The following is a 144179-nucleotide window of genomic DNA, read 5'->3' as shown; positions in this document are numbered from 1 at the left end:
AATGTCCTCCGATCTGAGATCAGCGTTTTGTATCTTGTCGACGTTTGCCCTTCCCATGCTGTAAGATGGAGGGGGGTTGTCATGGGTTCAACATGTGCCCACTTGAGTGATGCCTGAGGAAATGAGAAGTGATTTTCCCCAAAGCTTCTCTGTCGAGTGCCGAGTCATTATGGACCATGTCAGCGCCAATTAGTTACACTGAGTTTAGAGCTCAACAAAGAAGAGGAGATGGAGAGAAAGAAAGAAAGAGAGAGAAAGAAAGAATGAAACCGAGAGAAAAGAAGTTTGAAGAAAAATAAGTTAGAGCATTTTTTTATGAACTGCACAAGCGAATTTGCCCAGTAGTCAACGCTTATCTGCTAGCAAACACTACAATAAGAGTTAGCATATTTTGGGACGAAGAGAGTCCACTGAAGTAAAATCAATTGCTTTGAAAGAGAGATTAGACTGGGCAAGGAAGGAGTACCCAGGGATACTTTTTTTTGTCTCTTAGCTAACTGTAGCTTATATTTTTCAATTTTCCGCCTAGCTAACCGAGGAACGGTTAGGGGGGACAAGCCCCGTCTCATGTCTGACCCGGAATCCAGTCATTTGTCAGTCATTTCCCTAAAATGGGATTTCATGCTCCTCTTGGATTTGCTTCATTGGCATTTTAATGGAGTTGCATGTTTTCTTTCAATGGGGGAAAATCAATTTCCGTGATTTAATGTTATGCCACGGTGGACACTTTTATTTTTTTATTTTATTTTAATTATTATTTTACATTTTACCCCTTTTTCTCCACAATTTCGTGGTGTCCGATTGTTTAGTAGCTACTATCTTGTCTCATCGCTACAACTCCCGTACGGGCTCGGGAGAGACGAAGGTTGTCATGTGTCCTCCGATACACAACCCAACCAGCCGCACTGCTTCTTAACACAGCGCGCATCCAACCCGGAAGCCAGCCGCACCAATGTGTCGGAGGAAACACCGTGCACCTGGCCACCTTGTTTAGCGCGCACTGCGCCCGGCCCACCACAGGAGTCGCTGGTGCGCGATGAGACAAGGATATCCCTACCGGCCAAGCCCTCCCTAACCCGGACGACGCTAGGCCAATTGTGTGTCGCCCCACGGACCTCCCGGTGAGCCTGGGCGCGAACCCAGAGTCTCTGGTGGCACAGCTGGCGCTGCAGTATAGCGCCCTTAACCACTGCTCCACCCGGGAGGCCCAGGACACTTTTATTTTGACTCGAGCATATCTGCCAAGAGGTGCTCTTCAATGTGCTGTTGAAGACCGTGTTTAGTGTTTTGAAATAAATTGAAATTAAGTCATGTTATGAAAATAGATAGCGAGGTTAGACCTAATCTGTAGACACACACAGACAGACACCCTGCCTTTGAACAAGAGCCTTTTGTAATTGTCTTTGATTAAAGGGAACACTAGTCTAGATGTGAGACTTGACTGTTCAATGACATATAAATGAATCAAAGGGAGGAGAGGAAAAATGAAAAACCTGGAGGTGGAATCAGGAGGGCAAAAAAAGAGCCATTCATCTTGGGCACCTAGAGGAGGGGAAGGGGGAGACGAGAGAGGGGAGAGGGAGGGGGGAGAGGAGAGAGCAGGGATGGATGGAGGGAGGGGAGCGGAGAGGGAGGGGAGAGCGGAGAGGGAGGGGAGGGAGAAGGGAGGGGTGGAGACGGGAGAGATGGTGAAGAGAGAGAGTGGGTAGGGAAGGATGCGGGGATAGAAGAGGAGTGTGCAAAAGAGAGGGATGCGAGAGAGGGTGAGAGATGGGGAGAGGGAGAGAGAGCGGGATGGGAGCAACAGCCAGAGCCAGTGGTATCTTCTTAGTATGGGGCCTTGAAAGGAAGTTAAATTAACAGCTGCACTTCGGGCCCCATCAGTATCCTACAAAGCTATTTACATACAGGGCAGGTGCATTTAGCTTTCATTAATGCCTTCCACCCAAATGGCTGTTTGAAAAGTCAACGATTTTTCTTCTTTTTTTCTTCTTTTTAATTGAACCCTGTAGACGTTGCAGACTAATCTTTCTTTAACAAGCCCCTCCTTTGAATCATTCAGCTTTTTGTACAGTAGACGCTTACTTTGGCTGGAGCCCAGGTTTATTTAATGTGCATCATCAGGATCTGTAAGGGGGAACACTGCTGGGCTGAGGTTGAAGCACTTCTTGTTTTTATACAGTACTCTCTCGCTCTCTCGTTCTCGCTCTCTCCAATTGTGTGTGTGTGTGTGTGTGTGTGTGTGTGTGTGTGTGTGTGTGTGTGTGTGTGTGTGTGTGTGTGTGTGTGTGTGTGTGTGTGTGTGTGTGTGTGATTGTGTGTGTGTGTGTGTGTGTGTGTGTGTGTGTGTGTGTGTGTAATTCTGTGTACATGCACTGGGCCCCAGCATGAGGGCTGCGCCAGCTTATGAGGTCAAGTGTAGTGTGTGTGTGTGTGTGTGTGTGCAGGCTGTGCTGTGTTGCTCCTTCGCTGTTCGCACTGCCGAGTATCTGACCTTTATTGTTGTGGGGCCGCCGTCTGCTCAGGCAACACTGCCTAATGGTCATTTTGGGGTGTGGAGGAGAGCAGCAGTCACAGCAGGGACAGTTTGGTTCAGGCTACAGTACATACACCTAATAGAGTCCCCTGATGTCAAGGTGTAACTTCACTTGCAAAACTCTGTCCAACTAAATAGGGTGTGTGTGTGTGTGTGTTATTCCCAGGTGTTAGTTGAAACAGACAGATGCCTATTGGTTTCAAAGAGAGGACCTTGGTAGTTTTTTTTATTTTATTTAACCAGGTAGGCTAGTTGAGAACAAGTTCTCATTTACAACTGTGACCTGGCCAAGATAAAGCAAAGCAGTGCGACAAAAACAACAACACAGAGTTACACATGGGATAAACAAACGTCTATACAGTGTGTGCAAATGGAGAAGAGTAGGGAGGTAAGGCAGTAAATAGGCCATAGCGGTGAAATAATGACAATTTATCAATGAAACACTGGAGTGATAGATGTGCAAGTAGAGATACTGGGGTGCAAAGGAGCAAAATAAGTTGCGTATTAGAACCAGTAGTGAACTGATTAACACTATCTTGTTCAAACACAGGCTGTTTTGGCATCAGGCTGTCTGTCTGTGTGATGGAGAAGGGCAGTAGCCCTGGTCAGATGTAAGAAACTGTGCATTTCATTTCATATTACTATGCTCCTGTCCTCCTATATGATAGTGTGGGTTTTGACCGTAGCCCTGGTCAGACCTACAGTAAGGACTGGTCTGAAATCAGTGCCTAGTCCCGTGAGAGAGTGGCTGTTGGTCCTGGTCTGATTTGAGAAACAGTTCTAAGATCAGTTGCTATCCAGCACTGTCTTACGACAGACTGGGCTTTGGGGAATGAGACCTGAGGAACCAATGGGCACAATCTTGTTCAAACACAGGCTGTTCTGGCATCAGTCTGGTGCAGGTTGTATGTCTGTTTGATGGAGGAGGACTTTGACAGTGGCCCTATTAATTGGTCTGCGATCAGTTGCATTCCAGCCTTGTCTCTATGACGGAGTGGGTTTTTGCAACGGCATTGGTCTGGTCAGGTCCAGGCTGGTCTAGGATCAGTTGCTATCCAGTCCTCTCACTTATGACAGCGTGGGCATTGGCAGTAACCAGACTGGTCTAGGATCAGTTGCTATCCCATCCTCTCACTTATGACAGAGTGGGCTTTGGCAGTGACCAGACTGGTCTAGGATCAGTTGCCTTACAGTGCCAGGCCTGTCTTTGTCTCAATGACAGAGTGTGTTTTTTGGCCCGAGGAGTTGTGGGCCTCAGTCCTGCCGTCCTCCGATGCAGTGTTCTGCTCCTGCTGGCTGTCAACAGCAGGCCTGGAAGCTCTTCATTAATTTCCTTCCCCACTATTAATTAGCCATGAGCCAGAGACACGGGCTTAATTAGAGACGAGAGGCTGTTGCTTCTTCTTCTTCTCCTCCTTTTTCTCTTTCCCTCTCTCCCTCTCATTACTGTCATAACCAATTCCCATTGATCGTTTAGGAACATCAAGGGAGGACGTTTTGCTAGACTGCTTACTATTTGCTAGTTTTGATAAGTCCTCCTAATAGGTCGGTCTAGAGTGGGTGGGTGGATGCTCCAGGGCGGAGAGCGAGGTGTGGGATAGCTAGCCCACTAGGGAGGCTGTGTCTGGGGGAGAGTTGGGTCGAAAAAGACCCCCCCCCCCCCCCCCCCCTCCTGGGAGGTTCTGGTTCTCTCAGATGTAACCTACCGGAGATATAAGATCATCTGCAGAGTAACAACACGTATACAAACATGTATTTTACATTTAACTAGCTAGCTTGTGGCTCAGCAAATTGCCAGTAGATAAGAAATACAACCAAAATCCTTTGCTTCTTGATTAAACACCTAACAACAACATTCCTCCACCATTGTAAACAAGGATATTCCAGGTCGGGTGTCCATTTTCAAGCTTTTCCCTTAACAAGCAGGGTTTCTGTTCTCTTCACTGTGCTTGTCGGCAGCCATCTTGGCTTTGGTGGAAGCTAGCTTGCTTATTGGACTGACAGGACATCCTGATGAGGAATTGATGGTTTCCCTCCAATAACCAGCTCCGATATAGGTCAATGCTCTCCTGTGGCATCAGGCGGTAGGGACCATGTGTAAACACTGATTATCCACAGCACAGGATACCTAATGGCTGGATTTGTACTTATGAGTCAACAGTGTTGTTATGCAGCTGGAATTAGCTCATGAGTCTCTGTCTGCCTCACTCAGACAATGTCGTTTTTCCGGTGGTATTCTGTTTTATTGATCTTCTTCCATTTGTACCCTCCTGCAAAATGTGGTAATAAGAACTCCGACTCAAAGAGAATGCCCAAGTTTTAACGAAATTACTTACGTAAGTTATCATTCAAACAAATGTTGGCTTTTTTCCTAGTATTCCCTAGCAACTTCCCTAGTATTGACTATAGGCTACTCTGTAGAGATGGGATAAGATGCTACTGGATCTTATAAGAGGCCGAAGTCTGATTGTCTATGGGCTGCAGCGGGTGGCCTATCTCCAGAGAACTCATTAGCCGTAATGACAAGGCCAGCGTTTGTTAGCGCTAACCAATCAGATGCTACATTGGCAGCAGCTAGCTAGCCCCCAGTACACCTGAAGTAATAAAGGTCCCCAGGTTTTGGCACTGTACTGATGAAGCAGGTAGAGGATGTGTCATAAAATATTGCTTTCAGGACTCTTCTATTCGCTCTCTCGTTCTCAAGACATTCACTCTTTCAGTCTTCAGTCAGTTATGCCTTGGGATCTGGCTCCAGGGTCTGGCCTACATACAGGCTGTTCAGAGCTGAATCTAAACGAGCTGGGAGGGTTGACTGCCTCAAATCGCTGCCTCGTTAACGCACGCGCTTGGTCTGATGGCAGGAAATCACTGCGGAGAACTCAATGAAAGTCATTGAAACTTTACTTGAGGTGAACGTTTGATTGGGACTGATGTGCCCTGAATCTATGAACGGACAAAACACGTTTCATCTGAGGGTGAAACGCTTCCCTAAAAATGAAAAAAAATATTAATTATTCATAATTTTCATCTGGCTGCAGATATTAATTAGGTGGTTTTAGATTGAAGCGTTGGAAAGCATTGATCTATGATACAGTTTCAGGCAACTAGAGCAACATTTTACTTACTGTATCCAGACTATACCACACACTGTATTGTGGCGGTAATGAATCCAACTAGAAAACGTTTACCAGTGGACTGTTTTTGATTACCCTATTATCTTAGACTACAAACCGATCCATAGTCATCACTGTTCTAAATGGACAAAATAATTGTATGTGGAATGTGTACATTCTGCTTACTAATGACATATAGGAACCTGTCATGGGTTGGCTATTGATTGGAGGCAGAATGAGCTGAAATGAATCTGTTCTTGCAGGTGGTTTGCAATATGCCTGGACATTGGTTACTCTGTGGGTGGGTCATTGATTTAATCTAAATAACCCCCAGGCCCAGGTTCTGTCTACAGTATCATTGATCCATCTCCTTGGTTTCTCACTTCTCGCTCTCTCCGGTCAAGTTAGAAGAGTCAAATATAGTTCTATGGTGAACTTCTGAGTATGTAAAATAGTTGAAAATGTTTAGCACTGCTGAAACTAGCTGGATTCATACAGTCAAATTTAATCGCATGCAATAAATGGTAAAACCTGAGTTTTTACAATTTTTTTACAATGTATCAGTTTTTATCTACACTGCTGTCCTCTAAAATCTTGACCCTTTTCTTTCCCCTCCCTCCCTCCCTCCCCCCCCTCCCTCCCTCCCTCCCTCCCTCCCTCCATCACCTCTCCAGTTTCAGCACAGCATACCAGTGCATCTACTACTCCCCGGAGCACACAGCCAAGGCCCAGGAGGTGTTGCACAGTGTGGGCCATCTCCAACCTCTCATCTCGGGCCTGGCAGACCAGCTGCTTCAGGCCGCCCAGCAGCACTCCATGTCTGGGCTGAGGGAGGCACTCAAGACCCTGGCTGGAAAGGTGAGTAGGCCTCTACCACAACTATCAGAACCACCACCACCTACCAGCTCTTTCCTTGTTCCTTTCCCCACCATTTAGCTCCAAGCCTGGGGTGGGAGTGCTGCTTAGTGCCCCTGGCTGGATCTCTAGCCACACAGGTCTCCAACCACCACCACAATCTACCCCCTCTGTCCATGTTCCTTTCCCTCACGATGGAGCTCAAAGGTACAGGTAGAGGTGCTATGCTTAACTTGTCTGGATCTGTAACCCCCCCCCCCCCCCCCCCCCCCCCCCCCGGGTGCAGGAATGGTGCTGGGCTGAATGTCACCATCTGGATGTGTGTAGCACCACAGGGGAGCTCATTTTGGAGCTCTTCCCTCCTGCTGGGCTAATGTGTAATCAGGCAAGGTGAAGCCTGGTAGGTGAAGCCTGGGAGGTGAAGCCTGGAAGGTGAAGCCTGGTAGGTGAAGCCTGGTAGGTGAAGCCTGGGAGGTGAAGCCTGGGAGGTGAAGCCTGGGAGGTGAAGCCGGGAAGGTGAAGCCTGGGAGGTGAAGCCTGGAAGGTGAAGCCTGGTAGGTGAAGCCTGGTAGGTGAAGCCTGGGAGGTGAAGCCTGGGAGGTGAAGCCTGGGAGGTGAAGCCGGGAAGGTGAAGCCTGGGAGGTGAAGCCGGGAAGGTGAAGCCTGGGAGGTGAAGCCGGGAAGGTGAGCTACCAGGGGGATTAAAACTGGAGCTATTTGTAGGAAATCTCCTTTACAGTGACTCTGAGTGTGAACATGCTTTGCCTCAGAGATGATTGTTTATACTGTATTTTGTTGAATATATTTGGCTGCAGCAAGTGTATTTTAGTGACCTGAAGTTGCCCTTCAAGCGTACTGTCACCTACTACAAAACATCTGCCATGAAGACATCTAGCTCTAGTGTTAAACACACCCCAAACACACACACACCTCTCGTCAAACCCACTGTCCATAACTCATCATTAAAACGCCAAAGCCAACTCAAGTGAATTGCGAGTCGACGAGCACAGAGTTTTATGGACAAGACACTTGGTGTTTTATCCGTGTAATTATGAATTACATCTGGTGCTGTCAGATTTGCAATCTGCTGCAGTGAGTGAGTGAGAGATTGTTTTTGCCACAGTGGAGTAGAGCCCAATCAGACAGCTTAATTGGTACATTCTCTATGTCACCGCTTCCCCTCATCCTTGATTAGACACGCAGGCGGCCTGGTCAGCACCGGCCCTGCTCCTCTGATTGGAACTTCAAACTTTGTGTGTCTCTGTCTCGGTTATTGGGTGTGTGTGGGTGGTGGGCGGAGTGAGGGAAGCTTGTGGTAGGGTGTGTACAGGGGAAAAATATAGTTGGATGGGGAGATTGATTGATGGTTGTCCGTTGGATAGTTGTTCATGTCATATGCATGAGTAGTCTGTCATAGAATGTGTGTTTGCACATTTGCTTATAGTGCTGAGTTCACCCTAAGTAGCTCATCTATCATTTATTTCTTTATTTTATTTATTTTTTTACACTTTTTATTTCACCTTTATTTAACCAGGTAGGCCAGTTGAGAACAAGTTCTCATTTACATTATTGATCATCCGTAGTCCACCTAGCAAAACCACATATTCAGCACACAATTTTCACCATATAATGTATGATCCTGGATCAATTAGGTGGTCTACCCATGGCGTTTCCACGGAAACTCTCAAAACCCACACTCACTCTCTCACTCACTCACCCACACACTGTGACTGGAACGAATTGCAAAAATCGCTGAAGTTGGAGACTTTTATCCTCACCAACTTCAAACATCTGCTATCTGAGCAGCTAACCGATCGCTGCAGCTGTACATAGTCTATCGGTAAATATCCCACCCAATTTTACCTACTTCATCCCCATACTGTTTATATTTATTTACTTTTCTGCTCTTTTGCACACCAATATCTCTACCTGTACATGACCATCTGATCATTTATCACTCCAGTGTTAATCTGCTAAATTGTAATTATTCGCCTACCTCCTCATGCCTTTTGCACACAATGTATATAGACTCTCTTTTTTTCTACTGTGTTATTGACTTGTTAATTGTTTACTCCATGTGTAACTCTGTGTTGTCTGTTCACACTGCTATGCTTTATCTTGGCCAGGTCGCAGTTTCAAATGAGAACTTGTTCTCAACTAGCCTACCTGGTTAAATAAAGGTGTTCTCAACTAGCCTACCTGGTGAAATAAAGGTGTTCTCAACTAGCCTACCTGGTTAAATAAAGGTGTTCTCAACTAGCCTACCTGGTTAAATAAAGGTGTTCTCAACTAGCCTACCTGGTTAAATAAAGGTGTTCTCAACTAGCCTACCTGGTGAAATAAAGGTGTTCTCAACTAGCCTACCTGGTTAAATAAAGGTGTTCTCAACTAGCCTACCTGGTTAAATAAAGGTGTTCTCAACTAGCCTACCTGGTTAAATAAAGGTGTTCTCAACTAGCCTACCTGGTTAAATAAAGGTGTTCTCAACTAGCCTACCTGGTTAAATAAAGGTGTTCTCAACTAGCCTACCTGGTGAAATAAAGGTGTTCTCAACTAGCCTACCTGGTGAAATAAAGGTGTTCTCAACTAGCCTACCTGGTGAAATAAAGGTGTTCTCAACTAGCCTACCTGGTTAAATAAAGGTGTTCTCAACTAGCCTACCTGGTTAAATAAAGGTGTTCTCAACTAGCCTACCTGGTTAAATAAAGGTGTTCTCAACTAGCCTACCTGGTTAAATAAAGGTGTTCTCAACTAGCCTACCTGGTTAAATAAAGGTGTTCTCAACTAGCCTACCTGGTTAAATAAAGGTGTTCTCAACTAGCCTACCTGGTTAAATAAAGGTGTTCTCAACTAGCCTACCTGGTTAAATAAAGGTGTTCTCAACTAGCCTACCTGGTTAAATAAAGGTGTTCTCAACTAGCCTACCTGGTGAAATAAAGGTGTTCTCAACTAGCCTACCTGGTTAAATAAAGGTGTTCTCAACTAGCCTACCTGGTTAAATAAAGGTGTTCTCAACTAGCCTACCTGGTTAAATAAAGGTGTTCTCAACTAGCCTACCTGGTTAAATAAAGGTGTTCTCAACTAGCCTACCTGGTTAAATAAAGGTGTTCTCAACTAGCCTACCTGGTGAAATAAAGGTGAAATAAAATACATTTAAAAAACACACACACAGCCATGCTGGCTCCCTGGGTTGGTGTGTGTCCACTGTCCAGACAGATGGATGTGGAGTTTCAGTCGATAGGGAGGGAGAGAGAGAGGGAGAGAGACAGACAGAGCCCTAATGAAAGCACAGAGAGGTTTGATCCACAGTCACGTTACTCACCAAGGACAGCTCCCACTGCCAGCGTCTCACACAGAGACTTCTCCTCCAGAGAGTCTGGGAGTGAGATGAGCAGTGGGGGGAGAAGTTAGCCTGGGATCCAAACGGATTATTTCACAATTTTCAGCTTGGATTCAAGGCTATGGAGGAGGGTTGTCACTGGGCCGGGTGGATGCTGTAACTCCCCTCAGGGAAAGGGATAGGGGGGAGTTTAAAACAGAAAACCCACACTATGAAACAAAAAAAAGATCTACAACGATCTACGGGTTCTCAGATGCTGTGTTATTACTGCTACTGCTGCTATTGGTGGTGATGATGGTGATGATGATGATCAGTGAAAGAACAATGCATCAATTCATTTCCTGCCTTCTGGGAACTGATGCTTATATCCAAAAGCGCAGAATACTATTACTATTATCTTCTATGCATTACTACAGTATAAGAGGATTGCCTTATTTGGGCAGAAAAACGTTCTGTGTTAAATTACATTGGATACGGCGTGCCTACCAGGCGTGCCTACCAGGCGTGCCTACCAGGCATACACTTCTCCCAGCCTATATCTAGAACTTTCCATTCAACATCTTTCTCCTCTCTGTACATGTTTCTCCTTTAATAAAGTAGGAAGTACCATACATGCACTACTGGTCAAAAGTTTTAGAACACCTACTCATTCCAGAGTTTTTCTTTATTTTTACTATTTTCTACATTGTAGAATAGTAGTGAAGGCATTACAACTATGAAATAACACATATGGAATCATGTAGTAACCAAAAAAGTGTTAAGGAAATCTAAATCTATTTAATATTCTTCAAATAGCCACCCTTTGCCTTCACAGCTTTGCATTCTCTCAACCAGCTTCATGGCATAGTCTCCTGGAATGCATTTCAATTAACAGGTGTGTTTTCTTAAAAGTTCATTTGTGGAATTGTTTTCCTTCTTAATGCGTTTGAGCCAATCAGTTGTGTTGTGACAAGGTAGGGGTGGTATATAGAAGATAGCCCTATTTGGGAAAAGACCAAGTCCATATTATGGCAAGAACAGCTCAAATAAGCAAAGAGAAACGACAGTCCATCATTACTTTAAGACATGAAGGTCAGTCAATGCGGACAATGTCAAGAACTTTGAAAGTTTCTTCAAGTGCAGTCGCAAATACCATCAAGCGCTATGATGAAACTGGCTATCATGAGGACTGCCACAGGAAAGGAAGACCCAGAGTTACCTCTGCTGTTGAGGGTAAGTTCATTAGAGTTACCAGCCTCCGAAATCTCAGCCCAAATAAATGCTTCACAGAGTTCAAGTAACAGACAACTGTTCAGAGGAGACTGTTTGAATCAGGCCTTCATTGTTGAAATGCTACAAAGAACCCACTACTAAAGGACACCAATGAGAAGAAGAGACTTGCCTGGGCCAGGAAATATGAGCAATGGACATTAGACCGGTGGAAATGTGTAGTTTGGTCTGGAGTCCAACCGCTGTGAGACGCAGAGTAGGTGAACGGTTGATCTCCGCATGTGTATTTCCCACCGTAAGGCATGGAGGAGGTGGTGTGATGATGCTTTGCTAGTGACACTGTGATTTATTTAGAATTCCAGGCACACTTAACCAGCATGGCTACCACAGCATTCTTTAGCGATACGCCATCCCATCAGGTTTGCGCTTAGTGGGAATATCATTTGTTTTTCAATAGGACAATGACCCAACACACCTCCAGGCTGTGTAAGGGCTATTTTACCAAGAAGGAGAGTGATGGAGTGCTGCATCAGATGACCTGGCCTCCACAATCCCCCGACCTCATCCAAATGAAGATGGTTTGCGATGAGTCGGACCGCAGAGTGAGGGAAAAGCAGCCAACAAGTGCTCAGCATATGTGGGAACTCCTTCAATACTGTTGGAAAAGGATCCCAGGTGAAAAATAAAGAAAAACCCTGGAATGAGTAGGTGTTCTAAAGCTTTTGACCGGTAGTGTAGGTTTGCAAAGGGAGGGTATATTACTGGAAAGTGTATCAGTAAACTACCAGACTTTTGGTAGCTTTCAAGGTTTTGGGAGAATTTTATACAGGTACTTCAGATTATCGCAGGTGTCTGTAATTATCTCTGGCCCTCTGTGTGGCCTTATCACATGTGAACATATATAAAATAATAAGATTTTAAAAAATATTTATATAATGACAAAGATGTAAAACATTATCCTAAATATAAACCATCAACTTAGTGAATTCCATTGGTGTGGGTTTCAGCATGAAATATTATTGATATATATATATATATATTTTACTATGTCCATGTCTTTGTTGTAAATGTTTCGGTGCCAAACTGGTGGCAATTGTGAAAATAGTCAGTAGTAGGAGGAGTTGCAGAGTTAATTAAAATGAATGCCATTGTTGATTTTTTTAAATTAGTTGGACTATTTTCTCTTGATCCACATCCACTAGAAACTCATGGAGAATATGGACACGGATTTAAATAAATTATACTTTATATGAGTCTTTTTTATTATTCAAGTATAACTTACCAGAGTTACCATAGATGACCTGTTCATTTCCATAGTTACCATAGATTACCTGTTAATTTCCATAGTTACCATAGATTACCTGTTAATTTCCATAGTTACCTGTTAATTACCAGCGTTACCGTAGACGACCTGTTAATTACCAGAGTTACCATAGATGACCTGTTAATTACCAGCGTTACCGTGGATAACCTGTTAATTGCCAGCATTAGCGTAGACGACCTGTTAGCCAGGGTCACCGTAGACAACCTGTTAATTGCCAGCGAAGATTCCAGTAACTTTGGTAAATGACCAGTAGATTTATAACCCTAATCATACAGTATAGTACAGACAACTCCTCTCATCCTCTTCAAATCAGCAGTGAGCATATAGCCTTGCAGTTTTTTCGTCTACTTTAGATCAAAGATTCAGTATCACACATAAAAACCACTCCTCCTCTTGCAGTTCTTTCATCTACTTTAGATCAAACATACAGTATCACACATAAAAACCACTCCTCCAACCATAAGCATTTCACCTCTGACTTGCACTTTTCCCTCAGTTGAGATCACAGATGTATTGAAGAACGCAATGTTTCTTTCTCTCAGGGGATTTCCGGTCCTTAGTTCTCCACAGTAGGTGAAGGTGAGAACCAGAGTGAAGTGAAGTTCTCACCTGAGATTGATGTGAGCAAAAGTAGAATAAGATAACAAAGCGAGCGATTTGAAATGTGTTTTTCTTTCACCAGAGACAGTTAAAACCAAGTCCTAGATTAGAACACACATTCATCTGATATTGTACCGTGTGTTTAGTGGACTTGCTGTCTGAGAAACCGACCCTGAGAGTTTTTCTGTGTCAGACGCAACACCTTCAAATGCACCACACAGCACAGTATAGACAATCCTCCCCTAAGAATGGTTCACTACTTTCAAATCTACCCGAAATACAAACAACTGAGAGAGAGAATCAACCTGGAGACTATCAACTATCTGAGTCATTGTGAGTTAGTTGATATTCTATTAGACTAACTCACAATGACTCAGTTAGTTGATATTCTAATAGACTAACTCACAATGACTCAGATAGTTGATATTCTAATAGACTAACTCACAATGACTCAGATAGTTGATATTCTAATAGACTAACTCACAATGACTCAGATAGTTGATATTCTAATAGACTAACTCACAATGACTCAGATAGTTGATATTCTAATAGACTAACTCACAATGACTCAGATAGTTGATATTCTAATAGACTAACTCACAATGACTCAGATAGTTGATATTCTAATAGACTATCTGAGTCATTGTGAGTTAGTCTATTAGAATATCAACTATCTGAGTCATTGTGAGTGAACGTGGAAGCCAATGAAAACCAAATGTCTTCCATCGATTGCAAATGAACGTCGTGGAAGATAAGCACATATCTGTTTGAATATGGATTTTGGCATTTTAAGTTCCTTTTGGGTTTTTGTGGGAGGTTTGATCCTATTGAGGTTTTTTGCTTCACTGATTTGTGTGTGAGGTTGGATTGTTTGGAAGTGTGTGGGGTTGGATTGTGCTGAAGTGTGTGGGGTTGGATTGTGGGGAAGTGTGTGGGGTTGGATTGTGGGGAGATGTGTGGGGTTGGATTGTGGGGAAGTGTGTGGGGTTGGATTGTGGGGAAGTGTGTGGGGTTGGATTGTGGGGAAGTGTGTGGGGTTGGGTTGTGGGGAAGTGTGTGGGGTTGGGTTGTGGGGAAGTGTGTGGGGTTGGGTTGTGGGGAAGTGTGTGGGGTTGGATTGTAGGGAAGTGTGTGGGGTTGGATTGTGGGGAAGTGTGTGGGGTTGGATTGTAGGGAAGTGTGTGGGGTTGGATTGTGGGGAAGTGTGTGGGGTTGGATTGTAGGGAAGTGTGTGGGGTTGGGTTGTGGGGAAGTGTGTGGGGTTGGGTTGTGGGGAAGTGTGTGGGGTTGGATTGTGGGGAAGTGTGTGGGGTTGGATTGTAGGGAAGTGTGTGGGGTTGGATTGTGGGGAAGTGTGTGGGGTTGGATTGTAGGGAAGTGTGTGGGGTTGGGTTGTGGGGAAGTGTGTGGGGTTGGGTTGTAGGGAAGTGTGTGGGGTTGGGTTGTGGGGAAGTGTGTGGGGTTGGATTGTGGGGAAGTGTGTGGGGTTGGGTTGTGGGGAAGTGTGTGGGGTTGGGTTGTGGGGAAGTGTGTGCATGTGTGCATTTTTGTGCGTGCGAGTATCCGTGTTGATAAAGTTTTCTCCTAATTGAAGTAAATGTGAATTAAAGACACCATTCTCCAGTCTCACACTGTTTCCGTACAAGCCCTCCAACATCCAAAGTGCCACCTACCCCTCTCTCACCTCAGAGATTCCTCTCTCTCACCCCAGAGAGGTAAACAGATTCCTCTCTACCCTCTCACCTTATAGAGGTAACAAGTTCCTCTCTACCCTCTCACCTCAGGGAGGTAAACATATTCCTCTCTACCCTCTCACCTCAGAGAGGTGCACAGACTCCTCTCTACCCTCTCTCACCTCAGAGAGGTGCACAGATTCCTCTCTACCCTCTGGGTCATGTGTCAGGGGGTTAGTGGCAGCACAGGGAGAGATGCTCCAGGTGGGTTTCGTCTACTCGTATGCCGCATTCATTTGTTCAATCTCTCATTGGTTCTCTTGTTCGCCTGTTCAAAGGATCTCTGCTCATGTGTCATATTAGACTGCATGTGGTTTGCTGTGGTAATAGAATTGCTTATTGCGATGCTAACTCAATTATTCCTGAGAGCCCTTATCTGTGGTGCCGGGGTACGAGCCGTCTTGGCTCTGGATGATCATCAGCATTCAGCAGCTTGTGAATTTGAGAACAAAGGAGGTAGCTACACCTCGGAGGCGAGAGGGCTCACCGAGGAGTAATTGAATTGTTTCTTGTTGTTGACGTTGTTGCCGGTGCCTGGCGCCGGCGCTGGCGAACACGGTGGGGAAGGCTAGCGAGGAGGAAAGCTAATCTTCCATCACTCCTTAATTTTACTAGCCCGCTAAACACACACACACACACACACACACACACACACACACACACACACACACACACACACACACACACACACACACACACACACACACACACACACACACACACACACACACACACACACACACACAGACACTCAGTTTTTGATGAACTCCTCTCCCTCTCCCCTGTTCTCTGGCACTCTCATTCACCCTCTCTCTCTTTTTCATTCTGCCTCCCTTTATCTCGCTCTCTCCTTTCCTCTCTTTCTCTCTCTCGCTCTGTCTCTGTCTGTATTTCTCCCTACCTCACCACCATCCCATCCCACTCATTCAATCTCCCTCTCTTCCCTCTGATTTCTTGCAGACGGAGCAGTTTGTGCATGCGCTCAAAGACGAGCTGGTGAAGAGCGCCTTGCTGGCCCTCCACGCTGCACAGCCCGGCTATGTTACGAAGAACCAGAACCAGACCCTGCCAGGCCACCAGGGTCACAGCCACCAGGACCACCCTAGTCCCAGCCAGAGGGGTCAACAAGGCCAGAGTCCACCCCAGAACCCAGGCCACAGTCCTGGGCAGCCATCGGCTACAGACAGCCCTGTGGTGGTGTGTAATAATGTGGATGGTGGCTCCCAGACGGCTCCCATCAGAGAAGACGGGCAGGCTCCTCTGAAGCGCCAGGACTCCATACCGTGCCATAAGGAGTACGACGAGGAGGAATGGGCAAGTCCTGCTGTTTCTATACCATCCTCTCACTCTGTGTCTGCTCTGCTCTGTCTGTCTGTGGGTCTCAATCTCTGTCCCCCTTCTTCCTCTCTCTCAATTCAATTCAAGGGCTGTAATGGCATGGGAAACATGTTAACATTGCCAAAACAAGTGAAATAAACAATAAAAAAATGAACAGTAAACATTACGCTCAAAGACGTTCCAGAAGAATAAAGACATTTCATATGTCATATTATGTACAGTGTTGTAACTATGTGCAAATAGTTAAAGTACAAAAAGGAAAATAATCAAAATATAAAAATGGGTTGTCTTTACAATGGTGTTTGTTCTTCACTGGTTGCCCTTTTCTTGTGGCAACAGGTAAACAAATCTTGCTGCTGTCATGGTACACTGGTATTTCACCCAATAGTTCATCAAAATGTGGGTCTGTTTTAATCTGAGGGAAATATTTGTCTCTAATATTGTCATACATTTGGCAGGAGGTTAGGAAGTGCAGCTCAGTTTCCACATCATTGTGTGGGCAGTGTGCACATAGCCTGTCTTCTCTTGAGAGCCATGTCTGCCTACGGCAGCCTTTCTCAATAGCAATGCTATGCTCACTGAGTCTGTACATAGTCAAAGCTCACTCACTCTCTCTGTTTGTCTTTCTCTCTGTCTCTCTCTATCACTCTCTCACTCTCTCTGTCTCTGTCACTCTCTCTGTCTCTCTCACTTTCTGTCTCGGTCTCTCTCTCTATCTCTCTCTCTCTCTCCCTCTTTGCCAGTGCAAGTCTAAAATTGGCTGTATCTGATGATAAATAAATGTTAGTATCAGTTACAGAAGTCTTAAGAAACTGTGCGTGCGCGTGCCGTGCGTGCTAATAGAAACGATGGGGAATGAAGCCAGAGCTAACAGCAGGGACTTAGCCGGAGTCACACACTACAATTCCTAATCAGCCATCAAACAACTGTCTGCCTTTGAGAAGAGTTTAAAAACACTCACCTCTGAGACAAAGGACATCCAAACTGCACTCCAACACACACACACTAAGCCATGCTTGGCAAGCCTAATTACTTTCCCCAACAGGCAGAAAGTGAATAAATCAATTAAAGAAGGTGGGTATTATGAGGACAATACGAAACAGAGGAGTTTGGAGGCTTTCCGCTCCAAAGTAGAAGAGCACTTTGAGAGTTATCTCTTCAAGCAGGCTGCAATTGCCATCGGAAACATACTGTGACCTCTCGGGTTGAGTTTCCTGAGAGTAGAGAAACTCTTCATAGTGCTTCTGTGACCGATTTGATTTTGAGACAATAAAAGTTAAAGGCTAGTAGAAATCTGGTGATAAGGGCTTTGAACAGCCAATGTCCAATCATACTCAAACCCACTGTAGTGGCCCAAGGCAGAGATATACATCCATATTTAACATGGTTGACATTATTTATTACATTCTATGTTTTAGGATCAAATAGTACCTTGAACATCGTGGTTCGCTAACAGACAGGTGTGGAACGTGGATTGGTCTTCCAGACAGATCACATGGGGTGGCAGGTAGCCTAGTGGTTAGAGCGTTGGACTAGTAAACAAAAGGTTACAAGATTGAATCCCCGAGCTGACAAGATAAAAATATGTTGTTCTGCCCCTGAGCAAGGCAGTTAACCCACTGTTCCTAGGCCGTCATTGTAAATACGTCTTAACTGACTTGCCTAGTTAAATAAAATAAAAGTAAACATGCAAATTGACATCTTTCCTTTTCACACACACACACACACACACACTCACACACAGAGGCCAGGTGCTGATGTTGTGTTTGTCTCCTCTAGGACAGGGTGTGGGCCGACGTGGCGAAGAGCCTCAACTGTGTCATCGCCATGGTGGACAAGCTCCAGGAGCAGGAACCAATCAACAACAACCAGGAACAACTAATCCCTAAGCAAGTCCTGGCTGACGTCATCACCTCCCACAACCCTGGTAAGAGTTTCACCGCTGAATGTGTCATATATCAAAGAGTGACTCAAGTAAGAGTTAACAGAAAAACACGGCTCTACATCCATAACAATGTCCTATAGCCTAGTCCCAGATCTATTGGTGTTGTCTTGCCATGTTGAGATCACCTACATACAGTTATAAAGTCCTGCAATACCAACCAGAAAGACTTCCATAGAGTCCTGGATGTATCTAGATGGCACAAGCTCTCGTCCTCGGTCTTAACTCCTTCTTACCATAGGGTGGCAGTCACGTCCCACGACAGCCAGTATTTGGTCTGCACAAAATCTGCACACACACACTCAGACTCTCAGAACTGACAGAATGAAGCACAGGAGGTTGGTGGCACCTTAGTCGGGGAGGACGGGCTCGTGGTAATGACCGGATAATACAGCTAAATACGTCACACGTGATGCCATTCTATTCGCTCCGTTCCAGCCATTATTATGAGCCCTCCTCCCCTCAGCAGCCTCCTCTGGAATTAAGGTAAGAAGGAGAGAGTGCATAAATAACCACAGAGAAGTGGAGCAAGGACCTCTTGTTATTCACACCCAGACGTTATCTCCCCTGCATCCAATCAAATCCTCTCTCAGGCCTCTGCTCAGACGAGGGCGTGTCGTGTCTCTACTAATGCCAAGTGGTTGGCAGATTGGTGCAAGCTTAAGCCTGACTGGGCGAAGGTGTTGGCTCCCGTATCAGGATAGTGTGCGTGTGCATGTTGGTGAATCATTAGTGTGTATGAGCATGGCAGCCGATCTAGTGACACGTCTTTGTCCAAACATTCACAGAGGTAAGCAGGACCTGCAGCATTTTATTAAGGTAGAGAACAGACCACAGGGAGTAAACAGGACCTACAGCCTTTTATTAAGGTAGAGAACAGACCACAGGGAGTAAACAGGACCTACAGCATTTTATTAAGGTAGAGAACAGACACAGGGAGTAAACAGGACCTGCAGCCTTTTATTAAGGTAGAGAACAGACACAGGGAGTAAACAGGACCTGCAGCCTTTTATTAAGGTAGAGAACAGACACAGGGAGTAAACAGGACCTGCAGCCTTTTATTAAGGTAGAGAACAGACACAGGGAGTGGCCATCCTCAACTGTTTGAAGAGAAAGGGAAGATTAATGAGGTTTTTTTTCTCTGTGGCGCTGTTCAGGCCGAGAGCTGTGATTGGTCCAGCCAAGACTCCCATTGACAGGGCATTGCGGGAGTTTGTCTGTTTTGACAGGGACTGGTGGGAAAAGGAAGGGTTGAATGTGTGTATAGTGTGTTTTCAAAACGAGATGAGGCATGATTTGTTTGGCAAGGGGAACCCAGATGTTGAGTGCTAAGATTTTTTAAAATCTGCTTTGTGTGGGGGTGGAGGAGATGTGTGTGTGTGTGTGTGTGCGTACTTGTTTTCAATTTGTGAGTGAAAGAGAGGGAGAAAAAGGGAGCAAGAAAGGTGAGGGGGAGTGTGCGATTAAAGAGATTTGATGAGCTTTTCCTGGCTTTTGTTGACATAAGCAGTCAGTGGGGAAAAAAACTATATTAAAAGTTTTTCCATAATGGTGTTCCTCACACCATCACATGTAGGCTTTGTCACAGCATTGGAGCCATGAAAGAAAGGGGGATACCTAGTCAGTTGTACAACTGAATGCATTCAACTGAAATGTGTCTCCTCTGAATCAGAGGGGTGCGGGGGGGCTGCCTAAATCGACATCCATGGCTCCTGGGGAACAGTGGGTTAACTGCCTTGATCAGGGACAGAACGACAGATTTGTACCTTGTCAGCTTCGGGATTCGATCCAGCAACCTTTTGGTTACTGGCCAAACACGCCTACCCGCCAGGCTACTTCCCACCCCCATGCAGAATACATAGGCAGCCGAGTTCCTTTAAAAAAAATAGAATCCATGGACAACACTGCCCCCTATTGACCATCACTTGTCCCAACATCACAGTGCGGTGGCCTCGTGGCATAGCCACGGGAAGTAGTTTGGGGGTGGGTGCGCTGAAGACATCTTTATTGTCGGTCCATTAATACAGGACTAGTAAAGGCCCACTACACTACTTTTGTTATAGAAAAAAAGCGGCCTAACCCGGACGACGCTGGGCCAATTGTGTGTCGCCCCATGAGCCTCCCGGTCACAACCAACTGTGGCAGAACCTGGGCTCAGACCCAGAATCTCTGTTGACACAGCTAGCACTGCGATGCAGTGCCTTAGACCACTACTCCACCCGGGAGGCCCTCACTTGCACACAGTTTGATAAAACTCGGCAGGTAGGTTGGCCCAAACATCTTGGAGAACTAAACACAGTTCTTCTGTGGATTTAGGCAGCCTCAGGTGCTTCTCTCTTTTCATTTATTCCCAGACAGACTCGATGATGTTGAGATCAGGGCTCTGTGGGGGCCATACCATCACTTCCAGGACTCCTCGTTCTTCTTTACGCTGAAGATAGTTCTTAATAACTTTCGCTGTATGTTTGGGTTTGTTGTCATGCTGCAGAATAGGGGGCAATCAGATGCCTCCCTGATGGTAACCCACAACCCTGACATTGCAAGCACCATTTGTACTGGTCCCCCGTGGGAATCAAACCCACAACCCTGGCATTGCAAGCACCATTTGTACTGGTCCCCCGTGAGAATCAAACCCACAACCCTGGCATTGCAAGCACCATGCTCTACCAACTGATCATCACAAACCACTTGATGTCTCAATGTACTTCACTTCTGTTTTCTGCATTGTTTTTCTTCATGGTGATGGAAAGTCAACAGGTACAAACCTAGATGACCAGCCTATGTACAATACATTAATGTACATTTACATTAAGTGGTTTGTAAGGATGGTAAATTAGTACTGCACAAAAATTGGTTGTTTTTCCATGTTATTCCATGTTATTCCATGTTAATTTGAAGGTAGACCTTGAAATACATCCACAGGTACACCTCCAATTGACTAAAATAATGTCAGTTAGCCTATCAGAGGCTTCTAAAGCCATGACAAAATTTTCTGGAATTTTCCAAGCTGTTTAAAAACCTCTTCATCCTACCCCCTCCTTTTTCGAACATTCTGTTAAAAATCGCGCAACATTTCAGCGTCCTGCTACTCATGCCAGGAATATAGTATATGCATATGATTAGTATGTGTGGATAGAAAACACTCTGAAGTTTCTAAAACTGGTTAAATCACGGCTGTGACTATAACAGAGCGTGTGTTTCATCGAAAAGCGCAAGAAAAACTGGTCACTGAAAGCTGAAAAAAGTATCCATGCGCCCCTTTCATGTATTGTTTAAAGGAAACCAAATTTAATATGGAGACGGATGCAATTCCTACAGTTTCCACACGATGTCGCCAAAAACGTCATTTCATTGACAAAAATCCTTTGAGACATTACCAATAGATCCGTCATTCCATCCAGCCTACAACAATCGATTTTGGAAGATTGAAAAATGGACACTGTTTTCTTGAGTAGCTGCTATTGAATACAGATCGCCCAGTGATCAATTTGATCGCTTATTAACGTTTACAAATACCTAAAGTTGGGTTATAAAAGTAGGTTGAGGTGTTTTGTCAAAGAATATAGGCAACTTATATAATTTTTAAACATGACGTTGCGTGTTGGAAGAGAGCTTTTTTCCTGATGCAGACAGGCTATACAAATGGATATTTTGGGCATTCATGGACGGATTTAATCGGGAAAAAGAACAATTTGTGATGTTTATGGGACATATAGGAGTGCCAACAAAGAATATCATCAAAGGTAATGAATGTTTTATATTTTATTTCTGCGTTTTTGTGTAGCGCCGGCTACGCTAATTCTTTTGTTTACGTCGCCTTCAGGCATTTTGGGGTGTTGCATGCTATCAGATAATAGCTTCTCATGCTTTCGCCGAAAAGCATTTTAAAAATCTGACTTGTTGGCTAGATTCACAACGAGTGTAGCTTTAATTCAATACCCTGCATGTGTATTTTAATGAACGTTTGAGTTTTAACGAGTACATTTAGCATTTAGCGTAGCGCATTTGCATTTCCAGGTGCCTACTTGAGACGTCTGCGTCTCAAGTAGGATCAAGAAGTTAAAGGCACAGTCAACTTAGTGTATGTAAACTTCTGACCCACTGGAATTGTGATACAGTGAATTATAAGTGAACTAATCTGTCTGTAAACAATTGTTGGAAATTTGTGGAGTGGTTGAAAAACGAGTTTTAATGACTCCAACCTAAGTGTATGTAAACTTCTGATTTCAACTGTATATCAGTCCACTACGGAGGTCTATATCAGTCCACTACGGAGGTCTATATCAGTCCACTACGGAGGTCTATATCAGTCCACTACGGAGGTCTATATGGTCGCTAATAATAGTAAAGGCCCAGTGCACTACTTTGGTGAGAAAAATATATTTTCAAAAAAGTATATATTTTTGTATTCATATATTTTGTTTTATTCAGATTTTTAGGGGGTGTGGGGGGCCTCCTGGTCAGCTTTAGTCTGTCAAGCCAGACAATCTCTTATCCTTTCACGTCTATGAAAACAGTCAGTCTGGAAATGGACCAGGAGACATGGAACAGTCATTATGAAAAACCAGCCTCTTGGGTTCATACTGCAGTATCCAACAGTCATTATGAAACACCAGCCTCTTGGGTTCATACTGCAGTATCCAACAGGCATTATGAAACACCAGCCTCTTGGGTTCATCCTGCAGTATCCAACAGGCATTATGAAACACCTGCCTCTTGGGTTCATCCTGCAGTATCCAACAGTCATTATGAAACACCAGCCTCTTGGGTTCCTACTGCAGTATCCAACAGTCATTATGAAACACCAGCCTCTTGGGTTCCTACTGCAGTATCCACCAGTCATTATGAAACACCAGACTCTTGGGTTCATACTGCAGTATCCAACAGGCATTATGAAACACCAGCCTCTTGGGTTCCTACTGCTGTATCCAACAGGCATTATGAAACACCAGCCTCTTGGGTTCATCCTGCAGTATCCAACAGGCATTATGAAACACCAGCCTCTTGGGTTCCTACTGCTGTATCCAACAGGCATTATGAAACACCAGCCTCTTGGGTTCATACTGCAGTATCCAACAGGCATTATGAAACACCAGCCTCTTGGGTTCATACTGCAGTATCCAACAGGCATTATGAAACACCAGCCTCTTGGGTTCATACTGCAGTTTCCAACAGGCATTATGAAACACCAGCCTCTTGGGTTCATACTGCAGTATCCAACAGGCATTATGAAACACCAGCCTCTTGGGTTCATACTGCAGTTTCCAACAGGCATTATGAAACACCAGCCTCTTGGGTTCACTCCACTTGACCACTACATTCTCAAACCTCACTTAAACTGGATGGACTTTCTGCCTTGACCCCACTGATGTTTGATATATATTTGCTTCAGATAAGTTTTGAATCCACAATTGTTTCTAAATTGGAGACCCTAGAAGCTAAACAAACTATCTAAACTATGAACAAATAATTTAGATGCAACTAAATTAGATGTGTTAGAGCTGCAACCAGCTGCAAAACATTTCTCAAACATTTAAACAAACCACTGAAAGGGTGTTCAGTCCTTGGAGAGCATACCGTAACTGAAGTTTTGAAACATTCTTCAAGATGGCAACCTAACATTTCCATCAACAATTCTCATCGTCTTTAATGCTGATGCATTTCTAGGCTCCTTAATCAGCACAACTAAAGATGTAGTGAAATCAGGACACATCAAGATTCCAACATAAACTGTGTAATATATGGTTCTCATGCCTTCTCCTGTCATGTCTCTCTGTATGTTGCAGAAGGGGATTGGCGGGAGCAGCTCTGCCCTCTGGTGGTGAGGTTGAAGGAGTGCGTCGCGGAGGTGGTGGTGCGGGCCAGGAGGGCCATGACCTTCGTCCTGCTGCAGGAGGCGGCCTGCAGCATCCCCCAGGGACTGTTCCTCAAGCAGAGGAGGGATGTGGTCTTCAGTCAGGCGGTAGGTGGCCACCTGTGAAATGAGGACTCCACTTTGGAAACAGCCTATAGATATTTGTTGCAATTGATTTGTCATGTCAAGGCTCTTTAACCAATGCCAACGTTTTTTAAGCTGTTAGGAAGCTAGTTATGATGTCCAGTATCAAACCACCATTCAACGGCATGTGTTTGTTTACATAATATACACAAGCGATTAGTTAGCATTTCACTGACTATGTTTCTACTGAAACACAGCTCCTAATCCTAACATATGCAGTAATTGGAAGTGATCCAGCAAGTCTTTGAAACTGATCCTGCAGCAGCTCAGACTACTTGCAAGAAAATTACATTCAGAGATTGTTTGAATTACCTTGTGACCTAGATAAACAGGTCATTTATCAGCTGATAATGCCTTAGAATGTCATAATGTTCCAAACATAATCTCTGCAGCAGGGGGTCAACTCAGTCCACAGTTGGGCGGTAGGCTTTTGTGTGAATTAGGGCTGAACCCCATTAGTTGACTGGAATGACATGGACCTCTGCATTTATTTTTGGCCAAGTGTTTCTGTAATTACACAAAGACAAATATAATTGTGCCCATCTCAGTGAACTAATCCATTGCGAAGGCCTAGACTAAAAGCCAATTTATGTTTGATCTGAAAATGTGGTCGGAGGCTCCATATGGAAGGTGTGAGGCAATTATGGAGCCTCCAGAGGCACGCAGAGGCCAAGTCGAGCTCTGTACCACATCGCCATGCACCTCTTAAATGTTGTAACAATGCAGGGGGCTCTGTATAGCTCTGCATTGACATGCTTGGTTGACGGTAGTTGTGGCCGGTACATCCTGTATAAACACAATCTCACTTCCTTGACAACTTCCTTTACAACAGCTCTTCACTGCTCCGTGAAGCTCAAGAAGTATGAATGCCCTGATTTCTGCAGAGGCCGTATCACAGAAAATGCTGCATGGCCAATGCAGACGTCGGATTGACCATGCAGAACCCAGATGCACAATGCACTTCTCTCTCCAGAATGAGCTCTCTCCTGTCAATTTGTGCACATTCATTTTTCACAACTTTATTGTGTGTATTGTTTACGGTTGGTTGTTAGTGTATATCACGTTTCATTACCTATATCACCAGTAGTACATTTACCATCATTAATTCCTATAATTTCTAATATACAATGTCTGATAGTATTTCTGATTGGCCTAATATACCACCCCTAATGAGCTGTGGAGCTTCTCAAAATAACGTTTTCTTCACTTCAGACAGCAAGCAAACTGTCTTTTTTTTACATCCTTCGAGAATGACAATAGTTCCTCAATGTATTTGAAAAATCTTTCCAGCTCTCTCCCTTTTGGTAACCACTCAGCGTGAAAGGGAAAAATGTCGTGCTCTGATCCCGTGGAAACATCAAAAAATAGTTCTACCTGATTACTCCTTATCAGTGCTTGACTTGGACTTAAATAGGTTCCCGTACTCATTTTGGGTGCTGCTACTGTTTTATATTTAAGTGCAGGAGCTCCACAATACTTTTGACATAATATTCACAAGCATTAGAACATTCTAGGTGCTGCTACTAGCTCCGGTGAGCTCCTGCCCAAGTCAAGCACTGCATCTTTTCCCATGCGCAAATACCCTACAGCTGTGTCTGTCTCGAGCTCACTGGAAATGGGCCCCAGAATATTTTTTTTATCATGATATTTTCTATCTGCAGGCTGCAATGAAGGCCTTATTATAAATGAAATGAAAGTCTTCCACGTAAATGTGCATAGAATAACTATAACTGGCACAAAGATCAGTAGAAAGGGTAAGATAAATTGGCATTCCACATGAGAATGGTTGCAGACGCCTCGTGTAGCTTATTACCGGCAACTTCAGGAGAGTAATGGACGAATCTGCGAAAGCCAGCAGGAGCGAGAGAATGGTTGAGTCAGGTTAAGTTTTTTTTCTCCTGGTTATCTAGATCTCTGGCTCCCTCTTGAGTAAGTTGTGTGTTATTTAATCAAACAGTAAGCTTAAAGCATCTGACAAGCTCAATGCATATAGTTGATTTTATTGAAACACATTTATTGAAACACATATTTTTGGGGACGGGGACTGCCCTATTGTGAATGCCTTACCCTTTGCCCAACTGGATACAGAGATAAAAAAATATATAAATGGATGATGTGGATAAATTATATAGTGTGCCGTGTTGCTTTTTGATTGAACCCTGACGATGTGCCGTGTTGCTTTTTCATTGAATCCTGTGTGTGTGTGTGTGTGTGTGTGTGTGTGTGTGTGTGTGTGTGTGTGTGTGTGTGTGTGTGTGTGTGTGTGTGTGTGTGTGTGTGTGTGTGTGTGTGTGTGTGTGTGTGTGTGCAGCTAGCTGCGTTGGCGTGTGGTTTCGTCATGAGGCTGTACGCGGGGATGGAGGATAAGGGCTTCCTCAAGCAGCTCCACCAAGTGGGCCTGGTGGCACAGTTTGAAAGCCTGCTAAGCACCTACAGTGAGTACTCTAGTAGGGTCAAAGGTCAACTGTCTTACACACTGATCTAAGGTCTGTTTTTGAATTTCCACCCCTATTGAGGGAAGGTAAGCTCATCCGAGATATGTGTCTAAAGGGAACTTTTACCTAAAGGATTACCCAATTTGAAAGGTCCTTCAAGATTAACAAAGAGTACAGGAAGTTGTATAACATGCTTTTATACAGTAATGCACAGTTAATAAAGATGGTACCATTTGATAATTGTTTGTACCATTTGTCATAATTGTGCATTACCATGATAGAATGTGTAATGCATTTTAAAACCATTATATTTCCATGATCCACTTCTAATTAGACAATACCATGGTATTATTTAGGTGCATGGCAGTACCATCATCCTTCAAAGCTAAAACCATAGTACATTTCCATGATTCAGATCTATACCATAGTATAAATTATGCAATAACATGGTCATATTTAGGAACAATGGTAATTTCATGGTAGTACCATCATACTTCAAGGCTAAAACCATGGTACATTTCCTGAGATTAAGACTGTACCATGGTATTAGTGAAAATACAATAGGATTAACATGGTTATGAATGAAAGTACCATAGTGGTACCATGGTACATTTTTGTAAGGGATAGTTTGAAGGCATGTACTGCAGAAAGATTATCTGGTTACCATGGCGATTCACTGACTAAAAGTCTCATGAAAGAGAGAGAACTTCTACGATCAAGACAAGATTTTAAAAAATGCCTCAGAAGATAACAAAGCACTTCATGTAGTTACTTTCTTATGAACTTGTTTATATTACTTTCTAGTACGTCAAGCTAGTTTACAGAGTATCTAGCTAACTAGCCAGCTAGCTTTGTAGCTATGAATTGTTCATCTTCCATTGTTTAGCGAAGTAGCTAGCTGGTTGATGTTTTCCTTTTGTAAAAAGGACAGATTTAAGCAACAATCACCTCCCTAAATGCTGTTTACATTGATATCCATTCTGAATGAAGCAGTTATGGACCTCATGGGCACCCTTAACTTGTCACTTAATTTAAGAGGGACTTCACCTTCAAATTATTTGTGCAATTGACTTAAAGTTAAGGAAACTTTAAGGGAAATGATAAGGGGAAATTAACTTAAGTTGTTTTATGCAACTGGGCCCTATTGCCCGTTTTGTTGCCCAGTGTATTTCTCCTACTATGACCCGAACAGATTGTCTACTTCAAGTGAATAGGAAGTAACCTCTAATTTACTAATTGGTGTTGCTGTTACAGGTGAGGAGATTGGCATGCTGGAGGACATGGAGGTGGGCATCTCAGACCTGCACCGGGTGGCCTTCAAGATCACCCAGGCCAAGACAGACAACCCCTGTGACCTGCAACCTGTAGTCATCGGCAGGCGGTGAGACTCTATTACCCAGCATCCTTTAACCAGTGGTTTTGTCATTACATGGGAGATTACATAGTGTGAAATAGTTTTTTTTTTTTGAGATCAGCTTGGGGACTTCATACATCATATCATACTGTAATACAGAGTAATACATTATTATTGATCCAACTTGGCAAATTGTTTTATCAGGTGTATCAGGTGTATAGCTTTTCCTATTCTCTCTTGGACAGATCTCAGTAAACATAACTGGTGATCGAGAAATGTGATGGGTGGAATAATGAGTAGCAGTGGTTCCTGTGTTTGGGTTTTCGTCACTGGTTATTTGGACAAATCATGATTTCGCAGGTGTTAGCCTATTTCAAATTTAGAAAGGGGAGTGCGCCTCCCGGGTGGCGAAGTAGTCTAAGGCACTACATCTCAGAGCTAGCTGTGCCACTAGAGATTCTGGGTTTGAGCCCAGGCTCTGTCGCAGCCGGCTGCGCCCGGGAGGCCCATGGGGCGGCGCACAATTGGCCCAGCGTTGTCCGGGTTAGGGAGGGTTTGGCCAGAAGGGATATCCTTGTCTCATTTTGCACTAGCGACTCCTGTGGTCGCCAGGTGTACGGTGTTTCCTCTGACACATTGGTGCGGCTGGCTTCCCGGGTTAGATGTGCACTGTGTCAAGAAGCAGTGCGGCAAACAGTGCGGCTTGGTTGGGTCGTGTTTCGGAGGACGCATGGCTCTTGACCTTCGCCTCTCCCGAGTCCGTTCGGGAGTTGCAGCAATGAGACAAGTCTGTAACTACTAACAATTGGATACCACGAAATTGGGGAGGAAAATGTTGTTTTTTTTTATAATGGGGAGGGCACATTTAGCCTGTAACTTGCAAATAGAGAGGGTGGAGCTCCCCGTTCTGGTTCCGCTCCTCGTTCTAGCATCTCTTCTCTTAACACGTATGGACCCAGAACTTAATCGAGCAGCTGACCAATTACATGAGACTTTAGTTCTGGGTTAACTGAGCAGCTGACCAATTACATGAGACTTTAGTTCTGGGTTAACTGAGATTAAGCTTTTCCAATTTAACCAATTCTACCTACTGATTGAGGTGGTGTAGATGGTAGTCTACTTATTCCGAAAGCAGTAGACATACTGCAGCGAATTTGGGAGGTAACCAGGGTTGAAAAGTCCTTAAAAACATTTATTTTCCATCTGACAATAATGAATAGGTTAGCTTCCACATGAATTACAGTGAGCCATTTCCTGTTATCCAGGCTAATCTACTTCAAGTCGATTGTAAAAAATAAAACACCTGTTTTTGATTGGTCGTGACTTATGAGTCAAAAGCATAGGCAACAAAGCCTATATCAATTAAGATGATTTGTGTTAGGAGCTTTTCTCAGCATGACACTAAAAATATTGTATAGCAGATCATCAAAAAAAATCCAAGTGAGACATTTGGTTTTCATTATTTTGTTATTTGGAAATATCCCACTGAAGCCTGACTGTGTTTGTATAAACAACTGATCTTGTATCTCAGTAATGGGAGTTGCAACACATTTGTCTCAATGCTGACGTGTGCTGTTAACCAGTAAACCTGTCAGATGGGTAATAAATAGTGAAGAAATACTATCAGACCAATCAGTACCATGTCAAGGCCCAGTGAAAGTTGTGTGGACATCACGCCATCCTACTTACTGTAACTTCAGACTCCACCAAGCCTCTGTTCAGGCTTGTGCTCAGATTTGAAGTGTTAAAAGAATGGGTGAGAAGTGCTTCAAAGTTGGTATGTGATGCTTTCATGTCCACGCATCTCAAATGTCTGTTTACACTTTCTCTTTCACTCTGTGCTCCTCCCTCCCTGCCTCTCTCCTTCCTTTGTTCTTTCCTTCTTTCCTTCCTAACTTCCTTCGTACCTCCAACTCTCTCTCTCTCTTTCCCCTCCTCCCATTCTCCCTTCCTCTCCCTCTCTCCTTCCGTCTCTCCCTCCCGCCTACCTCCCTCCAGCGACCATTATACTGTAGAAGTGCCATTACCACGGCTGGCCTTCCAGACGTTACCCCATGAGATCAAAGAGGGCAAGGCGTTGCAGGTTTACCCGGTGCTCTTCAACGTGGGAATCAACGAACAGCAGACAATAGCAGACAGGTACCGGAACACTTTTCTCTTTTACGGGCGAATCATATCTTCCACTTTAGTTACAAATGTTCACTTATTCTCCCATTGACATCAGTTCATGATTAAGTGACATTTTGACTGAAGTAGAAGTTCAGTCAACCAGCCTTTACCGATCCCTCAGTTTCTTCTGTTACACACTATGGGCGAAAAAACATTTGTTTTGGATGAGATGATGTTGTCTATAGAGTCATTTCCCATCATGCTCCCAAGGTCATTGTCACCCTGTGTAATGTTATCGCCTTTGGAGCATCGAATAGGATTGTTTCTATCCAGCCAGTAAGTCTGGTTTGAGACAGGATATCGTGGCCATGATGTTAGGCTCACATTCAGAAAGAAACTGTGTTAGTGGTCATGTATTGCAATCATTTCAAGATTGTCAGACCTAAGTCACTTCTGGAATGCACACGATCAGTCTCCCTGACCCGCAACTTGTACTTTCATTGTGGAGGGGGTCTGTGGATCTGTCTCCATCCATTAGAACATTGCTCACGTGATATCTCAGACTTGGGTGAATGATGCGCCATGCCATAGAGATCCGGCATTTACAAAATCACACTGATTACCGTAACGGGGGGTGCTATAGTAATCAACTGACATTCCAAACTGAACAAGAATGTCTCCTGTTCCGTCATAAAATGTGATTCATATATGCAGCCTCTCATGACCAACATTTTTCTCATAAGGACCTATAAGGTCCATTGGTTTTTCTGCTAATTAGACTTTTTCCCCCACCAAACTTTGGAGAAGCATATCTCCCATTACGACCTATATAATTTCGGTACTTAAAATTAAATGATGCAATAATTGTCACTAACTGACATAAGAAGGAGCGCTCTGTCATTCGTGGAGGACAACATGTTTACTGTAGACTTGTTCTCTCTTTCTCCCTGTACAGATTAATTTGTCCTTTCAGGTTCTCTGTACAGATTAATTTGTGCTTTCAGGTTCTCTGTACAGATTAATTTGTCCTTTCAGGTGCTCTTTCTCCCTGTACAGATTAATTTGTGCTTTCAGGTTCTCTTTCTCCCTGTACAGATTAATTTGTGCTTTCAGGTGCTCTTTCTCCCTGTACAGATTAATTTGTCCTTTCAGGTTCTCTTTCTCCCTGTACAGATTAACTTGTCCTTTCATGTTCTCATTCTCCCTGTACAGATTAACTTGTCCTTTCATGTTCTCATTCTCCCTGTACAGATTAACTTGTCCTTTCATGTTCTCATTCTCCCTGTACAGATTCGGAGACATCTCTTTGCAAGAGAGGATAAACCAGAGGAACTTTGAGATTTTAGACAGTTATTACAAATCACTAAGCGATAAGGTGCCATCAGAATGTAAGTGCATCAACTGCCACTTTAACATAAAAACATCAGAAGTATAGAAATGTCATCAATCATCATGCAATAGTATCCATCTTGCTTTTTTATAGAACACATATTGACTTCATCCCACAGAAGAAAATGAGTTCTGTATATTGTAACGATCCATGCCCATTTGTATATAAGCAACATACACTGAATGTACAAAACATTAAGAACATCTTCCTAATATTGAATTGCACTCCCCGACTTTTGCCCTTTTGAACAGCCTCAATTCGTCGGGGCATGGACTCTACAAGGTGTCGAAGCGTTCCTCAGGGATGCTGGCCCATGTTGACTCCAATGCTTCCCACAGGTGTCAAGTTGGCTGGATGTCATTTGGGTGGTGGACCTTTCTTGATTTACACAGGAAACTGTTGAATCCTTCCAGTTCTTGACACAACCGGTGGCACATAATTCCATCCCCCGTTCAAAGGCACTTAAATATTTTGCCTTGCCCATTCACCCTCTGAATGTCACGCATACACAATCCATGTCTCAGTTGTCTCAAGGCCTAGAAATCCTTCTTAAACCTGTCTCCTCCCCTTCATCTACACTGATTGAAGTGGATTTAACAAGTGACATCAATAAGGGATCATAGCTTTCACCTGGATTCACCTGGTCATGGAAAGAGCATAATGTTTTGTACACTCTGTGTAGTATTATTACAGACATAAGATACAATGTGTCTTTATTTTACAGTCCAACACACACACACCAGTATTTCCATTTCCCGTCTATCATCGATTCAGCTCCTGTAAAATACACCCATGTGGGTCAGATTTGCAGACAGATACACGACCACAGAGATCTACGTTTGTGATGATGTTGTTGTTGTTCCACACAACAGCTCTTGTCATCCATCTGTCAGTAGTTTCCATAGATGTCCTCATTCTCGTTGTCAGTGTACCGTATCTTTATCTTATCAATACCTGCATCCTTCCTGTCGCGTGAACACACACACACACACACACACACACACACACACACACACACACACACACACACAAACTCCTTCCTGTTACAGCTCTGTCGAGCAGCCAAAAGAACCGACCAAAGCCAACTCGCGTTTCGTTTCCTTTCACAGGTCTGCCATGTTTTCAAACGCAGACGGACTTGAAAGATTTACTCGGAACCCTGGGCCAGAATGTAGTGACGAAGAAGAGAAAGAATGTGGAGATACTGTGGCTCGCTGGAACGGTGAGGATAGAATAAGATATATAACAAGTGGATCTATTCTTAGACATCTGGCTTGACGTCATTCATGCAAACTTGTCAGCCTGCTCATGTCCCTACATATGGAGGTTGATACGTTGGTGCCCTGAGGAGAGGTTTTGAACTTGTGAATGAAATGCACCTGCTACAATGAAGACTTCATAAACATATTCGACATCTGGCAGAAGACCATGCAAGGCTCCAAATAACCCTGATGATTTAGGGGAAATCTCCCAGAGAATGGGCATCCGATTACCTAATCACATAGGTAGGCATAGAGCAGCAATGGAAGCTACACGTGACCGATTTATATCATAAACTGTATCCAGCCAAACCAATCCGGAAAATCCCACACACACATGATTAATAACACTATTGTTAAAGGAGTAAAGGTTGAACACACACATTCCTTTCCGGCTAATTATTCCTCTGGTATTTGGTTAATGATTCCTCTGGTATTTCCAAATACTTCAGACAGTTTTCGGAAAATCTTCTGGTTGTAATGAGCTTCCTTCTCTTTCCCTCCCTGGTCTCTGGACTTAGCTGAGCCCGAAAAGGGAGTCTGGGAAACATCATATAAGCAGCTGCATAGAAAGTAGTGCACTTTCACTTTTGAAGTGAAAATTATTTTCATAAGAACAAAAACATGTTTTCATTGAATTCCCAGTGGAGTTTCCAGCGTACTTTTCTTCCCAATTCTACCTCACAGTCAGAGTAGTTTTCAGTTATGCATTATGTTTAAAATAGTTTGTTTTTGTTTACGTTATTGAGGTGTTTTCTTCTGCTTCTCCCTTGGTCCAGATCTGCCGACGGCTGAACGGGATCAGGTTCACCAGCTGTAAAAGTGCCAAAGACAGGACGTCGATGTCTGTAACCCTGGAGCAGTGTGCCCTGCTGAGAGACGAGCACCAGCTCAACAAGGATTACTTCATACGAGCCCTGGACTGCATGCGGAGGTGAGAGAGAGAAACTCAACTTTGGGGGAGAGGTCTTTAAAGTTATTTCCTGATTTATAGTAGGGCTCCTCGCGTTCTCTCTCCTTGCGTCTTCTCTCCTTGCCTCATTCTCAAAAGGAAGGAATGGAGTGGGAAGGGAGCATTGAAGGGGGAAATCTGAGGACAGGAACCTCCAATCTGCTCCATCGCTGCTTGCATCACTTCCCTCTAATGTTTTGAGGTGGTCGTGGTGGTGAGTGAATGGGAGGAGGTCTACCGAAGGAATCAGAGACAGACTTTTGAGATTCCCCTTTATGTCTCTGGGCCCTGAAGTTGATTGGGTAACCTGGTCGGGAAAACTCCTGGTCCTAATTATAATAAGCCCCAGGAGTCTTTCCTGGCTAAGTAACCGACCTCACTGGGGAAAAACTCCAGGCTCTACGTATGCCAATATTCCTTCATTGTGAAAAGTAACTAATGTTTGAAAGGACAGAGGAAGTGGCAAACATCCTGCTGATCGATCTGTGGCTGCCAACTGGCTATGGAGCTCAGTGGCATGCGCAAACACGCAGCAACATGTCTATCACACTGTTCACTGGCACCAGCCATTTCACCACCCCTATCAGAAGCCACGCACCCGCCCTGAAAGCCTGCCTCATCCCATTTGACTTGGTCAAAGTTCACATCAGAGCCACTTTGTAGCTTGGCATGGGCCCTGCTTGAATACTTTAGAAATGTGTCATTCCCTCCCTTCCTTCTCTCAAATAAATCACTGATCTGATGTGACTGGGTGGGTGAAAGCTGCTAAAGGAACCCATGTTGTCACCTATCCAATGTTGTGAGATCAGTGATAACCTAATATAGCATTTCTACAGCATTTGAACAGGGCCTATAGTGCATCATGATGTCACCCAGGCACATTCCCATAATCATCCTCTGTCTGTCCTCGTGATGCCAGAAGCCCTCAACCATGTGACCTGAGGTTACCCAGAGATGAGAGCATACAATTCTGTCAACAGAGAAGTTTGGCAGAAGAACACATGATCACCACAACTTTCTTTTTTACATTTATTTATTTAATTATACCCATTTTTCTCCCCATTTTTGTGGTATCCAATTGGTAGTTACAGTCTTGTCCCATTGTTGCAACTCCCGTACGGACTCAGGAGAGGCGAAGGTCGAGAGCTGTGTGTCCTTCGAAACACAACCCAGTGAAGCTACACTGCTTATTGACACAATGCCCACTTAACCCGGAAGCCAGCCACACCAATGTGTCGGAGGAAACACCCTACACCTGGCGAGTTTCTGGGTGCTTGAGTATCTAAGGAATCTTTGTTTCATCTGTGCATCAATTGTAGAATTTCAGCACTTTGCCCTCGAATGGATTGAATGAAATTCAACCTCAAACAAAGAGTGATTAATCAGAGCTTGAGAATGGATATGCTTTCCCATGTGTTCCAGTGTCAAGATGGTTCAGAAAGAGTGACACTGGAAGATAGCTGTAGGCTTGACCCGTCTATGCAAAGTTGGACCGGTAACTTTCAATCTTCAGTAAATACGTTTTAGTACTGAGCAGCTGTAAATATCAAATCAAATTTGATTTGTCACATGCGCCGAATATAACAGGTGTAGACTTTACCGTGAAATGCTTACTTACAAGTCCTTAACCAGCAATGCAGTTCAAGAAATAGAGATAATTAAGTATGATGGATCATTCTTTCAACATCGTTTTGTCAGAATAGCCTGTATACTGTGCACCACATAATGTAAACGGTCAGTTGAATGTGGCTAGTTAGTGATATTCCCATGAGTAAAAAAGTGTGGATCAAATATCTGGGGAATTACAGAAATGCTTACAGAAATGCTATCATACCGACTGTGTGCAACTGCATACACTGTGTGTTCACACGTGAAAGGGGGATACCTAGTCAGTTGTCTAACTGAATGTATTCAACTGAAATGTGTCTTCCGCAATTAACACAACTGCTCTGAATCAGAGAGGTGCGGGGGGCCTGCCTTAATCGACATCCACGTCTTCAGCACCCGGGGAACAGTGGGTTAACTGCCTTGCTCAGGGGCAGAACGACAAATATAACAAGGGCAACAAAGATACAGCTCAGATGATCACTAAAGCAGAGTCTGAGAGAACTAAGTCATTTCTAAAAACCTGTTAGATAAAACTGGTTTATGTTTGGAGAAAAAGGAGTGCTTTGATTATATCGAGGGTCGTTATGAGGCTTGTAGAACCGGTTATGGTTAGACAGTGTTGTGGCTTTGGAGCGGTCCAAGAATAAACCGGCTCTACAACAAGCCTACGGCTATAAAATGTCATCAACATTAGAGACTATGTGACTACAAATAATCGAAAACGTCAGAGTTACTTAACTCAGCAGGACCCCGTCTTTCAAAGATCATTCGTAAAAATCCAAATAACTTCACAGATCTTCATTGTTTAAATTGTTTAAACACAGTTTCCCATGCTTTTTCAATGACCCATAAACAATAAATTCACATGCACCTGTGGAACGGTTGTTAAGACACTGACAGCTTACAGACGGTAGGCAATTAAGGTTGCAGTTATGAAAACTTAGGACACTAAAGAGGCCTTTCTACAGACTCTGAAAAACACCAAAATAAAGATGCCCAGGTTCCCTGCTCATCTGTGTGAACGTGCCTTAGGCATGCTGCAAGGAGGCATGAGGACTGCAGAAGTGGCCTGGGCAATAAATTGCAATGTCCGTACTGTGAAACGACGAAGACAGCGCTACAGAGAGACAGGATGGACAGCTGATTGTCCTCGCAGTGGCAGACCACGTGCAACAACACCTGCACAGGATCGGTACATCCGAACATCACACCTGCGGGACATGCACAGGATGGCAACAACAACTGCCCGAGTTACACCAGGAACGCACAATCCCTCCATCAGTGCTCAGGCTGAGAGCAATAGGCTGAGAGAGGCTGGACTGAGGACTTGTAGGCCCTTTGTAAGGCAGGTCCTCACCAGGCATCACCGGCAACAACATTGCCTACGGGCACAAACATTGCCTACACTTTGTTGTGTAGTAAATATTTCCCTTTTTATTTTCATTGTTTTTTATTTATGTTTTAACACGAGGCATTGCATTCATGTCTGAAATGTGCTATATAAATAAAGCTTGATTTGATTTGCTGGTGTTATGTGGCCCCTAGGGGCCTCTACTAACTGACAGTGTACTGCCTAACAGTCTCTGTGGCTTAGAACAACAATTGGGGTTGAAGGGAGTAGACAGGACTATTTTGATATTGTTTGATGACCCCTACAGCTGTTGCCTCTAACACACATCAAGGGTCAGTGTAAGTGGTAAATTAATGAAATCCATGGGCTGCTTCCGCATAGAACATTTTTGTTGACATAAGAAGGATGCCTCTGTGGAAGCTCCATTAGTTATGAATGGGACTTGTTCCATCTTGGTATGATTATAGTATTGAAGTACCGTCTTACTTTGGCCCCATAGCTAAACAAGCTAGTTCCTTACTTCAAGTTCTGAACATTATGCACTGTTTGCTTTGTGTCAGATCAGTTCTCTCCTCCTTAAAACGTTGCGATCTTTGTGCTTTGCGAGCACAATTGGCCCAGCGTCGTCCGGGTTGGGCTGGGATCGGCCGTCATTGTAAATAAGAATTTGTTCTTAACTGACTTGCCTAGTTAAATAAAAAAAGATTGTGGTGGTCTTATCGTTCGTAACGAAAGAATACTCTCCCATAATTCTATATAACTTTTTGGAACAGGACATTTGGCTTCCTTACATAAGAGCTGAATTAATTGCACGTTGTGTGGCAACCAGCCCTTTGTATTGACGACAGGCTTCTAGATTGACAGTTTAATCGAGACCATGTAAACCGTTTACAAAGAAAGTTTTTAAAGAACCTGGATCTTGAAAGAAAGATATTGGGGGAGTAAAAAATGTAGAATCTAGTCTCAAAACCAATCAACATGTTTAAAAAAATAAAAATATATTTATTAACTAGGCAAGTCAGTTAAGAACAAATTCTTATTGACAATGATGGCCTTCCCTGGCCAAACCCAGACGACACTGGGCCAATTGTGCCCCGCCTTATGGGCCTCCCGATCACGGTCAGCTGTGGTCTAACATGGCATACAGCAGAGAAGAACTTTGTTAACTTTGTTTTACTACTTTCTCTCACCTGGTAGTGACTCATGTATAGACGGGTTGGCTGACGAAACGGATGATGTGGCCGGCAGGTGTGTGTTGTTATGATTGTGATAGCTAGCGTCAATGACAAAACGTTGCCATGGGGGAAACCGTGTGTGGCTAGTTGTTATTGAAACCATGTCTTGTTTTGAGGTGTTTGGACTAAATATAGTTTGCATGTTGTTAAACAGTCTAAGGCAACCCTGTCTGTTTTTCCCCATAGTGGCGCATGCGTCGGTTTTGTTGCTAAACAACCAACCCCTCCATACAGTATAGTTGGTTGCCTTAACCACAGACATACTGGGAGTATTCATGTTCATGAATTTCTTCCCAGTGATAAACTTGACTCATTGCCATATTTTCCACTGCTGTAGGCATACAGTACAGTGCTTAAAGTAACTACCCAGTAAAAACATGTTTTAAAAGTAAATAATCTGTTAACTCATGCCCAAATAATGTTGTTGACTCACCCTTTACTCGTATTTGTGGCGAAAGCATAAATAGGAGGAAAAAACACTCTTAAAAACCCCACCTCAAACTTCTCAAACAGACCATTTAAAAAATGCTTGCTATTTCCTCATGAGGAGGATGAGCTGGCCAATCAGTGGTTTAGTGGAGGATGAGCTGGCCAATTAGCCGTCTACGTGCATGAATATTTTTAATGACCAGTATACGCCCACACCATTCTGTTGTTGGGGTACACCCACACCATTCTGTTGTGGGGGTACACCCACACCATTCTGTTGTTGGGGTACACCCACACCATTTTGTTGTTGGAGTACACCCACACCATTCTGTTGTGGGGGTACACCCACACCATTCTGTTGTGGGGGTACACCCACACCATTCTGTTGTTGGGGTACACCCACACCATTCTGTTGTTGGGGTACACCCACACCATTCTGTTGTTGGGGTACACCCACACCATTCTGTTGTGGGGGTACACCCACACCATTCTGTTGTTGGGGTACACCCACACCATTCTGTTGTTGGGGTACACCCACACCATTCTGTTGTTGGGGTACACCCACACCATTCTGTTGTTGGGGTACACCCACACCATTCTGTTGTGGGGGTACACCCACACCATTCTGTTGTTGGGGTACACCCACACCATTCTGTTGTTGGGGTACACCCACACCATTCCAACACAGACAAGCTGCTTTTTAACATTACCATGTTTTTAGAAGTACAGTGAGAGTACAAAACATTAGGAACACATTCCTAATATTGAGTTGCACCCCCTTTTGTCCTCAGAACAGTCTCAATTCGTCGGTCTATGGACTCTACAAGGTGTCAAAAGCGTTGCTGGCCCAACAGGGATGCTGGCCCATGTTGACCCCAATGCTTCCCACAGTTATGTCAAGTTGGCTGGATGTCCTTTGGGTGGTGGACCATTCATGTTACACATGGGAAACTGTTGAGCTTGGAAAAACCAGCAGCGTTGCATTTGAAGGAATCTTTGTTTCATCTGTGCACCAACTGTAGAATTTCAGCACTTTGTCCTCGAATGGATTGAATGAAATTCAACCTCAAACAAAGAGTGATTAATCAGAGCTTGAGAATGGATATGCTTTCCCATGTGTTCCAGTGTCAAGATGGTTCAGAAAGAGTGACACTGGAAGATAGCTGTAGGCTTGACCCGTCTATGCTAAGTTGGACCGGTAACTTTCAATCTTCAGTAAATACATTTAAGTACTGAGCAGCTGTAAGTATGATGGATCATTCTTTCAACATCGTTTTGTCAGAATAGCCTGTCTACTGTGCACCACATAATGTAAATGGTCAGTTGAATGTGGCTAGTTGTTGATATTCCCATGAGTTAAAAAGTGTGGATCAAATATCTGGGGAAGTCAAATTGCCAGTCTTTTGCCTGCAGAAATGCTATCACAGCCACTGTGTGCAACAACATACACCGTGTGAAATGTAACAAAAATGATACAGCTCAGAAGATACCCAGTTCAAAGGCACTTAAATCTTTTGTCTTGCCCGTTCACCCTCTGAATGGCACACATACACAATCCATGTCTCAAGGCTTAAAAATCCTTCTTAAACCTGTCTCCTCCCCTTCATCTACATTCTACACTGATTGAAGTAGATTTAACAAGTGGTCAGTCTGTCATGGAAAAAGCAGGTGTTCCTAATGTATTGTACACTCAGTGTAGGTCATAGTTCATATAAATCTGGAAACACTGGACAGTTAACTTTAACATAAAGTACAATAAGTACTGTAAGTGATAAATAACACTAGATCAACTCCCCGAGCTGACAAGGTAAAAATCTGTCGTTCTGCCCCTGAAGAAGGCAGTTAACCCACTGTTCCTAGACCATCATTGTAAATAAGAATTTGTTCTTAACTGACTTGCCTAGTTAAATAAATATAAAATGTTCATGAAGCTCAACTATCTCTCTGTCAATACATTTACTGACACTGTTCCCTTATTTTATCCAACATCTATGTCTTGTTTAAGTATTGACATAGTCTAAACCCAAGTGTACATTCTAACTCCACAATGGTCTGGTTTCAACATGGCTTGTTCTGGATATGTGGGGGTAAGGCTTATCACATTTCCTTAAGTTTTGGGTTGAGATCTTTAAATGTCCCTTTCTGTTGGCTACATGAAATCAACAGGTGCAACAGAACACATCCAAAGCTTTGTCCAAATAATTTTCAAGTAAATAATTGAAAGAGGAGAGATCCAGATAAATGATCGTGCCTGCCTCTACTCGCCCCCTTCATACTTCAACTCCTCTATTCATGTGGGACTTACACTCTTCCATTCATCTTTCCATTTGCCCATTCGTCCATTCATCTTTCCATTTACCGATTCATCCATTCATCTTTCCATTTAACCATTCATCTTTCCATTTGCCCATTCATCCATTCATCTTTCCATTTACCCATTCATCCATTCATCTTTCCATTTACCCATTCATCCATTCATCCATTCATATTTCCATTTGCCCATTCATCCATTCATCTTTCCATTTACCCATTCATCCATTCATCTTTCCATTTACCCATTCATCTTTCCATTTACCCATTCATCCATTCATCTTTCCATTTACCCATTCATCTTTCCATTTGCCCATTCATCCATTCATCTTTCCATTTACCCATTCATCCATTCATCTTTCCATTTGCCCATTCATCCATTCATCTTTCCATTTACCCATTCATCCATTAATCTTTCCATTTGCCCATTCATCCATTCATCTTTCCATTTACCCATTCATCCATTCATCTTTCCATTTACCCATTCATCCATTCATGCGTCTGTGCTTGCTGGTTGTCTTTGGCCCATGTCAGGGGTCTCTCCTTTACTAACCCACCGGTTCTTTCTGTCTATTCTCTGTCTCACCTCCTCCACCTCGCCCCTCGCCCCCTCGCCTTGCAGTCGGCTCACCCAGGGAGAAGTAGTGTGTCAGTGGGATTCGGACCCCGAGGCGGCGTGCTCTGTAGCGGAGAACAAGCCGGCCTCGCGACACTTCTACCCCATCGCCCTACTGCTTGTCAGCTCACACCTGCTGGTCGTGTGGTTAATTTTAAGTCTTGTTTTTCTGCTTGCAAAATATCAATAAAGTTGCTGACGATGCCATGTACTAACCTTGTGTGCGTCAGGTGGTGATTTTTGTCTGTGCAGCTTGTTTTTTGGGAGGGAGGGAGTATGGAATGTGTGTGATTTCATTGATTTTGCTTTGAAAGGGTAATTGGGTGGATACATGATTTAATTTGTACAATCAAACACAAGCTTTCGACTGTTAATCCGACTAGCAGGCTTGAGGATAGGATGGAATCGATTTAGAATGTAAGGGATTAAGAAAATAAATTCTCTCCGCTAAGACATATTAGCTTTCTCTATTTTCACAGATACCATTCTGTTGAACCTTGGAGTCTTTTTTCTCCCGTACCAAAAGCATTGGCCATATAATACTATCAGAAGGACTGGCGATAAACAGTTATCTCTTCATGTCAATGACCGAGAACTAACGTTCTGAGAGCTAGCATTGCGTTCTGGTTGGCTGCTCTGGCACAGATACCAAAGTGCTAACAGCGTAACTGAAGCCGATCACACTGTTACACACTCCAGTATAAACTCCAAGCAGCTTGAGGGCACGTTCTTATCATAACCTCCAGTTGACCCCTGTCAGTTGAGGGACCCTCCTCTTCATAGAGACTGTGATTTATTTACTAAGATTCTACATTTTAGTAATGTACTACATCTCTTCAACGATTCCTATGTCCTCTGGAATAGTGGAAGTGGAACCCCCTCACTCTTCTTCCCCACTCCAACTATCTCCCCCTCTACTCTAAAGTAGAGCATAGTAGGATTCTGATGATCAGGGGAAAAATAGAGCCGTATAAATCAGTAGTGATATGCTCCAGGACACTTCAAAAGCAGTTTTCTCTTCCTCCGTTAGACTGCTGTTAGTGTGTATAGGCGGTTAGACTGCTGTCAGTGTGTTTAGGCGGTTAGGCTGCTGTTAGTGTGTTTATGCGGTTAGACTGCTGTTAGTGTGTTTAGGCGATTAGACTGCTGTTAGTGTGTATAGACTGTTAGACTGCTGTTAGTGTGTATAGACTGTTAGACTGCTGTTAGTGTGTTTAGGCGGTTAGACTGCTGTTAGTGTGTTTAGGCGGTTAGACTGCTGTTAGTGTGTTTATGCGGTTAGACTGCTGTTAGTGTGTTTAGATGGTTAGACTGCTGTTAGTGTGTTTAGACGGTTAGACTGCTGTTAGTGTGTATAGGCGGTTAGACTGCTGTTAGTGTGTTTAGATGGTTAGACTGCTGTTAGTGTGTTTAGACGGTTAGACTGCTGTTAGTGTGTATAGGCGGTTAGACTGCTGTTAGTGTGTATAGACTGTTAGACTGCTGTTAGTGTGTATAGACTGTTAGACTGCTGTTAGTGTGTTTAGATGGTTAAACTGCTGTTAGTGTGTTTAGACGGTTAGACTGCTGTTAGTGTGTATGGACTGTTAGACTGCTGTTAGTGTGTATAGACTGTTAGACTGCTGTTAGTGTGTTTAGATGGTTAAACTGCTGTTAGTGTGTATAGACTGTTAGACTGCTGTTAGTGTGTATAGACTGCTACTGTTATTCTGTCTCTAAAACAGCAACTGTAGGAGTGATCCCAGAATGTAGGAGCGATCCCAAGGAATAGTCCCAGAGTGTAGGAGTGATTTCAGCTGACAGTGTAGGCACAGTGCACAAACATTTCTCAGTCTTAACTTGCCAGGAATGGGATGTTTACAGATTAGAGGGAGGGAGGAAGGGAGATCCAAGATAAGTATCCACTAATAAAATCCAAACGAGTTGACAGAATTGGAAAATTATTCACTTGGACATGCTGCCAGGTATGGGATGTGCGCTACTGACTGAGCAAACATGGCTATGGACCGTTCTGAATTTATGGTCCGGATGCATTAAAACATTTGTCTATTTACATTGACTGGAAATAAATATAGATAGGCATCATTTAATTTATCTTGACCTGCGAATCGCTTTCTCCAGCTGGCTACACTGAGCTCTAACACCAAACATCATAGTTTCTAAAATCAAGTACTGCAAGACAGTGTTTCAAACTAATATATATATATATATATATATATATATATATATATATATATATATATATATATATATATATATATATATATATATATATATATATATATATATATATATATATATATATATATATATATATATATATATACTGTATATATAGATAGTATGGGCTGATATAGGCAAATAATGTTAGATAGTCGTGTAATGGACCACATGAGAATTTATGGTAACATATCCTCTATCTGCGGCAAAAGGGGGCACATTTTGATCTTGCCTAGGCTGCAGAATTGCTGGGACTTTGGTTGTTTGTCCCTCCCTAGACGTAGTTTGACAAACCCAGTTTTAAATACTAATTTGCACGGGCATCATGTTGCACCAAGAGCTCCATGGCCATTGAGAGGCCATAAGGAGAGTAAGCTTGTCCATGGTGGTCTGCGAACCCACGACCTTCCAGCTCGCAATCAAAATCCCAATGTTGCCATGTAACACTCTCGAGGTGAAAAAACGGTTTGTCAATCTGTATATCTAAGGCTCTGGTCTGTCCTAGGAGTGGGGGGGAAAGGTAGGCATGTTCTCTGCTATACTACGTTGAATTATTATTTTGGATAGAGGGAGGATCACTTTTTTCAAGCGTTCAGGGAGGGTCAAGTGAAAATATATTTGGACTAAATTAGGGTCATCCATTTTCATTTCAGAGAGGTCTGATTTTCTCGATGTATCCCTTATTATGAATAACTTACAATCCCTTACCTTAGCTGTCCTACGGGTAATACTTAACTGTTGTCCGTCTGTTATCTGCTTCCCATCTGTCCGTCTGTTACTCAGTTGTTGGTTGTTGTTTTCCATACTCAAAACACAGACCCCCTTTTTGAGAAAATTATTCATCATTTCATTTCATTCTTCTTCCCTCCTTTTTGTCATCATGGCCACACCACCAAACCAGGGAGGGATGTCGGATTGAGAATGTGCAAAAGAATATTAAATGCCGGAAGTATGCCTTCAACATGCTGCAGCTGATGGCATTCCCCAAGATCTACCGGCCGCCGGAGGGGACCTATGGGAAGGTTGACTCCTGAACCCAACCTATATGTAGGAACTAAGATGGCTACGTCCTGATTCTCCACCCTCCACAGGGAGTGTGCATGTGCAAGTGAAGTGTAGGGAAACAGGACACAGCCGGTGTAGAAAACAAACCATATGATTCCCGACGTAATCTAATCCAAGCAGTAAATATAGTAGCAATAGAAATAGTCTTTAGCCATGTGCTGCTGGTCCAGATGTAAAAAATAAATGAAAGGTTGTAGGTGTTTCTGATATTGGCCATGTTACGCAACGTTGCCGGGACACACTATTTTGTCTGAGTTAAGTTTGTCCGTATTTCTTGTTCAGGCGTTCCTTTGTCATTTTCTTCTTCGCTGAGTCATCGTTTGTAATATCTGCGAAGCGTGTTGCTTGCCAATTGAGCCTACTTTCTCATGCTCTGTTTATGAAATGCCTTTAAGGTTAGTCACATTGGCACATGTAAACACAGTAACTAATTTGCGTCAGACATGGCTTGAAGGAAGCCTTGAAAAGGTTCTATAAGTTCGCGAAAAAGCTGAACAGACTTTCAGGTTTAGCTTGTTGTTCATGTTCCCTCAGGTCTCTTTTGTAGAAGGCTGTCTGTCCCTTAAGGAGCCTGAGAGAGCTTACTGTAAATATGATTTAATTCCATGAATATGTTCTCCTCTCATTCTCAATCATGGTTGCTTTTAAGACCACCTCATATTTTTTTGTACTAGAATACACTCAATCGTAATGTGTCTCACAAAATTTGTTGAAATACTGCCATATCTATCACATGCTGTATATAACTTTACTTTTGTTTAAAAATATTGTTTTCCTTTATTTTCCCTCCACAATCAGTCAATTGAAAACCAAACCATAACCCCTTTGTATCATAATATTTATTTTATATCCTTTTTTAATCTGTTTTTATGCTTTATTCAAGGTCACTGTCTTGGATTCAAAAGCATCCAAGGCTCTTCCTGTATGTTAAATATCTTTGTTTGCGCTTTGCAATGTGTTGCATTCCTGTTTATTTAATTTAAATACATCTGATTAAATTGCTTGGGATGGATGTTAATATCTGTGTTCATCTTTTCATAATGTCTGTATCTTATTAGGGCAATGGATGTTGATCTCTCTGAGGCAGGAATGTCCAAATAAGAACACGCGCACGTGCGCACACACATTCTCGCCTCATTGTTTCTTAATAGGGAACTGATCTACTGAGGTAGTTCCCCTTTTCACAATATTGGCTTCCAACCAGTTCAATGACTCTCCAGGGTTAGAAAGGGGTTTGTTACATTATCTCAGTCAGTTGCTAATATTACAAACCCTTATCTGAAATTCCAACACTGGGCTACAGTGGGCATTCCAGAGCCAGAGCAGCAGCTTCAGAAAACTAAAGAACTCACGGGTAATTGGCTGGAAAATGGACTCCTGGTGTATCACTGACGAAGACATGGCGGAGGTCAAGAAGGAAGCGTTGGAGCGTCTGCGTCCGTACCTCTGTGAGAAGCTAGTGGCAGACCGCCACCTGGACTACCTCCGGTCCAGGAGGGTCCTTACGCGGGACGACGCCGAGGACATCTGCTGCAGGGTGGGGAACAGCAAGAAGACCGGTAGGATGCTGGACTACTTAGCCGAGAACCCCAGGGGCCTCGACTACCTCGTGGAGTCCATATGCCGAGTGAGGACAAAGGACTTTGTCATCGGGAAGATCACCAACGAAGTTGAGGTGGTGAAGATGGAGAGGAGAGAGGCGGCCATCTTGTCAGCAGCAGGTAGTTCTTCACCGGTCTGTATATGCAAAGAGAGAACTCCCTTTGTGTCGTTGCAGAGTGGCAGTAGTGAAGCACAGTCCATCCAAACCTCTCTGTCCAACTCAGAAGACAAGTGGGGTCAAAATGAAGCATCCTTTTCCTGGAGTGCCCTTCCTGAAGGAGTTAGTGTTTCTTCTCTACACAGTCTGCCAAAACCAGGAGAGCAGGGCGCCCCTTCAGTGCCCCTTGAGGACAACGAGCCCGGGACCTTAAGAGTCTGAGAGCAGTGACCAGTTTCACACCATCCGTTCCTTTTCAACCCCCCCCTCGGTGATGGAGTAATACAGAATGTCTGGATTCAAACACAGGTTGGATTATATGGGGACAGTAAAGGGTTAGGTTTTATTGTGTCATAACTGTACATGTCATCGTTATCGAATGTTTTATTTTCCATATCATAAAAGCGTACAGTGAAGCCACAAGACGTGGGTTCTAACACGTTTGTTCTAGCAATAAAATGTTTTACTGAAAACGTTCTGTTATTGAAATGCAAAATAAAATCCTGTACTTCTCCATCATGAAAAAAAACAGAACTATTACAAAATGGATGCGTGCCAGAAAGTTGTACTGGAGAGCTTTAGTTTCATATCTTCATCTGCCACAGTATAAGGAAATGGCGCACGGCAGAGCTTCCTGTTTCTCTGAGGCACAGTCCCACTTCATGTCCCTATTTGAACTTCTGCCAGGCATCCATATTCTAGGAAATGATCAAATCAACATGTTTATGTTTTCTGGGATTTTATTTTAATTCAGGATGTGCAATTTTGACATACTGACAAGAACTCAAGGGAAACTAGTTAGTGACAATTAGTGACAGTTAGTGACAGTTAGTGTGCATATGACATGGATGATGAAACAAAAACATGTAAAGCTCCAAATAGGCATTTCAATAAATATGACAAAAGTACAGATGTAAAAGTTATATTTGATTATATACAAAAATATAAACGGCTAGTTACAATTACACTTGAACTGAGAGGTAATATACATTTGGACACGAGCACTAGCTGTCACTCTGCTAATTTCTTCACATACTATCATGACCAAAGGTAGAATAACGCACACATGACATTGTTTGCTACGTTATTTATGAAAAACAATTTAAACACATATTTACAATATATTCAACTGACAGTTTGCCCTATTCTCTCCAAAAGGCGCTCCAGGTTGTAGAGGAATATTGTGGAGTTGGCAACTCTCTGTGCCTCACACGGTGAGCATCTAGAACTGTTCTGTAAATGCAGAAAAAAGGAGAAGCAATACATTTAGATGAAAACAATATTCAGAGTGACATTGTAATTCAAAATACTGTTGCTGCTAATCAAATGAATGCCAATCAAAAATGTATTGTTGTTGAACAATTGGAAGTATGGAGCGTCAGGACTTTTCACAACACATATTTGGGATAAACTTCAGAACTTATTTAAAGGTTGACTTACATATTGGCGTTCATGTTCTTCCAAATGTTTTTTCCGATGGTAGATGGATGTTTTTATTTCGTCATGGTAGTTATCTGTGACCGACATGTCCTCGAACAGGACAACCTCCAACTCCAATAAATAACAGTGCATGAACTTAAAGATGCAGTGGTCCTGGGGAAGAACAGAACCACAGGCTGTGTTACAGTATATACACAGACTATAAAACATTGATCTGGAAATCTATAAAAGTAAGCAAAAGAGGTGTGTTCTAATCATGGCATTACAAACAGGGGCGGACTGGGACCAGAAATCGGCCCTGGCATTTCTAACACACTGGACCCTTTTTTTCCATGACGCCCCACACTGCATTTTCAAAGGACCAAAAAAAAAAAAAAAAATGTGTCTATTTATTGCATATTGCTACAAGAACTTACATTGTAGATGTCATCGTTGGTAGGAGCATACAAACAGGCATCTGATTTCTGACAAGAAAGAAAACCAGTTGTATGAATAATTTTTTCTTATCCGTCAATGTCACACGTTACTAGTCCTTTGAAAATTCCCCCTTTACCCTAATTTCACACCAAATGCGCCATACCAGGACTACAGGATATTCATTAGCTGTAGTCTTACTTCTATGGTACTTTTCAAGTTTTTCAACTCCGACTGAAGCTCTTTAACGTCATGTATTGTCATCCCGTGTGTTTCAGCAGCACCAGCAATGGGCAAATGTGCGGTGGCACTCAGGCAGCTTTAATAGAAGAGGTACGGATGAATACAGGGATGATACACAACGTAACACACAACACAATGAACTAATATGTCCTTAGTTTATTTTGTTATGATTGTGGTAATCTCTAAGGTATTTATAAGTCATATGGTTAAAAAAACAATGTGTTGAAATTGCCAATCAGGAGTCTGAAATAATCCAGGCTGTATCACAACTGGCCGTGATTGGGAGTGGTGGCGCACAATTGGGTGGCGCACAATTGGCCCAGCGTTGTCCGTGTTAGGGTTTGGCCGGGGAAGGCCGTCATTGTAAATCAGAATTTGTTGTTCTTAAAACTCACTTACTTAGTAAAATAAAGGTAAAATAAATACAACAAAAATGTCAAAAAGGCATGTATGTATTCATATTTTTATTAGGGGTGCACAAATCAGCCCCTCAAGTTCCACTTGCTGGTTCTTGTTTCTCCCTGGTCCCTAATTGATTAATGCACAGTACCAGTCAAAAGTTTGGACACACCTACTCATTCAAGGATTTCTTTGTTTTTACTATTTTCTACATTGTAGAATAATAGTGACGACAAACTATGAAATAACACATATGGAATCATGTAGTGACCAAAAAGGTGTTAAACAAATCAAAATATGTTACATTTGAGATTCTTCAAAGTAGCTACCCTTTGCCTTGATGACAGCTTTGGCATTCTATCAACTCTTGGCATTCTATCATCCAGCTTCATGAGGTAGTCACCTGGAATGCATTTCAATTAACAGCTGTTCCTTGTTAAAAGTTCATTTGTGGAATTTCTTTCCTTCTTAATGCGTTTGAGCCAATCAGTTGTGTAGTGACAAGGTAGGGGTGGTATACAGAAGATAGACCTATTTGGTAAAAGATCTGGTCCATATTATGGCAAAAACTGCTCAAATAAGAAAAGGTAATGATGGACTGTCGTTTCTCTTAAGACATGAAGGTCAGTCAATCTGGAAAATGTCAAGATCTTTGAAAGTTTCTTCAAGTGAAGTCGCTAAAACCATCAAGCGCCAACATGAAACTGACTCTCACGAGGACCGCCACAGGAAAGGAGGACCCAGAGTTACCGCTGCTGCAAAAGATAAGTTCATTAGAGTTAACTGCACCTCAATTTGCAGTGAAATGCTTCACAGAGTTCAAGTAACAGACACATCTCAACATCAACTGTTCAGAGGAGACTGCGTGATTCAGGCCTTTATGGTCAAATTGCTACAAAGAAACCACTATTTTTTTTATTTAACTAGGCAAGTCAGTTAAGAATAAATTCTTATTTACAATGACAGCCTACAGTGGAACAGTGGGTTAACTGCCTTATTCAGGGGCAGAATGACATTTTTACCTTGTCAGCTCAGGGATTCAATCCAATAACCTTTCGGTTACTGGCCCAACGCTCTAACCACTAGACTACCTACCGCCCCAAATCTAAAGGACACCAATGGAACCAAAATGTCAGATTTTTGGTTCCAACCGCTGTGTCTTTGTGAGACGCAAAGTAGGTGAACGGAAGATCTCCGAATGTGTGGTTCCCGCTGAGAATAATGGAGGAGGCAGTGTGATGGCGCTTTGCTGGTGACACTGTCTGATTTATTTAGAATTCAAGGCACACTTAGCCAGCATGGCAACCACAGCATTATGCAGAAATCATTTGTTTTTCAACAGGACAATGACCCAAAACACACCTCCAGGCTGTGTCAGGGCCATTTGACCAATAAGGAGAGTGATGAGTGCTGCATCAGATGACCTGGCCTCCACAATCACCTGACCTTAAACAAATTGAGATGGTTTGGGATGAGTTGGACCGCAGAGTGAAGGGATTCTCAGGATATGTGGGAACTCCTTAAAGACTGTTGAAAAAGCATTCCAGGTGAAGCTGGTTGAGAGAATTCGGCTTGTCACCAAAAGCACTCACAAACCTTTACAGATGCACAATCAAGAGCATCCTGCCGGGCTGTATCACCGCCTGGTACGGCAACTGCTCCGCCCACAACCGTAAGGCTCTCCAAAGGGTAGTGAGGTCTGCACAACGCATCACCGGGACACCTACACCACCCGATGTCACAGGAAGGCCATAAAGGACAACAACCACCCGAGCCACTGCCTGTTCACCCCGCTATCATCCAGAAGGCGAGGTCAGTACAGGTGCAAGCAGGGACCGAGAGACTGAAAAACAGCTTCCATCAATGCCATCAGACTGTTGAACAGCCACCACTAACATTGAGTGGCTGCTGCCAACATACTGACTCAAATCCAGCCACTTTAATAATGGAAAAATTGATGTAAAAAATTATCACTAGCCACTTTAAACAATGGCACTTAATATAATGTCTACATACCCTACATTACTCATCTCATATGTATATACTGTACTCGATACCATCTACTGCATCTTGCCTATGCCATTCTGTACCATCACTCATTCATATATCTTAATGTACATGTTCTTCATTCCTTTACACTTGTGTGTATAAGGTAGTTGTGAAATTGTTAGGTTAGATTACTCGTTGGTTATTACTGCATTGTCGGAACTAGAAGCACAAGCATTTCGCTACACTCGCATTAACATCTGTTAACCATGTGTATGTGACAAATAAAATTTGATTTGAAAACCAAGTCTGCAAAGCTAGGCAAATGGTGGCTACTTTGAAGAATCTAAAATACATATTGATTTGTTTAACACTTTTTGGGTTAGTACATTATTCCATATGTGTTATTTCATAGTTTTTATGTCTTCAGTATTATTCTACAATGTAAAAAATAGTTCAAATTATGAAAAACAATTGAATGGGTAGGTGTGTCCAAACTTTTGCCTGCTACTGTATGTCATTGGATGACTGAAGGAATACCAAACTGTGGCCCTTGAGGACAGGAGTGGTGCACCCCGACATGTATGTTTAAAGCATTCAAATTCCTAAATATATATTCTAATGGCATGGAATCAAGTGTCAAACCCACTCTGGGCACCATCACAATACAGAGATTTCCCAGTGTGCAATAGTGATGTAATGACGACATAACAACATTATTAGATTTACCCTCAAAGCAGTAAGATGAATGATGTCATTGCCCTGCTGTTTTAATAAATGAATCGTAATCTTAGCAATGCACTTGACTCGTGAAAGTGAAAGTGTATAGATAAACCTCACGGCTTGGTGTCATACAATAACAGCTACACTCCTGCCCATGCAAGGTTAATGCTACATTTCAAGCGCTCTGTAAAAACACGTACATCAGAAATGTAATCAAACTGCAGGAAGCAATGCTGCTGTGTGTGTTTCATACGGTGCTATACCTCAATATTATGAAGCAATTCCAGAGCTCAATGTTCAGACACTGGTGTTGATAGTAATGGAAACCCCAGAAGAGACAGATCCATCGCACACTTTTCTAGAAACAAATCACAAAAAAAGAAGACACTGGAATGCCTTGTAGTTCAAACAGGAAGGTTTTTTTCTAGCGCTGGTCAACGCCCAGAGCTAGATGTTTTCCACAAGCTGAATCACAGCCAAAACTATGTGAAAGTGAAAGTATTTTAACTATTGACAGCTTCTGGGAGAAAGTAACTTTTTATACATTCATTGGAAAATAACAGAAGAACATACCGTTCAGCCATTTATCACTAAATATTCTTAATAAACCCGTTTTTAGCTGATAGATCTGAACGTTAACACAGAGCGAGCTTTCTTCTTGAATTTCTGAAATAGGTAACAATGTTTACTCCTTAGGGATAGCTTCTAAAGCCACAATGGTTATTGTAACTTTAAGAGTCAGATACTCTCCAGATCAAGGCAAAATAGCCTACTAGTTGTCTGATCTACAGACGCGTTACTTCAGCACCAAGTGGTTTAAATGTAATTTACAGTTAATTGACGCATAAGTCAATTGTGCCACGTGTCCCGTGAGGACAAGCTATTGAAAAAAAACGTGTTTTCAATCTCTTTTTAACGTCAATGTCACTAGGCCGGATGAGTCATCACAAGTCAACAATCTATTTCCAAACTCCTGTGATTGACAAAGTCATATGTCGGTTATAAATATAGTGGCAGTGTGCCACGCATGGACTTTGTTTCTTAAAGAAGCACTTCGATCCGACAATTTCACTGTGTGGCTGAATAACATGACAGAAGGCAATGTAAAAAGAAGCCGTGGTTCAGACTAAATACATTTAATCACCAGGCATATGCATTGGGCATACAATAAAACAAGTTTAGAAGTCAGACTGTCGCAGAAACTCCCTAGAACCTTTACTTTTTAGTGATAAACTTGTAGTCTGTCAAATATCCAATATTGTACCCGAACATAACCTATACAATGTAGGCTAATGGTAGACAATTGTATATTTGTAAATTGAATACCTTTGTCCTGCGCTCCAATAAACGAATGCAAAAAAGGAGCACTGTCAAAAAACCTGTCATCAGCGTTGTTCGCTGCCCCCCGAGCAGTTAGGGCAAAATCCAAGATCACATTTTAACATTATCCGAGTTATCCGTTTCATGTGTCGTAAATTCCAACCATGCGTTATTATGGCAAGTATACGGATAAAAGAAACGTTTGGCTCATGTATTGCACGAGGACATACACTCTATGCCCTCGCCCTGAACACATGATGTGCGCAATGGCGCGCTCACCGGCGCTGGTTTAGCTGTAACCTAAATGTTGCACCCACCCTCACACAATCGTCATACTCGCATGGAAGCCGGTGTTTGATGTCAATCCCCAACGTCTATGAATTACTATTTAATTAAAATTACCTCTAATACTGTAAATGTTTCATTGTAATCCAATTATACTTTGCAGTGAAATAACGTCGAAAGAAAGGCTATATGAAATTCCCGGAGATTACACAAAGAATGTCTCCATTAATATAGTGTTTTAGTCCACCAGAACCTATTCTAAAACCCGGCTCAAGGAGAGTAAACATTTAGTACCCACTCATATACCACACCCGTGTTTGATGATGCCTATAATGGGTGATGGATGGCTGCACAATGCGAATAACATATTTCCCAAGTATTCCCACGCATAAGAGAGAGAAACATTTGATCGTATACAAACGTAACAAGGTTTTAAATTATGTTTAGTCAAACAATATCTGTTTAATATCATGCTGTCAATTTGCCTTCTACAAATTATTTGTATTATGTTCCGGACCCCCGACCATCCGCTCAAGAAAAAAATCGTCCAGCGGATGAATCTAGTTGATGATCACTAGAGTAGGGTTTGATCATTGACTGGAGGTAGATGGGAGTGGTTGATCGCCTGTCATGAATTTTAGACTTACTTATCATTCAATATGTATGACTGCCCATAACCAAGTAGCCTACATCTGATACTACATTACACTGACAAATCACTACTCAAACTATCATTGAAGTGCCACTAGAGTAGACTTGTATACAAAAATGAATCTACAATTAACATAGGCCTACAGAAAGAGCATAACGTTTATTGAGGTTTTAGATCCTATTGACTTAGCAGTGATAGGGCAGCTACAGCTTCCACACAGTTTACAGATTCCAGACCAGCCAACCTTGAATGAGCCTAATGTTTTAGTGTACCACTTCATCGCAGTGGCGGCACCCTGGCCCCACACTGCTCAAATCACAGGCAAATGCACCTTAAGCCTAATAATGCTGTTGGCAGAAGACTGGCTCAATATGAATGGTAGGCTATAAACTGTTGGTAATTGTCTGCTCTTCAGCAGGGAACATACTGTATGTTTAAATGTCAAATCTGGGGTGTAATCATTAATCCAGTCGCAAAATGTTCTGTTTTGCAACTAAATCGTGAGTTTCTATTGGAAAACTCCAGGTAAGTCCGTTTAATAAACATTTTGCAACAGATCAGCAGAATGAATACACTCCAGGGTTCTTCCTAGTATTGTCTGACAAGGTGGAGATTCTGTAGGTCAAAAGTTGGGTAGGGGAGGTCTGGAGTGGGTCAGTCAATTTCCCCCTCATGAAGTTTTGCTTAAAATAAATAAACTGCCATTTCCTGAAACCTAGTCTTAAAGCGCAACTATGCCACTTTTCAAAATCATATTCATTAAGGCTAGGGCCTATATATCTAGCATCAAAACGGTGTCTACATACAGTATGTGAAAATGCAGCATTTCTATGATCTGTGGTTAAAAAGATAAATTCCTAAAAAAAAAATCTGTGACATCACAGTGTGGGATTAAAAGTTTTTAAAAAAAGAAATACCTTATTTACATAAGTATTCAGACCCTTTGCAATGAGACTCAAAATTGAGCTCAAGTGCAACCTGTTTCCATTGATCATCCTTGAGATTTTCTACAACATGATTGGAGTCCACCTGTGGTAAATTCAATTGATTGGAAATTATTTGGAAAGGCACACAGCTGTCTATATAAATCAAATTGTATTTGTCACATGCGCTGAATACAGTGAATGCTTACTTACAAGCCCTTGGAGGCCAAGCAGTTGCCATACCAGGCAGTGATGCGACCCGTCAGGATGCTCTTGATGGTGCAGCTGTAAAACCTTTTGAGGATCTGAGGACCCATGCCAAATCTTTTCAGTCTCCTGAGGGGAATAGGTTTTGTTGTGCCCGCTTCACAACTGTCTTGGTATGCTTGGACTATGTTAGTTTGTTGGTGATGTGGACGCCAAGGAACTTGAAGCTCTCAACCTGCTCCACTACAGCCCCGTCGATGATAATGGGGGCGTGCTCGGTCCTCCTTTTCCTGTAGTCCACAATCAACTCCTTTGTCTTGATGACGTTGAGGGAGGGGTTGTTGTCCTTGCAGCACACAGTCAGGTCTCTGACCCCCTCCCTATAGGCTGTCTCATCGTTGTCGGTGATCAAGTCTACCACTGTTGTGTTATCGGCAAACTTGATGGTGTTGGAGTCGTTCAGTCATGATTAAACAGAGTACAGGAGGGGACTGAGCACTCACACCTGAGGGGCCCCCGTGTTGAGGATCAGCGTGGTGGATGTGTTGTTACCTACCCTTACCACCTGGGGGCGGCCCGTCAGGAAGTCCAGGATCCAGTTGCAGAGGGAGGTGTTTAGTCCCCGGGTCCTTAGGTTAGTGATGAGCTTTGAGGGCACTATGGTGTTGGACGCTGAGCTGTAGTCAATGAATAGCATTCTTACATAGGTGTTCCTTTTGTCCATGTGTGAAAGGGCAGTGTGGAGTGCAATAGAGATTGCATCATCTGTGGATCTATAAGGTCCCACAGTTGACAGTGCATGTTATTAGAGCAAAAATCAAGCCATGAGGTTGAGAGAATTGTTTGTAGACCTCCGAGACAGAATTGTGTTGAGGTACAGATCTGGGGAAAGGTACCAAAAAAAAATCCGTAGCTTTGAAGGTCCCCAACACAGTGGCCTACATCATTCTTAAATGGAAGAAGTTTGGAACCACGAAGGGTTAATGGGCAGTGAGTGTCGGCATATTTACATGCATAATCTCACATTGACTGCTGATCAGAGAAATGACGATGCTGCTATTCTAGATGCTTTGGAGGACTATTTCAAGACCACAGAAAAACGTCATATATGAGAGATCCCTCTGTAGCTGCTGCAAACAGGATACAGATGAACAGTTATATCACTCGATTGCTGGAGAGAGCCGCAACATGCCAGTACCGCGGTCTGAGGGACAGGATGAGAGAGTGGCTGTCACGGATCCCCCCGGTACTGCTGCTCATTCCATTCACCAGTTCCAGAGGTCTACGTCACCAGCCTTCTAGGCGTCACTGAACTGGATTCATCACCACCAACCCCGGACTGTCTTGTCTCATTACACACACCTGGTTCCCATTCCTCCTGATTAGTATGTAATATATGTGCCCTCTGTTCCCCATTGTCCTTGTCGGTTATTGTTACCATGTCCGTTGGTCTTGTGAGTACCTGTGCTGTTGTTTCGGCTTCCATGCTACGTGATATTGTGCACTTGTTTTACGGGTCTCGTCCCGTGTATTATTTAGAGGTTTACACCTCGCTCTTTTGTTTGGGTGGAGAGAATAAAACCCCCTATTACGTATTCCTGCGCCTGTCTCCAATCATTAGACAACGTGACAGCAGCTCGTGTTAGACATTGCGAGTGAAGGAACAAAACGCCGATTTCTACGATAACGGGATCTTTAGTCTACCAGAGGCTACAGGAAATATGAAGTGTAGCTGAGGTTACTGAGAAACATGAGGACGATAGATGGAACACAAGTGGATACAGTGAATGCAACAGAGAGACAGCAGAGGTACAAACCACGGGAGAGTGCACCCATGAGAGGTCAGGTGACATTACATGATAAAAACAAAATAGCGTGGTAACCATCACAGGCGAGTAGAGAGTAATGCCCAGCTTATGGCAAAACATGCAGGTCTTGTGGCGTCGCAAATCATTTTGCCAAGGTGTGTCAGGCAGGGGACATATCAGGCCGAGTAAAGAAAGTGCATGTTGTGGAGGATAATATACAGAGACGGGGAGGCTCTGACAATGATGAACCGGTCTACACCAAGGAATGCATCAGTAAGGCTTACTCTCAGGGACAGAAATGGTTGGTGCAGCTAAGACTGAATAATAAAAGATAAGGCCAGCTTGACAATGTAATGAGCAAGAGAGTGAAAGAGAGAATATCACCAATTATAAACTGGGTGGTTCAAGCCCTGAATGCTGATTGGCTGACAGCCATGGTATATCAGACCATTTCCCATAGGGATGGCAAAATATACATTTTTTTTACTGCTCAAGCACAGACTACTCTTTGAACTTGTTGAGACGGACCAAATTCCACCACTCTCTGGTTCTACATGTTAGCGCTTCGGACCCATGACTGAGACAATACCAGCAGAGTGAAACAAAGTGGAGCAGTGTCTCAAATGACCGAAGAACAGCTGCTGAGTTATTATGACGTTTTCAACGGTCCAGTGGTCTGTGCAAAGGAGATGTCCACTTCATACGGGACCCAAGTTGCACCCCTGTACAATGTCCACCACGGAATGTGCCTGTAGCCTTGAAGGCACGAGTGAAAGCCCAACTGGTGAAATATGAACATGATGTATATATCACCCCAGTGACTGTGCCGACGCCCTGGATAAGCAACATGGTCATAGCCAGAGATCAGATTATGTATGGACCCAAAACCCCTTAAATCAAGCACTGAAAAGATCTCACTACCGTATGCCAATATTAGAGGATGTGTTGTACAAACCGTCTAAGGCACGCGTATTTACGCTGGTGGATGCCAGAGATGCCTTTCTCCAGTGTAAACTGGATGAGGACAGCAGCGGCAGGATGACCACGTTCTGGTTGCCATGGGGCAGGATGAGATGGCTGAAATGTCCCTTTGGGCTGTCCGTGGTCCCCGAGATGTATCAACTTAAGCAACGTGAACTGCTGGGGGACCTCGAGCCAATCGCAGATGATATTCTTGTTGCCGGATGCGGGGACTCCAATGAAAAGGCAGAGCGTGAAAACGATAACAATCTGCGGGAGGCACTGATGGAGCGGTGCAGGGAGGTGAGACTCAGGCTCAGTGTGCTAAAGCTGCAGTTCAGTTTCATGGACACGAGGGCCTGAGAATAGACCCAGAAAAGACCAGGGCTGTACTGAACATGCTGGCGCCCACGGATGCCAAGGTAGTACAGCTCTTCATTGGATTTGTGACATACCTGGCCACGATGCTGCCCAAGCTGCCTGAAGTGTTTGAGCCACTCCAACGGCTTCTGGACAGGAACAGTGTGTGGCACTGGCTCCCTAAACTTGACCAAGCTGTACAGGAAATAAAACGCCTGAAGTCTATCACGCCTGTTCTGAGGTACTATGACGTCTTGAAACCGGTCACGGTGCTGCCTAACGCAATAGGGACAGCCCGTGGAGTTTGCTTTGTGAGCATTGACGCCAACGGATCAAAAATAGACAAGGAATGTTTGAGTATTGTATTTGCTTCGTAGAGATTTCATCAGTATCTCTATGGCAGAGAGTTAATAACAGCTGAGACAGATCATAAACAGTTGTCACTCCTCTGTGCCCCTAAGCGTCTCCAAGGTATGTTAATGCAGCTGCAAAAAGTACAACTTTGGTGTCATCTACAAGCCTGGGCCTGAAATGTACATCAGCAACACTGAGAAGAGCAACAACAGAAGGCAGGAGGACAGACGCACCACACACACACTGTGAGCAACGCAGAGAGTGAGCAGGCTGCATTCACACACATTGACCAGGCACGGCATCTCAATATTACAAACCACAGGTTCTGTCCGATTTTACAGTACACTGAGGTCGATGAAGACTTTACAGGACTTAAAGTCAGTTGTTCTCTCAGGATGGCCAGCTGTGAAAGAGGACACCTCTCGGAGTGGAAGAGATTATTAGTCATTTTGTGATGAAATCAACGTGCAGAACGGGGTGCTGTACAGAGGACAGTGTGTTATTATTCCAAGGGCACTGAGGGCGGAAATGTTGAGCCACCTACATGCTAGCCACAATGGCGGGGAGGCATGCTATAGACAGGCAAGTGACACTTTTCTGTCCGAACATGAGAGAGGAAATCAAGGACTATGTATCCCACTGCTCAGCCTGTAATGAATATGCAGGAGCACAGCAAAACAAATCCACGATGTCACATGACATCCCAGAGCGCCCCTGGCAAACAGTGAGCATGGACCTTTTTGCCTATGCAGGGAAGGACTTCCTGATCATGGTTGATCATTACTCAGATTACTGGGAGGTGAAGCCACTGCTAAACGTGTCAGCTGACACAGTGTAAATTCCAGTTTGCCCGCCATGGGCAGCCCTCTGTGGTTGTGTGTGTGTCACTGAGAAACATAGACAGAAAAGGAGGATTGCCAAATCACACTAAAGTGGCTGCAAGAGACATCCCTGACTTGAACGTTGGAGATCAGAATGTGACCGTTATCAGGTGACCGCACAGGACGGTGGCGGCTCGGTTCCTGTCCGAAGAGGGTAGCTCCTCAGTCGTTTCTTATGGACGTTGATGGCACACTCTACAGACGCAACAGAGTGGACCTTCGAGTGGCAGAACAGGCCACACAGAGGCACAGGGATTCAACTAATTTAACGCCACAGCATGAGAAGTTTGAGCGTGGTCAGCCAGACCCAGACATGGCAGTCAGAACTGGAAAGTCTGGAAATGAGGCTGAGAAGCTGAAGGACTGTGAAGAAGGGCATATGGGGGAACCACATAACACACAGGCATATGTGCCAAGAGCACATTGCTCACCTAGACCACAACTATACAAAAGGCAATAGTAAAAAAATATTAAAAAGGCAACAGACCAAGAAACGACGGCGAAAGAACCTATGACCATGGCCTCTGACCAAACCCAAAATGGCACCATGACACCTCAGGAAGAAGGTAGGCTTGCTCACATCCTCTAAGTGATCAAAGAAGGCAATGACTCCTTCACAACACAATTGAACTTGAAAACGGTTCAGCTGCTCCATCTCAGCACAGTAGGCTGAAATCAAAAACTCCATCTCAGGTTTGACAATGACTATCAGCACGCTAGGATCACTAATAGAAGACGCTGAAGAGCACACTGCCGAGGACAAGATAGAGGGAATGGGGACGACTATTTGGAAAACTATTATCAGCCTCCGCAAGGACTGTGAGGGGACGGACCCCATTGATTTCTCTGCTGCCATTATCCCCTCCTTACTGGGTAAAGAACATTTTGGTGAACCTCTGGATATCGAACGGGCACACAGGTCACTCGCCCATCCCCTGATCAGAACCCACAACCCTTCCACGTTTGGTTCCTGAGGTTCCAGGACAGAAAGTTATGATCCAGAACAACGGGGAGGCAATTCAATTCTTTCCAGACATCAGTCCTCGAAATGGTGAAACGCAGGAAGGAATTCGAACATTTGAAAAAAAACTACTTACCAAGAACATTCCCTTTGAGCTGCTTCAACCTGCAACGATGAAAATCATCCATGAGAGAAGATTCTTCAAAATCACAGAGAAGATTCTTCAAAACGAAGTCGCAACTTTTCTTCGCAGACTGCAGGCAATCGGCTCAGGACACGGTTGATTGGCTAGCGGACCGGGTTAATTTCACTGTTAGCTGAGCTATGTCCTACCAGTCTGTTTTATTACTTGCATAACCGGTAGGACTACTTTGCTGGATTATACTCTAGTTTACTGACAGATCAATGAGGTAAGATCCCGGTATCCATGTAAACAAACTATTTGTTTTTACCAGAGTGACATTGTTTTAAAGTTGTTACTTGGGACAGGCATGGGGGGGGGGTGAATTGTTTGTTTTGTTGACTTTATATTACAGTACTGTTTTGGGAGAGACCTTCCCTTTATAATATGCGTTTGACTACAGGCTACACCGAAAATAGGCAATAGAATATCCAACACCCTTATTGGACATACTCCTGACATTTGCATGCATGTATTGAGTGAACAATATGGCTAAGATAGTAAATCATACATCATTAAACGTTAATGGACCTGTTAAACGAAAACGAGTCCTTATGTACTTGAAAAAGCTAAAGACTGAGTTGCTTTTAAACAAGAAACACAGGGGCAGAACATAACAAGTTAGAGGGAATGGGTAGAACAGGTCTTTGCCTCTTCATATAAACACAAAGACACGTGGAGTAGCTGTGTTGATTAATAAGAATGGACCCTTCTGTGTAACCCAAAACAATTATTGATCCACTGGGACGTTATGTAGTTGTCCATGGCAGAATGTGTTCTTGGACCTTGCTGAATGTATACAGTTGAAGTTGGACGTTTACATACACTTAGGTTGGCGTCATTAAAACTCGTTTTTCAACCACTCCACAAATTTCTTGTTCACAAACTATAGTTTTGGCAAGTCGGTTAGGACATCTACTTTGTGCGTGACACAATTTTTCTAACAATTGTTTACAGACAGATTATTTCACTTATAATCACTGTAATACAATTCCAGTGGGTCAGAAGTTTACATACACTTAGTTGACTGTGCCTTTAAACAGCTTGGAGAATTCCAGAAAATCATGTCATGGCTTTAGAAGATTCTGATAGGCTAGTTGACACAATTTGAGTCAATTGGAGGTGTACCTGTGGATGTATTTCAAGGCCTACCTTCAAACTCAGTGCCTCTTTGCTTGACATCATGGGAAAATCAAAATAAATCAGCCAAGACCTAAGAAAAAAAATTGTAGACTTCCACAAGTCTGGTTCATCCTTGGGAGCTATTTCCAAATGCCTGAATGTACCACATTCATCTGTACAAACAATAGTACGCAAGTATAAACACCATCTGAACACGTAGCCGTTATACCGATCAGGAAGGAGACGCGCTCTGTCTCCTAGAGATGAATGTACTTTGGTGCAAAAAGTGAAAATCAATCCCAGGACAACAGCAAAGGACCATGTGAAGATGCTGGAGGAAACAGGTACAAAAGTATCCATATCCACAGTAAAACAAGTCCTATATCGACATAACCTGAAAGGCCGCTCAGCAAGGAAGAAGCCACTGTTCCAAAACAGCCATAAAAAGCCAGACTGCGGTTTGCAACTACACATGGGGACAAAGATCTTACTTTTTGGAGAAATGTCCTCTGGTCTGATGAAACAAGTGTTTGGCCATAATGACCATTGTTATGTTTGGAGGAAAAAGGGGAAGGCTTGCAAGCCGAAGAACACCATCCCAACCGTGAAGCACAGGGGTGGCAGCATCATGTTGTGGGGGTGCTTTGCTGCAGGAGGGACTTGCGCACTTCACAAAATAGATGGCATCATGAGGCAGGAAAATCATGTGAATATATTGGAGTAACATTTCAACACGTCAGTCAGTTAAATCTTGGTCGCAAATGGGTCTTCCAAATGGACAATGACCCCAAGTAAACTTACAAAGTTGTGGCAAAATGGCTTAAGGACTACAAAGTCAAGGTAATGGAGTGGCTATCACAAAGCCCTGACCTCAATCCTATAGAAAATGTGTGGGCAGAACTGAAAAAGCGTGTGCGAGCAAGGAGGCCTACAAACCTGACTCGGTTACACCAGCTCTGTCAGGAGGAATGGGCCAAAATTCACCCAACTTATTGTGGGAAGCTTGTGGAAGGCTACACAAAATGTTTGACCCTAGTTAAACAATTTAAAGGCAATGCTACCAAATACTAATTGAGTGTGTGTAAACTTCTGACCCACTGGGAATGTGATGAAAGAAATAAAAGCTGAAATACATCATTCTCTCTACTATTATTCTGACATTTCACATTCTTAAAATAAAGTGGTGATCCTAACTGACCTAAGACAGGGAATTTTTACTAGGATTAAATGTCAGGAATTGTGAAAAACTGAGTTTAAATGTATTTGGTTAAGGTGTATGTAAACTTCTGACTTCAACTGTAATTATACTTTTTAAATCTAAATATATTCCTCAAGGTAGCAGAATTTCAGGGAACACTAAGTTGGGGCGACTTAAATTATTCTGGATAGATCCTCAACAAAAGCAACCTCGTTGACTAAGTCAGCCAAATGCACTCTCTTTAATGAAATACTTACATTTGAAAGACATGGAGACAGCTCCACCCCCAAGATTGGGATTACTCATTCTACTCCTGTCCTCATTACTCTCATACCCGGATGTATTATTTTCTCCCATCAGTACAGATAACCCATAGAGTTTTGGAAACAGATCATTCTCTTCTCACGCTTTCTGTTTGGATGCCGGATGGAGTTCAAGGGACCTATAGATGGCGCCTAAACCCAACTCTTTTGAAACAGGCAGAATTTTGTCAATTTATTAGAGACCAGGTAGGATGACTGACAGTGAAGGTGAACAGGTGGTCACGTGTCAGAGGAATGGATGAGACTGAGGCAGGAATTCCTTTAACCATAAAGTGGCATATTTACTGAGTAGTCTGTGCTGCATCACAAAGGAAACAAATAACATGTATCCAATCCAATACATAATCAAAGATCAAATCATATCATTCATTATTAACATAATTTAGGGAATTCAACAGTCCAGTTCATTAAGAAGTCAATAGTAATCATCTGCAAGTCATTTAGGCTCGTAACAATTTATCATAAATAATGAAAGAATACAAACGGTGAATGGTTATACAATCTATAATCCCCATTATCAAAGTCAATCAGTTTCACAATGACATTTCTCATTTCACTCTTTCAATTGTCTTCGTGTACATATAATTCATTTCAATACACATGAACCATATCGGTTGCATAATTGGCCTATGAGGATCCGTAGGGACGTGATCATTGACAATTCACATTACACAATATGTTTGAAGCGTGCGCTCCAAGCCGCGCTCCGCGGTAATAACTATTAACAGTAACTGAATGGCCCACTGAATGGCCCACTCTCCCGATCGCCACAGATAATTCAGATGAAATGTAAGAGTCGGTCGACTTACGTGGATTCATGGACGCACATAACTTCTGGATCAGATGGAGGTTAAGGAAGAGAAATCAGCGAGATCAGGCGATGGCAATTTCCTCCTTTTATGGAGTTGAGATCTGTCGGACATTTCCACCTGACCTAATTAAAGCGCCCCTGGCCCAGCTGAGTAAATGGCAATGAATTAAAGGATTATTCCACCAACTCCATGGGCCTTTTCTACACAGGTTATTCAACGTAATTCACATGGCCACTGTGAGGAGCGATCCGAGTATAGCAGTATCTCTAGATGCCGAAAAGGCCTTTGATAGGCTGGAGCAGCCATACCTATTCAAGGTCCTTGCTAAATTTAACTTAGGTCCTTTGTTTGCCAACTGGGTTAAGATTTTATACCATAAACCGCAAGCCAAGATCACAACTAATGGTATGATGACAGCCACATTCCCACTCTTAAGGAGGTAGTAGATTGGGCTGTTTACTTGCCCCACTTTACTTTCCCTACTCTTTTTTTGTGCCTTAGAACCCCTGGCGGAGGCCATAAGAACAGATCCTGGCATAAATGGCTTTCAGGTTGGCCAGATAACGCATCATTGTTTGCAGACAGCATTATTTTGTTCCTCGCTGACCCGACCCCTCTCAAAGCTACAGACGTTTTTGGATACATACAGCTCTATATCAGGTTACATAGTCAACATGGGCTAAAGTCAAATACTTCCACTGACTCGCTTTGACTATAGTGTCTGTGAACGAACAGGTCCCTTCAGATGGTCGCCACAGGGGTTCAAATATCTAGGAATCACAGTGGACAATGACCTAAGAAATGTGTACAAGCTTTAACTACTCTGTCTTGGCTCAGAAGGTGGTGGACAACTTGAATAGATGGATAGATCTGCCTCTTACAGTATTTGGGAGAATTAGCTGTATTAAGATGAACGTTATGCCTAAAATGATGCACCTATTTCAATCTTAACCCATATCCCTACCCAAAAGTGTCTTAAAAAGTCCCTTAACAAGACCATAAGACAATTTGGATGGAACTGTAAAACTCCAAGGGTGAGCCAGGACAAATTAACATAGTATTATAGTCTAGGAGGTCTCTGCCTACCAAATTTCAAGATGTATTACTGGGCAGTGCAAATTAGATTCATTTCATTCTGATTTGAACCTGAACCAGTCCCTTTCTTGGACTCAGATGGAAATGTTAGCTCTTAATGAAGAGGTTGGGAGTAATATTATCTACAAAATGAGCAATCCCGGTACCATCAATTTAGTAAGATCTTGATATGAAATTCGTAAGTTATTTGGTCTGAAACAAGACTTGTCACCCAAAACAACCCTGTGACAAAACAGACTCCTGCCAATGATCTTGGATAGCAACATTTTTCAACATTGGCATGAGAAGGGAATAACTGTTAAAGGAATTTAATTCCTATATGTTCATCAACCAGTTCAATTAAAACACTCTGCCCATTTCTAAGAATTTGTAAGATACTTATTTGCATAAAATAGACAGAGACCAGTCTCAAAATCAATCAATAGCGTTTATTCTCGAGAGTACTGATCATAGTACAATATACATCAGGTTATATACTAGAAATGAGGTCATAGGTTTTAAAATGTCATTCCTCCACTCCAATACAATGGCAGTATAGTTCACAAGCCTTACCACATTGTCTGCCACCTGTTAAATAATCTACTACTAGCCGGTCTGACGATAACTCCATTTGTTTCTAACAAGGAACAGACAGTCCTTGTTCCAATTATAATTGATTATAATTACACACATTATATTCAGTACTATGATTATAATAAGATTCATACATCCATACAGTAACATAGTAGTATTCTGTTTAGTTATAGTTTTAAGCTAAATGTATACATAAAGTCATTATTCATCAAAATCCCATGACAATAATGCATTTAGAACATTGTCATATTATTATTATTATTATTATTATAATACATTGCTTATGTCATTTGAGCAACTGAAAAAATACAAATTATCCAATAATCATTTATTTTGTTATTTACAGTTAAGAAACTTTCTCAGAAGGAGTCTTGGAGGTATGACTTTACCAAATCAACTACTCCATGACTCATATAGATTTATATCCAGTGTACTCCTTGCTAATGCAACAATGCCCAAAACCAGATGTACATAAGTCAAGAGAGCGATGGGAATCCGATTTTAATACTACAATTGATGAGGGGCTATGGTCAGACCTGTGCCAAGATAGTGTGTCAGCAACCATCAACTCTAGATGCAGACTTCTACATTACAACTTCCTCCACCAACTCCATCTGACACCTCAGAGTTTACATAGATATCACCCTGAAATATCAGAAATGTGTTTTAGATATGGAACAACAGAAGGCACTTTTTGTCATTCTACTTGGCAGTGTACTAAATTACAAGCCTGCTGGCATGATGTTTGTGATACCCTGACCTTTATTATAGAGGTCCTTTTCCCACTTGACCCTGAAATATGCCTTCTGGGTAACTTCACATATGTGAATTTGAGGAATAACTACCAACATAAAATGTACAGAAATCACCCTTGCCACTGTAAGAAATTGTGTTAGATTGACATGGAAATCAGATTCCTCTCTCAATTACAAGATGGCTCTCTGAAATAAGTGTATTCCTATGGAGATTACCTATGATTTAACAAATAAATGTAACTACTTTGTGAAAATACGGCAAACCTTCCTGGACTATATGGAAACACGTCCCTTGGGGTTGATGGATGTGAGCTTGGAGATCAATGTAGATTGATGTAGCTATTGTCTCTCTGTAATGTACTGTTTCTATTGTAATGTTGGTATCTCTTGTCATTTGTCTTATTTCGTCATTATTAGTATTATTACTATTCTAATTGTATTTATTTTTCTTTTGTGATTTGTCATTGTTTCAATATTTTTTTTATTTTGGGGGGTGGGGAGGGTTGAATGACCTTTTGTTGTATTTACACTTGCTGTATTGTATTGTTCTGCTGTTAAACAATTCAAAAATAAAATATTAAAAAAGTATTAAAGTAATAATAGTATTCAGAGCCTTACCTCAGTACTTTGTTGAAGCACCTTTGGCAGCGATTACAGCCTCAAGTCTTCTTGGGTATGACGCCACAAGCTTGGCACACCTGTATTTGGGGAGTTTCTCTCATTCTTCTCTGCAGATCCTCTCAAGCTCTCAGGTTGGATGGGGAGCATCACTGCACAGCTATTTTCAGGTCTCTCCAGAGATGTTCCATCGAGTTCAAGTCCGGGCTCTGGCTGGGCCACTTAAGGACATTCAGAGACTTGTCCCAAAGCCACTCCTGTGTTGTCTTGGCTGTGTGCTTAGGGTCGTTGTCCTGTTGGAAGGTGAACCTTTGCCCCAGTCTGAGGTCCAGAGTTCTCTGAAGCAGGTTTTCATCAAGGATCTCTTGAGAAGTAACGCTTGGCCAATGAATTCAATCTTGGTTTCATCAGACCAGAGAATGTTGTTTCTCATGGCCTGAGAGTCCTTTAGGTGCCTTTTAGCAAACTCCAAGCAGGCTGCCATTTGGCTTTTACTGAGGAGTGGCTTCTGTCTGGCAAATCTACCATAAAGGCCTGATTGGCGGGGTGCTGCAGAGATGGTTGCCCTTCTGGAAGGTTCTCCCATCTCCACAGAGGAACTCTGTAGCTCTGTCTGAGTGACCATCGGGTACTTCGGGTACTGACTAAGGCCCTTCTCCCCCGATTGCTCAGTCTGGCCGGTCGACCAGCTCTAGGAAGAGTCTTGGTGGTTTCAAACTTCTTCCATTTAAGAATGATGGCGCCGGCCGGGGTCTTTTTTTACCCCCTTTTCTCCCCAATTTCATGGTGTTCAATTGGTAGTTACAGTCTTGTCTCATCGCTGCAACTCCCGTATGGACTCGGGAGAGGCGTGCATCCTCCGAAACACTACCCGACCAAGCCGCACTGCTTCTTGACAATGCCCACTTAACTCGGAAGCCAGCCGCACCAATGTGTCAGAGGAAACACCGTACACCTGGCGCCCATGTCAGCGTGCACTGTGCCCGGCCCGCCACAGGTGTCGCTAGTGCGCGATGGGACAAGGGCATCCCTGTCGGGCCAAACCCTCCCCTAACCCGGACGACGCTGGGCCAATTTTGCACCGCCCATGTGTCTCCAAGTCATGGCCGGCTGCAACAGAGCCTGGACTCGAACCCACAATCTCTAGTGGCACTGTGATGGGGAAATGTTGTTGAAGTGTCATGTACACATTTAAGGTGACATTTTAAATGCAAAACAAATTACATACCAGTTACATACCAATAAAAAGAGACTAGCCTGCTGGTTTTACTGGGTTGATATCAACATTAGCCCAGATTGCAATTCAGGAGGGATTTCACACCTGGCACAAATTATTGTCTAGTTCTGTTTTTCCTGCCGAGGGGTGCCCTATACAGTGCCTTGCGAAATTATTCGGCCCCCTTGAACTTTGCGGCCTTTTGCCACATTTCAGGCTTCAAACATAAAAGATATAAAACTGTATTTTTTGGTGAAGAATCAACAACAAGTGGGACACAATCATGAAGTGGAACGACATTTATTGGATATTTCAAACTTTTTTAACAAATCAAAAACTGAAAAATTGGGCGTGCAAAATTATTCAGCCCCCTTAAGTTAATACTTTGTAGCGCCACCCTTTTCTGCGATTACAGCTGTAAGTCGCTTGGGGTATGTCTCTATCAGTTTTGCACATCGAGAGACTGAATTTTTTCCCCATTCCTCCTTGCAAAACAGCTCGAGCTCAGTGAGGTTGGATGGAGAGCATTTGTGAACAGCAGTTTTCAGTTCTTTCCACAGATTCTCGATTGGATTCAGGTCTGGACTTTGACTTGGCCATTCTAACACCTGGATATGTTTATTTTTGAACCATTCCATTGTAGATTTTGCTTTATGTTTTGGATCATTGTCTTGTTGGAAGACAAATCTCCGTCCCAGTCTCAGGTCTTTTGCAGACTCCATCAGGTTTTCTTCCAGAATGGTCCCGCATTTGGCTCCATCCATCTTCCCATCAATTTTAACCATCTTCCCTGTCCCTGCTGAAGAAAAGCAGGCCCAAACCATGATGCTGCCACCACCATGTTTGACAGTGGGGATGGTGTGTTCAGGGTCATGAGCTGTGTTGCTTTTACGCCAAACATAACGTTTTGCATTGTTGCCAAAAAGTTCAATTTTGGTTTCATCTGACCAGAGCACCTTCTTCCACATGTTTGGTGTGTCTCCCAGGTGGCTTGTGGCAAACTTTAAACAACACTTTTTATGGATATCTTTAAGAAATGGCTTTCTTCTTGCCACTCTTCCATAAAGGCCAGATTTGTGCAATATACGACTGATTGTTGTCCTATGGACAGAGTCTCCCACCTCAGCTGTAGATCTCTGCAGTTCATCCAGAGTGATCATGGGCCTCTTGGCTGCATCTCTGATCAGTCTTCTCCTTGTATGAGCTGAAAGTTTAGAGGGACGGCCAGGTCTTGGTAGATTTGCAGTGGTCTGATACTCCTTCCATTTCAATATTATCGCTTGCACAGTGCTCCTTGGGATGTTTAAAGCTTGGGAAATCTTTTTGTATCCAAATCCGGCTTTAAACTTCTTCACAACAGCATCTCGGACCTGCCTGGTGTGTTCCTTGTTCTTCATGATGCTCTCTGCGCTTTTGACGGACCTCTGAGACTATCACAGTGCAGGTGCATTTATACGGAGACTTGATTACACACAGGTGGATTGTATTTATCATCATTAGTCATTTAGGTCAACATTGGATCATTCAGAGATCCTCACTGAACTTCTGGAGAGAGTTTGCTGCACTGAAAGTAAAGGGGCTGAATAATTTTGCACGCCCAATTTTTCAGTTTTTGATTTGTTAAAAAAGTTTGAAATATCCAATAAATGTCGTTCCACTTCATGATTGTGTCCCACTTGTTGTTGATTCTTCACAAAAGAATACAGTTTTATATCTTTATGTGGCAAAGTGCCTCTTTGCCATGCAAATTAACTGAATCCCCCCCAAAAATTCCACTGCATTTTAGCCCTGTCACAAAAGGACCAGTTGACATCATGTCAGTTATTCTCTCGTTAACACAGGTGTGAGTGTTGACGAGGACAAGGCTGGAGATCACTCTGTCATGCTGATTGAGTTCGAATAACAGACTGGAAGCTTCAAAAGGAGGGTGGTGCTTGGAATCATTGTTCTTCCTCTGTCGGCCATGGTTACCTGCAAGGAAACACGTGCCGTCATCATTGCTTTGCACAAAAAAAGGCTTCACAGGCAAGGATATTGCTGCCAGTAAGACTGCACCTAAATCAACCATTTATCGGATCATCAAGAACTTCAAGGAGAGTGGTTCAATTGTTGTGAAGGCGGCTTCAGGGCGCCCAAGAAAGTCTAACAAGCGCCAGGACCGTCTCCTAAAGTTGATTCAGCTGTGGAATCGGGGCACCACCAGTACAGAGCTTGCTCAGGAATGGCAGCAGGCAGGTGTAGGTGCATCTGCACGCACAGTGAAGCGAAGACTTTTGGAGGATGGCCTGGTGTCAAGAAGGGCAGCAAAGAAGCCACTTCTCTCCAGGAAAAACATCAGGGACAGACTGATATTCTGCAAAAGGTACAGGGATTGGACTGCTGAGGACTGGGGTAAAGTCATTTTCTCTGATGAATCCCCTTTCCGATTGTTTGGGGCATCCGGAAAAAAGCTTGTCCGGAGAAGACAAGGTGAGTGCTACCATCAGTCCTGTGTCATGCCAACAGTAAAGCATCCTGAGACCATTCATGTGTGGGGTTGCTTCTCAGCCAACGGAGTGGGCTCACTCAAAATGTTGCCTAAGAACACAGCCATGAATAAAGAATGGTACCAACACATCCTCCGAGAGCAACTTCTCCCAACCATCCAGGAACAGTTTGGTGACGAACAATGCCTTTTCCAGCATGATGGAGAACCTTTCCAAAAGTGACAACTAAGTGGCTCGGGGAACAAAACATTGATATTTTGGGTCCATTGCCAGGAAACTCCCCAGACCATAATCCCATTGAGAACTTGTGGTCAATCCTCAAGAGACGGGTGAACAAACAAAAACCCACAAATTCTGACAAACTCCAAGCATTGATTATGCAAGAATGGGCTGCCATCAGTCAGGATGTGGCCCAGAAGTTAATTGACAACATGCCAGGGCGGATTGCAGAGGTCTTGAAAAAGAAGGGTCAACACTGCAAATTTTGATTCTTTGCATCAACTTCATGTGATTGTCAATAAAAGCCTTTGACACTTATGAAATGCTTGTGATTATACTTCAGTATTCCATAGTAATATCTGTCAAAAATATCTAAACACAATGAAGCAGCAAACTTTGTGAAAATGTATATTTGTGTCATTCAACACTTTTGGCCATGACTGTAGTCAACATTCAAATATCACAGCTTTCTGAGAAAGTACAGTCTCTGTTGACTCTTTTTGTAGATGAGGTCTGTACATTTACTCCACTGAAGCCTATTGTCCAAAAGGACACCCATATATTTATATTCCTCTACAATCTCTATGTTCTGACCTCTGATAGATGTTGCAGAGGTAGGTGTTGTACGCTTCCTGAAGTCTATGCACATCTCTTTGGTCTTGTTGGTATTGAGAACCAAGTGTGATTTGTCACACCACTGTACAAAGTCATTTAGGACCGGGTCATGGTGTTCCTAGTCATCATGCAACAGGCTGATCAAGGCAGTGTCATCAGCGAACTTAACAAGGTGTCTGTCAGGATGGGAACTAGTACAACTATTAGTGTACAAGATGTACAGGAGTGGGGACAAAACATGAGCCTGTGTTGGCGGTGTGTATGTTCCACATGTGGGGACATACTTTAACCCGCTGTGACCTCTGGCTCAGGAAGTCCAACAGCCACAAAACCAGCCCCCCCATCTAAGGAGAGGTCCCGAATGACACTCTGTGCCAGAATGTAGGGCTGGATTGTGTTGAAGGCAGAAGAAAAGTCAACAAACCGTACCCTGCCATGGGGATTTGGCACCATCTAGATGTCTATAGACCATACTGATGAGAGTAAGAATGGAATCATCAACTCCTCTGCTGGGCTGATAGGCAAACTGAAACGGGTCAAGGAGTTTTTGGGTGGCGCTGAGAATAGGACTTTTCACAATTTTTTACTAAGGATGTAAAGGCGACAGGGCGGTAGTCATTCAGCACAGAGGGATTAGATGCTTTAGGAACGGGTATAGTTATTGAGTTTTTCTACAATACTGGCTGGCACGTGTTGCTAATTGAGCGAGGATTGTAACATGTCTAAAAACACCAGCCAATTATTCAGCACAGTAGCTCTCCCTATGACTATATCCTCCACAATCTATGCTCCCAGACGCAGAGAGATCAACAGCTCAGCTCATCAAACTGTCCAATCTCTGGAGGGGCCAACAGACATTGCTCAATCTACGCTTGATTAGGCCCATGTGCCACCCAGGCAAAGCGGACGAATACATAAATCCTTTAGCTATTGTATTTAAAACATTTGTGTGAATTTCATACAAGCTTGCAAGTGTTTACATTATTGCTTTGTAACTCTCAGACAAAAATAATATCCTGTAATCGTGTCCCTCGGGGCTACAATGTTAAACGTCAAACTCCATTCTCTTATATGCCAAGGTGGTGGACAGTGGCCCAGCTGCACTCAGTATGTAACCTGACACCACTGGAGGTGAACTGATGGATAGTGGCCCAGCTGCACTCAGTATGTAACCTGACACCACTGGAGGTGAACTGATGGATAGTGGCCCAGCTGCACTCAGTATGTAACCTGACACCACTGGAGGTGAACTGATGGATAGTGGCCCAGTAGCACTCAGTATGTAACCTGACACCACTGGAGGTGAACTGATGGATAGTGGCCCAGCTGCACTCAGTATGTAACCTGACACCACTGGAGGTGAACTGATGGATAGTGGCCCAGCAGCACTCAGTATGTAACCTGACACCACTGGAGGTGAACTGATGGATAGTGGCCCAGCAGCACTCAGTATGTAACCTGACACCACTGGAGGTGAACTGATGGATAGTGGCCCAGCAGCACTCAGTATGTAACCTGACACCACTGGAGGTGAACTGATGGATAGTGGCCCAGCTGCACTCAGTATGTAACCTGACACCACTGGAGGTGAACTGATGGATAGTGGCCCAGCAGCACTCAGTATGTAACCTGACACCACTGGAGGTGAACTGATGGATAGTGGCCCAGCAGCACTCAGTATGTAACCTGACACCACTGGAGGTGAACTGATGGATAGTGGCCCAGCAGCACTCAGTATGTAACCTGACACCACTGGAGGTGAACTGATGGATAGTGGCCCAGCAGCACTCAGTATGTAACCTGACACCACTGGAGGTGAACTGATGGATAGTGGCCCAGCAGCACTCAGTATGTAACCTGACACCACTGGAGGTGAACTGATGGATAGTGGCCCAGCAGCACTCAGTATGTAACCTGACACCACTGGAGGTCTTGATGGTATTTGTGTAGAACAAGAAAGAAAACCAGTAGGTGGCCATTGCAAGGAGACAACTTTAGTGAAGTATTTACAGATTTACATTTGAGTCATTTAGCAGACGCTCTTATCCAGAGCGACTTACAGTAGAGAGCATACATTTTAAATACTGGTCCCCAGTGGAAATCGAACCCACAACCCTGGCGTTGCAAGCACCATGCTCTGCCAACAGAGCCACAAATACAAAATAATTCATAGTAGTAGGAGAAGATCGCCCTATAGTTTACAGCACCATGAACGTGACCATATCCCTGGCCAACGGCAGTAGCTCAGACAGCTTCATCCCAAGGCCGATGTCCACGTACCCCAGACCTCCCTCATCCCCATACCACTCTTCCCATATGTCCTGCTTGCCCATCAGGAGGGCCCACTGAAGATCCCCACCTGCATTCCACCAGGTGGAGGGCTGGCAGGTCATCCAAAATAGACAAAGCAAGGATATTTGTAAACTATGTGCTGGTAACATTTGTTCAGGGTTTGGTAGGGCACTGGGTACAAAACATAACAGCCCTGTCCTAGTTCTGTGACAGCATTTGTTTCACCAATAGGGAAAATGATATTGATATGTTTTAGATGCCATCCACCATAGCTTTAAAGAGTTCATGTATAGAGAGAAGCACATCATAGACCAGGGCTATATGTTTTATATGAGGATGCGGGATGTTTTGACATTTTTCCCTTCCATTTAATTGAATTACATTTCTTGCAAAGTTGTTCTTATTTAAAATACTCTTCTTTTTTTTTTTTTTTACATAAATATTATTTGAACCAATCTTACTCTGATTAAGCAATTGATTGTTTTGGAATAGCAGGACATAAAGTACCCCATGCTGTACTCATATTGAAGAGACAGGTTGATGATACAGGAGGGGGCTAGAGAGGAAGGTAGTTAATCAGACATCGCTCCTAATATTGGTTTGACGTCACTCACAGTGTCCGTGGCTACACATAATGTTGTTGTGAGCAGATCCTGTTGGAGATGATAAACCAATACCACAAATACTATATGCCTACATTTCTTCACATTCTGTTATACGGGGTGACTGTACTGATTGCTAGACTGATTAACTGGGACACAGATCGAATTATAAGCTTGGTTTGTTAATAGGTCACAATTGCATACGTTTTTAGTAACGTTTTCAATAACTTCCTTCTGAAACAAGTCGTGATTGTTGTGTTAAACAGAAAATATCATCCAACTGTCTCATGAGGTGCACATATAGAGCAACCTGCAGCAGTCCTCTTAGTCCTGAATAATTTACTTGCAAATACACAAAAACATTTTATTTTACTCTGCTGCTACTCGCTGTTTATTATCTATGCATAGTCACTTTACTCCGACCTACATGTACAAATTACCTCGACTAACCTGTACCCCTTGTATATAGCCTCTGTATTGTTTATTTTGTTACTTTAGTTTATTAGTAAATATTTTCTTAACTCTATTTCTTGAACTGCATTGTTGGTTAAGGGCTTGTAAGAGAATTTCATGTGACAAATACAATTTGATATGTTCATGTTTCCAGTGGGTTTGGTTTTTTCCCCCAGTGGTTGTCAGGGTTGTGTGGTGGTGCTTCCTGCCTGCAGATTTCCCCTCCTCCACTTATCCAGATACACAACCCCGCTCTTAGCTCTCGCATACATGCGGTTGGCTCAGTGCTAGTGGGCATGTACTAATGGGCTCCTGTAACCAGAACTAGCAAGCTGCCAGCCCGCACGAATCAGCGTATGCGACCCTGAGTAGATTACGTTAAAAATAATGGTTGACCATTTGAGGCTGTCTCTAGCTCTTATTCTAGTTCAATGGGAGCTACATTGCCAATGAATCAATCAGGAACATCACTTGCAGCTTGGGTCAAAGCAGCCAGGCCTTATGAGGAGTGGAGTTTTTATTCAATCAGATCCGCATGGCGGTGTCGGAGGTGGAGCTGTCAAATCCACAAGCGGCTATTGGCATTACACCTCAAGTGGACATTGCTCTTAATGCAAGTCCGTGCAGTCAATGGCAATCTCATACAAAAATCCCTGAACACTGTAATGTGAGGTGTAATCTACACCTGGATTAGTTTAATAGAAATCCTCATTTAGTTTAAAGCCCCTATGGAGTCTTTGTAAATGTACTTTAAAATCATCAATGTATGTCTAATAAATTAAAAATAACCCAACATTTATTTCTTATAATTTATTTCCCTGAGCCTCCTTTGGCCTTTGAAATGCTCAGTCTAATTGTGTGGGCATTAGGAAACACAATTTTAAGATATCTACATACACAGCCCTGATTGGCTGATAGGATGGTCTAGAGCCCACCCCCTTACCCAGAGGAACATGTCATTGGTCTATTACAATCAGATCACATTGTGACGTCAGGACAACTTTTGGTCCACATATCTGAACATGCTGAAATTCCAGGCATTTATTTTCAACCTCTGTGTGGAAATATCATAAAAAAAAACTGTAAATTAATGGTAACTGCACTGCCCCTTTAACAATTTTCAATTGGACATCTTTATTTAGATGGCATACACTTTATCATTCTGAACTTCAAACCCAAGAGGGACGTTGTGGCTTTGTGATAATGATCAAGAGCAGCTTCAACATCACCTAAAAACATCAGCTAGGATCTTTTTAAACGTAGCTCTTTATTAGCTAGTTATAACTGGCATGTTCACACGTCTCCTGCCATGATCAACTGAAGATGACCTCACATAGAATGCATCCAATTACAAGTCAGTATGTTGACACATGAATATTAAATGCGGGAGTCCACTATCGCCGGTTAACGCTTGATCTGGTTGAATCTAGGAGGGAATTATCCACTAGCCAGGTATCTGGAACTTATTTAACCTCTTAGAGCTCTAGGGGCGCTATTTCATTTTTGGATAAAAAACGTTCCCGTTTTAAGCGCGATATTTTGTCACGAAAAGATGCTCGACTATGCATATTCTTGACAGTTTTGGAAAGAAAACACTCTGAAGTTTCAGAATCTGCAAAGATTTTGTCTGTAAGTGCCCCAGAACTCATTCTACAGGCGAAACCAAGATGATGCATCACCCAGGAATTAGCAGAATTTCTGAAGCTCTGTTTTCCATTCTCTCCTTATATGGCTGTGATTGCGCAACGAATGAGCCTACACTTTCTGTCGTTCGCCCAAGGTCTTAGCAGCATTGTGACGTATTTGTAGGCATATCATTGGAAGATTGGCCATAAGAGACTACATTTTCCAGAGGTCCGCCCGGTGTCCTTTGTCTAAATTTGTGCGTAATCTTCAGGTGCAGGCATTTTCTCCTGGGATTCAGGAGAGAAAGCATGTTTCCAAGAACGATGTATCAATGAAGAGATATGTGAAAAACACCTTGAGGATTGATTCTAAACAACGTCTGCCATGTTTTCAGTCGATATTATGGAGTTAATTTGGAAAAAAGTTTGCGTTTTGAGGACTGAATTTATGGATTTTTTTTGGTAGCCAAATGTGATGTATAAAACGGAGCTATTTCTAATACACAAGGAATCTTTTTGGAAAAACTGAGCATCTGCTATCTAACTGAGAGTATCCTCATTGAAAACATCAGAAGTTCTTCAAAGGTAAATGATTTTATTTGAAGGCTTTTATGTTTTTGTTAATGTTGCGTGCTGGATGCTAACGCTAATGCTAACGCGAAATGCTAACTCTAGCTAGCTACTTTTACACAAATGATTGTTTTCCTATGGTTGAGAAGCATATTTTGAAAATCTGAGATGACAGTGTTGTTTACAAAAGGCTAAGCTTGAGAGATGGCATATTTATTTCATTTCATTTGCGATTTTCATAAATAGTTAACCTTTCTGATCTCCCCATCCCGGATCCGGGTTCGTGAATACAGACTCAAGCTCATTACCATAACGCAACGTTAACTATTCATGAAAATCGCAAATCAAATGAAATAAATATGCTAGCTCTCAAGCTTAGCCTTTTGTTAACAACACTGTCATCTCAGATTTTCAAAATATGCTTCTCAACCATTGCAAAACAATCATTTGTGTAACAGTATTGATGGCTAACGTAGCATTTAGCATTAGCATTCAGCTGGCAACATTTACACAAAAAAACAGAAAAGCATTCAAAAAAATCATTTACCTTTGAAGAACTTCAGATGTTTTCATTGAGGAGACTCTCAGATAGCAAATGTTCAGTTTTTCCTGAAAGATTATTTGTTTAGGACAAATCGCTCCGTTTTCTGCGTCACGTTTAGCTATGAAAAAACCGCTGTATCCAGGATTGTGTAAATCTATCAGCAAGCTCATTAGCATAACACAACGTTAACTATTTATGAAAATCGCAAATGAAATGAAATAAATATGCCATCTCTCAAGCTTAGCCTTTTGTAAACAACACTGTCATCTCAGATTTTCAAAATATGCTTCTCAACCATAGGAAAACAATCATTTGTGTAAAAGTAGCTAGCTAGAGTTAGCATTTCGCGTTAGCATTTAGCGTTAGCATTAGCGTTAGCATCCAGCACGCAACATTAACAAAAACATAAAAGCCTTCAAATAAAATCATTTAATGAGGATACTCTCAGTTAGATAGCAGATGCTCAGTTTTTCCAAAAAGATTCCTTGTGTATTAGAAATAGCTCCGTTTTATACATCACATTTGGCTACCAAAAAAAATCCATAAATTCAGTCCTCAAAACGCAAACTTTTTTCCAAATTAACTCCATAATATCGACTGAAAACATGGCAGACGTTGTTTAGAATCAATCCTCAAGGTGTTTTTCACATATCTCTTCATTGATACATCGTTCTTGGAAACATGCTTTCTCTCCTGAATCCCAGGAGAAAATGCCTGCACCTGAAGATTACGCACAAATTTAGACAAAGGACACCGGGCGGACCTCTGGAAAATGTAGTCTCTTATGGCCAATCTTCCAATGATATGCCTACAAATACGTCACAATGCTGCTAAGACCTTGGGCGAACGACAGAAAGTGTAGGCTCATTCGTTGCGCAATCACAGCCATATAAGGAGAGAATGGAAAACAGAGCTTCAGAAATTCTGCTAATTCCTGGGTGATGCATCATCTTGGTTTCGCCTGTAGAATGAGTTCTGGGGCACTTACAGACAAAATCTTTGCAGATTCTGAAACTTCAGAGTGTTTTCTTTCCAAAACTGTCAAGAATATGCATAGTCGAGCATCTTTTCGTGACAAAATATCGCGCTTAAAACGGGAACGTTTTTTATCCAAAAATGAAATAGCGCCCCTAGAGCTCTAAGAGGTTAACGTTGTGTTATGCTAATGAGCTTGCTGATAGATTTACACAATCCTGGATACAGCGGTTTTTTCATAGCTAAACGTGACGCAGAAAACGGAGCGATTTGTCCTAAACAAATAATCTTTCAGGAAAAACTGAACATTTGCTATCTGAGAGTCTCCTCAATGAAAACATCTGAAGTTCTTCAAAGGTAAATGATTTTTTTGAATGCTTTTCTTTTTTTTGTGTAAATGTTGCCAGCTGAATGCTAATGCTAAATGCTACGTTAGCCATCAATACTGTTACACAAATGATTGTTTTGCAATGGTTGAGAAGCATATTTTGAAAATCTGAGATGACAGTGTTGTTAACAAAAGGCTAAGCTTGAGAGCTAGCATATTTATTTCATTTGATTTGCGATTTTCATGAATAGTTAACGTTGCGTTATGGTAATGAGCTTGAGTCTGTATTCACGAACCCGGATCCGGGATGGGGAGATCAGAAAGGTTAATGAAACAAAACCATAACTAGAGATAGGTAGCAATGGTAAACGTGCATAAAGATGGAAGAATTAAGGTATGACAGTTTTAAAAACTGTGTGTGGATAGTGCGAAAACAATGGCATTTCTAGTGTACTGAAAGTTTACAAGAGCATCAATGGGGAACTGAAAAAAATATGGAACTACCCGGACTCTGCCTAGAGCTGGCCATCTGACCAAACTGAGCAACTGGGAAAGAAGAAACGTGATCAAGAACACAATGACCACTGACAGAACTACAGAGTTCCTTAGCTGAGATGGGAGAACCTGCCAGACGGACAATAGTCTCTACAACACTTTACCAATCTGGGCTTTATGGGAGTGGCCAGACGGAAGCCACTCCTGAGAAAAAAAATCATACGGCAGCCTGCCTAGAGGCACGTGAGACAGACACTGGTGAGGAGAGGGAACAATGAATGCAAAATATATGTACATCTTCTTCAGAGTGAAAATGACCTTAGACTGGGTGAAGATTTATGTTCCAACAGGACAACCCCAAGCATACAGCCAAAGCAACACTTGAATGGCTTCAGAACAAGAATGTGAGTCATTGAGTGGCCCAGCCAAAGCCCAGAATAGTCTCATTGAAAATCTGTGGAAAGATTTGAAGTTTGCCATTCATCCAACTTAACAGAGCTTGAGAAAATCTGAAAGGAAGAACGTGAAAAAAATTCCCCAAATCCAGAAGTGTAAAGCTGATAGACATACCCAAAATGACTCAAAGCTGTAATTGCCGCCAATGGTTCTTCTACAAAGTATTGATTCAGGGATGTGAATACTTACGTAAATGAGAGATCTGTATTTTAATTTCAATACCTTTGCTAAAATTTCATTATGGGGTGTGTGTAGATGGGTTAGGAAAAAACAAAACATTTAATCCATTTTGAATTCAGACTAGTAACGAAACGCGGAATAAGTCAAAGGGTATGAATATGATCTGAAGGCACTGTACTCTTGCTAATGACCATACAAAATTATTAATGTAACTGATCATAACATATTGCTGAATAAACTAGGTTATGGATTGAGAGATAACGAAAACCCTTTGTTTTATTAGAAAGTTAACAGAAGCCTCTCTCATGCAAATTCCATTGAGTGTGGTGTACCACAGGGCAGCTGGCTAAGGACATTGTTTTCAGTTTTTACAAATGACCTTCCCCTGACCTTCAACAAAGCCTATGTGCCTAGGTACGCTGACGACTCCACAGTATATATGACGGTTGCAACAGTAAAATAAATAACTGAGACACGTAACATACAGCTCCAGTCAGTTTTAGAATGGGTAACTAGCAATAGGCTTGTGCTAAATATCTCAAACTAAAAAGCATCATTTTTAGGACAAATTACTCGCTTAACCCTAAACCTCATTTAGATCTATTATTGAATAATGTCGCTATTGAGCTAGCTGAGGAGACTAAAATGCTAGGTGTAACTCTAAATAACAAGCTTCCATGGTAAAATCATATAGACTCAATGGTTGCTAAAAATGGGAAGAAGTCTGTCCATGATAGGGCATTACTCTGCCTTCTTGACATCTCAGTCAACCAGACAGCTCCTACAGGCCCTAGCTGCTGTGTGGTCATGTGTGGCAAAGAAGGAAATAGGTAAATTGCAGTTGTCCAGAACAAAGCAGCACGTATCGCACTTAGATGTATACGGATGTGTCAGTAACATGCATGTCAGTTTCTGCTGGCTCAACATTGAGAGATTGACTGCATCACTATTGGTCTTTGTGCTAGGTATTGATGTGTTGAAGGTACCGAACTGTCTGTTCAAGCAGTTGGCACACAGTTCAGACACTCATCGTTACAACACAAGACATGCAACCAGAGGTCTCTTCACAGCCCCCAGGTTCAGAACAGAGGCTAGGAAACGCAAAGTATTAAATAGAGCCATAACTACATGGAACTCTACTAGGGTGCCCATATTACTTCCACACCTGCGGTCAAATTCCATGTGACCGTTTAACACCGTAATTAGGCTTCTCCAAGCTCTGATGCTGCTGGTCAGTAGTTGCCTACCAAACTTGATAACGGTCTTGTACTCCCTCTAATCACTCAGACATCAATGCAAATGTAATCGAAAATCTAATCAAAACACTTCATGAGCCCATGAGCTCACATTTCGCAACATTTCAATAGGCTAAGCAGAGGATGGCATCAGCTTTCTATAGGCTAGGCCTGCTGTATTTATTTATCAACTTCTATAATATTAAGTACATTGCTTCTCTTTACAACAGCATTATAGCACACCTGGCCTGAATGAAAATGAACCACGGGAAAAGCGTCCTCCCTTCCATATTTAAGTGCATAGATGACATGTATTTTTTTCCCCCGTGCCCCAGTTGAGACAGGTGCATGATAACGGTCCATTCTAAATCAAAATACATTTTACACATTATTTAGTATATGTAAAGACATTCAATTAAAAATAATCTAATGGGTGACAATATTAGCCTATCACTTGTGAATGATGCCCAGCTTGTGTGCAGTAAGGCAAGAAACAGCTTGCCTTTTTTTGGCTACTTTTAAATCATAGTCACACACCTACCTCATGTAGCCTAGCCTATAGACCTATATGTTTTGATAGGGTTTGTAAAGTGGCCAAATAACTTCTTATACTTGAGCACATTTAATATGCTTTATAACCGGTGTAGAGCCTAACTGGCATACACAGGATGTGTGTGAGTTTCAAGTTTAATCGCATTTGTCCTCACTATTAAGAAGTGTGAATGCAATCAACTCACCTCACTGTGATGATCCATTTAAAGAAGAAGTTCCACAGCAGGCTGAAACAGTGTAAACGAAATGGACAGCACTTTCAAAGGTGATAATTAATTTAAAACAACCATATGCATATTAGTTTATGGATAGGCTTATGAGCCCAAGGCCGAATCAATAACCTGAATTAAAATTATGATTGTGCCATTATACAATACATAGCCTAGCGCATATTATGCATGGCAGAAAAACATAAAACAAAACTGATTTAAGATGTCTTTGATACATCATTTGTGGAATGTCTTTCCTTAATGCATTTGAGCCAATCAGTTGTGTTGTGACAAGGTAGGGTTGGTATACAGAAGATAGCCCTGATTGGTAAAAGACCAAGTCCATTTTATAGTAAGAACAGCTCAAATAAGCAGAGTAACGACAGTCCATCATTACTTTAAGACACGAAGTTCAGTCAATGCGGAAAATGTGAAGAACTTTGAAAGTTTCTTCAAGTGCAGTCGCAAAAACCATCAAGGGCTATGATGAAACTGGCTCTCATGAGGACAACAGGAAAGGAAGACCCAGAGTTACCTCTGCTGCAGAGGATAAGTTCATTAGTTACCAGCCACAGAAATTGCAGCCCAAATAAATGTGTCAGAGTTCAAGTAACACACATCTCAACATCAACTGTTCAGAGGAGACTGTGTGAATCAGACGTTCATGGTCGAATTGCTGCAACAACAAAAAAACACTACTAAAGGACACCAATAAGGAGAAGAGACTTGCTTGATCCAAGAAAAACGAGCAGTGGACATTAGACCGGTGGAAATCTGTCCTTTGGTCTGATGAGTCCAAATTGGAGATTTTTGGTTCCAACCACCGTGTCTTTGTGAGACGCTGAGTAGGTGAACGGATGATCTCCGCATGTGTGGTTCCCACCGTAAAGCATGGAGGTGTGATGGTGCTTCGCTGGTTTTATTTCCTATTCAAGGCACACTTAACCAGTATGGCCACCACAGCATTCCGCAGCGATATGCCATCCCATCTGGTTAGGACTTTTTTGATTTTCAACAGGACACTTTCTGCTATTTGACCAAGAAGGAGAATGATGGAGTGCTGCATCAGATGACCTGGCCTCCACAATCACCTGACCTCAACCCAACTGAGATGGTTTGGGATGAGTTGGACCGCAGAGTGAAGGAAAAGCAGCCAACAAGTGCTCAGCATATGTGGAGGTACCGCAAGTCAGCACAAAGACAACAGGAGCACTGCCACTGTTATTCCAGCGCCATTTCAGTTTAAACATAAAATACTTTAATACGCTGAAAACCAACTTAAAAAGACACCAAAAACAATTTAGTCCAATCAATGTTGCTAAATATTGTGTGGCTGTCCTGTTTTCTGTCTGTGTGTGCGCAAGTAAAACTAAACATGGACTCACCCACTTGTAGAACACCAATGTCATCCTCATCTTTTTCATGTTGGCAGAACGGTCTATGGCTTTGTCATACAGTACACTTTGTTTTTGTTGTCATAGGCTACCTGGCTAAAATGCTTGCTAGCCTAACGTCCTCGCATTGGCAACAGCGAACCAGCTAAGTCTGCCAGATAATTAACATGAGCCTACATCTCAGGTCAGTGGCACAACATTCATTTATTGTTAGATTATAATCATTGGCCTGTACAGTGAATTAAGTCAAAACCACAAGTCCAAATCCATGGCTTAAGGGACGATTTTGCAAGCTAATTATATATATATATATATATTTTAAATGTATCAAGGGAGGCCAAAAGCTTGCTAGCATCAATCAATCAAATGCTACGCTAACAACATGTCACACTCTTTTGGTCCAGACAGCATCAGATACATGGGCTACACATACTGAGACAGAGGGGTACTGTTTCCCTCGCTTTGATGATTTCTCTGGTGAGATTCCAGCACCTTTGGAATTGACGGAACATTTTGAAAACCCTGAGATACGAAAAGTAAATGTAATAATTTAAAATGTTTTAATGGTCAAATATTTGGGGAAGCCTGGCTTCCATGAATACAACCTACTGTTAACCTGTCTGATAAGTTACATTATTTTAGCCTAAAACTTAAAAAGGATATTTCACCAATGTTAGGCAAGAGCCATACAGAAATTGTGGATTACGGACTGTCTTTTTTAAACGTGCTAATGACCAAATACAGAAACAATCAAGCAGTACACATATGGTGATGAACTATCACTTTAAACATCTTATTACAGTGTACTGCAATGCATTGCACACACACTCCTTGTATATATCTAGTCCTCTTCTTTGGGAAGCAGAGAGGTGGAGATGTGATGGGAACCAACCTCCGTCTAGGGAACTGCTTCGATCACGAGGGTCCCTTCAATTTTAAGACCGGCCAGAGAGTCAGCTATCTCTTCCTCCTCATCCTCCTCCTCCTCCTCCTCCTCATCTTCCTCCTCCTCCTCCTCCTCGTCATCATCATCATAATCTCCGCCATCTTCTGCCTGATCTCCCTCCCCTCCTCCGGACGATGACACGTTCTTCCAGTAGGAGTCGTAGCCAGAGGCTCCATAACCTCCATAGCCGTAGCTATCCTCGTCAGCACCACTCTGTCGGCCAAACTTTGTCGTACGGGCTGCAGGGTGAGTACAGGAATACAGACATGAGCTGAGAGTTGAGTACTAATCCCGATCCAGGGAGTGCATATATACAACAATTAAAAGGCGTTGAATGTGGCGTTTGAGGTTTAAGATCTGACATCTGCTACAAGAAAAGAGTATGAAAACTAGTGATTTGTAATGATGCAAAAATGACTCAATCAACATCTAAAATTATGATACTACAGTATACATACAACTGCACTGCCATCAGTACTCAGTTTTCCTCTTAATGACTGAAGAGTTTTAATCCATGACTGACTTAAGCACTGATTAGATGTTAGATGGCAGACTCACTGGACATGCTGAGGTCCTTAGTCTCCTGGGTCTCATGGCCACACTTGGGGCAGGGAGGATTTTTACCCTTGTCCTGTTTGAACACCTTACTCTTCACATGGTCGTCACAGAAACAGGCCTGGGGAGGGAGAGACACAGTTCAACCCAAACGGGCCTTGTTACTATAGGTTACAGTCATGCGTCAAATCCAGGAAATGTATTCCCTGTCCCACTGGTAAATGGTTGTAACTAGAGAGAATACAGCCATGACTGGAAGTGACTTTTCATAGCAGATTAGGAGAACATTTTTATTTTAGCTAACCTTAACCCTTTTCCTAACCTTAACCTAATTCTCCAAACCTGCCGCTGCAAAAAAGTAACCGGGTAAACGGGTGCTTATTTACCGGACAAATCGACTAATTTAACAGTGCAACTGGGAATCTACACATTTCCCCCTGAACCAACACCCTTGCCTTTCTTGCACTAACACTTGCCTTTTCTTACGAGCACCGACTGCTGATAGCTGCTTTAGGACTGATTCTCACCTAGTTACCTTAAGACGAATGCACTCACTGTAATGCCAGGCGTACACGACACGACTTTCAAAAATCCTAGCAATGCTGAGCCTCGAGCATTAAACAACCGTATTTCCTATAGTAAACCATCTGGCAGAGACGAGTGTTGACACACTACACGATTCTTCACTTGGTCGGGAGGATTCTCCATACCACGCCGTCTCGCCAAAACAATGTGGATAGATTGTTAACGTAGCTAGCTACAACGAGCTGTGGCTCAAAGCAGCCTCATAAAAGTTCAGTCAGACAAAACACACTTGCCCTACAGTGTTGAAATATCTTGCCAATACATTTGACCAAATAACATTCGGTGTGAACTTCAGAGCTGTAACCATTTTACATTTGGGCTTTGGTGAAAGGCAAGTGCAAACCCATACTAGTAGTAGTCATCGCTCCTGCTCGAGCGAGTGCACATTCTGGGTGATGCGAATCAAGAACTTGGTCTTCTTCCCTGGCTAGCTCTCATTTGGCTATCGCTGATCACCGTTCTCAAAACTGGTCGTGGCACATGTCACATTACAAAAGCGGTGCAGATTTTGTGCCGATAAAATAAAACACGGGATCGGTAGCCCTCAGATTGTGACTCCGACGCTCATTTTAATGTGAGCGGGTCAGTGACAGCTACGAGTAGGCAACAACATGGGGATTTTGTCTCCGATCTCAAAAAGTTGTCTGGGACAGCTAAAACCAGGGCCGTGTAGTGTACGCACGGCTCAAGTCGCTCTGGAGAAGAATGTCTGCTAAATGACTCACATGTACATGTAGATCTCTCAGTCAATGTGTATAGAGGCAACAGCAGTAACAAACAACTACACTGGCATGAGGAACAGTGGGAGAGAGACAATTGTTTACAACATAACACTGTGTTGATTTAATGCCTTAAAAAGTGTCCATAGCTTCACATTTCATTGTGTTAAAAAGTGGGATTAAAAAAGTTATATTTTTCTCAACAACCAAATGTCTAACATTTAAGATGAATAGAAATTATAGTTGTTGCTTAAGTATTCAGCTTCCCAAGTCAATACATGTTAAAATCACCTTTGGCAGCAATTACAGCCGGGAGTCTTCTTGGGTAAATTTCTAAGAGATTTACACACCTGGATTGTGCAATGTTAGCCCATTAATCTTTTCATAATTCTTCAAGCTCTGTCAATATTTTGGGGATCATGGCTAGACAACAATTTCTAAGTCTCGTCTCTCAGGAACATTCACTGTCTTCTTGGTAAGCAACACCCGCGTAGATTCGGCCTTGCTTTGTAAGTTATTGTCCTGCTGAAAGGTGGATTTGTCTCCCAGAGTCTCTTGTAAAGCAGACTGAACCAGGTATTCCTCTAGGATGTTGTCTGTTAGATCAGTGGTTCTCAATCCGGGTCCTGGGGACCCTGAGGGGCGCACATTTAGTTTTTAGCGCTCCACAGCTAATTCAAATGATCAACTCACCATCAAGCTTTAATCATTTGAATCAGCTGTGCGGTGCTAAGGCAAAAACAAAATGTGCGCCACTTTGGGTCCCCAGGATCAGGTTTGAGAACCGCTGGCTTGGATCCATCCCGTTTCTTTTCATCCTGAAAACCTCCCTGGTATTTGCCGATGTCAAGCATACCCATACCATGATGCAGCCACCACCATGCTTGAAAATAAGGAGGCAGTTACTCAGTGATGTGTTGTGTCGGATAGCGCGCCAAACACAAGGCATTGCATTTAGGCCAAAAAGTGAATTCCTTGGATCGGTATAATAATTATTAACTTGACCATTTTTAAAGAGACATCCAAAGTCTGATTTGTTATTGTTACCCATCTACCAATCACTGACCTTTATGAGGCTTTTGAAAAGATCCTTGGTCTGTGCTTGAAATTTGACTTAGGGACCTTACAGATGTTTTATGTATGGGGGACAGAGGAAGGGTTAGTCATTCAAAAACCACGTCAACCCCTATTATTTCAGTCCATGTAACTTATTGTGTGATTTGTTAAGCCAAATGTTACTTCTGAGCTAATTTAGGATACTTCTCAATTGTATTAATCTTTTTTAAAATTAGAATTGTTATTCCACTGACAGAGTATATTGACTAGATTGTGGACAAAACAAATACAATTAAATCCATGCTAAATCAGAACATTTTGGGGATAAGGGAATATGCTTAAAGGTAATGATTAGAATATTCCACCCTGAAACTGTTAGGCTTGCAGAAAATTATGAAACATGTTGCAGATTAAACAGACTGTCTAAGCAAGGTGTAGCTTAAGATTTTAACTTGTTTGTGTGTGTTATAAAGACCGGGTTTGCATTTTTGATGTTAGTACATTTTATTCACGAGAACGTTATATCTTTTTGCATAAGAGTCTTTGACTAATTATTATTAAACCCATGGTCTTACAGATCTCGGGGATTGGTCAGAGCTATTGATTGTCAGTTATTATCATTGAAAATTCTCACGACAGGAAGAAATCCAAGGGGTATGAATACTTGGATCTTCATTTTCCATTACCTTGCAACGCAGGCAGGAGTGTTGCCCCAGTCTGTTGCAGGAAGCACCTGAAATTAACATGGGGGAAAACACAGTATACATTAATTAAAATCACTATAGCTAGGGATGAACCTTTCTCTAAACTTTCAACTGGTAGAATGCCTACTTTTCTATACGTAACATGGTGTTCCTCATGTCTGCCAAAGTATGCCCTAAGGCTAAACGTCAACAGGTTATAGTGTTGAAACCTCTTGATTTCTCATGAGCCAACACAATGTGGATGTTTGACAGGTGAGAAAGACACCCCAATTGCTCACATTTGTAAGTCTCCGCCTCCAGGACTTGGCAACTGGCTTGGTGCTCAAACTGGTCATCCTCACACAGGAAGTTGTGGCAGAAGGAGCAACGGTATACCCTTCCCCCTGTGACAGATAGGAAAAAAGGGGGAATGATTACAAAGGGGACACAAGGTGGATGGCAACCAGCATTTGGGTGCATGTACGGACATAAAAAAAAGCCTTGTTTAGTTTTGCAGACCAGGCAGGTTGGATAATATTATAAAATGGCATAAGTTACCATGGTCCCATACACAGCGTTCACACTCGATACAGTCGGCATCCATGAGAGGACATGTGCAAGCGTGGGTACTGAGGCACTTTCTCCCGTGGCACACCCAGGCCTCACAGAAGTCACACACAGCCCCCTTGTGGACAGAGACAACACTTCACATATCAATATCATAAAGACATCCAATGATAAACTCATGACTGTGAACAATCTGGGCACATATCACAATGTTAAATAGATGTAGGTCTTCACCAGGGGTGTATTCATTATGTCTGGCAATGGAAACCATTTGCCATTTAAGAACCAAACGGAAGCAAACAGAAAACAAAACAGGGAGAGACTTACCTTCAATTTGTGCAATAGAAACAAAAAAAAATTCATTTGGAGTAAATGGGTACATTTGCAGAACATTTTGCAACAGAATCGGCATAATGAATACATCCCGTGGCCATATTCACTAGAAACCAAAGGAGGCAAACTATCGGGGACTACCTGAATTTGACCGATAAGAAACACTTGTTTTCCATTGCGAAACGTTTTGCTATGGTGTGCATTAATGATTACTACTGAGTATTTATTACTCCCATCTCAATAAAGTTTTTCAAATGGCTCTCATCTCTTACCACCATGCCCATTCCCGTAGCGTGGATCCCTGGGTGCTTGATGACACAGTCTGATGACTTCATGCATTTGGTTTTGCCTTTAGTTGGAATACAGTATCACACCACAACATAATACATGGTTCTTGCACTCCTATACAAACATCTTACATGTAATATTGTGCAATATATTTCTTTGCCACTTGAGGGGATAAATCAAGTGTCGAATTAAGTTGGCCTCAAAGAGCTCAAGGGATTTTAAAATCAGAAACATTCCATGCGTCACAATTTATCTTAGACTCACCACATTGACCGCACTGGGGCAGCTTCTGAACGTTTGCACAGAAGTAGCAGAAAGCTCTGTTCTTCTGCCGTCTTGGGTGTCATTGAAACAGGGGAACAAAGTGTCAAAGCCTCCATCACCTGTAGATTACAGTTGCTAATAAAGAAATAGTGCATCTTGTTCAAATAGTTGAATGTGTTCACACAATTTAACCTTTATTTAACTAGGCAACTCAATTAAGAACAAATTCTTATTTACAATGACGGCCTACCCCGGCCAAACCCTAACGACGCTGGGGAAATTGTGCACTGCCTTATGGTTCTCCCAATCACGTCTGGTTGTGATACAGCCTGAAATTGAACCAGGGTCTGTAGTGACACCTCTAGCACTGAGATGCAGTGCCTTAGGCCACCGCGCCACTCGGGAGCCCCAATGTTAGCTAGTTAAGTTATCCATTAAGATGAATGTAAAAAAAAATATTGAAGATGTCTTACCTCTGGCATTTGTCACATTCCTGCAACACAAGATGAGGACTACAGTAAGTATGAGGACGACAGTAAGTACTAGGGAAATAATCATGATTTACAGTCATTGTTGGCTATCCATTTCATATTGTGCTGTGATGAGAACATGTATATTATTCCATACCATTGCTGAATTGCAAGGGGACTTTGCAACGTCAACAAAGCCCTTGTTGGCTCGAGTCTGTTTCTCCCGTTCCTTGCGGTTCTCTGCCTTCTTGCGTGCACCAGTCTTCTTTTTCGGCATCTTTCAGTTTCTATCGATGGCTTTACCTGAAGGCATGTGGGGGATTAGCAAACCACTAACTAACTAACGAACCAAGCAAGCCAGCTCAGTCAATGGCATCACACCTTGACAGACTGGACACACATCATTAGTCTAGGTCCTTACGAAAATATAAATGTTTTAAAACTGTATTAGCTAGTTAACTAGGTATCTACGTAAAAAAAAATAAAAAACAGCTATTTAGGTATCTAACGTTATAACTAAACGTTACTGTACGTGTGCTGAGCAACACGGTTCAAACACGCGCTAACTAGCTTGACTTCATGGAAATACCAGATGCAGCAACGACATGTAATTTTATAATTAATAGATAAAAGCCTTAACCGATGTGTGCTGTTTATACATTTTTTTAACACAGTATAACCCAAAATGTAAAGAGAGACTTACCAGGAGTGTTGCAATCCACGGCTGGCTCAGCTGAAAACGGAAGTTACAGAACGGATATTTAGTCCGACTGAGAATTCTTCTCGCCTGAATTATAATCCGCCTTAATCGTTCCTATGTGAGTTCCTATATTTCTATTGTACATTAATTTCCCTTGCGCTCAATGAAATGTTATATTAAAGTATGAATTGTATATTACATCATGGTTTGGCCAATTAAGGCTGTTATTATCAACGCTAGTTAAAAAATGCATACTTATTGTATTTATACTATATTCTAAAGTCACTTCAGTCTCCCTGCCACCATGACCCATGAATGCTGTTAAAATGAATTGGGTTTTTACCAATGAAGCCTTTGCAATGTTTCTTTCTGTAACGTAAACTACAGTGAATGGGTTCACAATGCCCCAGAAGATGGCAGTAAACCATTCTTTTCATCACACATGCTTGAGGTTTTGGAGGTTCCTTTAGCCTTATCAATCAGTGGAGGCTGGTGGGAGGAGCTATAGGAGGGCGGGCTCATTCTTATGGCTGGAATAAAATGGACGGTATCAAACACATCACACATATGGAAACCACATGTTTGACTCATTCCATTCCAGCTATTACAGTGAGCCTATCTTCCTATAGCTCCTCACACCAGTCTCCTCTGATGTCTATGTTTCACACCAGTAGTTCTCTGTACCCCCCCCCCCGCCCCCCCCCAACCCCATTTTGTACCTCGATATTATCTGATAGGGGGACAGACAAACATTGATGGCTGATGGTGGAACAGTATCTGCTTAAGAACTATACAGGGGAATGTGTGGCTATTCTGCAGCCAGGAATGAGTGAATGTTTCACTGTATCCAGAACAACATAGGCTAACTGCAGTGGTGCAAAACAATATCTCACCATTATCACACAATGGGTCAGTCAGCAAGGCCCTTGGAACTTAAGTCTACCTCTTAAGGATACACCCCTTTAAAAAAAAAAAATCTTCTAAAATGACATACCCAAACTAACTGCCTGAAGCAAGGATATGCATATTCTTGGTACCATTTGAAAGGAAACACTTTGAACTTTGTGGAAATGTGAAAGGAATGTAGGAGAATATAACAGAATAGATCTGGTAAAAGATAATACGAAGGAAAAAAAAGTTATTTTGTATTTTTTTTGTACCATCATCTTTGAAATGCAAGAGAAAGGCCATGATGTATTATTCCAGCCCAGGTGCAATTTAGATTCTGTCCACTAGATGGCAGCAGTGTATGTGCAGCGTTTTAGACTGATTGAATGAACCATTGTATTTTTGTTAAAAATGTATCAAGACTGCCAAAATATGTTTATTAATAATTTTTCATGTTCAAAATGATGCACTCTCCTCAAACATTAGCATGGTATTATTTCACTGTAATAGCTACTGTAAATTGGACAGTGCAGTTAGAGTAACAATAATTTAAGCTTTCTGCCAATATCAGATGTGTCTATGTCCTTGGAAATGTTCTTGTTACTTACAATCTCATGCTAATCGCATTAGCCTACGTTAGCTCAACCGTCCCGTGGAAGGGACACCAATCCCGAAGAAGGTTCTACACCTGGTCTGCAGAACACAGGCCTAACACACCTTCACAGCAAAAGAAATAGGCTACAGTACTAGGCTACTACATGTCTGTAAATGTATACTAGACAAAAATATACATGCAACATGCAACAATTTCAACGATTTTACTGAGTTTCAGTTCACATAAGGAAATCAGTCAATTGAAATAAATTCATTAGGCCCTAATCTATGGATATCACATGACTGGGAATACAGATATGAATCTGTTGGTCACATATAGCTTAAAAAAAAGGTAAGGGTGTGGATCAGAAAACCAGTCCATATCAGGTGTGACCAACATTTGCCTCATGCAGCGCCACACATCTCATTCATATAGAGTTGATCAGGCTGTTGATTTTGGCCTGTGGAATGTTGTCCCACTCCTCTTCAATGGCTGTGCGAAGTTGCTGAATATTGGAACACGCTGATCCGACGCTGACACGTCGATCCAGAGCATCCCAAACACGCTCAATGGGTAACATTGACTGCAGCACAAGGTGCACCTGTGTAATGATCATGCTGTTTAATCAATAAAATAAGCTTTTTGTGCATATGGAGCATTTGGAATATTTTATTTCAGCTCATGAAACATGGGATCAACATTTTACATGTTGCTTTTATATTTTTGTTCAGTGTAATGGTCAAAGGAATTTAACAATTCCTATATGTGTTCATTAACCAATTCATTTAAAATCCCTCTGTCTGTTTCTAAGAATTTGTAAGATCCTTATTTGCATAAAATAGACAGAGGCCAGTCTACCAAAATGAGCCAATAGCATTTATTCTCGAGAGCGCTGCTCATAGAACCATGTACAACAGCTTATATATCACATATGACGTCATAGGTTATCTCGACCAGGACAAAGCAGGTTCAAAAGTTAATTCCAACTCACTAGAGCCCATACCTGACACACTGTCTCTGGATTAACTCCTGAAGTCTCACCATAGTTTATTATCACTTAGCAGACAGTTCCAGATAAGGAAAACCTGCAGGGGCTCTCGCTGTCTTATTTGATCGCCACAGAGTTAAAGCTGAGTTGGTTAAAACATCGGTTAACCTGTTATGGCTGCATCCCTTTGTTCTCAATTTCCCCCTGAAGACATACCCTAATCTAACTGCCTGTAGCTCAACCCCAGAGGCAAGGATATGCATATTGTCATGTTGTCTTGTCTCTGTCCTTTCCCTTCACCCTGTCTCCCTCTGCTGGTCGTGTCAGGTTACCTTTTCTCCCCTTCTTTCCCCCAGCTGTTCCCTGTCTCCTCCTAACTACCCATTCACCCCGTTCCCCACCTGTTCCCTTTTTCCCTCTGATTAGGTCCCTATATCTCCCTCTGTTTCTGCTCCTGTCCTTGTCGGATTCTTGTTTGTTTGTGTTTCATGCCTGAGCCAGACTATCGTCATGTTTGCTGTAACCTTGTCCTGTCCTGTCGGAATCTGCCGGTCTATCTGAGCCTACCTACGTTTTGTTATTAAAGAAGCTCTGTTTTAGTTAGTTCGCTTTTGGGTCCTCATTCACTCACCATAACAGAAGAATCCGACCAAGAATGGACCCAGCGACTTCGGATCCTCTCCACTCAGCCGTCGGGATCCAGGGAGCGATGCTAGGCAGACACGAGCAGGAAGTGTCTGCTGCTCGACATGCCGTTGAGACCCTGGCCACCCAAGTCTCCAACCTCACAGAACAGGTTCACCATCTCCGCCTCGATCCACCGGCCACTTCCAGGGCTTTCGAATCTCCGGAGCCCAGAATCAATAACCCGCCGTGTTACTCTGGGGAGCCCACTGAATGCCGCTCGTTCCTCACCCAGTGTGATATTGTGTTTTCTCTCCAGCCCAACACTTACTCCAGGAGCACTGCTCGTGTCGCCTACGTCATATCTCTCCTTATTGGACGGGCTCGTGAGTGGGGCACGGCAATCTGGGAGGCAAGGGCTGAGTGTACTAACCAGTATCAGGACTTTAAGGAGGAGATGATACGGGTTTTTGATCGATCTGTTTTTGGGGAGGAGGCTTCCAGGGCCCTGTCTTCCCTATGTCAAGGTAATCGATCCATAACAGACTACTCTATTGAGTTTCGCACTCTTGCTGCCTCCAGTGGCTGGAACGAGCCGGCTTTGCTCGCTCGTTTTCTGGAGGGTCTCCGCGCAGAGGTAAAGGATGAGATTCTCTCCCGGGAGGTCCCTTCCAGCGTGGATTCCCTGATTGAACTCGCTATTCGCATTGAGCGACGGGTTGATCTGCGTCACCGAGCTCGTGGAAAGGAGCTCGCGTTCTCCGTTGCCCCCCTCTCCGCATCACTACCATCTTCCTCTGCCGGCTCGGGAGCTGAGCCTATGCAGCTGGGAGGTATCCGCATCTCGACTAAGGAGAGGGAACGGAGAATCACCAACCGCCTCTGTCTCTATTGCGGTTCTGCTGGTCATTTTGTCACTTCATGTCCAGTAAAAGCCAGAGCTCATCAGTAAGCGGAGGGCTACTGGTGAGCGCTACTACTCCTGTCTCTCCTTCAAGATCCTGCACTACCTTGTCGGTCCATCTACGCTGGACCGGTTCGTCAGCTTCCTGCAGTGCCTTAATAGACTCTGGGGCGGAGGGCTGTTTTATGGACGAGACCTGGGCTCGGGAACATGACATTCCTCTCAGACAGTTAAGGGAGTCCACGGCCTTGTTCGCCCTGGATGGTAGTCCTCTCCCCAGGATTCAGCGTGAGACGCTACCTTTAACCCTCACTGTTTCTGGTAATCATAGCGAAACCATTTCTTTTTTGATTTTTCGTTCACCTTTTACACCTGTTGTTTTGGGCCATCCCTGGCTAGTTTGTCATAATCCTTCCATTAATTGGTCTAGTAATTCTATCCTCTCCTGGAACGTCTCTTGTCATGTGAAATGTTTAATGTCTGCTATCCCTCCTGTTTCCTCTGTCTCTTCTTCACAGGAGGAGCCTGGTGATTTGACAGGGGTGCCGGAGGAATATCACGATCTGCGCACGGTGTTCAGTCGGTCCAGGGCCACCTCTCTTCCTCCACACCGGTCGTATGATTGTAGTATTGATCTCCTTCCGGGAACCACTCCCCCCCGGGGTAGACTATACTCTCTGTCGGCTCCCGAACGTAAGGCTCTCGAGGATTATTTGTCTGTAGCTCTTGACGCCGGTACCATAGTCCCCTCCTCCTCTCCCGCCGGAGCGGGGTTTTTTTTTGTCAAGAAGAAGGACGGGTCTCTGCGCCCCTGCATAGATTATCGAGGGCTGAATGACATAACAGTTAAGAATCGTTATCCGCTTCCTCTTATGTCTTCAGCCTTCGAGATCCTGCAGGGAGCCAGGTTTTTCACTAAGTTGGACCTTCGTAACGCTTACCATCTCGTGCGCATCAGGGAGGGGGACGAGTGGAAGACGGCGTTTAACACTCCGTTAGGGCACTTTGAATACCGGGTTCTTCCTTTCGGCCTCGCTAACGCTCCAGCTGTCTTTCAGGCATTAGTCAATGATGTCCTGAGAGACATGCTGAACATCTTTGTTTTCGTTTACCTTGACGATATCCTGATTTTTTCACCGTCACTCCAGATTCATGTTCAGCACGTTCGACGTGTCCTCCAGCGCCTTTTAGAGAATTGTCTTTTTGTGAAGGCTGAGAAGTGCACTTTTCATGCCTCCTCCGTCACATTTCTCGGTTCTGTTATTTCCGCTGAAGGCATTAAGATGGATCCCGCTAAAGTCCAAGCTGTCATTGATTGGCCCGTCCCTAAGTCACGCGTCGAGCTGCAGCGCTTTCTCGGCTTCGCGAACTTCTATCGTCGTTTCATCCGTAATTTCGGTCAGGTGGCCGCTCCTCTCACAGCCCTTACTTCTGTCAAGACGTGCTTTAAGTGGTCCGTTTCCGCCCAGGGAGCTTTTGATCTCCTCAAGAATCGTTTTACATCCGCTCCTATCCTTGTTACACCTGACGTCTCTAGACAGTTCGTTGTCGAGGTTGACGCGTCAGAGGTGGGCGTGGGAGCCATTCTTTCTCAGCGCTCCCTCTCTGACGACAAGGTCCACCCATGCGCGTATTTTTCTCATCGCCTGTCGCCGTCGGAACGTAACTATGATGTGGGTAACCGCGAACTGCTCGCCATCCGGTTAGCCCTAGGCGAATGGCGACAGTGGTTGGAGGGGGCGACCGTTCCTTTTGTCGTTTGGACTGACCATAGGAACCTTGAGTACATCCGTTCTGCCAAACGACTTAATGCGCGTCAGGCGCGTTGGGCGCTGTTTTTCGCTCGTTTCGAGTTCGTGATTTCTTATCGTCCGGGCTCTAAGAACACCAAGCCTGATGCTTTGTCTCGTCTCTTCAGTTCTTCAGTAGCCTCCACTGACCCCGAGGGGATTCTCCCTGAGGGGCGTGTTGTCGGGTTGACTGTCTGGGGAATTGAGAGGCAGGTAAAACAAGCGCTCACTCACACTCCGTCGCCGCGCGCTTGTCCTAGGAACCTTCTTTTCGTTCCCGTTCCTACTCGTCTGGCCGTTCTTCAGTGGGCTCACTCTGCCAAGTTAGCCGGCCACCCTGGCGTTCGGGGTACGCTTGCTTCCATTCGCCAGCGTTTTTGGTGGCCCACCCGGGAGCATGACACGCGTCGTTTCGTGGCTGCTTGTTCGGTCTGCGCGCAGACTAAGTCCGGTAACTCTCCTCCTGCCGGCCGTCTCAGGCCGCTTCCTATTCCCTCTCGACCGTGGTCTCACATCGCCTTAGATTTTGTCACCGGACTGCCTTCGTCAGCGGGGAAGACTGTTATTCTTACGGTTGTCGATAGGTTCTCTAAGGCGGCCCATTTCATTCCCCTTGCTAAGCTTCCTTCTGCTAAAGAGACGGCACAAATCATCATCGAGAATGTTTTCAGAATTCATGGCCTTCCGTCAGACGTCGTTTCGGACAGAGGTCCGCAATTCACGTCTCAATTTTGGAGGGAGTTTTGCCGTTTGATTGGGGCTTCCGTCAGTCTCTCTTCCGGCTTTCACCCCCAGTCTAACGGTCAAGCAGAACGGGCCAATCAGACTATTGGTCGCATCTTACGCAGTCTTTCTTTTCGCAACCCTGCGTCTTGGTCAGAACAGCTCCCCTGGGCAGAATACGCCCACAACTCGCTTCCTTCGTCTGCGACCGGGCTATCTCCTTTTCAGAGTAGCCTCGGGTACCAGCCTCCGCTGTTCTCATCTCAGTTCGCCGAGTCCAGCGTCCCCTCCGCTCAGGCTTTTGTCCAACGTTGCGAGCGCACCTGGAAGAGGGTCAGGTCTGCACTTTGCCGTTATAGGACGCAGACTGTGAGGGCTGCTAATAAGCGTAGAACTAAGAGTCCTAGATATTGTCGCGGTCAGAGAGTTTGGCTCTCCACTCAGAACCTTCCCCTTAAGACGGCTTCTCGCAAGTTGACCCCGCGGTTCATTGGTCCGTTCCGTATTTCTCGGGTCATTAATCCTGTCGCAGTTCGACTTCTTCTTCCGCGATACCTTCGTCGCGTCCACCCGGTCTTCCACGTCTCCTGCATTAAGCCCGTTCTTCGCGCCCCCGCTCGTCTTCCCCCCCCCCCCCCCCCATCCTTGTCGAGGGCGCACCCATCTACAGGGTCCGCAGGATTTTGGACATGCGTCCTCGGGGCCGTGGTCACCAGTACCTTGTCGATTGGGAGGGGTACGGTCCTGAGGAGAGGAGTTGGGTTCCCTCTCGGGACGTGCTGGACCGTGCGCTGATCGAGGATTTCCTCCGTTGCCGCCAGGTTTCCTCCTCGAGTGCGCCAGGAGGCGCTCGGTGAGTGGGGGGGTACTGTCATGTTGTCTTGTCTCTGTCCTTTCCCTTCACCCTGTCTCCCTCTGCTGGTCGTGTCAGGTTACCTTTTCTCCCCTTCTTTCCCCCAGCTGTTCCCTGTCTCCTCCTAACTACCCATTCACCCCGTTCCCCACCTGTTCCCTTTTTCCCTCTGATTAGGTCCCTATATCTCCCTCTGTTTCTGCTCCTGTCCTTGTCGGATTCTTGTTTGTTTGTGTTTCATGCCTGAGCCAGACTATCGTCATGTTTGCTGTAACCTTGTCCTGTCCTGTCGGAATCTGCCGGTCTATCTGAGCCTACCTACGTTTTGTTATTAAAGAAGCTCTGTTTTAGTTAGTTCGCTTTTGGGTCCTCATTCACTCACCATAACACATATTCTTTTTATTTTATTTTTTTAACTCTGTTTATTAAGTTTTACACACACACAAAGACAGACAGGACAACATAAAGCAATATAAATAATATACTCAACTAGAAAAAAAAGAACAAAAATACAAATAAAAAAATTGCTTTAAAGATGCCATACTTTAGACAAGTTAAACACACCGGGCAGAAGGCTACAAAGGTTAAAGGGCAATCTATAGTACAGGGACAGGGCAATCTATAGTACAGGGACAGAGCAAACACCTCACCATTGTTCCTGTAAACAGTCAAGGGATAAGGGTGGAGAAATGCAACCACTCACAGACAGTCATGGCCACAAACCGACCATCCACTGGACCAAAAATAAAGTTTACAATGCTTTAAAATAAAAAAATAATATTATTATTCATGTAGGCGTGAACGAAATGTAAAAATAAAAATAACTGGGAAAAACAAGCTCACACTTCAGTCTCTGCCCGGGCAAGATGAACAAGGCATCCGCGGGGCACAATCAATAAGCACATGAACCTTAATGCCCCCCCCACCCCCCCAGCAAAAACACAGAGAAAAGCTCCTCCAATCCGTCACAGGGGGGTCAAATACAGACTTATTTTAGTTTTAATTGGAATGCCATCAGAGGATGGACTGTTTAAAGTAAGACCGGAATGGAGCCCAAGCCTCATTAAACAGTTTGGGGTTCCCACGTGTATTGAATGTAATTTTTTTCTAGTTTCAGAGAGCACAACACATCTCTCACCCAATATTTATAAGATGGGGGAGCTGCCATTTTCCAGTTCTGTAGTATTAGCCGTCTAGCCAAAAGAGTTGTATAAGCAACAGTGGATTGCTGATAGGGGGGTACCTATGGGCAGTACTCCAAAAAGGGCTGTAAGGGGAGACGGATCTATAACAGTGTCATATATATCAGAGAAATATTTAAATATTAATTCCCAGAAACCTGACAGTTTATGACAGCCCCAAAACATATGCAACAGTGTGGCTGATTCCACTTTACATCTGACACAGGTAGGATCAAAATCAGAGAATATTCTTCCAAGTTTGGCCCCCGACCAGTGGATACGGTGAACCACCTTGAATTGAATGAGGCTGTGTCTAGTGCTAAAAGAGGACGAGTGCACCCTGTGCAGCACAGATTCCCAGGCGTCTTCCCCAAGTTCCTCCCCCAAATCCTTTTCCCATCGAGTCTTTAAAGGCACCAAAGAAGGGTTCTGTAGGTCATGAATGATTGCATATACATCTGAAATTGCGCCCCTAGGAAGCTTGTTCAGCTCCAAGATGCTCTCTATAGCTGTATTCGCAGGCCTATGGGGAAATCCAGGTGTGTTAGCTCTGACAAAGTTTCTAGTCTGGAGATAGTGGAAAAAGTGGGATTGGGGCAGATTGAACTTTTCCTGCAGCTGAGAAAAAGAGGCAAATGTATCATCAAAAAATAATTGGGCTAGCGAGGAGAGGCCTAGTGAGTGCCAAATGCCAAAAGCCCCATCATTCAAAGATGGAGGAAATAAAATGTTCTGATTGATTGGGCCTGATAGAGAAAAGCCTGGGAGGCTAAAGGCTAAATGGAACTGATTCCAAATTTTAAGAGACTGCTTTACAATTGGGTTGACACACCTTTTGCCTAGGGACACTGGGAGAGACGAGCACAACACAGAGGAAAGTGCTGCAGGTTTACACGATTCAGACTCCATCTGGACCCAGAGTGGTCTAGGGCCAGTAGGATCCGTCTGCAGCCAGTACAGAACGGCTCTGAAATTTGCAGCCCAGTAGTATGTCTGAGAATTTGGTAGAGCTAAACCCCCCAATGACCTAGGCTTCTGTAAATGTTTTCTACCAATCCATGGTACCTTGCCATCCCAAATAAAATGCATGAATGTTTGATCCGGTGAAATAAAAAAGATTTTGGAATAAAAATGGGTAAACATTGAAAGAAATATAAAAATAAGTAAAATGCATGAATGTTTGATCCGGTGAGATAAAAAATATTTTGGAATAAAAATGGGTAAACATTGAAATAAATATTAAAATTTGGGCAACACAGTCATTTTAATGACATTAATCCTTCCGATAAGTGAAAGGGATAGCGAATTCCAAAAAGTAAAAGATTGTTTCAATCTGTCTGCTAGAGCAACAAAGTTTTCCTGAAACAAATTGGAATATTTCCTTGTCACTTTTACTCCCAAGTAGGTGAATTGATCCCGGACAATCCTAAACTGAGAACTTGTAAAAGAGCACTTTAAAGCAGCCTTGTTTACCAGAAAAAGCTCACTCTTACCTAGATTCAGCTTGTACCCTGAGATTGATCCAAACTTTTTAAGAACAGATAGGGCACGTGGCAATGAGGTATCAGGGTTGGAGATAAACAAAAAGGAGGTCGTCAGCATATAGCCAGACTTTCTGCTCCAAGCCCGCCCTGGTTATACCTTGAATGGCATCATTAGAGCGTAGTGCAATGGCGAGAGGCTCGATTGCCAAAGCAAACAACAAGGGCGGAGTGGACAACCCTATCTGGATCCGCGGTGCAAGGGAAAATAGTCAGAGGACAAGTTATTAGTCCGTACCAAAGCCATGGGAGAAAAATAAAGAATCTTTATCCACGCAAGGAATTTTGGGCCAAAGCCAAATCTATAAAGGGCAGCTGTTAGGCAATCCGACTCAATGCGGTCAAACGCTTTTTACGCATCAAGTGAGACCACCACCTCCGGGTCCTCCGACGCTGGGGAGTACAGTATATTCACAAGGCGCCTAATATTGAAAAATAAATGCCTGTTTCTCACAAAGCCAGTCTGGTCAGAGTGTATTACTTGGTGCAGCAAGCCTTCCGTACGGATGGCTAAAAGCTTAGCTAGGATTTTGTAATCACAGTTTAAAAGCGAGATTGGGCGATAGGATCCACATTCCAGGGGGTCTTTGTTTTTCTTTAATAGTAATGAAATTGAAGCCTGATAAAGACTAGGCGGTAGCTTTGAAGTATTAAGGCACTCTGCAAATAGTCGAGACAAGTATGGGCAAAGCAGACCAGAAAACGTCCTGTAAAATTCGGTTGGAAAACCGTCCGGACCCGGTGATTTACCACTTTTCATTGCTGGCACTGCTGTTGCAATTCTTCTTCTAGACAGTCATGGGAGTCTGTATCAATTGAAGGCATATTCAAGCCATTAAAGAAGGAATCATTCAGCAAAGGGTCTTGAAGGGATTCAGAGGTGTATAGCGCAGAGTAAAATTGTTTGAATTGATTATTGATTTCTTTATGTATAACTGTGGTGGCACCAGATGGGGTCCTTATTTGTGGGATTAAACGTGAGGCCTCAGATTTACGGATCTGATGTGCAAGGAGTTTACTGGCCTTGTCGCCTTGTTCATAGACTTTGTATCGAGCTCGCAATAGTAACTGTTCAGCTTGCCTGGTAGAAAGCTCATCAAATTCAGATTGGAGTAGTTGGCGCTCTTTATACGGATCAGAGGAAGGATCCGTAGCATACTTCTCATCCAATGTGGCTATGGACTCGCTCAGGTCCCGAAGTCGCTGAGAGGGAACTCTGTTTTGGTTGGCTGTATAAGAAATAATTTGGCCATGTAGGTATGCTTTGAGAGACTCCCATATGGTAGAGCAGGACATACCTGGTGTTGAATTAGTTTCTAGGAATAAGGTGATTTCAGAAGAAATGAAATTGACAAACTCCTTATCTGAGAGTAAAATGGGGTTGAGACGCCATTGATAACACATAGGAGGTCGCTGGGGAAACTCTAGTTCAAGCACTAATGGTGAATGGTCAGAAATAACAAAACTCTCGGCGGTACACTGCCGAAGGTTAGGCAGAAGTTTTTTGTCCAAAAAGAAGTCATCAATCCGGGAGTATGTTTGATGAACATGAGAATAAAAGGAATACTGTCTATCTGTAGGATGTAGGAAACGTAGCATATTTCTGAAGAAAGGATTGAACAAGTAGGGCACATTTAGATGGGCCTGTAGTTGTTTGTGAGGACTTGTCAAGAACTGGGGACATTTTACAGTTGAAATCCCCCCCTAAAATCAACAAAGGAGAATCTAAATTGGGAATAGCAGACAGAAAGTAAGAAATGAAACTTGTGTCATCCCAATTGGGAGCATAAACACTAGCCAAAACAAGAGGGGTAGAAAACAGTTTACAGGTTACTATGACGTATCGTCCCTTAGTATCTGCAATAACCTCAGAAGCTACAAAGGGAGTAGCTTTATCAACCAGAATAGCAGCACCTCTTGATTTACTATGAAAGTTTGAGTGGAACACTTGACCAACCCAGTCCTTACGCATCCTAAAATGCTCACCAGTCCTCAAGTGAGTCTCTTGTAGAAATGCAATATTTGCATTCAAACCTTTTAAGTGTGTCAACACCCTCTTATGCTTCACCGGGTTATTAACCCCTTTGATGTTCCATCAAATGTACTTGATGGCATTATTTCGGCCCCTCTGCGCATTCCCATTATTCAACCCTGTCATTAGAGCATAGAATGGAAAAGCAATGAGCACCCAAAACCCCCAGAATAACTTGTCTCAGAGTAATAATGTACTACGGTGGTAGATGTTTGGAAAAAGTACAGAAAAAAACCTTAAAAGACAGAATGACAACATTAGAACTGAACAATGACTTCTTGATGTGACGTTGAATGTGAGCCATAGCCTCATCCGGAGACTCAAATGTGTAGTCTTTACCCTCATGAGATAGCCATAAACGGGCCGGGAATCGCAGTCCATATTTCACACCTGGATGGTCCCGAAGTACTCGTTTGGCCTGTCCGAAAGCTGCGCGCTGCCTGGAAACAGTAGGGGAGTAGTCCTGGTAGATGGAGAAGCTCTGTCCATGAAAGCTCAGAGTGGTATTGCGGGCTCGTCGGAGAATCTCCATCTTCTCATGAAAAAAGTGCACTCGAAGAATTTTGTCACGGGGCCTCTCCCCATCACGGGGCTTTGGACGCTGCGACCGGTGGGCACGATCAATCAGGGGCTTTTCATCTAAGGCAAGAGCATCCTTCAGCAGCCCTGAAACGAAATCCGTGGCGCGATGCATTTCCGCTGACTCTGGGCCCGATACAGGTCTCAGATTATTGCGGCGAGAGAATCCCTCTAAACTCACACAGCTCTCCTTCACCTTTTTTCAAATCTGCAGCTAGGCGTTTCACTTCAGCCTCCAGGGAAATAACTATATACAACATATCAAAAAGCAATTCTAACACACACACACAAAAAAAAGTTGTAAAAAATATTAGAAAATAAATATTTTTAAAAAACAGTACACCCTATGGAAGTCCTCGACACAATATTTTGCTTCCTGTGCCATGTCCCATAGCAGTCTCTTTCTGATGTAATGCAGAGGCAAACTGAACAAGTGGTGCAGTTCATGCGACACAGAACACAACGACGCCTCCATGCTTTGCCCTTTTGGCCCTGAGGCACAGTCATGCCTGCAGTAATGAACTGTGGCATATGAACACCACTGGGGGCAGAGGTAGAGCGGGCAGCTTGGCATCGGGGGCTCCCAGTCGGAGTCGCTATCACTGTGAAAGAAAACATTAAACAAATATTTGTATTGTATGAGTCTTATATCATCACATAAAATAAACAGATATGTACTGTATAGAGCAGAGGGAACAGTCACTAAGGTGAAGTGCTGTTCCATTCAACACCGGCCATTGTTGTGGGCCTGCCCTCCCCTGAACAGCACCCAATGGCTATTTCATATGGAAATGGAGAGGAGTAGCAGGCGCAGTGGCCATGTGTGTGTTTGCTGTTCTACTCCATTCCATTTGAATGAAAAATTGAAAATATTATCTGACATGGAAAATATATATATCTGACATGGAATATACAGTGCCTTGCGAAAGTATTCGGCCCCCTTGAACTTTGCGACCTTTTGCCACATTTCAGGCTTCAAACATAAACATATAAAACTGTATTTTTTTGTGAAGAATCAACAACAAGTGGGACACAATCATGAAGTGGAACGACATTTATTGGATATTTAAAACTTTTTTAACAAATCAAAAACTGAAAAATTGGGCGTGCAAAATTATTCAACCCTTTTACTTTCAGTGCAGCAAACTCTCTCCAGAAGTTCAGTGAGGATCTCTGAATGATCCAATGTTGACCTAAATGACTAATGATGATAAATACAATCCACCTGTGTGTAATCAAGTCTCCGTATAAATGCATCTGCACTGTGATAGTCTCAGAGGTCCGTCAAAAGCGCAGAGAGCGTCATGAAGTACAAGGAACACACCAGGCAGGTCCGAGATACTGTTGTGAAGAAGTTTAAAGCCGGATTTGGATACAAAAATATTTCCCAAGCTTTAAACATCCCAAGGAGCACTGTGCAAGCGATAATATTGAAATGGAAGGAGTATCAGACCACTGCAAATCTACCAAGACCTGGCCGTCCCTCTAAACTTTCAGCTCATACAAGGAGAAGACTGATCAGAGATGCAGCCAAGAGGCCCATGATCACTCTGGATGAACTGCAGAGATCTACAGCTGAGGTGGGAGACTCTGTCCATAGGACAACAATCAGTTGTATATTGCACAAATCTAGCCTTTATGGAAGAGTGGCAAGAAGAAAGCCATTTCTTAAAGATATCCATAAAAAGTGCCCTTTAAAGTTTGCCACAAGCCACCTGGGAGACACACCAAACATGTGGAAGAAGGTGCTCTGGTCAGATGAAACCAAAATTGAACTTTTTGGCAACAATGCAAAATGTTATGTTTGGCGTAAAAGCAACACCCTGAACACACCATCCCCACTGTCAAACATGGTGGTGGCAGCATCATGGTTTGGGCCTGCTTTCCTTCAGCAGGACAGGGAAGATGGTTAAAATTGATGGGAAGATGGATGGAGCCAAATACAGGACCATTCTGGAAGAAAACCTGATGGAGTCTGCAAAAGACCTGAGACTGGGACGGAGATTTGTCTTCCAACAAGACAATGATCCAAAACATAAAGCAAAATCTACAATGGAATGGTTCAAAAATAAACATATCCAGGTGTTAGAATGGCCAAGTCAAAGTCCAGACCTGAATCCAATCGAGAATCTGTGGAAAGAACTGAAAACTGCTGTTCACAAATGCTCTCCATCCAACCTCACTGAGCTCGAGCTGTTTTGCAAGGAGGAATGGGAAAAAATTTCAGTCTCTCGATGTGCAAAACTGATAGAGACATACCCCAAGCGACTTACAGCTGTAATCGCAGCAAAAGGTGGCGCTACAAAGTATTAACTTAAGGGGGCTGAATAATTTTGCACGCCCAATTTTTCAGTTTTTGATTTGTTAAAAAAGTTTGAAATATCCAATAAATGTCGTTCCACTTCATTATTGTGTCCCACTTGTTGTTGATTCTTCGCAAAAAAATACAGTTTTATATCTTTATGTTTGAAGCCTGAAATGTGGCAAAAGGTCGCAAAGTTCAAGGGGGCAGAATACTTTCGCAAGGCACTGTATATATATATATATATACACACACACACACACACACACACACACACACACACACCCAAACAAACCAACACACACACGCACGCACACACACAAACAAACCACACATTTCATTGCAAATAAAAATATATATATATATATCACTCTGATATGATATATATATCACTCTGAAATTTCCCCTGATGTTGATCCCTGTACAGGGATCGCAGCCATAAGAGGTTTTAATGACCTCTTTGCTTACTTTAGACACACACACATACATACATTCCTTCTTCCACAATGGTTATCATTTCCAATTACCCCTTATCCATGCTACATAACCTCTAATCCCTACTGGTTAAGTTTCCGAGTTTAATTATTTAATCATTCATGTTAAACCTTGGTAAAATATCTTAACAATCCACCCTTAATGACTAAATAATTCATACCGACATATCAAACACTATATGGAAACATTGTTATACAAGAATAAACCAAAACAATACATGTATTTACATTCGATCGTCATCAATGACTGTTCTCAGGCCTACATCAGAATCAGAACTATTCTTATCAGGATTTTCGTTATAATCTTCATCAAAGAAACAGTCTAAACATTAAAACAAGAAACTGTCTAAATTCCCTAAACATCAAAAATGGTCTCATCCAACATAGGCTCCTCGTATGTCAAGGATCAGGATTCCTCTACTAGATCTGGGGCCATGTATTCATCATTCCACTAGTCAGAGCTTAGAATTGGTCCGTACTTCACCATCTGTTGTGTCATTGATTTCTCCAGAGTCCTGTAAATGAGAACCTTTCCCACAGCATTCGCACAAAACTAACACAGCCCAAAACACAGTGATCATGACGTTTATTAATTTCCCAAACACACTACCAAACCAATTTAATAGAGCATTATCTACCCCAGAGTTCTCTGCCAGGGCCTTGGTCACTGATCCGTCTGGAGCTGTGTCATCGGGGATGAAATTACAACATTCTGCTCCGAATCTCATACACCCCCCACCCTTTTCAGCCATTAACATGTCCAAGGCTATTCTATTCCGCCAAGCCATCAGGCTGGTCGCTTTAGTCTGCTCTGCCAACCCTTTTATTGCATCTCTGATATAATTGATGAAGCGCTGTTGATCATAATAAATATAATTGATCCAGTCCACATTCTTATTGAGAGTGGACCACCAGAAAATACTTGACTCTTATCCTGCCAAGATCTGATTTCTTGCTTTGAACTCACTTGAACCTGTAACTGTGAAAGAGGGAAATCTGAATGTAATGAGCACATAGGGATAAAGATAATGCAGATCAATGCAACTGTCATTGTCTGGTTTCCCTGCCTTCATGAACAGCTTTACCATACAGGCCATTCCCCTGGGTAAATCAATTCCATCAAATGGAAAGGGAATGGTTATCAACTGAGGTTTTGCTGTGGCGCATGCCTAACATTCTTCTTTCGCTACTGATCTGGCTTTATACTGAATCCATTCTAACCATAGGTTAGAATCCCCATAACCCGTTTCCACCTCAATCACTTCCTTAAGATCTTTCATCTGAACTATTCACTCCGGCCCTTGGCTCTGGACAACTCCATGGTCAGTAGCTGCTTTGTCAGGGGCTCTGCTTGTATTCTGGCTGACTATAGAGCTATCATCTGCTCTAACTTCTTCTACCCAGAATGGCACTAGGTTATCAACTGAAACCCTTACTTTCACTACACTCCATCTTCTTCCATACTGGGTATGTGGATTTATGTTGCCCTCTCTCTCTCGGTGTGACCTATAACCTGTTTCCATGAACTACACAGGGACTTGCACAGATATCTTCCATAATGGCTCATAGTCCTAGACTGCCAAGGAGTCAGAGACCCCATTTGGTCTATATAGAACTCCACTGAGACATCCTTCCCAATCTCACTCTCCCTTCCTTACTATTCAGTTCTAGTGACCTTTTGAGATTCTATGGTAATATCAAAATTCCCCTTGTCTAGCACATGAGTCAAGTTACCCTCTTTGGCCTTCTCGGGGTTCATGGTGTATCAGGAATATGACTCCCACGATCAGACAGCTCAGGACGGCCAGCACACCTGTGAAGCACCACCCTCTCCCAGAGAACATATCATCAGCCAGAGGCCAAGTCACACTTTCACTTCTATGAATGCTCACAGCGGGGAAAGGTCGGGTATAAGGGAATCTTTAGTAGAGAGTTAACCCCCGAGCCCTGAGGGTTACGGTTCTGCTCCTACCCCTGTGATTGTTCAACAGTGTCAGTGTGTCTTACCCTCCTACAATTTGTGATATGCACCCAGGTAGCTCTTTCAGCTATCCTCACTGTGAAAGCTGTCACCAGGAGTACTTGGTAAGGCCCCTCCCAACGGGGCTGCTTCCCGTCTATTTTCCTCAGGGACTGGATTGAGTGAATCTTCCCCACCTGTAGTGCATCAATTCTTGGACATACAGGTTTGGTTAACAAACAGTTTCTCATTTGTTCTATCTGATTATATCTTTAACTTCTATGCCTACTTGTTAGCTAGAATTTTTAAAATATTTTTTATTAGTTTATTATCCAATAGGCCACTAAGTGTCCTATCCTAGACCACAACTTACCCATCCCCCCTTTGATACCTGGCTCTGCCCAGGTAACAACCTTGCCTACTCTAAACAACGACTTAGGTAAGATTAGTAAATTATCCTTATGTTCTGACGTTATCATGTAGAAGCGCCCCTTTCATTCTCCACGTATCCAATTCTCCCTTGAGCGCCCATTCATGTCTATCCTGTATCAATTCTCTGTCAAGTGTCTTATCTACTTTAAGAGGTATCTGTGATGTTCTGACATTATCATGTATGTTCTTAAATATATATATATGATTATCTATTTAAACAGTAACCCTTTTCTTTCCTATCATATTTTACAGACACTAGTCAATGCTACTATTTCGGTGTCACTCCTATCTTGCTCATTTCCTGGCCCCTCTTCTCCTTTCTGCTCTCAAACCTTCTAGGTCTCAGCAGTGCGGGGAGGGCTCCTCTGTCTGCCTTTTCCACTATCTGTCTGTAGTTCTTTTTCTCATAACAGTCAGTAACAACTATGTGTTGTTTCCAAATATTAACTAAGTGTCTCACTGTTTGGCTTTATCTAAAATCATGGATTTTTAGAAAAAACATGTCTATGGTGGCAATCTCTAAAGTCCTTACATAACCTTAATCAACCTATCTTGATCCTATCAATAATCCTAAATCACCACAGATGTCATATATCCCTGTCAACTTTAATACTATTTTCTACTATCTTCTAATGGTCAAATAAAGCCAAAACGAATGCTAACCATATCATATCTCTTTTCTGTGCTAATGAAATCTCTCCTTCGGGAATCCACTGTATTTTATCTAACAATAACATGGGTTAACCTTAAACTCAGTCTCATCAATAATTTAATATATGTTGCATAGTGTGTGTGGGATACCTTATCTACAGTAATTTACCATCCCTAAGAACTGCAACATATTTATTTTCATTAATCATTTTAATGCTTACAAAATCACTTTTTCTATCATATATTTTCCTGCCCTATTGGCTTAAAATATTTCCTGTCCAAACCTCAATGTACCATATCTTCCCCTATTTATTATTGATGATAAATGGGCAGATGTCATTCTTTGTTGTGTATAATTATTTATCTCTATTGTACCATTTTGTAAACTCTAGATACTGTAACAGTATGAATCTTAACAAATGTTGTTCCTGTTGTATCTACCAAATCAATAGTAGCCAATTCAAAACTTTCAGTGTTTAAAACAGAATCCTGAACCTCTTCCTCTTTCTCACTAGAGTTTATTCCACCGCTCCCCATAATTTGTCCTGCCTCAATTCCACTTCCTCCTCTGTGGTTCAAACTATAATTATGTCCAAGAGCTATAAACTCCATTATAATTAATTTACCTTAAAACTAGTACCCCAAATGACCACAAATTCATTATCCAAATGGCCCTCCCCTAAGGCTGATCAGACCACAAGGGAAAGCCATGATAGACGTCAAAGGTTATACCACCCTTTTACAGTCATGTTCCATACTATATTAGACATAATAAAGAACCCTTTATCTAAAGAATTCACATGTTTAATTAGAACTCAGAAAATAAAACTCCTAATATTCCATATGTGAGTGTACCCCTTTAAGATATATTGTCTCTGGGAAACATGGAAATCCTCTTAAACCCAAACGTTTACTACAAACAAAACGTAATAATGATGATAATACTATTGTACTCCCTCAAATAATTTGTTTTAAATTTCCTCAATGTTTCATGTAACTCATTCAGTCTTTCTCCAAATAGTCTCCCCAAAATGCTTGATAGGAATACCCTGCCATTAGACACACATGACTGTGGTAAACGTCCCTTTACAAACAAATAAACTCAGCCTGCAATCCACTTTGCGGACCTTTATAATTCTATTGTTAGTATACTTTAACTTCCTGTTAAATTTCACTGGTGTTACCTAAACAATCAAACCAAAATCAATAACCGGGAACTATTAAAAAACCTTTACGATACTATTCAGACCTCCCTCTCTTCTAGCCAAATATAGCCCAGTGAACGCCACCAATCAGTGATGGCCACCTAGCAATTTCATTGCTAAATTTACCATCTTTTCAGACTACCCCGACAAATTTAGCTACTTTTAATAATGTGTTTGGAACTTTTAGCAACTTTTGAAAAGTGGTTCAAAGCTGTAATGCACGCATTTTCCCTCTAAATGACACAAACACTTTTCTCTGTCACCCTCAGTCACAACCTCCTTGCCTGGCTGCAAAAGTGCATTGTGAGTGATGTTTGTCAATTTATCACAAATGTTGGATCTTGAATAGAACTTACAACATCAATCAACATCTCTCAATCAAAATTGTACTGCCAGAAGTACAGAAAAGAGTGTACCTGAACAACGGTCAAATCAATTTGAGTAACATTATTGTGTATTCAACGTAATGACGCAGTTTTAAGTTATCACGAAACAATTCAACCTACCTCTAGGCAAAGATATATCCCCTATTTGGATTGAGTTTAGCTGTAATTCTATCGTAAAAGTAAAATCAAACTTTCCCAACTCCAAAATGTAAACGTACCATGTACTCCGCTAAATTTATAAGAACATTTCGATGGGCACAACTCTACCATAATTGTTTCTTTCTTCATTAGATTGAGGTAACTGTCTCTTTTATGATTCAGCATTGTTAAATATGACTCCATTCCCAATACGTTATTCAAGCAGATAATTTAGGCAACAGACACCGTCTTGCATCGAAATTCGCTTCGTTATTATTTTGAATGAATTAGTCTCTCAATTGAACCTAAACAATCTATTAAAAAAGTTAAATTTATATTTTATACCCACACTAGCGACCATATCTTTCTAGGCAAAACATACAAATGGTTAAATGACAATGAAATACTCCGATTTCAGTCAGAGCATTTACCGTGAATCAAATTTGGGTCTCAAGCTTGGAAGGCAGCTATTTAACCACTGAACCACCATTACTATTGGAATGACAGAGCCTTTCCGCCAACAACCCTATTATTATAATTGTCCGTAGTCGCAAACTCCGGCACCGAGACAATTCCCAGAAAATAGCCCAATTCAAAGGTCCAAGCTTTTCCCCAGCGAGGATTCTCCTTACTCTCTCTCTCTATCTACAGCCCACTGTAAAACCACCACTGCCCCCTGTCCTGGGGTTCCCCTCTTCCTTTTACAGCCGTACAATCCTTTTTCTGTCTCATCTTCTTCTATGTGTGTTCTTTTCTACCGCTAACCAATTACTATAGCTATGTTCTACAGTATTATTCTCACAATCTAGGTGTATATATTTCTATGATCTATGTATGTGCTTACCATTACCTAGTTACTATGGTTGCTCTCCTGCCTGAATATGTGTGTGTCTCTTAAATGCTTACCATCTATGTGCATGGATTTCTATTTGTGTTTTCTCCTTTCTGGAAACTTTATCTATAGCGTTGACTGTCGATCGGATATTAGGTCTTACCTATACAACTATAAGCCATTACCCAGGGGTCATACATCCCTAGTTAACCTCTTATTTTGGGTTGTGTCGGAGGATTTTTAAAGTACACCAATATCTCGTATCTCCCTTCACTACTTTAGGCTTCCCTCTCCTCCTTTTTGGACACTATCCAAGTGTGGAGTAGGTAAAATGATCCTGTTAGTTATTTTTTGTACAAGACATCCGTCCTACCTAACAACACACATTTAGTATCCCGGCTTAATCTCGGGCGAACGGGCCTCTGTTATTAAGTTGAGTTTTATTTATGGTAGCGCACCTTCCCTCAGGTCATCGCGGACCTGTTACAACTGTGTATATTGGTCATACAAAACCCTGTTTATCTGTTTGGAATAATGAAGCTCCTATTGTTGATCAATTCTAAACATTTTTAGAACATCAAATCAAAGATATCTTAAATCATTCCCCCCAAATTCGAGAATAAAGACCATTTACCATCGTCTTGTAGACTGGGAAAAGCAATGTTTGTGAGATTCCGTCACCGTCTCTGTTGGCCTTAGATATTATACCGGCCTGTTTTCGGCGACAGGGACAGATTTTGGAAATCCGCGCGAAGGACCAAATTGTCAAAGGAATTTAACAATTCCTATATGTGTTCATTAACCAATTCAATTAAAATCACTGTCTGTTTCTAAGAATTTGTAAGATCCTTATTTGCATAAAATAGAAAGAGGCCAGTCTACCAAAATTAGCCAATAGCATTTATTCTCGATAGCGCTGCTCACAGAACCATGTACATCTTATATATCACATATGACGTCATAGGTTATAAAATGGATCTCCTCCTCTCGACCAGGACAAAGCAGGTTCAAAAGTTAATTCCAACTCACTAGCACCCATACCTGACACACTGTCTCTGGATTAACTCCTGAAGTCTCACCATAGTTTATTATCACTTAGCAGACAGTTCCAGATAAGGAAAACCTGGAGGGGCTCTCGCTGTCTTATTTGATCGCCACAGAGTTATAGCTGAGTCGGTTCAAACATAGGTTAATGACCTCTTTGCTTACTTTAGACACACACACACATACATTCCTTCTTCCACAATGGTTATCATTTCCAATTACCCCTTATCCATGCTACAGAACCTCTAATCCCTACTGGTTAAGTTTCTGAGTATAATTATTGAATCATTCATGTTAAACCTTGGTAAAATATCTTAACAGTAATCACTTACACATGTATGAGTTTTAGCGGTGTTCCCATGTAGGCTAAGTAGTACTAAAACATAATTATCTCTCATTCTTTCCACTAGAAGTATCCGTGTCCTCCCATGAGTGCCCTAAAATCTCCCAGCTGGTTCTCCGTTCCAGAAAGCCATTCTTATGTGTCGGGCTCCTGAGTGGCGCAGTGGTCAAAGGAACTACATCTCAGTGCTAGAGGCGTCACCACAGACCCTGGTTTGATTCCAGGCTGCATCACAACTGGCTGTGATTTGGAGTACCATATGGCGGTGCCCAATTGGCCTAGCATCGTCTGGGTTAGGCCAGGGTAGGCCGTCACTGTAATAAGAATTTGTTCTTAACTGACTTGCCTAGTTAAATAAAAAAGTGTACCTAACCGTATTAGGTGGCTCAAATTACAATGCTATGTGAGAGGGTGCGATGGCATCCGCCAAACACAGATTCATCCATCAACTGCCAGATGGTGAAGCATAATTCATTACCCCAGAGAACGCATTTCCACTGCTCCAGAATCCAATAGCGGCAAGCTTTACATCACTCCAGCCGACGCTTGGCATTGTGATCATAGGCTTGTGCGTGGCTGAGCTGCTGTTGCTCGTAGACGTTTCCACTTCATAATAGCAGTGCTTACAATTGACCGTGGCAGCTCTAGCAAGGCAGAAATTTGACAAACTGACTTGTTGGAAAGGTGGCATCCTATGACGGCGCCACGTTGACAGTTACTGAGCTCTTCAGTATATTCTACTGCCAATGTTTGACTATGGAGATTGCAAGGGTGGGTGCTCGATGTTATACACCTGTCAGCGATGGGTGTGACAGAAACCACTAATTTGAAGGTGTGTCCACATACTTTTGGCCATGTAGTGTAGTGTGCTAGTGTGCATATCGTAACGAAACAGCAGAGACCAGCTTATATCGTTGGAACATATGATGGCCATTTACATATTGGCCAATGAATAATGTCAGAATAAATCATTTCAATAGCATTGGCTCACCCTAACGGTATCAGAGAGGGTTGACATAAACATGATCGACAATAACGAAATAGAAACCAGACAGCTTCACCACAGTTGGAAAAACTTGCAATAAAATGTATTGTACCTCACAATCATTGACTGACACACATGCAACATTGTACTATAGAACTGTACTGTATATCATTAACACTGCCAAAAATATTTACATATTTCTCTATATTACAAAATAGCAATACTGTAGAGTTCTGCTAGATATAGCATACAACATTTTCGTAACATTCCCCAAACCCACAGCTGGTATACAAGTCTAGATAAAATAACACAGACTCTTAAACAGCACATATACAGTGACAATTATGTAACGTGCCATTTCCAATATTGTAGCCCTCTCTCTTAAAAACATGGTCGTGTCAACTGTCAACCGCATTTAAGGTCAACCGTATTCAAAAGATGTTTTGTGCCATTTCGTTGTAGTATACAGAACTCTCCTTCAAGTGAAAAAGTGCATTCTAGGTAGTACACAACTGGTACACAACCAGTTAAAGACAGAGAACTAAAAGCTATATTTAAATGATGAGTTTCTATTATGTAATTTTATGTATACCTGACATAATTATACCATCATTGGGGTAAACAATAACCTACTATAAGATTATAATATGTGCATTCATTACTTTATATTTGGAAGAACACCCCGGTTTCTACAAGTGTTCATTACGAATATCACAGATATTCATTCAAATTACGTTCAAATCAAGGCCATTGCTTCTTCATGGTCATTTAAAAAAAGAGTTGTTGGAATAAGTGGACGTAAGAAGTTTGAGAATGATAGAATGACCTTTCAGGAAGTGAAGTCAATTAAACACAACCCCTTACATGAAACAGGAAGCAATTAAAGGCTTTTAAATGTTCTGGCTTCACACAAGTGAAGATGTCAGACACACATACACACACACACACACACACACACTACAATCAGCATCTATCAAAACCCTCCTTCTGGTACAAAATGCCCCCAGAGCTTAATTGCTTCCTCTTATCTTGTCCCCCTGTGCAATACAAACAAATGGGCACATGGAAACTGTGTGGTGTGGTGTGTGTGTGTGTGAAACCAACCCCCAGAGGGATATCAAATACTGTTAGTTGTTTCTAGGGCCCTCAGACCATAGTATCAACTGTAGAGCTGTGTGTGGAGAGGCTAAATGGGACTACCATATTTTAATGGATCTCTAGTATTCTGGCCAAGGATACCACGAGTTATGGTGGCGCACTTAACACCTCCATGACTCAATCCCCATTCTCTTCCCTTCTCCCATACCGTGCAGTTCCCATCACTGATTTAATTCCATAGATTCTGTAATCCTTCTCTAATTGACATGGACATGTGGGGGTTATGGGTAATATGAGCTTCTTACATAACTGGGAGTTGATTGGTTGTTGATTGGTTGGCGGCCTAAAGGAACCAATGATTAAATGAACGAACGCATAGTAAGGAAGAGAAATGCAGTAGATGCTCGATGACAACAGTGGCCTTGTGCCATTTCATGCAGATTTTAAAATCGAAAATCGAATCTAAGTTGCATATTAAAGTAATATAAGATTATCATATGTTAAGGATGAAAGTACACATTTGTAAATAAATGAATGTGTTGAGAACCTTGAGGGGACTCCAAAGGAGAGAGGAATCAAACTCAAATAAAAAATGGCCTTTGATACAATTACAGAGCAGTAATCAAAATCAGGGGAGGAAAGACAAACCATGAATTAATACATGTAATTCAAAATGCATTAGCATTACCAGTGAGCTATTGAAACCAGGCAAATATTCTCTTACTCCATTTCTCCTGGACTGTAAACATATACCTCCATTTTCTTTTTCTTACAAAAATAAACTTATTTTCATACTAAAATAAATGCTGTTCGTCAGACTTTCGTTTCCCTACACGACGAATGTACAAAAAAAAACTGCCATTTTGAAATTCATCATAGGAAGAAAAAAAAAGTTTTATCCTCAGAAGAAATGACTAAGAGGTACAAACTATCTGCAACAGGGTTTAGTCAACTCTTTCATAATGAATTCACAGTCAACCAAAGCCACAACCAATGCATGGTATTCCTTCGCCAGGGGCTATCTAGTCTCTCTAGATGGACCAGTTGCTTCCCACAATATACCAATGTTCCAGCATACTAGTGCGGTTGCCCTAGGTCTGGGATTTCTCAGACTAGGGGCTATCTAGTCTCTCTAGATGGGCCAGTTGCTTCCCACAATGTACCAATGTTCCAGCATACTAGTGCGGTTGCCCTAGGTCTGGGATGTCTCAGACTAGGGGCTATCTAATACACCGAGTTCAGATATAGTCAAATGTCATTTACTTTTATCAACAGACAACTTCGATGTGCTTTTCACTATCCAACCAATGGGTGAACTCAACAACACCCACAATGCCATCTTGCTTTGGCTTCTAGAAACAGAAGCAACATCAATACAAAAAACTAAAACTGCAAGAACTTGGCACAGAGCAAATGCACAGACCTGCAGACACACGTTATGTTAGGGAACAGAAGATTTCACCACATGCTATTGGGTGGCTCGACTGGGAGATGACATGACATTAAAATGGAATTAAATTCCCATCTGTTCTTCATGAACAAACAGCTACTACTATTGCCTCCTGTGCGGTGTTACTGGCGGTGCTAATAAAGCTTTAGCAGTTTGAAACAGGGCTGTAGCTGACGTCATCACTGCAAATCTCCATTACCGTGGGCTGTGATTGTCAACTGGTGTGGTAAAACAAACTCGTAGTTGGTCCCCACAACACATGGTGTACAGTACTTCAGAAGTGGAATTAAACGATGGTCCTAAAGACCCCTAAATGAAGGATAAGGATGCAATTTAACAATCGGATATTCAGAAATGCTTGACAACATGTGCATAGTATAAATGCTACAATACCAACAGCGTTGAATGTTATGGAAATTATTTCAAGCAGAGGTGGTGAAAAAACATCAGCTTCAAGTTTACCACATGTAAATGCTGGTCACTCAGAACACGCACTAACTGTTTATGACACTCAAAGCCCATGCTGCAGGAGGCTTATATTGACCATACACAGTATAAATAGATATTCCTATAACGAGGTGTAAAGATTTCCGTGTTTCATTCTGGAATACGTTGGCAGTGATGATCTCGTAGAAAGAAATCAAAATGTCACATGTCCAAAGAGTCAATAAAGTGATGGTGACATGGAGACAACTAACACAGGTGCTAAACTATACCCCCAGTCCAGAGGCTAATGACAAGAGCTGTGATTGGCTGCCTGGTTTCCATGGGTACTGAACGTGACAGCAGTCAGAAAAGGGAGGCAGGACAGGAGGAACCTGTAGATGAGGCAGTGGGAACAGATAGGTGCGTTGCACTGCTATGGGTTCTATTGCTTGCTTGTTTCTTATTTATTTGGAGCCACTACCTCCCATCAGGGGGCCAGGCGCTGCCCCTTTGGTCCCGTTTCTCATCTCCATGTCGAACCCGTGAGCTTCCTTCTTACTTGGCTCTGATTGGCTCAGGACTTGACCTCGTCACGGTCATGCCCGAGGGAGAGTTCCATGTCGGAAAGACCCACCTCCACAGCCAAGATAAGGGAGGTGTCCGAGTCGCTGCTCAGTGGGGGCTGGTGCTCACCTGCAGGGAGAGAGAGACCGGTCAGCACAGACACAACATGGTGGTCACCTTTTAAAGAGAGGGTGATACAAGTAAACCTGAGTGGACCCAAAATGACGGTTAATGTGCAGGAGAAGAGACAAGATGAGGCAACTGATGAGGGCATAGTAGGGAACCTGACGAGATGTAAACTGCTTTGTAAGTGCTGTGATGTCCACTTGACTAAAGACAGACTGCACGACACCGGGCCTTAGGGGATGGCAGCGCGACACCGGGCCTTAGGGGATGGCAGCGCGACACCGGGCCTTAGGGGATGGCAGCGCGACACCGGGCCTTAGGGGATGGCAGCGCGACACCGGGCCTTAGTGGATGGCAGCGCGACACCGGGCCTTAGGGGATGGCAGCGCGACACCGGGCCTTAGGGGATGGCAGCGCGACACCGGGCCTTAGGGGATGGCAGCGCTACACCGGGCCTTAGGGGATGGCAGCGCTACACCGGGCCTTAGGAGATGGCAGCGCTACACCGGGCCTTAGGAGATGGCAGCGCTACACCGGGCCTTAGGAGATGGCAGCGCTACACCGGGCCTTAGGAGATGGCAGCGCTACACCGGGCCTTAGGAGATGGCAGCGCTACACCGGGCCTTAGGAGATGGCAGCGCTACACCGGGCCTTAGGAGATGGCAGCGCTACACCGGGCCTTAGGAGATGGCAGCGCTACACCGGGCCTTAGGGGATGGCAGCGCTACACCGGGCCTTAGGGGATGACAGCGCTACACCGGGCCTTAGGGGATGGCAGCGCTACACCGGGCCTTAGGGGATAGCAGCGCTACACCGGGCCTTAGGGGATAGCAGCGCTACACCGGGCCTTAGGGGATAGCAGCGCTACACCGGGCCTTAGGGGATAGCAGCGCTACACCGGGCCTTAGGGGATAGCAGCGCTACACCGGGCCTTAGGGGATAGCAGCGCTACACCGGGCCTTAGGGGATAGCAGCGCTACACCGGGCCTTAGGAGATAGCAGCGCTACACCGGGCCTTAGGAGATAGCAGCGCTACACCGGGCCTTAGGAGATAGCAGCGCTACACCGGGCCTTAGGAGATAGCAGCGCTACACCGGGCCTTAGGAGATAGCAGCGCTACACAGTCAGATGAATAGAAAACCACTAGAGATGTACAGGGGACCATCAATCTACTTCACATATGCTCCCTATGGACTAACACCACTCCTGTCTTTCTTTCCTGCAGCAAATCAGGCCTTTTTTTGGCAACATGCTGTAGCACGGTCCAAAGTGAAGGATAACCGTAATAAGTTAACAGACAGCGCTCGGTGTTTACGCTGGCGGGCATGGCGTGCACCGCAAACTGTCACTGCAACACGGCAATTCAGCAGAACACTGATAGATCAGATCCTTCATCTCGGGGCGGTTGTCAGGCGGCACCGTGAGCTAGTTAGCGCCGCGACAAACAAACAACAGAACTCCCATTAACTCCCAGCTAATTGATGCAGGAAGAACACAGACTGTGTGACGGGCTGATAATGAGTCTCACTTGACAACCAACACAACAGAACTAAACAGTGTGTGTGTGTGTGTGTGTTAATTACACATCATCCATTTCCAAATACACTGGCATAAGCTATTTGAATTACTTAGTGAAAGTGGAACCAATTTTACAACCATACAAGTCGCAAGCAGGCACCAAACATGAGCTGCATCCTCAAGGAGGTAAATGCCAACATAATACTAATATATAACAGTTCAATCCTATCTGTCCATGGCTCCATTTTGTCATGGTTATATAAAGGTAAGGAGGGAGGGAGAGAGAGGGCTGGGAGTCTGAAGGCGTACCCTGCAAGGCTCTGGCATAGCAGCAGGAGTTCAGGCTCTAAGTGATGCCAGCTGCTATTCACAGAGACTGGTGAGGAACAGAGAGAGAGAGAGACTGGTGAGGAACAGCGAGAGAGAGAGAGACTGGTGAGGAACAGAGAGAGAGAGAGAGAGAGAGAGAGACTGGTGAGGAACAGAGAGGGAGAGAGAGAGAGAGACTGGTGAGGAACAGAGAGAGAGAGAGAGAGAGAGAGACACTGGTGAGGAACACAGAGAGAGAGAGAGAGAGACTGGTGAGGAACAGAGAGAGAGAGAGAGACTGGTGAGGAACAGAGAGAGAGAGAGAGAGAGAGAGAGAGACTGGTGAGGAACAGAGAGAGAGAGAAAGAGAGAGAGAGACTGGTGAGGAACAGAGAGAGAGAGAGAGAGAGACTGGTGAGGAACAGAGAGAGAGAGAGAGAGGGACTGGTGAGGAACAGAGAGAGAGAGAGAGAGAGAGACTGGTGAGAAACAGAGAGAGAGAGACTGGTGAGAAACAGAGAGAGAGAGACTGGTGAGGAACAGAGAGAGAGAGAGAGAGCGAGAGAGACTGGTGAGGAACAGAGAGAGAGAGAGAGAGCGAGAGAGACTGGTGAGGAACAGAGAGAGAGATGTGAGAGGAGGAGAGGTTAAGGCTTGCGTTAGGAGAGAGTCAGTAGCTCTAGTCTAAGGAAGAGAGAGAGAGAGAGAAAGCAAAAGAGGGAGATTGATAAGGAGAGAAACTGACAGTCTGAATGTTATTGGGAGAAAGGAAGAAAGTGGAGGGAGGGGAGAAAAGAAGAAAGTGTGTGCCTGTCCCTGTAACCATGACAACCCCTCCAGATGGGTTGATGTGTGTCCAGTAAGCTATCCCTGGGAGGAGCCAGAACCCTGTCTTAGAAGCCAGGCTGACAGACCAGACCTGTTAGCAGTGCTACCTATCTATTATAACATCACTAGTGTGATCAAACAATTTTATCAGATAGGAAAGACCAGGAGCACTTGGTATGACAGCTTCGTGGAGGCTTATTTGTCCTGTATGACTCAACATGAACAGCTCTGCTAGTTGTCACTTCAAATCGGAGAGGTATAATGCAAAGCAGGTTCAAGGAGTTAACCATCTAACTTGCCTGAATATTCTGAAATATCTTTATAGTTTTTTTAATAAAGATAAACTTCAAATGGGCATGGTCTAACTGAGCCAACAACCAAAAACACATCTCTAAACTTAGCTTTCCTACTGAACCAGAAAATAAACTGTTATTTCTGGTTGTTTATCAAAGTCAGCTGGCTAACTCCTCCTACTTAGTAGTGTACCCCTAATACATACTGTGTTACTCTTCGAGGGGAGTACTGATCTAGGATCAGTTTTGCAGTTTAGATCGTAGTAAATACCATTATATGTACAGCCTTCCTATTTCGAGACACTGTGAATATGGGCCTGGAGCTTTCTTTCTCCTTACCCCAAATGTCATCCCCCTCAGTGCGCGCCAAGTTTGTTTTACTGCCTATACTGCAGTAAGCTGTCGTGCTGGTGACAGCCAGACTACAATAAGGCTAAAGGCCTAGAGTGGCAGTACTGCCGTGCCATTCCATAAGCAATGACTCAGCCCGAATGGGCTCTGCATTTTGCGCAACCCACAAATCACTCTCCCTGACATCGCAGATCCATCCTGGGGCTTAAAATAAACAGAAGGTGGGGGATTTTGAATACGCTCCGGGATGGAACCGAGAAAGCTCATATTTAACACAAAGGTAGGTGTGACAAGCAATGCCAAGGCTCGAAAAGGGGACAAGCTGTGCACAGTTGAAAGACATACAGGCATGTAAACGCAGTGTAAAAAGTGTTCAACTACCTTGAAGGTAGAACATTGACTGGCATTCATGGGAGCGCAAGAAGTCGGCTTGTGTTATGGGAAAAAAAGGTACAAGGTTCTCCCTAGTTTTCTAATGTTTTGAAGGGGCTTAGCAGGTTGACGCTGTCCAAAGTGTTTACCAGGTCTTTAAGGTACAGTAGAGGCCTCAGGAAGCTAATAAGACGCGGTCACAAAGGCAGCATTAACTTGTTCCATTGGCACAAGAGACTCGAGAGGCGAGCGTTTTGGTCGGAGGCCCCGCCAACTGCAGGTGGAATTTCAGCACGGTGGGCAGGACAGGAAGTGGGCCACGCCAGCGTCAACACACTCCTGCCCCACTCTCTGGGCCGACTGCAGGCAGACACACACACACCGCCTAATAAGTTCCATGTGCTAACCAGCTGTTAAACAAACAGGCTAACTCAAAAAACACAATGTGCCTATCAATGGCTCAGTGCTGTAGTGCCTTATGCTAATAAGTTGCTAATAGCAAGCACGACAACCTTAAAACATACTCTGATGCTACGTATGTAAACCATGCCAATGCATTTGGGTTAGCTTGTGACTTTGAAAAAAGGGAGCACTATTCCTTCTCTCCTGCTCTGGCCAGGGACTGGATTCAGGGAACACTAAAGCAGGTGGCTGACGGCCAAGTTCTGGCCCTGGGCTAGCTACGCCACGCCAGTACAGCAGCCCTGGGCTAGCTAAGCCACGCCAGTACAGCAGCCCTGGGCTAGCTAAGCCACGCCAGTAGAGCAGCCCTGGGCTAGCTAAGCCACGCCAGTAGAGCAGCCCTGGGCTGGCTAAGCCACGCCAGTAGAGCAGCCCTGGGCTAGCTAAGCCACGCCAGTAGAGCAGCCCTGGGCTAGCTAAGCCACGCCAGTAGAGCAGTCCAGGGCTAGCTAAGCCACGCCAATACAGCAGCCCTGGGCTAGCTAAGCCACGCCAGTACAGCAGCCCTGGGCTAGCTAAGCCACGCCAGTACAGCAGCCTTGGGCTAGTTAAGCCACGCCAGTACAGCAGCCCTGGGCTAGCTAAGCCACGCCAGTACAGCAGCCCTGGGCTAGCTAAGCTACGCTAGTACAGCAGCCCTGGGCTAGCTAAGCCACGCCAATACAGCAGAGACAGAGAGGACACTGTGGTCTATTTCAGAATACAGTACTCCTCTTATATCCCACCATAGCACAGCTCTGAACATGACAGGTATGGGGGAGTGTTCTGGTGTGAGTTCACTGGTTTGTGTTGAGGAAGTACAGGTTAGTTGAAGAAGTTCTGTTAGTGCTGGAACCAAAGCATAGGTGTGTGTGAGAGAGTGTGTTAAATGTACAGTGGGGCAAAAAAGTATTTAGTCAGCCACCAATTGTGCAAGTTCAATTTTCATCATAGGTATACTATGACAGACAAAATGAGGGAAAAAAAAAAATCCAGAAAATTACATTGTAGGATTTTTTATGAATTTATTTGCAAATTATGGTGGAAAATAAGTATTTGGTCAATAACAAAAGTTTCTCAATACTTTGTTATATACCCTTTGTTGGCAATGACAGAGGTCAAACGTTTTCTGTAAGTCTTCACAAGGTTTTCACACACTGTTGCTGGTATTCTGGCCCATTCCTCCATGCAGATCTCTTCTAGAGCAGTGATGTTTTGGGGCTGTTGCTGGGCAACATGGACTTTCAACTCCCTCCAAAGATTTTCTATGGGGTTGAGATCTGGAGACTGGCTAGGCCACTCCAGGACCTTGAAATGCTTCTTACGAAGCCACTCCTTCATTGCCTGGTCGTTGTGTTTGGGATCATTGTCATGCTGAAAGATCCAGCCACGTTTCATCTTCAATGCCCTTGCTGATGGAAGGAGGTTTTCACTCAAAATCTCACGATACATGACCCCATTCATTCTTTCCTTTACACGGATCAGTCGTCCTGGTCCCTTTGCAGGAAAACAGCCCCAAAGCATGATGTTTCCACCCCCATGCTTCATAGTAGGTACGGTGTTCTTTGGATGCAACTCCACATTCTTTGTCCTCCAAACACGACGAGTTGAGTTTTTACCAAAAAGTTATATTTTGGTTTCATCTGACCATATGACATTCTCCCAATCTTCTTCTGGATCATCCAAATGCTCTCTAGCAAACTTCAGACGGGCCTAGACATGTACTGGCTTAAGCAGGGGGACACGTCTGGCACTGCAGGATTTCAGTCCCTGGCGGCGTAGTGTGTTACTGATGGTAAGCTTTGTTACTTTGGTCCCAGCTCTCTGACGGTCATTCACTAGGTCCCCCCGTGTGGTTCTGGGATTTTTGCTCACCGTTCTTGTGATCATTTTGACCCCACGGGGTGAAATCTTGCGTGGAGCCCCAGATCGAGGAAGATTATCAGTGGTCTTGTATGTCTTCCATTTCCTAATAATTGCTCCCACAGTTGATTTCTTCAAAACAAGCTGCTTACCTATTGCAGATTCAGTCTTCCCAGCCTGGTGCAGGTCTACAATTTTGTTTCTGGTGTCCTTTGACAGCTCTTTGGTCTTGGCCATAGTGGAGTTTGGAGGGTGACTGAGGTTGTAGACAGGTGTCTTTTACACTGATAACAAGTTCAAACAGGTGCCATTAATACAGGTGTGAGTACGAGTGGAAGACAGAGGAGCCTCTTAAAGAAGAAGTTACAGGTCTGTGAGAGCCAGAAATCTTGCTTGTTTGTAGGTGACCAAATACTTATTTTCCACCATAATTTGCAAATAAATTCATTAAAAATCCTACAATGTGATTGTCTGGATTTTTTTCTCTCATTTTGTCTGTCATAGTTGAAGTGTACCTATGATGAAAATTACAGGCCTCTCTCATCTTTTTAAGTGGGAGAACTTGCACAATTGGTGGCTGACTAAATACTTTTTTGCCCCACTGTATATGCGTATATATGTGTGTATGTTGATTTGCATATGTTTGTTTGTGTGTGTGTTGATGTGCAGATGTGTGTGTGTATGTGTGTGTGTGTGTATGTGTAGGTGTGTGTGAGTAGGTGCATAGGTGTGCGTCTATATTCACTGCTGGCGATGTGTCGGCTGTCCCCAGCCTGTGGTAGTGTCTCGTAGGCGTCATGGTAGACCTGAGGCAGCCCTATAGTCCTGTCCATGTCCACCGTGTCCAGCACCACCGAGCTCTCTTCCCCGTTCACCGTGATGTCTCTGGCCCCTGTGATTGCGTTGGTGGGCGGGCCTCCCACGGACATCTCATAGTCTGGCGGAATGTCATCCCCACAGTCAAAGTTGGGCTGAAATCAATCAATCAAAACAAAAACAGTTTCCAAAAAACAAAAACTTTCCAAAAATAAAATCTCTCCAGGATCAGGGTTGGGAATGAAAGAGAGATGGATAGATGTTGAAAGACAGAAACTCCTTACTGGTATTCCCAACGCTTTGAGGATGTTCATTTTACACATGGGACAGGTCCGATGGTCCAGAAGCCAGGGGTCCACACAGCTTTTATGGAAGATGTGCCTGAGGACAGAGTCACACACACGAACACGCACAGCCTTGATGATGTCATCCGTAGTAACAGTCTCCTTGGTAACATAGCATCACTCACCATGCTCTACATATGCTCTCAGGTACAGAACAGTAAATTATTGTGGCATATTAATGACTACCAATCATTCCCAATAGACCTACTGCAACACATGATCTATAGGAGACAATGATAGTAATGGGTGTCTGCTCTCTCTAGTTACACTGACAAATGGGAGAGGCTGTCGTACCTGCACGGCAATATCCTAACAACATCATTCGCTTTATAGCCCTCGATGCACACAGCACAGTTGTCAAAGTCAGACTCCGTTTCCTAGAACACCAAACACACAGGAGACATTTGGTTGGTTGTCTAGTCTCCTTTTCATTTCCTGGAAGGTGAATAAAGCAGAGCGGATCAAAAGCCATGCAGCCTGTATAATTCATTCAAATTTAAACACACACACACAAGCCATGCAGCCTGTATAATTCATTCAAATTTAAACACACACAAGCCATGCAGCCTGTATAATTCATTCAAATTTAAACACACACACACACACACAAGCCATGCAGCCTGTATAATTCATTCAAATTTAAACACACACAAAGAAAATAAAAACGAGTCAGTCATTATCATTGGGCTGATGGAAGTTCATTACCAAATGCTGCGCTTAGCAGGAGCGTGGGGAAACGGTTCGCTTCGGTTTAGAACCCTACAATCAAGGTCATATCACTGCTACTTAAATAGGTGGTTTTGGAAACACTTTACTTGAAGAGGGTCTATACATAAGGCATTCATAACCCCTTCATGAAACCAGTCATGAAACCTTTATGAGTGTGGCAGTATCATTCATAACAACCTTCGTAACACATTTATCCAACATCATAGAAGAGGTTAGTAAAGAACGTAGCCAGGTGTACCTTGTCTCCTTTCCTGATGGTTCGTACTTGGAGCTTACTGATGGCCTTCTTGGCTGCGTCTCCGAGACGTCTCTGCTCATAGAAGATCAAAGAACAACAAAGAAGGTGGGGGAAAGATAAGCAACCCAACCTGGCAACCCAAAAGAGAGAAAAGAATGTCTGGAATTTCCTATATATCCAATAACCACTGACAAGGCAAGGAATGGACACGTTTCAAGGTTAGAGAAAGGGCCTGAGATGCACTGTCTCCATCTGAACCATGGTGGACCATATTACTGGTTAATAGATCTGAAGGAGACGTTCTGAGAGGCTGTGTAATGTTTTAACGCGGCAGGATGAACAGTCGCTTAGTGATGTTGACATAGCAGCGTCTCTGAGCTGACAGTTAACCCCTTGTTGCAGACCAGAGCAGAAAACACAGGCCGAGTCAGGTCACTGAGTTGTGCAAGGTACGAAAAAAAGGAAAGAGAGAGAAAAAGAGAGGGAGGGAGCGATAGAGAGCTAAATGCATGAGGGAGGGAGAGATTGAGTGGATGATAAATACTAAGAGACATTGAGAGAAAGGTAGGCTGTTAACCCTCGCTATCTAGGTCTACTCTCACTGTGGAAAAGAACTGCATCAGACCAGGCCACTGCCCACAGCTGCTCTCAATCAATCATCAAGGAAAGTCATTGTGACATCAACAGAAAACAGATTTGTGGTTTCAGGCCTGGCGAGTTCTTGGAGTGAATCGCAATTCAACTCCAGCAGGTATGAAAAATCTAAAAATTGTCACCATGGTGCCCATTCCCCTTGACAACCCATGTGGTTGTCTGTAACATTTGTGTCAACATCGGACAATCTTAGAAAAAGGTTTCTTCAGCTGTCCCCATAGGAAAACCCTTTGAAGAACCCTTTTTAGTTCCATGTAGAACCCTCTGTAGAAAGGGTTCCACATGCAACCCAAATGGTTTTACCTGGAACCAAAATAATTCTCCCTGCAACCTTTAAGGTTCTAGATTGCACCTTTTTTTGTAAGAGTGTGGGCATTGACTACACGGTCCAACAGGACTACACGGTTGACGGTCCAACAGGTTTCCACTAGCAAACACAGCTGTCGCGCTATTTTTAATTTTGGCCTTCATTTCTGGATGGAAAAAGCAGGGAAAGGTTTAGAGTAGACGAGTCACCTCAGAGAAAAGCAACTGCTCTACATATAGATATAGAAAAAGTATGTTCATACTGTGGTCAAACTGCTAGTTTACGCTGTCATTACGGTCATATCATACCTGCTTGCGGTCACGAGCGTTGGCATATCTGAACAGCTGTATATAGTAGCAGACAACCTGTGTGTGATCAGAGACAACACACTGAAATACAGTAGGATGACATTACCAACCGTTACTACCCTCTCCACTACTGTTCCATCGATGTGAACACCCCCCTATCCACATCGATGGAACAGTAGTGGAGAGGGTAGTAAGTTTTAAGTTCCTCGGCGTACACATCACAGACAAACTGAATTGGTCCACCCACATGCAGCAGCGCCTCTTCAATTTCAGGAGGCTGAAGAAATTCGGCTTGTCACCAAAAGCACTCACAAACTTCTACAGATGCACAATCGAGAGCATCCTGTCGGGCTGTATCACCGCCTGGTACGGCAACTGCTCCGCCCACAACCGTAAGGCTCTCCAGAGGGTAGTGAGGTCTGCACAACGCATCACCGGGGGCAAACTACCTGCCCTCCAGGACACCTACCCCACCCGATGTCACAGGAAGGCCATAAAGATCATCAAGGACATCAACCACCCGAGCCACTGCCTGTTCACCCCGCTATCATCCAGAAGGCGAGGTCAGTACAGGTGCATCAAAGCTGGGACCGAGAGACTGAAAAACAGCTTCTATCTCAAGGCCATCAGACTGTTAAACAGCCACCACTAACATTGAGTGGCTGCTGCCAACACACTGACTCAACTCCAGCCACTTTAATAATGGGAATTGATGGGAAATGATGTAAAATATATCACTAGCCACTTTAAACAATGCTACCTAATATAATGTTTACATACCCTACATTATTCATCTCATATGTATATGTATATACTGTACTCTATATCATCTACTGCATCTTTATGTAATACATGTATCACTAGCCACTTTAACTATGCCACTTTGTTTACATACTCATCTCATATGTATATACTGCACTCAATACCATCTACTGTATCTTGCCTATGCCGCTCTGTACCATCACTCATTCATATATCCTTATGTACATATTCTTTATCCCCTTACACTTGTGTCTATAAGGTAGTAGTTTTGGAATTGTTAGCTAGATTACTTGTTGGTTATTACTGCATTGTCGGAACTAGAAGCACAAGCATTTCGCTACACTCGCATTAACATCTGCTAACCATGTGTATGTGACAAATAAAATTTGATTTGATGTCTTAATGTTATAATCCCTTCAGACGGTTGGTTACAATGCTACAGTCACTATGTTCCTCACATTAACCCAGTACCCCCTGTTTATAGTAGCAGACAACCTGTGTGTGTTATCAGAGACACACTGAAATACAGTAGGATGACATTACCAACCATGTCTTAATGTTATAATCTCTTCAGACGGTTGGTTACAATGCTACACTCACTATGTTCCTCACATTGACCCAGTACCCCCTGTTTATAGTAGCAGACAACCTGTGTGTGTTATCAGAGACACACTGAAATACAGTAGGATGACATTACCAACCATGTCTTAATGTTATAATCCCTTCAGACGGTTGGTTACAATGCTACAGTCACTATGTTCCTCACATTAACCCAGTACCCCCTGTTTATAGTAGCAGACAACCTGTGTGTGTTATCAGAGACACACTGAAATACAGTAGGATGACATTACCAACCATGTCTTAATGTTATAATCCCTTCAGACGGTTGGTTACAATGCTACAGTCACTATGTTCCTCACATTAACCCAGTACCCCCTGTTTATAGTAGCAGACAACCTGTGTGTGTTATCAGAGACAACACACTGAAATGCAGTAGGATGACATTACCAACCATGTCTTAATGTTATAATCCCTTCAGACGGTTGGTTACAATGCTACACTCACTATGTTCCTCACATTAACCCAGTACCCCCTGTATATAGTAGCAGACAACCTGTGTGTGTTATCAGAGACCCACTGAAATACAGTAGGATGACATTACCAACCATGTCTTAATGTTATAATCCCTTCAGACGGTTGGTTACAATGCTACACTCACTATGTTCCTCACATTAACCCAGTACCCCCTGTATATAGTAGCAGACAACCTGTGTGTGTTATCAGAGACAACACACTGAAATACAGTAGGATGGCATTACCAACCATGTCTTAATGTTATAATCCCTTCAGACGGTTGGTTACAATGCTACACTCACTATGTTCCTCACATTGACCCAGTACCCCCTGTTTATAGTAGCAGACAACCTGTGTGTGTTATCAGAGACCCACTGAAATACAGTAGGATGACATTACCAACCATGTCTTAATGTTATAATCCCTTCAGACGGTTGGTTACAATGCTACACTCACTATGTTCCTCACATTGACCCAGTACCCCCTGTATATAGCCTCGTTATTGTTATTTGGGGGGGGGTGTACAAGTGACTACATTCATGTGTCTGTACAGTGAACCGTACCTGATTGCGGTCGCGAGCGTTGGCGTATCTGAACCGCTGTATATAGTAGAAGATGAGCCATGCCAGGGAGATGATCATCAGGACGATGAAGGAGATGGAGACAAACACCACCGACGTTCTGCTCACATACTTCTGAAGGTTCCTCGTTCCTATGGTGATGTGCATGGTCACCGTGACGTTGCGTTCTAGTAGAGCAGCGATCTCCCGACCCTTGGGTTCCGGAATCATGATCGCCACGATATCCCCCGTACCTGTTGGAATAGGAATTTCCAGGTGAACAAAAAGAAGAGCAGTCGTTGCTAAAGTCAATCAAATATTTATCCGGTTTGTTAAAAGTTGCAAAAGGGAGACATTTCTAGAGCAGAGAAACCCGGGCCTCTTGGAGATGGGCACTGTATTTTCTAAATCACACAACACCAGGCTGGTAGGAAGTCAAGAAGTCAGCTGCTACAAAATGTATCCAACCAGGCCTCCCAGGTGGCGCAGTGGTTAAGGGCGCCAGCTGTGCCATCAGAGACTCTGGGTTCGCGCCCAGGCTCTGTCGTAACCGGCCGCGACCGGGAAGTCTGTGGGGCAACGCACAATTGGCCTAGCGTCGTCCGGGTTAGGGAGGGTTTGGCCAGTAGGGACATCCTTGTCTCATCGCGCACCAGCGACTCCTGTGGCGGGCCGGGCACAGTGCGCGCTAACCAAGGTTGCCAGGTGCACGGTGTTTCCTCCAACACATTGGTGCAGCTGGCTTCCGGGTTGGATGTGCGCTGTGTTAAGAAGCAGTGCTTGGTTGGGTTGTGTGGGACGCATGACTTTCAACCTTCGTCTCTCCCGAGCCCGTACGGGAGTTGTAGCAATGAGACAAGATTGTAGCTACTAAAACAATTGGATACCACGAAATTGGGGAGAAAAAAAAATAATAATAAAAAAAACTATGTATCCAACCAACTACTGTAAATATGTTGTAGTTCATTGGAAATAAACTTAATAAAGGATCTGTTGAGACAACCTACATATTTCATGTGCCAATTATTTTTTTTTGTATAGGACAGAGATCTGCAACATGTGGCTGTGGGAGTGCATGTGGCTCTTTAATTGCTCCTTTGTGGCTTCATTAGATCCCATTCATTTGTAAACCTCTCTGTGGAGGTATCACCCCTATTGTGTATCAGGGTTGAGCTAAACTATAAATAACCTGTATTCACAGAACATTGTCTGTAGAACACAGTGAGTAATTAGCATTAGGCTAGCCTACTGGGAGTTCATTCAGGCAGAGACAGGACGCAGAGCTACAAAACAAAACCCCTGACTCTCCATGTCTGGGTCAGAGCCCTGTGGTCCTGTTCAGAAGGGAGTAAACGTTACAGATTTAGAACAAATCTGTATCTGTCGAACAGAAATGACTTGTCTGTCACAGAGTAAGGAATCATATCAGCTCTATTCATTAGCTGACATTTCTATCAGCAACGTTTTGAACATTTCACGTCCCTGGTGTCACAATACCAGACCGCTTTGATAACACAGTCCAATTGACAATTAGGTCAGGCCCAGCTGCCACTACAAAGGTTTGATCGGTAGCTCATTTAGGGTCAAACAAAGTACAACACACACCCCCCAGACACTCTACAAGGGAACATCATTTCATAGCAAAGCCATTAGTTCACACCACCAGATAGTCAACAGAGTGGACAATTGTAGGATATTTTAACACTTTCACAACAGAGTTGAAGGTTGTTGAGTTGAATGTTATCAAGGTCATGGACAACAGAAGTGCCACTTTAACACGTTGTGTTTTAACACTTCAGTTAACTCCTTTCAGAGTTGAAACTAGCAAGTTCTGACAGGGCCTCCCACCAGACATTATTCTCATCCTCACCTCTCATCTAGCCCCTCTCCCTATGGCCTGTGACCTGACACTTCACACAATCCTCAACCGTCACACCAAAAGATACTAGAGCTTCAATATACCCTTTCTTCACACAGAAAATTATAATTACAGTGATAAAATATCCTTCAAGTAGGCTAAGTCCTAAGCTAACGCACTAAATAAACACAATCGACACCCCTCAAGATTTCAAAATGGTCGCCATTCACGTTCATAAGGAGCAGGCCAAAAAGCTTCAGCGAGGCAAGACTCTGAGTGCCTTAACTTGCAGCTACAGTATGTACTGCCTACCTGTCTATCAGACACGGACACACTTTAACCACTGACTGAAGCATTGGGAGGTGAGGTGAGAGTGATAGATAGGAAGTATAGCCTATCAGAGGTGTCTGAGTGGTTTAAAATCCCAGACAAGAGATTACACTTCATGGACACTCCATCTGCAGCCACACATTGATGTGGGATGATGTCTGTGTCGTCAAGGGCTTAAGTGACTCATTAGCCTTTGGAACTCGGTGACATCATTTCCTATAGTACTCTGCGGCCTTGTTACCGTGGCGTCTGTGCGGAGCCACAGGAACACAGAAGCCCCAGGGTGCTTCACTTCTTCACTCCATCTATCAGTAATTTCTAAAGGAGATGCTCGTTCACTCGGCCACCACCGCCGCCCAGGCAGCCCGGCCAGCCACAGGGCATTGTGGGATACCCTCGACACCCGGCGGAGGTCTGAAAGTGGCCAAGGCCATTATATCACCATACCCTGGGGATGGATAGAGAGAGAAAGAAAAAAAGAGAGAGAGGGAAAGTTGGCACCTAGCAACACCATATTATCACTGCAGAACAGACAAAAACAGGTTGGAAAAAGCTGTGACTGAATACATTTTTATTTTACCTTTATTTAACCAGGCAAGTCAGTTAAGAACAAATTCTTATTTTCAATGACGGCCTAGGAACTGTGGGTTAACTGCCTGTTCATAAAAGTAGCTGCAAAACTTTTAGCCCAAGAAAGACAAAGCAAGCAGCAAGGCATTCAAAAATGGATGACTCCGTCAACCCACTCACTAATGAATTCCGGATTAGAAAAGGAACAGTGTACTTTACTCCAGAGACGGAAATATATTCACTAACAAATGCGGATTTAAAACCGCCAAAAAATTGGCATACGACAGTCGGCGCGTCCATAAGGCTAAGAGCTAAGCTTCCCCTAAAGTAAATTGGCAAAATGATATAGCCTAATTATCTTACTCCTGTCGATACAGAAATTCATAAAACAATTAAAAATAAGCTACTACACCAGAAAGCATGATTTGGCCACAGAGGATCATTAGCTTCTTTAAAAACATATAAGCTGTGGATCCTCGTAAAACTGACCATCCTATCGATCCTCGACTTCGGCGATGTCATTTACAAAATAGCCTCCAACACTCTACTCAGCAAATTGGATGCAGTCTATCACAGTGCCATCAGTTTTGTCACCAAAGCCCCATATACTACCCACCACTGCGACCTGTATGCTCTCGATGGCTGGCGCTCGCTTCATATTCGTCACCAAACCCACTGGCTCCAGGTCATCTATAAGTATTTGCTAAGTAAAGCCCTGCTTTATCTCAGCTCACTGGTCACCATAGCAGCACCCACCCGTAGCATGCACTCCAGCAGGTACAGTGCCTTGCGAAAGTATTCGGCCCCCTTGAACTTTGCGACCTTTTGCCACATTTCAGGCTTCAAACATAAAGATATAAAACTGTATTTTTTTGTGAAGAATCAACAACAAGTGGGACACAATCATGAAGTGGAACGACATTTATTGGATATTTCAAACTTTTTTAACAAATCAAAAACTGAAAAATTGGGCGTGCAAAATTATTCAGCCCCTTTACTTTCAGTGCAGCAAACTCTCTCCAGAAGTTCAGTGAGGATCTCTGAATGATCCAATGTTGACCTAAATGACTAATGATGATAAATATAATCCACCTGTGTGTAATCAAGTCTCCGTATAAATGCACCTGCACTGTGATAGTCTCAGAGGTCCGTTAAAAGCGCAGAGCGCATCATGAAGAACAAGGAACACACCAGGCAGGTCCGAGATACTGTTGTGAAGAAGTTTAAAGCCGGATTTGGATACAAAAAGATTTCCCAAGCTTTAAACATCCCAAGGAGCACTGTGCTAGCGATAATATTGAAATGGAAGGAGTATCAGACCACTGCAAATCTACCAAGACCTGGCCGTCCCTCTAAACTTTCAGCTCATACAAGGAGAAGACTGATCAGAGGTGCAGCCAAGAGGCCCATGATCACTCTGGATGAACTGCAGAGATCTACAGCTGAGGTGGGAGACTCTGTCCATAGGACAACAATCAGTCGTATATTGCACAAATCTGGCCTTTATGGAAGAGTGGCAAGAAGAAAGCCATTTCTTAAAGATATCCATAAAAAGTGTCGTTTAAAGTTTGCCACAAGCCACCTGGGAGACACACCAAACATGTGGAAGAAGGTGCTCTGGTCAGATGAAACCAAAATGGAACTTTTTGGCAACAATGCAAAACGTTATGTTTGGCGTAAAAGCAACACAGCTGAACACACCATCCCCACTGTCAAACATGGTGGTGGCAGCATCATGGTTTGGGCCTGCTTTTCTTCAGCAGGGACAGGGAAGATGGTTAAAATTGATGGGAAGATGGATGGAGCCAAATACAGGACCATTCTGGAAGAAAACCTGATGGAGTCTGCAAAAGACCTGAGACTGGGACGGAGATTTGTCTTCCAACAAGACAATGATCCAAAACATAAAGCAAAATCTACAATGGAATGGTTCAAAAATAAACATATCCAGGTGTTAGAATGGCCAAGTCAAAGTCCAGACCTGAATCCAATCGAGAATCTGTGGAAAGAACTGAAAACTGCTGTTCACAAATGCTCTCCATCCAACCTCACTGAGCTCGAGCTGTTTTGCAAGGAGGAATGGGAAAAAATGTCAGTCTCTCGATGTGCAAAACTGATAGAGACATACCCCAAGCGACTTACAGCTGTAATCGCAGCAAAAGGTGGCGCTACAAAGTATTAACTTAAGGGGGCTGAATAATTTTGCACGCCCAATTTTTCAGTTTTTGATTTGTTAAAAAAGTTTGAAATATCCAATAAATGTCGTTCCACTTCATGATTGTGTCCCACTTGTTGTTGATTCTTCACAAAAAAATACAGTTTTATATCTTTATGTTTGAAGCCTGAAATGTGGCAAAAGGTCGCAAAGTTCAAGGGGGCCGAATATTTTCGCAAGGCACTGTATATTTCACTGGGCACCCCCAAAGCCAATTCCTCCTTTGGCCACCTTTCCTTCCAGTTCTCTGCTGCCAATGACTGGAACGAATTGCAAAAATCACTGAAGCTGAAGACTCATATCTCCCTCTCTAACTTTAAGCACCAGCTATCAAATTAGCTCACAGGTCATTGCACCTGAACATAGCCGATCTGTAAATAGCCCATCCAACTACCTCATCCCCATACTGTTATTATTATTATTTTTTGCTCCTTTGCACCCCAGTATCTCTACTTGCGCATTCATCTTCTGCACATCTATCACTCCAGTGTTTAATTGCTAAATTGTAATTATTTTGCCACTATGGCCTATTTTTTGCCTTACCTCACCTAAATTTGCACACACTGTATATAGACTTTTCTGTGTTATTGACTGCATGTTTGTTTATGTGTAACGCTGTGTTGTTGCTTGTGTCGCCCTGCTTTGCTTTATCTTGGCCAGGTTGCAGTTGTAAATGAGAACTTGGCATCAACTGGCCTGCCAGGTTAAATAAAAGTGAAAAAAAATGTAAAAAACGCATTGCCTACAGTCAGAAGGTGCCGCAATTTGGGCAGCGCCTGGCAAATAGCCACATAGATGATTGTTGAGTTGCGAATGTGAAAAGTAGAAGCCCAGCCAGACATATCGCAATATTTCAAAATCCAATTGAAGGAAAACATAACTTGGAATGCAAATGTCTATTGCTGTAAAGAAAAGACAATGAAAAGACTAATCTGTCTTTTAGTTGTCAAAATTCTCAATTTAATTGAGTGAACAGTACAGCCTTTCTTATTAGCACCAGCCGAAAGTTTGTCATATTCCCGGTGAGTGCGCATATTCACTCTTTCATGGTTGGGTATGTGCTACAATAATTTCCTCCTCCAGGTTAGATGAACGTCATAATTGTATGTGTCTACCCTTCTCATAGGACGATTAGATGGATCAGACAACATCGTTTTAATTGATCTGTTTGTCAGTGTCAGCAGAGTAGGTTACTTTTGTCATTTTTGTCGTATTAAAAAAAGATTCTGCTAATGTCTCCAGTCATATAAAGTGTAGTAGAATTGCATGACATGTGTTCATAAAAGGTCAAAATGTTCCTGTGCAAAGAAAGAAGAAACGTATCTGATATAGCCTACAGCATTCAATGATTAAGTTATATTATTAGCCTAAATTACGACTGTCCAATCTACTCTTCACATTAGGAATAGTAGGCTATTTTACATAAGTCTGCAAATATGATGATGCATGGAATGCTTTATTATAAAAGGTGCATTTTTCTGGTGAAAATTTGATTCCCCAAACCTGAAACTCACACTCCGCCTATGGGATACGGCATGCAGATTTTCCATGGCAGAGTTGCATGACTCACATCTGTACGGGTCTAACAGTGAGAATAGGTCAAATTAGAGTGGGTGAAAGAGGGTGGTCAAAAGACAGAGGGAAGAGATGGAGGAGACAGAATACAACTCGTTTCTCTGTACTCTCGGTCGGTCGCCATGGCGCCCAGTTTCATGCCGCGATCCTGGAAATAAACCCAGAGGTATGTGTGTGTGACGCAGGGACTGATCCCCCATGGACAGCACACATTTCATATGGGAAAGGCCGCAATGCATTATTATGCTCATAAATCTCCATATGTAACTAGTTCGTCGTAAGAGACATACAGCCACAGGTTTATGGGGAGAAAAGAGAGCAGATCAACAGATAATCTACATAATAATAATCTTTATTAGCCCAACTCTTCGTATGGGTCCAAAAGCTGCCATTTTTAAGCTTTTTCTCATAGGCTTAAAGGGCTACTGGCAGTGTGCTTTTTTCGGCTTCAGATTGCCTAATTGTTTCCAAAAAACTACAACGAGTAGACTAAATCTAATAATACATAGCAGTCTAACGAAATAAGCGCATCAGGAACGAAGAGCTCTGGAGCCAATGTCCTGGCATAGACGGGGCCTAAATCACATTGTGACGTAACAGTGCACAATGGGTAGTAGGCCGGAGGCTACTGTGTTATCCTGCAAATATGGTTTACACACAGCAAGGCGCATTGCAGCAGCACCGTGGTTTGTTCATACATAACGGTAGCCACTCTTAATGCAATCAGCGGCACAATCACCGACTGAAAAACAAGGCTGTGTGTGCACGGTAAACAGATCTCACGGCTGCTAATACTATTATGTTAACACTGAGCCCTACACCCTGACAAACGCTACACAGCTTCAAAAAAACATCATGGGCTTGCTAACCTAACCAGATAACGCTCAACTGATATGCATTAAAAAAAAACATCTGGACATGAGGGCACAATCCAACATGGATGACAAAAGATTAGTAGCAACACATGGCCTCAAGGAGTGGATTCACTTCTTCACCTCTATGAGCCTTGAGAACAATATGGCCATGGTAAGGGAACACATTGACAAAGTTCTACATCTGCAAAGCTGCTTTTGCACACTGGGTATGAGATCTTAAGTAGGTAGTGCAGAGTAGACTCAAGGTTTTAGCCATCTTTACCATCTGGGTGGGATTTTGAATTACATAGAGACTGGTTTGTGCTGTCTTGCCAACTCCTATGGTCATAGTCACGTCAATAACCATAGGAGTTAGCAAGACACAACAAACAGATCTTGGACCAGGCTAGAAATTACAACCCAGATGAAGGGGACAAGAATACAGACACAAAGATATTCCACAAGGGGCAAGATGTCATACACATGTTATCACCACTGTCTGCAAGTAGTTGGCGAATCCATTTCATTTAGAGAGAGAGAAAGAACAAGAAAACCGAAATAGCTGCTTCTAAAAATCAAAGCAGTGTGTAATATCAACCGATGGCCCGACAGAGGCTGAACTGGTCCAAAATCTCTCCTCTTTGTGGACACCCTTTAGCAAGAATGGTGCATAATAAGCCAGGATGGTGCATAATAAGCCACGATGGTGCATAATAAGGCAAGCCAGGTGGAATAGAGAGCGAGTGAGCAGTTGATTTTTAGAGGAAGGGCGCTAACCTGTTTAGTGCTGCTGAGGATTAGCTTTTGCTAGCAGCCTTGAGGGCAGCATAACCTGCTGTGTAGTGGATAATAGTATTTGGTTAGCTGTAATTAAACAGCACAAATCCTCATTCAATATCAACGGTGTTAATTATTAAATAATTAATACATGTAGCCACCGAAATTTGCATAGTCAAGATGGCCGACAAAATAACTGCCTAAAAAACCATGGTCAGGAAATAAAAACTGAAAGGATCTGGCAGAGGAAGGGAGCCACTTCATACAGAAATCTAGTGATTAATTCCAGCTCTCAGAAAATGTCTTCCACATTGCTCTCCCTCCATATAAAAGCCAGACTGCAAATGTCTAGTCTTTCATAAAGATCAGCCCTGATAGGATTCATATGTGTCCTGTCCACACAGAGGTCTGAGTGTTCCCATACAAAAAGGCCTTGTATACGTTCTTTGTCACAGGTGGGGCCAACCTAATTAAGATGAGAGAGAGAGAACGAGATTCTTGGCTCTCGGTTACCCTGGCCGATACAGTCCACTTCTGTTGGCTCACTGAGAGGACTGTTCTTTCTCTCGCTTTCTTTTAGTCCCCCTTTCCCTCATCATTGCTCTCTCTCTTTCCCCCCCATCTCTGTCTGTTCGTCTCAGGGCTGGGAGTATGAGTCTTAGCAGCCCCAGAAATAGCACAGTCTCCTCTTTTCCGTAGGTACCCAGGGACTTCCGGCCTGATGTACCCTCTCAGCAGGAAGGGTATGTGTGTGTGTGGTGTGGCTCGTATCCACATGCTTCCCAGTCAAAATAGTTTGGAAGAGTTAGTGCATATATAATGTCGACTTTTTGTGACGTTTTTGTTCACTTCAGTTGTTCAGGCATACAACAAATTCTTTGGAGGCAAGCCGAAGTCAGTAGCCGAAGCGTACGCCCCTTTGTCGGTGATTGGTCAATAATAGGGATTCTTCAATAAAGTATTTGTTGTCATTCAACGAGTGATGACTCATTTTCATGCAAAAAATACAATTAAACATCTTAGTTAGATGTAAAATTGCGAGACTAAGATCCCCTCAGCAAAATCTTCAAAATGAATAACAGATTCCTTGAGTTATCTTAGATTAATTTGGACTATTTTGAAGAAGTGCATACTGGCTATGGCGTCTCAAAACTGACAAACAATACTATTGCCGCTTTTTTCAAATTTTTCAAGCGAGGGTCTTTTAAGGTAATATACAAGCACACTTGTTCGGTTCACCTAGCCGAGCTCGGCGCCAGCCAAGCTGAAGAATGCTGACGCCTTAACAGACACATCTCCTGGGCTGTGCCAGCCAAGCAGGGAGGGACCCAATGGGGGTCTCAGAGAGCTCGCCAGGGGTGGCCACCCGCCCCTCAAACCCCTCTCCTCGGCTGGCCCCATGTGTCTGAGGAATCTGGTAGGGCCTTCCATCATCTCTCCTCACTTCCCCATTAGAAGCCAGCATGCTCCTGTCCAGTCCAGGAGATGATGCAGATAGGGCTTGGAATCTGTCAGAGACTGCCAGTGAATGTGAACAAAGGGGTTTATATGAATGTAATGACCTGTTTTAGTCCACATGGCGTAATCCTCAGTTAAAAGAAGGCAAAACGTCAGCAATGGTAACCATTCCATTAATGCCAACCCTCATGCAACCCGATCACCTGCACAGCTTGGATGCCCATACAGACAGACACCACTCTGTATTGGTTGGAGGAGGTGTGTCAGTGCTTTTGCAGCAGGCTAACGCAGTTTGGCAGCGTGCTAACAGGGTGATAGGTAGTGTATAACCTGTCAACCCATTGTGAAGGAGGGTGCTACATTTTACAGCACATCGTGAAACCAGTCGCACAGTCAGGTTGTGTTAAGACACAGACATGGTTCGTTTAGTTTCAATCCATTAACATGATCTGTCTCAGTAAACAGAGCTACAGTAAAGACAAAGGAGTGTAGCCGAACTCAAAACGCATGTGGGCAACCACACACACACGTCAGTCATACAGTGCTTTCGAAAAGTATTCAGACCCCTCGACTTTTTCAAAAGGTTGTTACATTACAACCTTATTCTAAAATGGATTAAATCGTTTCTTCCCCCTCATCAATCTAAACACAATACACCAAAATGACAAAGCAAAAACAGGTTTAGAATTTTTGCAAATGTATATTTAAAAAACACGTTAATATCACATTTACATAAGTATTCAGACCATTTACTCAGTACTTTATGAAGCATCTTTGGCAGCGATTAAAGCCTCAAGTCTTCTTGGGTTTGACGCTACATGTTCGGCACACCTGTATTTGGCGAGTTTTTCACCCATTCCTCTCTGGAGATCCTCTCAAGCTTTGTCAGGTTGGATGGGGAGCGTAGCTGCACAGTTATTTTCAGGTATCTCCAGAGATGTTCGATCAGGTTAAAGTCTGGGCCCTGGCTGGTCCACTCAGGGACATTCAGAGACTTGTCCCGAAATCACTCCTGCATTGTATTGTCTGTGTGCTTAGGGTCATTGTCCTGATGGAAGGTGAACCTTCACCACAGGCTGAGGTCCTGAGCAGGTTTTTATCAAGGATCTCTCTGTGCTTTACTTCGTTCGTCTTTGCCTCAATACTGACAAGTCTCCCTGTCCCTGCCGCTGAAAAGCATCCCCACAGCATGATGCCACCACCACGCTTCCCCGTAGGGATGGTGCCAGGTTTCCTCCAGATGTGACACTTGGCATTCAGGCCAAATAGTTCAATCTCGGTTTCATCAGGCCAGAGAACCTTGTAATTTGCTTTTTATTGAGGAGTGGCTTCAGTCTGGCCACTCTACCATAAAGGCTTGATTGGTGGAGTGCTACAGAGATGGTTGTCCTTCTGGAAGGTTCTCCCATCTCCACAGAGGAACTCTAGAGCCCTGTCAAGGCCCTTCTCCCCCGATTGCTCAGTTTGGCCAGGTGGCCAGCACTAGGAAGAGTCTTGGTGTTTCCAAACTTCTTCCATTTAAGAATTATGGAGGCCACTGTGTTGTTGGGGACCTTCAATGCTGCAGACATTTTTTGGTACCCTTCCCCAGATCTGTGCCTCAACACAATCCTGTCTTGGAGCTCTACGGAAAATTCCTTCGACCTCATGGCTTGGTTTTTGCTCTGACATGCACTGTCAACTGTGGAACCATATATTCACAGATGTGTGCCTTTCTAAATCATGTCCAATCAATTGAATTTACAACAGGTGGACTCCAATGAAGTTGTAGAAACATCTCAAGGATGATCAATGGAAACAGGATGCACCTGAGCTCAATTGAGTCTCATAGCAAAGAATCTGAATACTTATCTAAATAAGGTGTTTTTTATTTGTAATAAATTTGCAAAAAAATAATCTAAAAACCCAAGTTTGGCTTTGTCATTATGGGGTAGTGTAGATTGCTGAGGAAAACTAAATATTTAATACATTTTAGAATAAGGCTGTAATGTAATAAATTGTGGAAAAAGTCAAGGGGTCTGAATACTTTCCAAGGTACTGTATATGAAAACTAGACTGCATGTGAAAAGATAAGGAATGTGGAGAGAAGGTATGGGATCATGGATGATCATGGATAGAGAGGAGAGGAGGGTGTTTCGTGTAGGACGGACTCATAAGATGCCCGAACCCTAGGTTTCTCCTAAGATCTTTTCCTTTGCAGTGATGGTAAAAGAGTTTAGAGTGGCCAGAGCCCACCACCACCAAACTGTCACTTGCAGAGCTAGGGTGGCCTAACCAGCCTAGATATGAAAGAGCTCAGTCTACAGTGGAAACTTGGCAGCCAGTTAACACCAGTTCTCTCTGTTAAAGCCTTCAATGCTGGCTCCACTATTGGACCCGGACCAGACGGAAACACCTTCGACTGAGGGATAACATACCCAACTGATTAAAATGTCCATTGAATGTGCTTGGGGGGAAATGGCTGACTTAGATATTCCCATGGACAGACTCTCCAAGCTGGCTCGTCTTAAACATGTCCACCCATCACTACCTTGTGATAGTTCAATTAAAAGCACGCCACGAAATCAGAAATCAGAAAAGTTGTCATAGTAACCGCCGCTTTCTGTAGATGTTCAAGCCAAGGCTAAACAGAGATGACTCAATTAGTAAATTTGAATTAGTCTGTCGACCCCATTAATACACAAAGTGTATTTATGTTACTTCAGTGTCACCATTGAATTGGGTAGGTTTTACGAAAACAAACAAACACTCTTCTACATGCGCACACACACTAAGTTGACAGAAGCTGTACCAATATGGATTGCCATTTGGATCTCTTGCAAAGCAGGACTCAGTTTTACAACCCAAAAATGTAAATCATTTTGGGTTGAAAACATAACTGTGCTAAATCCGTCTTCCATTAATATTTATGTCCACCCAAAACTAAAATCCTCCTACTTCCTGTCCCTTCTGCTCCTATTTGTCCTTGATTCTTTCCTACATGGCTCAGGGTGAGAGCAGGAGAGACAGGCTCTAAATTGTATTAAAAAAAAAATAATAATAATCTCTCTCTTCATCTCCCTTCATCTGCACTGATTGGAACATACCTGACAAGTGAAAACAATAATGGTGGAAGCTCATCATGAGGCTGGCTTTCACCTGGTCAGTTGTCAGTGCTGAAGAAGGACAGGGAGCGAAGTGAGGTCAGATTTTTGATGCGGTCAAGAATGAGCCGGAGAGAGAAATTACAGGATAACTCTTTAGTTTACACAACAGCCTCAGCCTGATCTGAGCCAGTACCATGCCAATCCCTGACTCAACATTTGGCCCAGTTCAGAATCAGCAAGATTTAGATATGCATTACAATTAGATATAGGCTAAAATGTATAGGGAATGTGTAGGATATCAGAGCCTGACTGATGATCTATCCCAATGCAGTCAGAAACATGCATCAATAGTCTATAGGAGCTGGGTGGATACAACTCCCAGAGGGTCATGGTGAGTTCATGAATGGGCTATGCAGCATAATATCAACATTTATATTTTACACAATGGGCCCATTCCCTTAAAAAGGTAGGCCTGCAATCCAAAATCTAGTTTTGTGGAGAAAAGTTGTTCATTGATCATTATCACACAGCTAGGAGGAAGGAAGAGGGATGCCGGTTTACTGTTGAAAAATAAACAGCTGCAATACATTACCAGTTCACCAAACAATTGTCTTGAGACAATGACACATCAAAATGGTTTAGGGTTTGAGGACTGCATTGAGCTTACATCTTGTTATGATTTGCACTTGTAGGCACAACTGGCAGCAAATGGACAATGTGCTTCTTTGTTGATTAGTTCAATATATAATAATGGGTTTGACAGTTTTGAGCTTGTAGCTTACGGGCATGAACGCCTTGCCAGTCTTCAACAGCCTAAAACAGTGTGCCATTGCCATAACGACATGATAACAGGGCAGAGCACTTGTAAACTGTCACTAAGTCACAACAGTGACACGTACAGTGTATCTCATACAAGTGATACAGTGCATCGCATACAGTCTTGAAATATTGATGAATTGCTCCCCCGAAAGTGTAGTTTACCTTGATGAGGCATTGTTATGGTATCGTTGACATTAGTGGAGCCCACGTTATAAATTATGACTGCAGATGCGTTGTGGAATGCAGCGACGTTGCGAATTTTATCTCTGAATGTACAATTCCCCGCAGCTATCAACGCCATCCAAGCATTGTTTTGATAAGGCAGGGGATACTTAGCGTTCGGGTCGCAAGCTTGTCTCTCTTGCAAAAGCAAAGGCATCAACACTTGCCCTCTTGCTTCTTTCTTGGGGGAGTGCTCGCCATATCTTCCACACTCAGTCTTCTCTGTTTTGATTTCTGAAGTCACGGGATCCACATAAGTAACGTTGACAAACGCGGTGTACCATTCTTCTTTCTCCGCCACCGTAAAGTCCAGGCACAGCAAATGCACGAAGCAAAAGGATAGCAGCCATGTTGAGAGAGCTAGACTGCGGCAGGCTTGGATGAGGGACATTGCCATGTTCAGTCCGAGGATATAGCGAGTGTTTCCCTCTCCACCAAGCCTAAAAGCTGCCTCTCGCTGGTAGCCTCCCCTCTTTCCAAGCTCGACGACTACGATTTCGGACTACCCTGAAGTTGAAATACTTGAAAAGTGATGTAGCAAACCAACTGGTTAAAGGTAGCTTCTGGTTGTTGACAGAAATGTTTTTAAACAGTTGATTGTAGGCGTGCTTCTCCACCCTGCCTACTGCTACCTAAGCGACCGGCCTGCAATGTTGTTATCAGTCAGCTGGACAAGCTTTCTAAACATGTGACCTGGGCGGGGATCACGAAGATAGTCGAACCTGTCCCCCATAATATAGGCTACTGTTCGCGGATACAGGGATCGGCAATAGTTCCTCGTGAGAGCCAGTTTCATCATAGCCCTTGATGGTTTTTGCGATTGCACTTGAAGAAACTTTCAAAATTGTTGAGATTTTCTGTATTTACTGACCTTTATGTCTTAAAGTAATGATGGACTGTCATTTCTCTTTACTTATTTGAGCTGTTCCTTCTATAATATGGACTTGTTTTTTTGTGTGTGGGGGCTATCCAACACAGACACACACACATAAACACACACACACACACAACACAACTGATTGGCTCAAACACAACTGATTGGCTCAAACGCATTAAGAAGGACAGAAATTCCATAAATTAACTTTTAAGAAGGCACACCTGTTAATTGAAATGCATTCCAGGTGACTACCTCATGAAGCTGGTTGAGAGAATGCTAAGAGTGTGCAAACCTGTGTGCAAACCTGCAAACCTGTCATCAAGTATAAAATATATTTTGATTTGTTTTACAC

At 43.2% G+C, this 144179-nt stretch overlaps 5 protein-coding genes across 17 annotated transcripts in view; 2 read left to right on the top strand and 3 right to left on the bottom strand.

Annotated features, from left to right (window-relative positions):
• Positions 1-45339, top strand: part of LOC110498640 (type II inositol 3,4-bisphosphate 4-phosphatase) — a 355960-nt gene extending 310621 nt beyond the window's left edge. For 10 of the 13 annotated variants that reach the window (XM_036954242.1, XM_036954243.1, XM_036954241.1 and 7 more), the window contains 11 exons: positions 6324-6507; positions 15671-16024; positions 17828-17975; positions 23777-23952; positions 26300-26423; positions 27678-27804; positions 29776-29916; positions 31177-31274; positions 32386-32498; positions 33315-33469; positions 41043-41252. In XM_036954242.1, coding sequence (XP_036810137.1) covers positions 6324-6507; positions 15671-16024; positions 17828-17975; positions 23777-23952; positions 26300-26423; positions 27678-27804; positions 29776-29916; positions 31177-31274; positions 32386-32498; positions 33315-33469; positions 41043-41226 — 1804 coding nt within the window. In that variant the 3' untranslated portion in view covers positions 41227-41252. Of the gene's footprint in view, positions 1-6323; positions 6508-15670; positions 16025-17827; positions 17976-23776; positions 23953-26299; positions 26424-27677; positions 27805-29775; positions 29917-31176; positions 31275-32385; positions 32782-33314; positions 33470-34909; positions 35917-41042; positions 41253-44157 lie in introns of those variants that run through there. The other 3 variants (XR_005037659.1, XM_036954244.1, XM_036954245.1) reach the window with 3 other exon arrangements.
• A 107-nt stretch (positions 45340-45446) lies between these two features.
• LOC110498448 (B-cell lymphoma/leukemia 10-like) lies at positions 45447-46877 on the top strand. Its single transcript, XM_036954275.1, has one exon. It carries the CDS (start codon positions 45691-45693, stop codon positions 46300-46302), a length of 612 nt encoding a protein of 203 aa, XP_036810170.1. The 5' UTR covers positions 45447-45690; the 3' UTR covers positions 46303-46877.
• Positions 46806-52873, bottom strand: il15 (interleukin 15). Its single transcript, NM_001124395.1, is given in 6 exon segments — positions 46806-47313; positions 47521-47673; positions 47937-47984; positions 48136-48253; positions 51549-51643; positions 52612-52873. Coding segments are annotated over 6 exon segments (582 nt in total). The 5' UTR covers positions 52672-52873; the 3' UTR covers positions 46806-47205.
• A 30431-nt stretch (positions 52874-83304) lies between these two features.
• LOC110498442 (zinc finger protein 330) lies at positions 83305-90439 on the bottom strand. The gene is made up of 10 exons (XM_021575059.2): positions 90289-90439; positions 89743-89888; positions 89589-89608; positions 89116-89186; positions 88836-88912; positions 88222-88348; positions 87963-88067; positions 87667-87713; positions 84624-84741; positions 83305-84304 (listed from the first exon to the last, which is right to left on the bottom strand). Exons 2-10 carry the CDS (start codon positions 89860-89862, stop codon positions 84018-84020), a joined length of 972 nt encoding a protein of 323 aa, XP_021430734.2. The 5' UTR covers positions 89863-89888; positions 90289-90439; the 3' UTR covers positions 83305-84017.
• A 21376-nt stretch (positions 90440-111815) lies between these two features.
• Positions 111816-143347, bottom strand: LOC110498437 (RING finger protein 150). The gene is made up of 7 exons (XM_021575054.2): positions 142891-143347; positions 129190-129440; positions 125522-125593; positions 124849-124931; positions 124495-124591; positions 124140-124365; positions 111816-117422 (listed from the first exon to the last, which is right to left on the bottom strand). Exons 1-7 carry the CDS (start codon positions 143345-143347, stop codon positions 117304-117306), a joined length of 1305 nt encoding a protein of 434 aa, XP_021430729.1. The 3' UTR covers positions 111816-117303.
• Positions 143348-144179: the final 832 nt, after the last annotated feature.

The sequence above is a fragment of the Oncorhynchus mykiss genome, chromosome 19 (assembly GCF_013265735.2).
Source record: "Oncorhynchus mykiss isolate Arlee chromosome 19, USDA_OmykA_1.1, whole genome shotgun sequence".
Taxonomy (NCBI): domain Eukaryota; kingdom Metazoa; phylum Chordata; class Actinopteri; order Salmoniformes; family Salmonidae; genus Oncorhynchus; species Oncorhynchus mykiss.
The sequence above is the reverse complement of the archived record's forward strand: the minus strand, read 5'-3'. Positions and strand labels throughout refer to the sequence as shown.

What these genes read in the sequence shown, in the direction of transcription:
- LOC110498448 (XM_036954275.1), top strand. Translation starts at nt 45,691, where the DNA reads ATGGACTCCTGGTGTATCACTGACGAAGACATGGCGGAGGTCAAGAAG.
- LOC110498437 (XM_021575054.2), bottom strand. Translation starts at nt 143,347, where the DNA reads ATGGCAATGTCCCTCATCCAAGCCTGCCGCAGTCTAGCTCTCTCAACA. An exon ending in ACGCTCGCGACCGCAATCAG is followed by an intron (nt 125,594 to 129,189) that starts GTACGGTTCACT and finishes TTCTATGAGCAG; the next exon opens with AGACGTCTCGGAGACGCAGC. An exon ending in CAGCCGACACATCGCCAGCA is followed by an intron (nt 117,423 to 124,139) that starts GTGAATATAGAC and finishes CTCTCCCTGCAG; the next exon opens with GTGAGCACCAGCCCCCACTG.
- LOC110498442 (XM_021575059.2), bottom strand. Translation starts at nt 89,862, where the DNA reads ATGCCGAAAAAGAAGACTGGTGCACGCAAGAAGGCAGAGAACCGCAAG. An exon ending in CCCCTTGCAATTCAGCAATG is followed by an intron (nt 89,609 to 89,742) that starts GTATGGAATAAT and finishes CTTGTGTTGCAG; the next exon opens with GAATGTGACAAATGCCAGAG. An exon ending in GAATGTGACAAATGCCAGAG is followed by an intron (nt 89,187 to 89,588) that starts GTAAGACATCTT and finishes ATGACACCCAAG; the next exon opens with ACGGCAGAAGAACAGAGCTT.